Below are 121,803 nucleotides of genomic sequence, written 5' to 3' on the forward strand. Positions count from 1 at the left end.
GTAATACCAATTTTTACTACTCCTCTCTTGAATACAGAAACTGATTTAAAAACCCTTTTATATCGCTAACCTCGTTTACTTTCAGATTAAATCTTTTAACTCTGCTAATTTGTTTAAACCGGTTATGTAAACCATCCAACTTTATCTTGATAAGTTCCCATTTGACCTATCTTAATAGCTCCATATTGAGACACCTTACTTCTTCAACTCTTACACTGCATCTAAGCTCTTATTAATTTCATTAAGTATTCTCATGCTCCTTGCTTACACACAATATGTTTCCGTCACCTTTAGATCGATTTCAGGATAAATTAATATAATATCTGTTACTCAATAATTAAAATTAATTATATATTCCAATCTTCATTTATTATCAAATATTATCTTTGCTAAATTCTACACTTGTATATTTTTATAAAACAATTTAATAAAATTATATTTTTATATATTAGAATTTTTAAGTCATTGACTTTACGTCATACATCTTATATAAATAAACATCCAAAATAACTCAACATTATTTATTAATAACTGATTAACAATCATCCCAATTTATTTTTAAATAAATAAATCAATGGATGTCCCACACTACGGTTCTACCCTATGCTATATAACTTTCTACTCTTTTTATTATGATTAAATAAAAATTAATATTCATAAATTTACAAATTACCAAAGATAATTTAATAATCATTAAACTACTTTATCTTTAATAGCCTAAGATACCATTTATGTAACTTCACTAATTTATTTCTTTATATCAATAAAACATATTTAATTATCTTCCTTTAACTAACCCTTTTATATGTTCCATTCTATTTCCACAATTCAAGAAAGATTTTTTTATAAATTTTAATTTCATAATCTCAGAATTTCCAAAATACTAAATTCTCTTATAGCAAAGAGAATATTCTTCCATATCTTTCAATAAATCATGATGATTTGATCACATTTAATTACCTTACAAGTGTTTAACATGGATTTATAATAATTGTTCTTTTAATCTATGTCATACAAAACAAATTAATTCAAATCCAGTTATAAATAATCTATAATAATCATATTTAAATAGTTCAGATTTAACATGCATAATTAACACTGAAACAATTCAATTTTTTATTTCTCCATCCTTTTGACATCTTTAATCAAAAGTAAATGGTTTTCTAACTACGGCATAGCTACCCACAGTGCAATGCTCCAGAAATCGACGCTAGCCTTGGACCATGGACGCACACCACCGAATTAATGTGCTTAGTGTGGCCGCATGCACTCAACTTTATACAATCTATTTTACAAAACTGGTTTATGTAAAAATCGGAATAATCCCATAGTGTAGACATACTCTCTAAAGCTGCTGGAGCTAAGAAAATTAGAGAACCACTCCTATGGTCTCATACCACCAGATCATGTCAAGACAAAGGTGTAGCGGGACACTGGATAGGGAGCCATAAAGAGACTCTTCCATTGGGACTGAGTCACCTTATTAGCTGATCTACAGTGGCTTCAAATGACAACGTTTAATGCCAACAGAACCATCCGAACCCCCTTCCCTTAGTTAAGAGCAGTGTTTGGACTAGGTTAGTACAAGAGATTGGAAAGGGAAGACAAGAAAGAGAGACTTCAGATCTTCTATCAAAGTAGTTGGAAGCATACAGCCAATGTAGCTCTAGATTAAAGAGATTCAAGAGTCATTTTATGTTCTCTTACTTTCCCATTGCTAAAATGAAAGTCCTCTGGGGCCCTCGAAATTGCTGTGCTAATTCCTTCAGGGGGGACCCACTCAAGATTAGCATCAGCACAGCAGCTTAATCACATTTATAGGGGTTACTTGTGCAACACCAGACATCGCAATGGATCCGCTGCTAAACACTGCCACCTTCCAGCCTCATGTTAGCCACTCCTACTCTGCAGTTCAGGGGAGAGGTTTCGTTGTTTTTATTTGCCAGGGTTTGCCCCCGGACCGCAGCAAGTGGTGCACGTCTTCGTGCATCCAGGAACCGGCAGGGTGCCCAGACCACCGGGTCACGCGTCAGCCCCACAGCCCAGCCTGCCCCATCCCCTGCTGGGTCACCCCGTAACCACTGACCTGACACAGCCCCGCCTCCCCCAGTCGGCAACGCGCGCGAGGGACGCCGCGGCCCCAGCCCCCTGCAGCACCCGCCCCCCCGCGAGCCGCAGGGCCCCCAGGCCGGGGCACTGGAGTGACGCCGGGGGACACGCGCTGGGACGCGGCCGGTCTGGGTACGTCACTGCGGCCCTGCGCCCCCGGCCCGAGACAGCATCGCCCGGTGGCGTCACGAGCGCAGGGAGGAGGAGACCCCGCGCGCTCGGCGCTTCGCACATCTGCCAGGTGATCGCGTCTCGCGACCGGGCAGGGGGGGGGGTCTCACCTGTGGCGGGCGGGGGCAGCCGAACCACTTCTTTGCGCTTCTCTTCAATGGCAGGCAGCGGTGACCAGCTGCTCATTCGCACAGGCGGCGCATGCGCTGTGTCACGAGCGTAGTCTCTGCCCCTGGAAGTGAGCGAATCAGGAGACCTTCTAGTTTAATGATGGGTTTTTTTAAATGACAGGTGGCGGATGCGGAGGCAGGCGATTGGCCTCCTAGGACCACGTGACAGGACAAGGCCCTTCCTGCGAAGCGGCCACGGGAGAGGTCACGTGGGCGCCGCCGCATAGCGCCGGCCCAGTCACGCCGCCGCGAGGCGAGGGGTCAGGGGTCACGTCGGCGGGGCGGAGCGCGCTGGACGAGCGGCCCGAGGCCCATGTGGAGGGGGAGCTGCAGGGCGAACCGCTAGCGCCGAGGAGGAGGCCGGAGCCGCATCGTCGGGCCCCGCACGCACTGAGCGCGGATCCCGGCCCCGCCAGGCCGCACCATGAAGGGGTGAGTGCGGCCCCGAGCTCCCGCCCGGCTCTGAGCCCGGTGGGGCCTGGCTCAGTGTCGCCGCTGCTGAGCTCCCGCCCGGCGTCCCCGGCTGGCGGCGGCTCGTCCTGCCTCTGCCCGGGCCAGCAGGGAGCCCCAGGCCCGCGGGATCAGTAGGGGGAGCCGCTGGGTCCTACCCGGGCCCGGAGTCTGCGCGGGCTGCCGGGACTGGTGGCGCGATCTTCCCGCGCCCGCCCGGGGCCAGCCCTGCTCCTGGGCCGCCGCTTCCCCAGCGAGACGTTAACCGCTTTCCAACCGTCCCGCGCGCCTTGTCCGCCCCTCGTCGTGACCCGCCACTTCCCGGCCGAGTCCCCGCTTGGGTCACTCCGGGCAGCCCCGTTCCCGTCTCCCAGCTCTCTGTGCCCGGCCTCCAGGGCCTGCTGCTGGCCCGGGCCCTTGGATTGTTGGTTGCCTTATGTTGTGTGTGGAACGGGCTGGAGAAAGCTCAGCTGTTGAGTTGCGGGGGGTGCTCGGTGTTAAAGTAATACCCGTTAATGGTTTGTCGGGTAAACACTGATACTTACCTACAGGAAGCTCACAGCTCTTCGAAAGTTCCCCACTTGCACGACAAAAGCAGCTCACCTATTCCTTGTCTCACCTTATCTGCTCCACTACAGAAATACTGGGTGGAAGAGCTGGTTCCTTCCACTCTGCTGTTGAGAAGTGCAGATTATCGTTTTGTGCGGAGGTCTTTCCTGTGAAGTTATCCTGCCAAATTGATATAAGAACGAATTAGTTCTAGTTTACAATCTCCTTAGCCTCTTTTTACGATTATAATAATAATGAAGATATAACCAGTGTAATCAAATTTGGTAGCTGGAAGGTGCTTAGCAACGTCCTGGATTGACCAGCCTTGGAAATAATGTTTTATCTTAAAATGTTGCCTGCCTGGGCCAGGTAGAATTTTGTGTGACTTTTTTTATAGGGAGGATTGAAAGGATAGTGTAGTTTCCATGAGTATTTGCTGTGATGTAGTCTTTAAATTCTGTTCACTTCTCGTTGAGGTTTCAGGACATGGATGAATGAGAAAGATCTGTGTTTTATAGCTAACAATGATTTCTGCAGTGTAATCTGTTCAGAATCTCCCTTCCTTTCTGGTTGTCATGTGAAAATGTAGCATAGGGATTTCAAATGTGGTAAAGGAAACACTGATTCCATTGCTAAACAGAGGCAACGTGGTCTAGTGCTTTGAACTCAGGACTGGAAGTCATGAGACCTGGGTTCTGTTCCCAGCTCTGTTGACCTGTTTATGTGACGTTTGGCAAGTCATTTCAGCAGTGTCTCAATTTCTTTTTCTATGAAATAAGCGTGTTCCTAAGCTGTCTTCCAGAAGTGGTGTTGCAAATAATTACTGTTTGAAAAGTGTTGTAGAAGTGTCAGATATTACTCTTCCGGTTTGGCAGCTTAAGGCAGGGTGAATAACAGGTGAAGTACTTAGGTTTTTAAACCCCTTACTATTTGTTATTAACTTGTTAGCAATTGGGATGAGGTCACATACCAAGGCTGCTTGATGATAAAAACTTGATTCTCTCTCATTTTCATGACTAGTTTCAAACACTTTAAATGGTTTTTGGGGACTGAGTCCATGAAGCTGAGAGAGAAAAAACAGGCTGCAAAACTTCAACATCAGGTAACAATGTGTAATGGCTCCATAGAAATGCATACGAATAAAAGATTGCCCAACAGGAGTGATGGATTCCTGTCTCATTTCCCACTCCCTTGGAGCTAGTCAAAGTTACACTTGCCTATGCCAAATAAGGTATGGGAAGGGCAATAGAACTGATCAGCAAAGGTGAGCCAGCAGTTGGCATAGTTATTAAGGTAAGTCAGCTCCTTTCTTGCTGGAACTAGAATTTTGTCTTTTTCTTTTCTTTGTACCCTGTCTCACAGAATTCTATGGCTTGGCTCTTCTCTAACTCCATCTTAATTGTGAATCAAGCGGAGCTATTTGGGCCTGGATACTCTCTGTGTATGTCTGTGTACGACAGGGCAGACCAGACTGGGGTCTCTTGGCAGGCTATAGTTATAGGCAGTACTCATAAGTGTGCCTGAGAGCTGCACAATCCCTCTAGTGCAGCTCTGTCAAGTTCTCTGTGCTCTTGGCTTTCAGTGACTTCTGAGTTTGGGGCTCCCATACAAGTAAAACACCGCACCACCACCCCCTCATAGTGATTTAATTCTGAATTTTATGTCCCCAATCCTGCTCCATTCAGGTCAATTCAAGAAGAAGCCATTCACAGTTCCATAATGTTCTGTGACCCTTCAGATCTAAGGAGGCAGTGGCACAGTGTATGTGGTTTGTGGCCCTTCCCTCAGTCACTCTGAATTTGAAAGAACATGGAGCAGTGAAGCTGCCTGTCCAGTTGCTTCATATGCTATGTGGAGCCTACCATATCATTCAGTGTGGCCATATCATCAGCACGGATCCAAAACCCCCTGTGCTGAGAGCAAGGGGAAATCAATGAGAAGTAAAGGGGCCTCTGCTGGCAGCTTTTGTGGCTCCTTGGATTCCAGTGTGTGAGCCTAACTGTCAGTTTCTGAACAAGTCTTCCACTGCTGGTGCTCGCAGAAGTTCACATGATTCTCTTCTAAGGAGACCTATGCTACTGGAGGGAGCCTCTTCCCATTTTAAAACTCCTGTCCATTGGACTTTCCAGTGCTGGAAGTTATAGCAGGAAAAATCCCTGTTGCTGAGGAATATTTCATAGGATGGCCTCCTCTGGAGAAGAGCTATGGTTTCTTTCAAGGAGGATGTGAAATCATCTAGCTGTGAAAAACTGTTTTCTTTGATTTGTTGTGTTTTACAAGAGGTTAAACGTTAGATTTTTGGAATGGTAATTATCAGGATCTCATTTGTTTTTCTGAAGATCATGATCATATATGTTTTTCTCTCATCTTCTACACCCTCTCCATTTTTTCATGACTTAAGCCATATCTACACTACATAATTACATCAACCTAACTTAATGTCAGCATACAGCCACCGCAGTTATTAAATCGCTTGTGTGTGCACACACTTGGCTCCTGGTGTCAGCGGTGCACATTCTCTCCGTTAGTGCTTGTACTGATTGTACTGTCATTGTGAGGTGGCTCTTGAAAGCCAATAACAGTTAATGTAAGCAACACATTTCTGCGCTGACACTGTGTTGACCTAATTATGTCAATCATGACTCTGTGCTGCTTTGGGAGGTGGTGTTACTAAATCCAGGTAGAGAGGCACTTACATCAGCAGGAGCCAAATTTACGTGAAGACACTTCCAGAGCTAGGTCAATGCAAGGCAGTTTATGTTGACTTAACCCTGTAGTGTAGACCAGGCCTAAGTTTATCCAATGTAAAGGTTATCTGCAAAACTTTTTCATGTTTGTTCACTTTGCAGCTTGTGAAATTGATGGTCCATGAAGATCTAATCTTGTTTCACTTATTTTTGCCATAAACCCAGTTTTCATTTTTTTTAATTAAAAATATTGGCTCTGATTAGTGGGGGAAAAACTTGAGAGGAACTTGAACTCCACCCCCATTGACCTCACTGTTTGCATGCAAAGCAGATGCGAATAGCATCCCTTTCTCTATATCACACTCCGTTACACTGTTTTATTAAAGTTTGTTATATTGCTGCCTCCAAGCAAAGACTGTAGAAAGGAAAGTTCTCGCTGACTTGCAAGAGCTCAAATTACAACTTGCTGATTAACATTTCTGTGGGATTTGTAATGTGTCAGAAAATGAATTTATACCACTTGCTGAGGCAGAAGGGGTGTAGCCAAAAGGCAGACTTCAAAGAGGAATGAAAAACAGAAGAGCACTTTCTCCGATGCTCTATCTGTGGCCTTAAGGATGACACTATAGGTTGATTCAGATGTTATGGTATTGTCCAGGACGGTGTTTCTCAATGACTGGTTCATGGATCAGTGCTTGTTCCTGAGATCTCCTTAACACAGTTTAGGAAGGCAGCAAACTGGTCCCTGGGATCAAAAAAGGTTGAGAAACACTGGTCCAAGGGACCCAGCTGAAATCAGGACCCTACTATGCTAGATACTGCACACGTGCATAGTAAGCGATGGTCTTTGCTGCTCCTTATCTCCCAAAAAAGCTTTGAAATTCTGAAGCCTTGCAGATGAACTCTTCCAGAGACAGCTATGGGCTTATGAAGGTGAGACTACAGTTGGGAACATTGAATATAGGCCAGAGAAGTGGTGGTAATATGCATGAAACCCCTGAAGAGCACATGATGAATAGCTATGGCTAGGCTTAGTCCTCAGATGAGTAGATATTGAGGAAACTTTTAAAGCCCTAATGCCTGAGGATATCAAACTGCAGATCAAGTTTGTGAAGCCTTGTGCTCACATTGGACTGCTTGCTGCACCTGTACAGGTAGTCTGCCACAGTAATACAGGAATGTTCTCATTCTTTAGTTGGCTGGGAAAGTGAGTCCTGAACTGAGGTCCTAGATCTGGTAATCCTGTGCTTTCATCTACCATGGGTAGAATGTGACCATCACACAACAGCTGCATTTGATACAGCACCCTGCAGGATGCATCAGAAACAACATGAGAAACACATATTTACTTAGCTCTGGCAAGCTGGGGGACAAATTGAAGCCCTATATGGGGAGGTGAGTAGGGAGACAGTGTGGGCATGGGAGTATGGATGGGAAGCAACAGGGGTGATGGGATGGATGGGGGGCTGGGGCTGGCACTTGCTGCCAAACAGCCAGGGCCCCACTGTTGGAGGAGGCAGTGAGGAGCCATTGGGGTGGGGGGGAATGACGACGACGAAGATTGAGCCTGGGATCGGCTCCTGAAGTCCCGTGGCCAGAGCCCAAGCCCCACAATGAGTCTGCCACCCCAGGCTGAAGCCCAAACCCCACCAGCTCCGGGACGGTGGGGAAACTCACGCTGGCTGCCTGCATCTCCTGCATTTTTGGCTCCAGAAGAGGATATGGCCCAACCCCTGCTGGCAGCCGTGGGAGGAGGGGCTACTGTTTTGCACCCCTCAATTTCCCACAGAAGGTGGTGGCCTCAAGAAAAGCCCACAGTTGGCTGCATTTGAAAAATGCTGTGGGGAAGAGGAGTAGGTGTGCAACCCACAGATCTTCCAGGGATAGTTGAAACAAACTGACATTCCCCTTAGTAACCTGCGTGCCTAGCAAGAAAGCTAATCTGTTTTAGAAAACTAGAGGCTCTTCTGGCTTTGAAGGAGATTCTAAGCAAAGCTATACTTTGCAGATCTTTCATAGCTCTGTTTGTTTTATATTATGGGAGTGTGTTATGTCTGGACTTCTGTTTTAACTTGCAAGCCAAAACAGAAGCAATAAAGTTAACTTGCTGCATACTGGGCAACAAGCCCTCTCCCAAGTGCTCAATTTGTTCAAAATATTTTCTCCCTCAGCCCACTTTGACTGTTCCTTGATACCTCTAGTAAAATTTGTGAGTTGGAGATTCTATTCTGCTATATTTAGAACACCCAGCTGCTTTAGATAAATCTGAGCTCTGCTATCAGTTACACAGAGATCTGTTTCAGTCAGGTACATCCCTTTAGGAAGGAACTTGCATTACTTACCATGGTAGTGTAGACATAGCTTAAGTCAACCTACACTATGCAACTCCAGCTACGTAAATAACGTAGCTGAAGTCAACATACGTTAGGTTGAGTTATCGTGGGGGGGTCGACGGGAGAACCCGTTGACTTACCTTACTCTTCTTTTCGGGGGTAGAGTACAGGAGTCGACGGGAGAACAATCCACTGTCGATTTGGTGGGTCTTATCATAGAATATCGTAGAATCATAGAATATCAGGGTTGGAAGGGACCTCAGGAGGTTATCTAGTCCAGCCCCCTGCCCAAAGCAGGACCAATCCCCAACTACATCATCCCAGACAGGGCTTTGTCAAGCCTGACCTTAACCTCTAAGGAAGAAGATTCTACCACCTCCCTAGGTAACCCATTCCAGTGCTTCACCACCCTCCTAGTGAAAAAGCTTTTCCTAATATCCAACCTAAACCTCCCCCACTGCAACTTGAGACCATTACTCCTTGTTCTGTCGTGTGGTATCACTGAGAACAGTCTAGAACCATCCTCTTTGGAACCCCCTTTCAGGTACTTGAAAGCAGCTATCAAATCCCCCCCCTCATTCATCTTTTCTGCAGACTAAACAATCCCAGTTCCCTCAGCCTGTCCTCATAAGTCATGCACTCCAGCCCCCTAATCATTTTTGTTGCCCTCCACTGGAATCTTTCCAATTTTTCCACATCCTCCTTATAGTGTGGGGCCCAAAACTGGACGCAGTACTCCAGATGAGGCCTCACCAGTGTCGAGTAGAAGGGAATGATCACGTCCCTCAATCTGCTGGCAATGCCCCTACTTACACAGCCCAAAATGCCATTAGCCTTCTTGGCAACGAGGACACACAGTTAACTCATATCCAGCTTCTTATCCACTGTAACACCTAGGTCCTTTTCTGCAGAACTGCTTCCTAGCCATTCGGTCCCTAGTCTGTAACAGTGAATGAGATTCTTCTGTCCTAAGCGCAGGACTCTGCACTTGTTCTTGTTGAACCTCATCAGATTTCTTTTGGCCCAATCCTCTAATTTGTCTAGGTCTGTCTGTAGCCTATCTTCACTAGACCCTGTTAAATAGATCACCAAGGGATTGATCTTGGAGTGTCAATCCTGGCTGTAGCGTAGACATAGCCTTATGGTTGAATGGGGCTGAGATTCTTGTAACATTAAGAAACTTGGAATTTCCCCTTCCCTTCTTCATATTGGGTTCTAACTGGTTTTCAGAACTCTGAATATTGACTGTCTCTGAAGTTTCTCTTCATGATTCATGTTTTTGGGAAATGATTTGAATTCCTTTTGAACTGTAAACTGGTATAGCATTGCTTCCTTTGAATACACTATCAAGAGGACACATTCAGCCTTGGTGTAAGCAGCTGCCAGTGAAGTGAGGGGGACTCGTCAGTTCCACCAGGGCCAAATTGGTTATTTACCTACCAACTTCAAATCTCTAGTTTGCACAGTAACACCAACTCTGCACTCACCTATGTACAGTTTTCATCCCATGCCACAATGAGTTGTAATTAGATCTCAGGGGAAAGCAGGCTTCTGTTTGGCAAGCACTTGAAAGAATATAGGGAGTGATCCTGAGAGTGGAAGTGTTAATGCCAGTGTTCTGGGCAGGCTTCCAGTTTCAGTAACTATATAGCACCTCACTAAATTCCCATTTCCATTTCAATTTGATCTAGAATCCTTCTTTGCTTCCTTTCTTAAATGTGTGTCGTGTTTCTGTGCATTGTCAGCAGCTGCATTAGACCCCAGAAGTGGTGGGTACCCTTCAATAGTGAAGTGATTCCTTTCCATAATATTTGTGGGATGAGAAGTGCCATAGTATGGAAAAATCAAAGTTTCTCTGGAGTTCGGCTTGCAGCTAGACTTCTAATCCTAAGGCCAGGTTTCTCAGACATCCTTGTAACGTAACTCTGGAAGTCGAGCTTGACTTTTTGAAAACATGAAGTAGACTTTTTTGGACGTTAAATTAAACGAACACTTTTTTTCAGTTTCAGGGATTTTTTTAAAAAAAACCACAAGTGTCGAAGAGGAATGGTGTACTATTTTTGTCCAGTGGACCCACACTCCACCAGACTTGAAGTTGCATGTACTCTGTGACATATTTGCCCTAAACTCTATAGTGAGGCCCCTTGAATTTTATCACAATGTGACACTACACACTGGAAATTCTTTGTCAGCTTAATTTATGGTCAGTGGAGAGTCTATTATCTAATTTAGCAAGAAACAGTACAGTCCTGACCCTTTGCTTTAATTTGGTATTAAATTCTATTTTATGTTGACAAGTTTAATGGGCTGCAGAATTTTGTATTAAAAACACCAACTGTGAGGTAGAAATTTTGGGAGTGGGGTGTCAGAGCAAGACATGATGGCATCTGGGTAGGGGACAAATGGGACTCCGGACATCTGTATAGGTGATAGAGTAGTTTGAGATTATGAGCTGAGGACATTACATGGATGTTTCTGCTAAAATTTATTAGTGAAATGTAGGTTTCGGTGTTAACACTCCATTAAGATAGGGGACATTTCATCTCGTTGATTGTTTCTCATGAGGGTATGGCTACACTTGAAATTTCAAAGTGCTGCCGTGGCAGCGCTTTGAAGTGTGAGTGTGGTCAGAGCGCCAGCGCTGGGAGAGCTCTCTCCCAGCGCTGCACGTAAATCACATCCTCTACGAGTGTAGCTTGCAGCTGCTGCTGTAGCCATGCTCCCAGCGCTGCGGCACTGATTACACTGAGGCTTTACAGTGCTGTATCTTGCAGCACTCGGGGGGGTGTTTTTTCACACCCCTGAGCGTGAAAGTTGCAGCGCTGTAAAGTGCCAGTGTAGACATACCCTCAGGCTGTCTGAAGACTCTAGTATATATGACTGCATCTGTTACCCTAGAGCAGTGGTCTCCAGCCTTTGTACACACAAGATCACTTTTTGAATAAGTGCAACCCAGGATCTACCCTGCCCTTTCTCCGAGCCCCTGCCCTGCTCACTCCATCCTCCCCTCCTCCATTGCTTACTCTCCCCCACCCTCGCTCACTTTCATCGGGTGGGGACTGGGGCCAAGGGGTTCAGAGTATGAGAGGGGGCTCTGGGTTGAGCCTGTGGTAGGAGGTGGGATGCAGGAGTGGCCTGTGTTGTCACTGATGCAAATTAAGAGAAAAGCATGGCCAAATAATATTTCTGTTGTCACAGATGCTTTGTCAGAGACCTGTTTAGTCTAGGGCAACTTTACAAGTCCTTAGATTTGAAGACAGAAAACTTTCTGTGCAGACTGACTTTTGCAGATGGTGAACTTCAGCATGTATGTGGTGAACGGTCTCTGTTCTTCACGCAATCATGCTGTCCTATCTCTCCCTAGACAAAATGAATTTATTTTTCTTTGTCCACAATTCTTCGCAGCTAATGCAGTATATGTGATTTTCAGATCTTTAAGGCCTGTTGTGGAACTTGTATATTGTCCACGCGGGTGCTCTGAAGAGCAGTGTTGGGCCAGGCTGAGCTTTGAAGTCCTGTGCAAACTGCAGGGACATTTGGAGAGGGAGGCCTGTTTGATGAGAAATGGAGTGCCAAGCTCTCCTGCAGTTCATGAAGGTTTTTGGGGTGTAATTTATGTGATGACTTAATCATGTAGTGATATACACTGAAAATATGCTTTCAACAAAAGATTCCTCTGTGGCATTGTATCTAGTCCTCTGTTCTTGCTGGCACTGACTTTCTAGATGAAATCCAGTTACAACTGCTATCAAGAACTGGGTTTGATGCATTTTAAAGGACTATTTGCAAGCTTGTGGATTTTAGAAGAACCATGTCTAGAGCACTGAGTGAATGTTCAGATGAGACCCTGCACTAATGGCATGTTAGGTATTCTTGCAGCAGTGAAAAGAGGGGCTTGCAACATCACCGTTTGCTCCAGAGTAAGTCACTTTGGTTCAAGCCTTCCTTTACACTTGTGCAGTGCAATGACGCTGAGTAAAAGGAGAGAGAGGTTGCACTGATGCTGATGCACTAGTGCCAAAATCCTTAATGTAGACATGCTCAGAGTAGCCTAAGGCGCAAAAGATAGCAGTGACACAGAGGGAATGGCAACAATTGCGAGGGGAAGCAGGAAAAATGGGTTCTTTGTGGAGTAGCTCCACCAGGCCACTTGGTTCCCAGCCATTCCTGCGTTTAATACGCTCAGATTTCTTAAAATAAGCTATAAAGTAGAAGTAGGGTGATATTAGCTGTGTACATGGTATTGGCAATGTCATTACTGGAATATTGCATGCAGTATTGGTGTCATACTCTAAAAGGGAAATTGAAAAACTGGAGAGGGTTCAGAAACAAGCTACAAGAATGATTAATGGTGTGGAAAACACACCTTACAATGACACTAACCAAGGTTAATTTATTTAGTTTAGCAAAGGAAAGGTTAAGAGGGAGCAGGATCAGTCTATAATTATCTACAGAGGGAGAAGATACCTGATACTTGAGAGCTCTTTAATCTAGCAGGCAAATATATGACAAGATCTAGTGGCTGAAAGTTGGAAGTCAGCAAAGTTCAAATTGGAAATAAGATGCAGTGTTTTTTTTAAGTGAGCGTAATTAACCATTGGAATATATTGCCAAGGGATGCAGTAAATTATCTATCACTTGAGTCTTAAAAAGCCATGCAGTCTTGATTTAAAAAGATAAGATATGCTCTAGTAGCTTAGCCACAGATTTTTGGGCTCAATGCAGGAATCACTAGGAGAAAACTATGGCTTTTGTTATGCAGGAGATCAGACTCAGAAGGATCATTGTTACAATCTAAGTCTTAGAATCTATGAATGGAAAGCAGCCTTGCAGTCCTTGTGAATGCTACAGTAGCTGTACAGAAATAATGCACACTTTATAAAGTGTGTTTGGGCTGCGTACACTGTTTACAGTATATATTGGGGGTTCTATTCCTGTGTCCCTTAGATCTGTAGTAGCTCTTGCAGACCATAACACTATGCTTAAAAAACACAAACCTAAATTCCTTCATTGCTGGTGGTAGTTGACTTGATAGTTAGTTAAGATGGATATTGTACCTAAAGCGTTTAAATACAGTTGAACTTGTCAGTAGCTAATCAAGAGACTAAAAAATTGTTTGCTTAAAGAAGTTGATCTCTTAATAAAACATGTATCGCACGTGTTTGGGGCAGGGTGCTTGAAGACAGCAGGGTGCCTAGTTCAGCAGAGGTCGTACTGGTTTTACTTATTCTGCATATGTCACCTATACTTCTTTTCTTTCTTCCAAAGACAGTAACCCATGTGAACAGCTCTAGCTGTTTGGAAAGAAAAAGTGCAGGAAATCGAAATTCTGGACGCTTGTACTTATCTCGAACCTTGCCAGCCTTTGTAAAATGGTCTTCCTGAAAACAGAACTGTGTTAGAGTTTTAAAAAAAAAAAAAGCTAATGGTGTCACTTGGGCAGAAGAAAATTCTAGTTGTCTATACATTAGTCAATAAAATTGAGGCTGTAGATTACTCTGGAATCATCCATGCTTGCTCCTCATTCATCACAATGGGCTGGCAGCTCCCTATGTATAGTGATGTCCACTTGGAACAGAGTTTTTTTTCCATTATGCTAGTCCTTGCTAAAGCTGTGGAAGCATTCTTTTACGTCCCCCTCCATAGCTTGGGGAGAAATTAGCAGGGATGGTGGGTACAGTTGATATCCCCACTCATTGTTGTCCTGGATGCATCATGTTCCTACCAAGAGTCTGTATTCTGGGTTTATGAAAGGACATGTTATTTCTCCTCAGTATTGTTCATCATAATGATATTTCAGTTCTGTTCCTGTCATATTTAACAGCAACAGTGACTTTGATGACTGTAATCTCATCCCCTTCCCCCTCCCCCCCCAAGTAGTAGTTCACCACTATATTAAAACAGATCTGGCTAAGTGCTAGTGGCAATATTTTGTGCAGTCTCCAGGACTCTCTGGGAAGGAGGTTTAGGGAGGATCTGCCTTTCGTGTGTTAATTTGACTTATCTTAGGTTTATCCGCTAAGGACTTTTGTTGAAAATAAGCACAAATTCAGGACTATCTTGTTAGTAGTTGGACTTGGCTAAGGAGCTTATTCTGTACATTGAACAGATGGAGAGAGGCAAGCATGAGGCTGGCACAGAGACAATCTTAGTGAATCTGTGGTAAAAATTTAAGGGGAAGGTTTGAAAACTAGTGCCACTTGGCTCACAGGCAGATTCTGACATTCTCTTGTCATGTTCTCCTTTTGCTCTTTCTCCAAAGCTGCCACAGCGCCCGCCCCACACACAATATTTTGTGGAGTGCCAGCCTTGTGTAACCATTTCAAGACCTTTAGCATCTTCTGAATTTATGGTACTGATTGGGACTTTTTCTTGGTATTAAAGCAGCTGTCCGCAAAAGAGGGAGTAGGAGCTGTGTGTGCGTGTTGACCCCACACCAATGATTCAGGTAGCTATTCAATTGGCTGTTCAGCTAACTAGCCCTCTGTGTATAAATAAAATGCCTGGTTTTAAATATTTGATATACTTATAAATTGTGGGTTTGTAGAGGTGTTAAGCATGTTTTGATTTGTTCCAGTAGCCGGATCGAGCTGGGAGATGTGACGCCACACAACATTAAGCAGCTGAAGAGGTTAAATCAGGTCATTTTTCCTGTCAGCTACAATGACAAGTTCTACAAGGACGTGCTGGAGGTTGGCGAACTAGCCAAATTAGGTACAGTTTTTGTCAGTAGTTTTGGGGGTGGGTGGAAGTATTACCCTCCTCTGTTCTTGGTATTTGTGATACTAGCTCCTCCTGTTCCGTTAAGCAGTGAAAATATGCTTAGCTCTGTATGAGACACAGAAGAAGCCACAGTCCCTACCCCAGTGGTCCTCAACCTTTTTGGCTTGCGGGCACCAGCTGAAGGACCACTGTGGCGGTAGAGCGCCGAAATTCGGGAGCGACGCCTCTCAACGACGTCACTTGTCAACAGCAAGCGGCGTCATCGAGAGGCGTCCCTGCCAAAATGCCACTGCGGCATTTCAGCAGGTGCTCTCCCAGGGACAAGGACACGGGCGCATTAAGATGGCCCTGTGGACACCATGGTGCCCGCGGGCACTGCGTTGGGGACCCCTGCCCTACCCTAAAGAACTTGCAGTCTAAATAGGGTCTCTCTATTGGGAGTAGGTGTTCTGTCCATTACCAGCGGAAGCACAGGAAGATGTACATGGAATCTCACCCCTTCTCCCCAAGTGGTTCATTGGCTGGACTTCTGATTAATCAAATCCTTTGACATGAGCACCACAGTGCAAACATCGCCCAGAAAATGTTAGCCAAGATTTAACATTTACCTGAAGGCGTCTTGGAGCACTGTGGAAGGAGTTAATTGGACATATGACTTATCTGACCAAAAGTTTTATTGTATTTTAGGGAGGAATATAATTATCCATGTTCCCCGGAAAAAGTGGTTGTGGGGAACGAAGTGAAGGAAGACAAATGAAGGATAGGATATTTATAAGACTTGAGATTTCTAAATGACCAAAACTTGACTGTTTCCCTCCCTGGCAGCATATTTCAATGATATTGCAGTGGGTGCGGTATGCTGCAGAGTGGATCACTCTCAGAACCAGAAGAGACTTTACATCATGACACTTGGATGCCTGGCACCCTATCGAAGGCTAGGAATAGGTAAGGCTGTCTGCATTTTGATCTGTGTCTTCAAAGAAACATGAGTTCTGGGCCAGCCTTCTGAATGCTTTTCCAAAGTTTTCATTTCCTTTGATACAGCAGAACTTAATGCTTTATTAGAGGATGATTCCTGTCTTAGGAAGGGAACTGTGGGAAAGAAGAACTTGGTTTATAGTGAACTCTGCTTTCCCTGTCCTGTGGAAGTGAGACTCCACTTCTATAGTGCTTTCTAACTCAAGATTTCAAAGGGCTCTTTTATGTCAAGCCTAAGACCCTCCCTGTGATGTAGGTATTCTGTTTTACAGATAAAAAATACTGAAGCAAAGTGAGGTGAAATGACATGCCTTAGGGTCTCACAGCCAGTTAGTGGCACACATAGAAATATAACCTGCTCTTCCTACTGGACAATGCTCCTTCCGTTCACCATGTATGTTAGTTTTTTCCGTCACAATAAGTTAACTCTCCTCGTTTGAGGGGAGCTGCTATTTTCTCTCTACATCACGGTGTATAGCTTGGGGGTTTTTTCAGCTTTTTCTCCCAGATCTGTGGGCCTCTCACATTAATCCAGGCCTTTTATTTCATTAAAATGTTTCATTGGGACAAATTGAAGTCAAAAATGAAGTTTTATTCATTTAAATTATTTGTTACCTGCTTGTCAGGTAATGTTAATAATACTGCCACTGCTATTACTTAAATTTAATTGCATTCTTTGCTCACTTTAAGGCCTTGGAAGTTTGCTTTTGAAGAAGGTTCTCTAATCAAATCATTGGTACTACATAGAGTTGCTTATGAGCATTGCTAGGCTTTAAGCTTTTTCTGTTAGCTTGAAAAGCATTAAAGCATTATCTTAAAAGAAATGATAAAGAATCAGATTTTGCGAACAGTTAAAGGAGGAAAGATAGGCCTATTAACCTTAATTTAATTTGTTTAAACTCTCTGCATCTGTTCACCTATGGGGAAAATACATCACACGGTATTGGGAGGCTTTAATTCATAAATCTGTAAGGTGATTTGAAATCTTTCATGAAAGGTGTTACAGAAGAGCAAACTATTCTGTTCAGTAATCTTTTCTGTTCGAAGTATGTTTCCTGGTCTTCTGACGTGAGGTTTCTCTTCTTTTTAATGTCTTCTTTCGCAGGAAGTCCTCCTTGTGATTGATATTTTTAAGCTTCCCTAAGGCCTTTGGATTTGGGCAACTTAATTTTAAGTTACTGTTTAAAATACCCAGTGTATACATTTTAATGTTCCTAACAGCCTCAAATAACACTTAAAACATGAACTGCAGTATGTATGCTAATTTCAGAGTATCGTAACAATGCTCTCAGCACATGCTCTAGGAGTATGTCATATGAACTCACTAAAAGCAGTACGTCCCTGCTTAAGGAATTAAACAATTACAGAGCTGACTGCAAACATTAAACTGATTTGGTTGCACATCTGTGGGGTGATTAAGTCTCTTTATTCCTTGGCAGGAACTAAAATGTTGAATCACGTCTTAAACATCTGTGAGAAAGATGGCACTTTTGACAACATCTATCTGTAAGTAAATGACACTCTTATTCTCCTGGACTTGGGAGAGGCTGCATAGGGGAGTGAGGAGGGTGCAATATAATTTCAGTTTCAATTGTTGTGGAATGATGGGTCAAATGTAGTCCCATCTTGCAAGTACTGCCCAGCCAGTCAGCATTTAAGTTCTGGGTTTGTTCCAGGCACTGCCTAATAGCAGAAACTTCCCTAATTTTGGAAGGTTTCCTTCAAAAGTAGTGCTGAATTTTAAAGTAGGGCTGTTGATTAATCACAGTTTAATTTTTTTGAGTTAATTGCATGAGTTAATCATAGTTAAAATTAATCATGATTAATTGCAGTGTTAAACAATAGAATACCAATTGAAATGTATTAAATATTTTTGGATATTTTTCTACATTTTCAAATATATTGATTTCCATTACAATATAGAATACAAAGAGTACACTGCTCTCTTTATATTATTTTTTCTTACAAATATTTGCACTGTAAAAATGATTAAACAAAAGAAACAGTATTTTTCAATTCTGTAGTACAATCTCTATCATGAAAGTGCAATTAAAATGTAGGGGGTTTTTTGTTATATAACTGCACTCAACAACAAAATAGCACCTACAAGTCCACTCAGTCCTACTTCTTGTTCAGCCAATCGCTCAGACAAACAAGTTTGTTTACATTTATGGAAGATATTGCTGCCCACTTCTTAATTACAATGTCACCTGAAACTGAGAACAAGCTTTTGCATGGCACTGTTGTAGTTGGCGTCACAAGATATTTACATGCCAGATGTGCTAAAGATTCATATGTCCCTTGATGCTTCAACCGCCATTCCAGAGGACATGCTTCCATGCTGATGACACTTGTTTTAAAAAAAAAAAAAAAAAATGCGTTAATTAAATTTGTGACTGAACTCCTTGGGGGAGAATGTATGTCTTCTCATCTCTTTTACCCTCATTCTGCCATATATTTTATGTTATAGCAGTCTCTGATGATGACCCAGCACATGTTCGTTTTAAGAACACTTTCACTGCAAATTTGACAAAATGCAAAGAAAAAGAAACAGATCTTTTTTTATAAGACCCATGACAGCAATTAAGTCTGCTAGCAGTTTAGCATAGAAAACTAAAGGCTGTTTAGGGCAGGGGTTCTCAAACTGGGGGTCAGGACTCCTCAGCGAGTTGTGAGGTTATTACATGGGGGTTGCGAGCTGTCAGCCTCCACCCTAAAACCCGCTTTGCATCCAGCATTTATAATAAATATATTTAAAAAGTGTTTTTAATTTATAAGTGGGGGGTCACACTCAGAGGCTTGCTGTTTGAAAGGAGTCACCAGTACAAAAGTTTGAGAACCACTGGTTTAGGGGGATTATCTGCCACCTCCCCAAGAGTTTCTGTTCTCCCAAGCTTTGTAAAACTCTAAAGAAGGAGGAGAAATGTTTCCCAAACCTCATAGAATCTGTCTGTGCTACAAAAACTGTTGTATCTGTAACGCAAAGCCCCAACTACATCTGAACAGTCGGGTCTTGCCTGTGTGTATTGGGCCAAGGCATGTGTTAATACCATAGGAGTACTCTTATGTTGTGGCAGAATCCATGATACAATTGTCATTGATGAGCCTTATTTTACTGTAGTGTTTAGAGTGTGTTACTGAAGGAAGTTACACAATCAAACTGCAGTAGTGGCTCCAGTGAAACTAGGTTGTATTGTTATATTTCACAAAATATCTGCCACTAGGGTGACCAGATGTCCTGATTTTTGGGTCTTTTTCTTATATAGGCTCTTGTTATTGCCCCACCCCCTGTCCTGATTTTTCGCACTTGCTGTCTGGTCACCCTATCTACCACTTCCATTTCAAGACAGGTTGAAGCTACTGAGCTGATACTGTTAATACTTAACACTTCACGCTTCATATTATCAAAGCACTTTATATGCTGTCTAGCTGGTCCCCACAACAGTTCTCTCAAGAGAGGCATTAAGTTTATTTTACAGATGGGGAAATAGAGGCAGAGAAGTGAGGTGATTAGCTAAAAGTCACAAAGGAAATCGCTGTTAGCGCAGGATTAGATGTCACAAGTTCCTAATTCTCAATTCTGTGCTCTAACTATTAGATCATGACACCTAACTCTAGAGCGTCACCCCCTCACCTCAATCATAGGGCTAGTCTACACTGGCAATGTTTTTAAGGTGCCTTGTGTGGGTGCGGTGCAGAACTGGGAGAGAGCTCTCCCAGCGCTCTAAAAAAAAACCACCTCCACAAGAGGCGGAGCTGCCAGCACTGGTGCACTGTCTACACTTGGCACTTTACAGCGCTGAAACTTGCTGCGCTCAGGGGGTGTTTTTTCACACCCCTGAGCAAGAAGGTTGCAGCGCTGTAAATTACCAATGCAGACAAGCCCTTACTCTCTCTCCCTGGATATACAATTCCTGAGTGTGTAGGCTACCTTTTATACTACAGAAAATGCTGATGTCTTTTTCTCTATCTTCCTCTGTGTTCTAGGCATGTCCAGATCAGCAACGAGTCAGCAATCGACTTCTACAGAAAGTTTGGCTTTGAGATCATTGAGACGAAGAAAAACTATTACAAGAGGATAGAGCCAGCAGATGCTCATGTCCTGCAGAAAAACCTCAAAACCCCTTGTCTTGCCCAGAACGCAGATGTGCAAAAGACCGACAACTGAACAAAACCCCAATGAACACTTTCTTGCACTTGCTTGTCGCCAAATAAGGAAAGAGAGGCCTGTTGATTTTTTTTTTTCTCCCCTTCCCTTCATCTTACATTGTTTTCTTGCCCTCTCTCCAGCAAAATGTAATGCTTTTCCCAAGGATTGTCCAATCATGTTTGGGTTTTTTAGCTCTCCTTTTTGTTCACCAGGATGGGAAGAGGTGTACGGATCTCTTTAAGTTTGAGGTGTGGAGGGCTTGGGTAGGCTTTCCTGAAGTCAGTTGCCTTCAGTGAGTGATTTATCTCATGCTTTCACACTGAAAAGTAGGGCCTAAAAAAATCTGTGTACTGAAAGAAAAAGCAATATCTTGTCCTTTTGAGTTCTGTAATACCAGTTTGGTTTTTTCAGCCCCTGAAATATGTGTGAACTTCATTTTAGCAATTCTCTTGTCTCTCTTCTCTCTCCTTCCCCAGGCCCCCCAAAATGTTTAATGTTTCCAAATATTTTTGTTTGACTTTTTCTCCATCTCTTGCTGAGAAGAGCAGGCTGGTTTACTAGCACATTTATTGTGCCTGGGCTGAAAGTTATCACCCCAGCTGGTGCTACATTCCTTGATTGACCCGAAAAAGGATTCAGAGTGAGTTTTAGTTTCTTCCTTTTCAGCTACCATCACCATTCATCCTACCCCATTCCCACCAGACTCTTGCCAGGATAAGAGCTGAATCTAATGTCAGCAAGAAGAGCTTTGCAAAAACATGTATCCTGAGGTGATGTGCTTGTTTCAAGAACAAGTGAAATTCTCCAGGACTCAGCTGTCCATAAGGGGCAGCTCTTTTTATCCAGACTACTGGAATGGGAGAAGGGACTGTAAGCATCATGTCCACTTCAGTTCTAAGGCAAGTGCCTGTGTCCAAGGGTTAGTCTGGTGCTAAGGATGTCAAACCTGTGGTAACAAAGAAACCTGAGATTGGAGCAAGGGTGGAGGAACCAGGCAGTGAGACTGAGAAGGGAAACCAGAGTCTTGACCCTAATCAAATAGCTTTGCAGGGGATCTCAGAAATGGCCTGGGCTCTGCCGAGTTTATATGCTCTGTGGGTATGAAGGGATTAAGAACTGTTCTTTGAACTCCTCTGAAGACTTTTCTCCCATCTGCCAGTGATGCAGTTCTCCTCTTGGAAAGGGTGTTTCCTGGAGCACCAGCGAAAGCGGCTCAGACTGGCACATCTTATGGGATTTGGAAAATAGGCTGGCTGGCTGACTGGCTTCTTCCTAGTACTGTAACATAAAAACTATAGTAAACTTTTTACTGAGCTCTGCTTTGCATCCTTTCATGCTTCATTTGCGTGAATTTCAGTGCTACCTTGTACACGCTGTTGCCAGCAATTACATACCAACTTGACCTAAGACTCTTCCAAGCATCTGGGAAATGCACTGAATTGAAACTGACCCTCCTGCCTCATCACTTAGATTGAGATTAAACTGCATTCCTTTGCCATTAGTGGGTTTAGTTTTTTTTAATTCAGCTGCCTGTTAAGCCTATCTGCTTCAAAAGCCTCCAACCCACGGTGCACGTAGCAGTATACATCTTGTGAGCAGGTGCTGTTGCTCTGAGGCTGACTTGGGAACCAAGGATTTTGACGTTAGGGGTGTGAGAATAAGGCAGGAAAAAAAATCTCACACCTCATATTATGCAATCTACTTCCCTGGTATCAAAAAGAGGCAAGCCCAAAACTGTCCCTACTCATGAGGTGCACAAAGGTTACTGAAGTGTAGCTTTTTGAATACATTGATGAGCCTGAACTGGATAACTGCTCATTGACTTCAGTTTCTGGGTTTATGCTAGTTAAGGCTTGGTGGTAGAACTCCCCGTTGGCTTTGTAAAAGCCCAGCTATAGTGGCCAGGGGAACTGTGTTCATATCATCCTTTGGTGGCTCTAGCTAGAAAAGTGCTGACAGTGTTTCCTTGGCCATAGATTACCTAGTTTTTTAAAAGTTTTATAGCATAGTTAGACCCTGCCTACACTGATTATGGAGGCAGTTCCAGCACCTTTCTAGCAAGAATCGTGTTGAAGCACAATTAGTTCCTCAGATGCCAATGTGGTTTTCTTGACTAGTTGTAGACAGGTCTAAAAGGTGTTAATGGAGGGGAGAGAATATGCATTGGAGGATGTTCATGCAGCACAGCTATAGTTCAGACCATAGCTGTTTTTTGTGCCAAGCGATCTTGATTCTTCTAGAATTAAGTGGTAAGTGTTTGGGTTGGGGAGGGGAGTATAGGGGTGAGCTTTTTAGGACTTGCTGCTGTTGTAGGCTTCCAGAAATCTGTGGTTTGCAGGCAGTTTTCAAAAGCATAAACGAGTCTGGTGTCTGGCCTAGCTTGGTTTGTCTCTGTCCGTTTTTGCTTTGGGCTGCCATCATTCTATGAATGTATCCCTCAAAAAATTTCTTAACTCCCATTCCACAGCAAACCAGTCTCACCTCACTTCTAACTAAATATTTTATAGGAAATGGAAGGGAGCGAAACCAGAAATCAAGGCTCCTTTTCTCAGACTATTAGTCTTGCAAAACGGTTTTTTGTACGCTTAAGCACACACATAATAGGTTTAATCTAAAACCTCTTCAAAAGCTGCACCCCATACCTGGGAAGAAGAGCAATGGTTCTGGCTATCAAACGGTTGTGTTAATATTAGTGTACCCAGACTGTTGGGTATGGAAGGAGAACTTACCACGGTGCTGTCAGTAGGAGACACTGGAACAGTGTTGAGTATGAGTTTGTCTGCAGTAAATTTCTATTACTTCAAATGTTACTGCAGCAGGACCTCCCATTAGCTTGAAAATAATAGCATATGCACAACAATTTAAAAAGTTAGGAGTGTCTATGAAATAATCACCAGCACTTCTGTTCTGGATTAAGAGCTTGCATGCAAAATTTAGGCTGTGTACGTGCAAGTTGTTTTGAAACCTCTCTACAATAGTTTACATCCTTCAGTTGAACCATGAAGATAATGTCTCCCATAATATAGGGGCAAGGGAAAAGAAGCACCCAGAAGTATGTCCCTCATTTGGGGGGATGGAGTGTTTTGGGTTTTTTTGTATACACAAATGGGCTGGGTTTATATGGTGCAGTTAATAGTTAAGCCTGCCGACTGAACATGACATGCTGTTACAGCTAAAAGAAATAAGTGATACTGTGTTAATTCTTGATGGTGCCCTGTGATGTCTAGTAAATTTGAACCAAAAAACCCCCACTGTTACATTCTCCTCCCCTGTGCTGTGATCCAGGGTCAGCAGCTATGCACAGAGTCTGTTTTGTAATGTGTGTGCTGACTTGGATGTTTTTTTGAAATCTGCAACTGCCTCGTACTGAATATGGCTGAGATTGCCCTGTCTTTTGATTAGGACTTGTCTGAATGTGCCGGTGCACTGTGCAGCTTACAGATGCATCCTCAATGTTATGACTTTTAAATTGCAGGGGTTATCAAATTCTTTACAAATATGGTCCATTTTTAATCTAGATCATTGCCCTTGTACATCAGGAGCATGTTTTGTTTTTCTCAAACTCTTGAAAGTAAAACTTTTAAAAATACTGTTCAGAATAAACATGCACTATTGGAGTTATGTCATCCATGATTTGTCTTGTGCATTTCTTGCAACTTAGCTTTGTTTTCCATCAATCCTTGGTCTGTCTGAAATCAGGGTGGGGTTTTACTGACACTAGGAAGGGGCAAAACTTGCCTGTTTGGTTTTTTTTTTTTTCTTTTTAAAAAACTCCCATTAACTCAGAAGGCTGAGAGAGACTCGAGCACTGCAAACAAAAAAATGACCAATTTAAAGTACCGTATATACTCTTTCATTAGCCTGTTCGTTTATAAGCCAACCCCCCAAGATGGTTAGGTAAAAATAGCAAAAACTATAGGACCCTTTCATAAGCTGACCCTATATTTCAGTGGTTAGCAAACTTTGGCTTCTGGCCCATTAGGGTAAGCCACTAGTGGGCCTGGACATTTTGTTTACCTGGAGTGTTCGCAGGCATGGAACCCCTCAGCTCCCAGTGTCTATGGTTTGCCGTTCCCAGCCAATGGAGTGCGGAGTGGCCCACTCCGCAGTCCATTGGCTGGGCAACGCAACACAGCACTCGGTCAGAAGGGCTCTGTGCCATGCAGATGTCCAGGTAACAAACTGCAATGTATTAGATATTCCATTCGTGATTTCCATAGAGTTTGAAACCACAATTTTGCATGTAGTCCAATTATAAACCACCCCATTCTTTTGATGCATCCTTTTTTTTTTTTTTTTTTTACCACAAATATTCAGCTTATGAACAAATATATACGGTAATTGCAGCATCTGTTTCCTTAATACATCCCAGTAAAATTACTTTGTAGGTCAACTTTATCCCAAAATGCTAAATATGAGGCACCAGAAACTGCCCCATACTTAAGCTTCTCATGCAGTTTCTGTATAACAGTAATTTTTCATAGTGCTCTAAAATGTATGTGTATAGTCAAACTGGGCTGAAAACTGCTGTCCAAGCAGATGTGATCACTCGATCAAGGGATTTCCAAGATATAAACTCCCTCATTAAAATTACTTGCTTTTAAAATTTCCAGTTTAGCTTTTTGAGCAAAGCTGGACAATGATAGGGGCAGTACCCACATAACTTAAATCATGAGACTTGCCCTGCTCACAGCCATTGTCTTGTCACAAAAAAACCTGCTCCCAAAAGCAGTAGTTGAAGTTACTGAGTCTGCAATGTGGAGTGCCCGGCTCTTGTGAGCCTGGATAGAATGCTGTGGCTGAGCTGCTAGCTGCACTCCTGCCGGAGCTGTAGATACTAGCTGTCGCTTGACTTACTGGGGAACCTGAAGGGCACAGCTGGTGCTAAAGCTGTATCAGAAGTGGAACTTAGAGCTCTGGTCCCACCAGCAGCTGCAGAAGCTGGCAAATTGTGCTCCACAGTGCTGCAGCTGCCATCATCTCAAGCTCCTTAGTTGTGATATCCCAGGACCAGAAAGACGACAAGGAGATGGGGGGTGGCAGCAGAGGCTGCTGTGGAGCATGTCTGCTTGCCCCTGGACTGCTCTCTTCACTTCTGCTGAGAGTCATCAGCTGAGGATGGCAATCTCTGCTCCTTGTAGTATTACAGCCCCCACCCTCCACTCCATTACCAAAGTCCATCTAGCACATCTCATCCAATTCGCCTTGTAGGTGTGTCTTTGCTGCTCAGTCACCCAAAACAAACCACAGTTGAGGGATATGTGTCTTGCTTAGACAGGCATCAATAATTTCCTAAAAAGAAATGAAGAGAAGGGAACAGGCATCTGAAGCCTACACGATTTTGCTGTAAATGACACTCGAACTAGCTTGCAATCTATGAGATGGACATAACCATGGGAATTAGGAGAACATGGGAGAATGTGAATTATGGTCTTGTCTACTGATTACTGTTTATATAGCTGCACTTCATACCCTTTATTGCTGACCAGGTCCATTTACCTAGAACCCTGTGCGGATACAAAAATGTGGATCCGCATCTGCAAGAATCAACTTGTATCTGACCTGTGATCCGCACTCAGGTTTTTATCTACCTGCACTACACCCACAGCAGCATGGGAGGAGTGGCTTATGTGTGTGCATGTACTGCATATAGGAGGGGTGGCCAAACCACAGCTCCTGAGCCACGTGCAGCTCTTTTACAGTTGAAGTGCGCTCTCCCTCCTTTCTCCACCTACCAGACTGGGAGGAGGTAGGTGGGGGGAAACTCAGGGCTTCTGTCCTGCAGCAGGGTGCTGGGGCTTGGGATTTCAGCAGGAGTGGGGCTGAAGCCCGGAGATCCCCTTTCCTGCAGGTTTAAAGCCCCAAGCCCCCCACTACCTTGCCACAGGGCAGAACTCCTGAGACCCAGGTGGTGCGCCCAGCTCTTGAACTTCTGAAGATTATTGTACATGGCTCAGAGGGTTAGTAAGTTTGACCATCCCTGGTATATAGGATTTCAAAGGCGAGGAAGCAGCTGGCTGCAGCTCATAACCTATGAGGATCTGGATGGTGGGAAAGCAGCCTCATGGGCTATGGGCTGCAGGCAACTGCTTCTTGATCCATCACGTCCCCCTTTCTCTGTATATGCAGGGAGAGGGAATATAGGATCTGGAAGGTAGGGAAGCAGCCTATATTCCCTCTCCCCTGCATACTGAGATAGGGGAGGTGATAGATCAGGGGTTGGCAACCTTTCAGAGGTGGTGTGCCGAGTCTTCATTTATTCACTCTAATTTAAGGTTTCGTGTGCCAGTAATACATTTTAACATTTTTAGAAGGTCTCTTTCTATAAGTCTATAATATATAACTAAACTATTGTTGTATGTAAAGTAAATAAGGTTTTTAAAATGTTTAAGAAGCTTAATTTAAAATTAAATTAAAATGCAGAGCCCCCTAGACTGGTGGCCAAGACCCAGGCAGTCTGAGTGCCACTGAAAATTAGCTTGCGTGCTGCCTTTGACACCTGTGCCATAGGTTGCCTACCCCTGTGATAGATCAAGACAGACAGCAAAATCCCCTGTGGTCCTATCACAACAGTTTAAGTACCCAAGCTATTTAGGAAACCTCTCTTAACTTCATTGTTGTGGTATAAGGTCAGTTGGAGAGGGAGGCAGCTGCTTCTGCTAAGTACGTACGCACAGAGGACATACGAGGAACATAGGATTTGGAAGGCAGGGCGCAGCCTCATAGGCTATGAGCTCCAGACAGCTGCTTCCCCATCTATGAGATCCTATGTTTACAGCCCTGTGCAGATACAATTTTTTTTATCTGCATGTGATCTGCAACAATGATCTACAGATTTTCAGGGCTCTACTTATACTCCAGTCCTACAATTTACTTGAGTATTAACCCCCACACCATTTTACAAGTGTGACGCTGCTCAACATCACTTCATGGAGACCTGACAATAGAAGCCAGTTCTTTCACATGGCAGATCCAAATCCATTCAACTACAGAGCTTCTCAGACTAAGTGTGCAGTTGTGGGTGGTCTAGTGATCAGACTGGACATACTGACCTACCTCTCCTAACTGTGCAGTTAGAGAATTTGCTAAGATTGGCACATGGATATTGTCAAATTGCAAAAATAATGGGGGGGTAGTGTCAGAGATTCACAGGATCACTGATATGGCCCCAGATTTGGAATGGTCTCCGAAGGAACTTCTACAGTGTGCCACACTCTCACTCTTCCTCCAGGATAAGCCATGTGACTTTACTGCTTCCTTAGGCAGGACCTCTGGCCTGCAGCACATCTGCTTCACACTGTGAGCTCTGTTCAGCGAGTCTAGCTGAGACAGACCCCTGATGGAGATATGTACGCTTTTAGGGATCAGTGCATGTCTCCAAGCATTTGCAGTGACACTCACACAGCATTGTCAAAACAGTAGGGTTTATTAGGCAGCTAGAAGACAATAGTCCCTAGGTCAACATAGAGGAATGAAGAATAAAGCATAGCCCATTCTGGTTAGATCAGAGCCTAGCCAAGCTGTAGTGAACCCCATTGTTCAAGCTCTGCTCTCTCCATCCATCTAACCTCTGTCAGATTCCCAGGTGAGCCCTGAATGCTTCCTCCAACCCACACTTAACCCTCCCCCCTTTTAGCCATACTTCACAAACAGACTTCAAAGAGAAACTGCAGAGTTACAATTCATTTGCAAATTTAACACCATCAATTTGGGCTTGAATAGGGACTGGGAGTGGCTGGCTCACTACAAAAGCAATTTTCTCTCTCTTGGTATTGACACCTCCTCATCAATTATTGGGGGTGGACCACATCCACCCTGACTGAATTGGCCTTCAATATTGGTTCTCTACTTGTAACTCCCTTCTCTTCAAGTATATTTATGCCTGTATATGTAATTTTCACTCCATGCGCCTGAAGAAGTGGGTTTTTTACTCATAAAAGCTTATGCCCAAATAAATCTGTTAGTCTTTAAGATGCCACTGGACTCGTTGTTTTTGTGGATACAGACTAACACAGCTACCCCTCTGATACTTGACTGCAAGCTAGAAGCAGGGCACAGACCCCAGGAAGTGGTCTGCTGGGGATAGGCTGGTAGGGAAGACCCTAACAAACATTTCCCAAACTGTGGGACGCGACCCCCGAGGGGGCTGCAAAAGTGTACTGGATGGTTGTGAGGCATGGGAAAAAAAAGAAAATGCAAGAAAGCATTTGTAAAGAAGAAAAAAAAATAAAACAAAAAAAGGCACTAGCAGCCATGCAGTTCCTACTGGCACACAGTTCACATGGGCCCTGAGAATGACGCTGGAATGGCATCCAGGTCCCACTCTGGTGGGCCAGGACCTCAATGTGCCAGCTGAGGATTCTGGTCCTCTGAGCACTGGTGACTGCTCTCCAGCAGGGAGGGATAAGGAGCAGGCACTGGGGAGGGGGATGCAGCCTGGCTCCCCTGTAGGCTGCAGCTTCTTGGGAAGGGGTGGATATAGCGTCCCATGGCCCAGGGGGGTCAGGCTGCTGATGAGGGGGCACCTGAGAGGGGATGAGGAGGGTTAGGCTTGGGGTGGAGCGTGGCCAGTGGCTGTTTTCTTCTGTGCCTCTAAGGTGGTAAACCTATTTATAACTTTTAATATAAATTTAGGATCCTACTATTGCCATGTTTGGAGTAGTGGGGTGCTCTAAAAAGTTTTTTACTTTTTAATTTTCAAACACCACCACCACCTTTCAGACCCCATGGGGCCACATTAAGAGAGGTGAGCCCAAAGAAAGTGGTGGAATGAAAAAGTTTGGGAACCACTGTAAGTGTAAACAAAGTTAGAAAGAGGCAGATAGCTGCTTCATGACATAGGGCCATAAGGCTCCTGGAGTAGAGGGACGGCCCAGGTTCCCCTATAGCACTACCTGGAGGCAATGGTGGAAAAATCAAGAAGTGAAGGATTTTGGGAAATCTCCACAGCTAGTGGTAGAGTGACTGAAAATTTCTGTGACCGAAAGTGAAGGACTCTTTTGTTGTTTTGAACCTTTTGTATACCCTAGAAGAAGAGATGTGATTTGACTGGATGTCCAAGCCAGCCTAGCAACTTGCAGAAGAGAGACTTCCATGGGGAAATTGCAGCACAGCTGTGCACCTCATGAGGGACCACATATATTAGACCTCTGACAGCCCCCTGAGGGCTGGGAATGGTGGTCCTAAGAGGGGTGAGTTTCCCTCCTGCAGATCTCAGAAGGCTGACAGAAAGGAAGGAATATAAGTCATTTCTTCTATCTTCCCCTTCCACTCCAGTCGTCTGGCTACCTACACAGGTCTAGTAAATTCCCAATGCCAAACAAGCTAAATAGGGTTAGCTGTCTGCAGAGAACCAAAATAGACTCATCAGGGATTAATAAACTCATTAAGGCTCATGGGGACATTATTAATTACCCTACTGTGGCTAAGGGAGCAGTGAACCTAAGGATTTTGAGCTGGGGCAGGGAGGTTCTTAGGCTTATGAAAAGATGAGTAAGCCTCTGATAGGTAACTGGAGATTCTCACATCCTGCAGACCTTGTTAAAGCCACAGGAATAGATGAGAAAGCCCCAATTGCACCCTAAAAAACCCCCTTGATTGCCACGCCTTAATGATTGCAAAGAAAACCTTCAAAAGGGGAGTTGAGTGTAAACCAATATAGTTTTGTCTGAGTCAGTGTGACGCCTAGAGGCATGTGAGCCCCTCCCTGAGTGAACCAAATCCAATGAGTCCAGCAGACAACCCCATTTCTCCCTCCCGGGGGAAGCCCAATGCAGGAATTCCATAAGAGCCTTCGGGTGTATTGAACCCCCTACATTGGATTGAGCAAAAGAATGGCAATGACCCACCTTTACCCCAGCTTAGGGTCATCAGCTCTGGTACTAGGTGGCCAGGGCTCTGGCTGGAGTCAGACCCAGCCTGGGGCTACAAAGCTCTAGCCCTCGAGGGCAGCAGCTCGCAACCTTTTTATACTACTTTACCCCTTTCAGGAGTCTGATTTGTCTTGAGTACCTCAAGTTTCACCTCACTTAAAAACTACTTGCTTACAACATCAGACAACAAAATACAAAAGTTTCACAGTGCGCTGTTACTGAAAAATGGCTCATTTCGCCATATCATTATAAATCAGGTGGAATAGAAGCATTGTACTTACACTTCAGGGTGTAGTATATAAACAAATCACTGCATGAAATTTTAGTTCATCCCACTTTCACTAGTGCTTTTTATGTAGCCTGTTGTAAAACATGGCAAATCTCTCCCTGCGGGGATGCAGCCCCTCAAAGACCCCCCCACTCCTGGTTGACAACAAGCGCTCTAGGGACTCTGAACCCCGGCTTGGGGGACCACTCCTATTGGCTGCCTGTCCCAGCTGCCCGCCTCCCCGGGATGAACAGCCAATCAGCGCTGGGGCACTGAGCCCCGCCCCCACGCCCTACACACAGCTGGGGGACATGGCTCGGCTTGGCTCTGCCCTTCCCCGGGGCGAGGCGGCGAGGGCGGGGATCGGAGCATTGGGGCGGAGCCTGGCAGTGGAGGGGCAGCCGGGTCGCCCCCAGGATCGGACAGTCCCGGGAGCGTTAGGCTCTGCTAGGGGCCGCAACGCCGCTCGACTTGACAAGGACCCAAAGCCCTTTAGCGACTCCCTGCCAGCCTCTCCGCGCGCACTTCCCAGCGTCTCCTTTAAGGAATATTCCCGCCCTCCGCTTCTTATTCCTGCTGCTCACTTGCTCCGCGGGTTGCCAATCAGCAGCAGTTCCTGTTTTGTGCAACCTAAATTGTTCTCTTTTACACTTCTGCAGCCTCTTCTGTGTCTGATTGGTCAGTCCAGGGCAGCGATGGGCACGGCGCAGGTCTTTCCCCGCAGCTGGCTCACCGATTGGTGCAGGCAACACAGCGCTTAGCAGTTGATTGGCTGCTGCGGGCCGCGTGCGTGTCCGGCAGGTTAGGGTGCGAGTGAGGGGCGCTGAGGGGATCAGAGTGCAGCCTGTGGGGGACGCGGGGCGCCCGTCCGGAGGATGGTCCCCGCGGTGGGGCTGCCGAGTCTGCCCTGCCCGCCAGTGAGTGCCGCTCGGGGGGAGGGGGGACGCAGCGGCGGGGGCTGCTGGGCAGGAGTCGGGGCAGCTTCGTCCCGTCCCGCAGCCGTTAACGGAGCGGGGCTCTGCGGGCCGGGGGCTGAGGGCGCGCGGGGAGGTGCTAGCTCCTTGCCGGGGGCTGGTGCCGGTGCGGGGCGGGGGGGAACCGAGGGGCGCCCTGGAGAGCCCAGGAGCGAGAAGCATCCGGCTTTGCCCGGGGCGCAGGCCCCCGCGGGGACCCCCGGAGCGGACCCGTCTTTGTCTGTCTGTGCCGCCGGGTAAACCCGCCCCGAGGGGAGGGCGCCTACCGTAGGCCCAGGCCAGGCCAGCTCCGTTCAAAGGCTCCTTCGCTTGTTGAGTCCTCAGGCCTTAATCCTGAGCTGGGATTCCCTGTTGGGGCAGACCGAGGAGAACAGGAGTTGTGTGTACAGGTTATAACTGTTTTGGCCGTGGGTGTTAGGTAGTCAGTAGATGAGCCATGGGCCAAATTCGGACTTCCAGAAGCTTTTCAACTGACCCTGAAATCTTTTTATTTACTTATTATTAGCATTATTGTTTGGTTTTTTTCTCCCCCCGCCCCCGCGGGAATCTGGACTTTGGCTATACCTTGAGGAAGAAATTTAGACCTTGACAAAAAATAACTGACTATCCCTGCTGTGGAGGTTTTAATCAAAATAATTACAGAGGTACAGCCCCTGTATGGATGTACTTATAAGGGACATATACTGTTATCGGTATAGCTTAATCTGCTTTTTCTATTAGAATAAGCTATAATAGTATAAATACCTGTATACTGCTGTAGCTGCATCCATACTAGGTAAAACTGAAGTTGGTTCCTTAATCATGGGGCTAGGTCTTTACTTGTGGTTCCCAGTTCCTTATTCAAAGACCATAATTATTTAAAAATATATCAACTACATTTTTTAGAATGTTCATCAGGTTAATGTGAATGAATGTGATAAACAGTTAAATTACCAAATACTTATCTGATTATTTAATATACAATTAAGGAGCTGGGGTTTGACTAGCTGTATATGACAATGCCCCAAGAGAGACATCCCTGCGATTTAGTGCTCTGAAGGAGAGGGATATGCCACTTCCCTTGTTTGTGAGCAATATGCTGCCACTTGTTATGCCTCCATGCCACTTCTATAATAGGGGTTGAATAAGGAGCTGGCTTTTGACTGGCTATATGACAAAATTACTGGGTCATCCTAAGTGACCTACCTCTGCACTGCTGTTCCATTATGAAGAGATATGGCTATGTCATTCCCAGAGATGAATCTTGATTTCTGATTTGACAAATATATTTCCCAAATTTTTTATTTTTTCTTTGTTCGTGAATATGCAGTATGCATGTAAAAATCAGCAAAAAGCAATATTCAGCAGTTCATTGCAAATCTGGCTATAATACTTTTACAGAAATTATATCTACCAACGAAGTCTAAGAATTTAGGTTTGTTAGATAAATTAAGAATAGGAAAAAATATCTAAATTTAAAAACATTTATTTGTAACAACTAAAAACTTTTTTATGATTAATGTAGTGTCTTTTGCTTGTTATGCAAGAAAAATAATATGGAGATGGTATGTGGGCACAGTTGAGTACCAAATCATTTATTAACTGTCTGAAAACATACAAAGCCTAGTTTAATGCATACTGCTGCTGTGAGTGGTTTCTCATGGCTTCTAAGAGAGAGAGAAAACAATGAACCCTATGAGTGTTCACAAACTCATTCACATAAAGGAATACTACTTTATCCTATATACTACAGTTAGCTGAACCAGCTACTATTTTTAGTGTTGTTGCTGTACAAGTCTCACAGTAGCATTGTGACTTGGTACTCTCTAATGGAATTTGAGCAACTCTTTATCTGTGGCTAGAATAGTTCCACCTTCTTTCCCTTTTAATTCCATAATTGAAATGCCTATTCTGAATTTGACCAAATTTATGGAAACATGCAAAATGGTTCCCAATGTTGCATGTTATCCAACAACTTCAAACCTATAAACTTTAGGTTTTAAACTAGGTTAACTGCGGAATGGAGACCTAAGCCCTGAGTTAAGCAGGGAAGTGGGATACCAGGAGGGAAACACAAGAAGGAGGGTGCAACAAGGGAGGCCTCCTGATCCCTACTGAGAAAGTAGGGCAGTCCGCTAGTTATCTTGGGTGCCTGTACACAAAAGCAAGAAGCCTGGGAAACAAGCAGGAAGAATTGGAAGTCTGGCACAGTCAAGGAACTATGATGTGATTTGGAATAACAGAGACTTGGTGGCATAACTCACATGACTAGAGCACTGTCATGGATGTGTATAAACTGTTCAGGCGGGGGAGAAAAGGTGAGGAGTGCACTGTATGTAAGAGAGCAGTATGATTGCTCAGAGCTCCAGTATGAAACTGGAGAAAAGCCTCTTGAGAGTCTTTGGGTTAAGTTTAGAGGCGAGAGCAACAAGGGTGGTGCTGCAGTGGGCGTCTGCTATAGACCACCAGACCAGGAGGGTGAGGTAGACAAGGCTTTCTTCAGACAACTAACAGATGTTTCCAGATCACAGGCCCTGGTTCTCATGGGGTACTTCAATCATCTTGATATCTGCTGGGAGAGCAATACAGCAGTGCACAGACAATCCAGGAAGTTTTTGGAGAGTGTTAGGGACAACTTCCTGGTGCAGATGTTGGAGAAACGAACTAGGGGCCATGCTCCTCTTGACCTGCTGCTCTCAAACAGGGAAGAATTTGTAGAAGTAGAAGTGGGGGGCAACCTAGGCAGCAGTGACCATGAGATGAGTTGAGTTCAGGAAGGAAGGAGAGCAGCAAAATACGGACCCTGGACTTCAGAAAAGCAGACTTTGACTCCCTCAGGAAACTGATGGGCAGGATCCCGTGGGAGGCTAATATGAGGGGGAAAGGAGTCCAGGAGCGCTGGCTATATTTTAAAGAAACCTTGTTGAGAGCACAGGAACAAACCATCCCGATGTGCAGAAAGAATAACAAATATGGCAGGCAACCAGCTTGGTTCAACAAAAAAAATCTTTAGTGAGCTTAAACACAAAATGGAAGCTTACAGGAAGTAGAAACTTGAACAGATGACATGGGAGGAGCAATAAAAATATTGCTCGAGCATGCAGGGATGTAATCAGGAAGACCAAGGCACAACTGGCATTGCAGCTTAGCAAGAGATGTGAAGGATAACAAGAGGATGAAGCTCAGCCATTCTCAGTGGGATGATTTAGTTGGTAGTGGTCCTGCTTTGAGCAAGTAGTTGGACTAGATGACCTCCTGAGGTCTCTTCCAACCTTAATCTTCTATGATTCTATAATCACAATACCTTTGCTTTAACAGACTCTGTTATGCAGATAATTTTGATAATGACTTCTATTGAGCTAATTAATGTTTGAAACATTTTAAATATTAATTAGGCCTGTCGAATAGTCGCAGTTAACTCACGCAATTAACTCAAATTAATCTTGATTAAAAAATTAATTGCAATTACACTTTTAATGGCAGGGTTAAACAATAGAATACCATTGAAATTTAATATTTTGGATGTTTTTCTATATTTTCATATATTGTATTTGGTGTTATTGAAATCAAAGTGTATATTTTTGATAAATATTTGCACTGTAAAAATGATAAACAAAAGAAATAGTAGTTTTCAGTTCACCTCATACAAGTACTATAGTGCAGTCTCTTTGTCGTGAAAGTGCAATTTACAAATGTAGATTTTTTTTATTACATATCTTCACTCAAAAACTAAACAATGTAAAACTTAGGAGCCTACAAGTCCACTCAGTCTTGCTTCTCATTGATCCAGTTGCTAAGACAAACAAGTTTGTTTACATTTACAGGAAATAATGCTGCCCTCTTCTTATTAACAATGTCACCAGAAAGCGAGAACAGGCATTTGCATGGCACTTTTGTAGCTGGCATTGCAAGGTATTTGTGCCAGATGTGGTAAACATTCATATGCCTCTTCATGCTTTGGCCGCCATTCCAGAGGACATGCTTCCATGCTGATAACACTCGTTTAAAAAAAAATGTTAATTAAATTTGTGACTGAACTCCTTGGGAGACAATTGTATGTCCCTGCCCTTTTACCCCCATTCTGCCATATATTTCATGTTACAGCAGTCTTGGATGATGACCCAGCACGTCATTCATTTTAAGAACACTTTCACTGCAGATTTGACAAAACGCAAAGAAGGTACCAGTGTGAGATTTCTAAAGATAGCTATGGCTCTCGACCCAAGGTTTAAGAATCTGAAGTGCCATCCAAAATCTGAGAGGGATGGGGTGTGGAGCATGTTTTCAGAAATCTTGAGAGCAATACTCAGATGCAGAAGTGAAAAAAAACCAAAAAGGAAAACCAACCTTCTACTGGTGGCATCTGACTCAGACGATGAAAATGAACATGCATTGGTCTGCACTGCTTTGGATTGTTGTCAAGCAGACCCCATCATCAGCATGGGCGCGTGTCCCCTTGAATGGTGGTGGAAGCATGAAGAGACATATGACTCTTTAGCGCATCTGGCACATAAATATCTTGCGACGCCAGCTACAACAGTGCCATGAGAGTGCCTGTTCTCATTTTCTGATGACATTGTAAACAAGAAGCAGGCAGCATTATCTCCTGCAAATGTAAACGAACTTGTTTGTCTGAGCAATTGAACAAGAAGTAGGACTGAGTGGACGTGTAGGCTCTCAAGTTTTTATGTTTTGTTTTTGAGTGCAGTTTTTTGTACCTAATTCTACATTTGTAAGTTCAACTTTCATGATAAAGAGATTGCACTACAGTATTTGTATTAGGTGAATTGAAAAATACTTTTTATTTTGTTTATCATTTTACAGTGCAACTATTTGTAATAAAAAATAATAATATAAAGTGAGCACTGTACACCTTGATTTCAATTACAACACAATACAATATATTTGAAAATGTAGAAGACATCCAAAAATATTTAAATAAATGGTATTCTCTTATAGTTTACCAGTGTGATTAATCATGATTACTCTTTTAATCGCTTGACAGCCCTAATATTAATGCTGTGTTCAAGCTACAAGCTCTACAGAGAGGGCAGATAAAGGAATTCTTTGGGAGCTGGCATAGATTCATAGACTCTAGGACTGGAAGAGACCTCGAGAGGTCATCGAGTCCAGTCCCCTGCCCTCATGGCAGGACCAAATACTGTCTAGACCATCCCTGATAGACATTTATCTAATCTACTCTTAAATATCTCCAGAGATGGAGATTCCACAACCTCCCTAGCATTTCTATCTCCAGTGCCAACCACCCGACATTAGAAACTTTTTCCTATGTCCACTAAATCTCCCTTTGCCGCAGTTTTAAGCCCTTGCTTCTTGTTCTATCATTAGAGGCTAAGGTGAACAAGTTTTCTCCCCTCCCCTGATGACACCCTTTAGATACCGTGAAACTGCTATCATGTCCCCTCTCAGTCTTCTCTTTTCCAAACTAAAGAAACCCAACTTCAGCTCTTCCTTTCATAGGTCCATGGTCTCAAGACCTTTAATCATTCTTTTTGCTCTTCTCTGGACCCTCTTCAATTTCTCTCAATCTTTCTTGAAATCTGATCCCAGAACTCACACATAACTCCAGTTGAGCCTAACCACGCAGAGTAAGCGGAAGAATGACTTCTCATGTTTTACACACACCTGTTAATGCATCCCACAATCACGTTTGCTTTTTTTTTTTTTTTTTTTTTTTTTTTTTGCAACAGTATCACACTGTTGACTGATATTTAGCTTGTGGTCCACTATAACCCCCTAGATCTTTCTGCCATATTCCTTCCTAGGACAGTCTCTTCCCATTCTGTATGGTGTGAAACGATTGTTCCTTCCTAAGTGGTAGCACTTTGCAGTATTTCTTTGATAACTTCATCGGTTACTCGACCATTTTTTCTCCATTTGCTTAAGACATACTATTGAATTTTGACCGTCCTCCAAAAGCAGTTGCAATCCTCCCAGTTGGTATCGGCAAACTTAATAAGCCTACTTTCTATGCCAACTCTAAGTCGTTAGTGAAGATATTGAACAGAGCAGTCCCAGAAACGAGACCTTGCAGAATCCCAGAGTCCAACGACCTACGCCTCCAGTTATAACTTTCCAGCAGAGAAGGACACATTATAACTACTCTCCTGTAGAAGGTTATCACCAGTTATGCACCCACTATAGTAGCCCATCTTAATTGTATTTGCCCTACTTTTATGATAAGGATTCATGCGAGACTATATCAAATGCCTACTAAGTCTAGGTATACCAATCCACTGTTTCTCCATTCACTAGACTGTACAAGAGAAAGCTATATTCAGATCTGTTAGACACGATTTGTCTTTTACCAAATACCATCATGCGCTATCCCTACACCCTGTACCACCATTGCCAAGTGTTGCAGATGATCTTTTTAAATTACTTGCTCCATTATCTTCCTGACAGAAGTTAACTAACTGTGTCTTATTTCCCCTCATGGGTTGTTTTATTTCCTTTCTATGTGGCATATATTTGCCCTTTTTCCGTTTTCGGAATCTCGCCCCTCCCCATGACATTCCAAAGATAATAGCTAGAGTCAGATACCTCCTCGTATTGAACTCTTGAGATTATTCCTAGGAGATCATTTCATCAGGGCCCTGGTGACTTGCAGGCATCTAACTTTCTAAGTGATTTTTAGCTTAGCTCATTTTTTTTTTATCTTCTAAACGCTACCCCTTCCCATTTTTAGCATTCACTATATTAAGACATTTACCTTCAGACTTCTCAGTGAAGACCGAAACAAAGAGTCATTTAAGCATTCCTGCATTTCCAAGTTTTCCTCGTTACTTGTTTCCTCCCTCTCACTGAGCAGTGAGCCTATTCCTGTCCCTTGGTTCTTCTCTTGCTTCTAATGTATTGATAAAAAGTCGTCTTTGTTTCCCTTTATTTCCCATAGTAGTTTGAGGCTCATTTTGTGCCTTGCCTTTCTAATCTACTGGCCCCGTGGCGATTCCTGGTTATTTGCCTATTTCATCCTTTGTAATCTGACCTAGTTTCCATTTTTTTATGACTCCTTTTTATTTTCTTAGATCATGCAAGATCTGTGTGGTTAAGGCCAGGTGGCTTTTGCCACATTTCTATTCTTTCATACCCATGAGAATCAGCTTGCTGTTGGGCCCTTAATAAGCTGTCCCTTGAAAGAACTGCCAACTCCCTCAGTTGGTTGTGGCCCCTCAGTCTTGATTCCGCTGCGGACCTGTACTGCCATCAGCTCTCTGACGCTTACCAAAATTCCGCCTTCCTGAATCATGGTCTCTATTTTGGCGTATCCCTTCTACCCTTCCTTCGAATTGCAGACTCTATGATGGTTCATGATCGCCTCTTCACCCAAGCTTCCTTCTACTTCAAATTCTCAATGAGTTCCTCCCGATTGTTAAAATCAGTCTAGAACAGCTCCCCCTAGTTAGCTTTTTCACCTTCTGAAATAAAAAAGTTGTCTCTAGCAGCCTAGGAACTTATTGATAGTCTGTGTCCCGCGTGTTGTTTGCCCAATCATATATTCCAGATAGTTGAAGTCCCATTCACCACCAAATCTTGTACTTTTTAGATGATTCTTGTTAGATTAAAAAAAAGCCTCATCACCTCTTCAACTCTGGTGGCCTTTAGTAGACTCCAAGGCATGAACATCACCGCTGTTTTTTACCCCTTCTTATCCTAACCCAGAGACTCTCAATGCTTCTGTCTCCTATGTCCATCTTCCACCTCAGTCAAGTGTGACATTTTCTTAATATATAAGGCAACACCTCCTCCCTTTTTCCCCTGTCTATCCTTCCTGAGCAAACTATACCCATCCACACCAACATTCCAATCATGTGTATTATCCCACCAAGTTTCAGTGATGCCAACAATGTCATAGTTGTATTTATTTATTAGCACTTCCAGTTCTTCCTGCTTATTACCCATACTTTTCGCATTTGTATATAGGCATCTAAGATACTGGTTTGAGCTTGCCTCCCAGTTTTGCCCTGACCCTCCTTTCTCTCTGCCGTTATAGCCCACACTCCCTCTTGTTTCCGACCCATCTCCCAGGACTTCATGTTCCCCACTTACCTGTAGGCTTTGTCATCAAATGATATCTGAAAAAGCATATGTTGTTACTGTGAGATGCATCTGTCAAAATTTGTTTTGTTTTCTTCCAATGTATTTGCTATCCTGCACAAAAATATCTGATGGAAATAGATGGAGGGTCAAATTTTTAATCTTTCTGTGATCAGACTTAACTGCAAGCGTAGTGAGTGAAATACATGGCTCACCATTATAAAGTGTGTATTCAATTGACTTAATCCATTACACCTGTTCCCTTTGATACTGACCTAAAATAAGAAGTTAGTATCCATTGTAATAAAAGTAATTAATTGAACAATTGTTGCTCCTGTTAATGCTGACCACCGCGACACCTATGTTTAAGTATTTGTATAAGACCCTGCTTTTCACAGAAGGGAAGTTTATGCATAGAATTTCTGCACAATTTGATCCTGTCTGCCTTCCATAAGGAGATTTTCATGGTCTCTAATCCTTACACAACCAACTGTTTCACAAAACCTCCATATGGAGGGGGAAATTTTGATAAAACTATGGGCACAGAAGAGTCAGTTGCAGGATTCAGAAATTTTTCAAGTCCGAGGGGATCAGTAGTTCATCTAGTCTGACCTGTATATCACCAGAGAATGTCATCCAATTACCCCTTATTAAACCCCTTATTAACAACTTTTGTTTTGACTAAAATATCTTCTACAATGGTATCCACTCTTGAGTTGAAGACTGCAAGAGTCGAGAATCCACCATTTCCCTTGATAGTCTGTTTCAGTTATTCATAATCTTCATCATTAAAATGTGCACATAATTTCTAATTTGAATTTGTCTTCAGCTTCCAGCCATTGCTTCTTGTTCTGCTTTTCTTTGCTAGATTAAATAGCCTCTTAGAACCCAGTATTTTGTTCATGTGAAGATACTTATACATCATAATCAAGGTGTGTCTTAGTCATCTTTTCGATAAGCTAAACAGACTGACCTCCAACTTCTTCATTGTACAACATTTCTCTAGCCCTAAAATCATTTTTGTGTCTCTTTTCTTTGCCCTCTCCAATTTTTCAATGTCCTTGTAACAGTACAGTACCTCCTGTGCATCCCCTTGAGGCTAGAAGTGGCTCTGTGGTACCCTGCCTCAGTTTCCTCTCTTGATGGTTCAATAAGCTCAAAACAGACTTTCACCAGTCTAATAACTGCCCCTCTTGGGGGGGTCTAGTTTTATTCACAAAGTTCCAGAACAAAGAAAATCCTCCTCCCAGCCTTTAGAGACACAGCCCCTCCTCCCTCAGGTATTGCCTTTTCTTTTGCTTTCTGAGGGCAGATCTACACTATTGGTTAAGTTGATCTAACTTACATTGCACAGGGGTGTGAAAAAGACCCTCCAAGCAACACATGTCACAGTGACCTAAGAATTGTCCAGCCCTGTCTGGAGGAGGATGGAGTTGGGGATTCCTACTCCTATACACATGGTGTCTGGATCTGATGTATGCTTATTCTCCAATGCCATTAATCATGATGGTTCTCAGAAAGTTTTTAGGTTTTAATGTTCATAGTAGTTCCAGTGTGGCTGAGGTAGTTATGATTCTTGGACCTAAAGAATCCATCCTAAAAAAAAAAAAAAAAAAATTGCCTCTCCAGCCAAGTGTAATATCTCAGACTATGTCCTCCTTTGAGGTCCACACTTCTTGAATCTCACAGCATGTATATTGGCTGGCTAACATCAGCTGAGGCACACACCATTTTCATCCGCAATAGAAAGAACTCTACGAGGTTTACTTTGCCAAATGGAAATAATGGACTATCTTTGTTCAAAACCAGATATTTCAGTCTCTAGCTCAGGTACCAGTCATATAGATGTACTTTTTATCATTAAAGAATTCTGGACTGTCAGTGAGCACCCTGACTGAGCTTATCTATCAATTTTGTTTTTAACCCTTCAATTCAGGCGTTTTCCACTTTTTCACACCCACTGCCGCTCAGGGGTTCCATCCACTGTCTCCTGCCAGCCGGGATCCCAGCTGCTAGATCCACTCAGCCCGCTGCCAGTCTAGGGTCGCAGCCCTGCCCACATACAGTGGGTACCTACCTTCTCCCTGGTTCTGGCCCATTCTCTTTCTCTCTCTGCACTGAGCTGAGGGTGAGAGTGCACTGAGCACAGGGCTAGGGGTGAAGGGTCTGGCCAGGAGCTAGAATGAGTGAGGGGGCTCAGGGTTGGGGCAGGAGGTTTGGGTATGGGGCACTTACCTGGGCAGCTCCCATTTGGTGTGAGGGGTGCAGGTGGGAACGTGTGTGTGTGTGTGCAGAAGCTCCTGTTTGGTGCTCAGAGTGAGGATGGGGAGGGGGTATGGGGGGTGCAAGAGTCAGGGCAGAGGGCTGGGGGCATGTGGGGGTGCCAGAGTCAAGGCTGGGGTTGTGGGAGGGGTGTGAAGGAGTCAAGCAGAGGGGTGGGTGTGTATGGGGGGGTGCAGGGCTCAGGGCATGGGTCTGGGGGGGTGTATGGTGCAGAGGGCTGTGTGTGTGGGTGGGGAGGGGTCAGGGCAGGGGGCTGGAGGCGATATGCCCCCATTCCACCCACACACACCCCCCAAGCCCCCCCCCCCGCTTCTTCTCTGCCTCCACTGGGAGCAGCAAGCATGCTGACTCTGCTCCTTCCTGACCCCCTCCCTCACAAGGGCCATCAGCTGATCGGCCTACAGGGAGGGAGGGACGGAGAGGAGGAGGAGGGACAGAAACCCAGCACACCGCGGGAAGAGGCAAGGGAGCCAGCAGCACCAAGCTTCTGCCTCTTGCCCCCTGCCCCTGCAGGGAGGGGGGTGGGAATGGAGGGCAGAGAAAAGTGGGCTGGGCAGGATTTTTAATGGCACGTTGATGCCTGTCGGGACTCCGGCAGGCAGCAGTGTGCCATTAAAAATCGGGTTGCGTGCTGTCTTTGACATGCGTGCCATAGGTTGCCGACCCCTGGTCTAGTCAGTGAGACATGGCTTAGCCGAGTAGAGACACGCCTGAAGGGTATGGGTATGTACCTACCTGGCTCTCTACTCATCCAAGTCATTCCTCTCCTGTTTACACTGCTGTTTTGAGCAATGTAGTGTTCCTCTCCCTGCCCACTTCTGGAGCCTTTTCCTGCCACAGGAAAAGGTTCTGGCAGGGGGGAAGCAACTAGGAGAAACATTTTACTGTGGTGTGTAGCTACACACAGACTGCTACCAGTGGTATGTAGTATAGATGCAGCCTTAGAGCATTTCCCAGATTGTTCATAGATTATGGGAACAAGGTGAAAAGTCAAGCCATTTCAGCAGACTCTCTAATTGTCTTTCTACTTGCATCAGCCTGTGCTATGAATGAGCCAACATAAACACCCCCCTCCCAATAAGTGATAGCTCATTGTATAAAAGCACAAGCAGCTTCTTTGAGAAATGTTTCAGTACGAGAAACATGGATGGCGGCTACCAAGGGTTCAAAGCACACACCTACTCAGCACTACTCCATAGTGGAAGTAACAAGATATGATGCTAATTTTGGTAGGGCTGTCCTACAATCATTGGTTAGACTTGCTGCGCCCACCTCTTGTAATGTAGGTGAATCACCAGTAGCAGAACGTATGTGGACAAGAACTCAAAGAGTAAGAAACGGTTACATACCTTACAGTAAATGTATTTCTTTGAAATGTGATGTCTGTATGTAGTTCATGACCTGCCTTTCCACCCCGCCATTATGTAGTCTGACACCTGGATTCTGTACTAGCAAAAAAAGAGACCCAGGTGGGATTGCCCTGCCCTTTATGCCTTTGGTTGGAGGCACTAGGACAGTCAGGGCACAGGCAATACACACCAATAATGGAGTATATATTGACAACATATGTTGAAGAGCCACTCATTGGAGATGGCAGTTATTTTTCCTCATAATTTTGTGAAACTTTCACTTTGAGTTGAAATTTTCCAGCACTCTCCTCTGCCTCAAGGGGATTTTTTTATTATTTATTATTATTAATCTAAACACTTTTTTAAATTTAAACAGAGTGAGCTCTAAAGGCAATGGGAGAAATTTTGGTAGAGATGTCTTTCAGTGTTGGAGGGGGAGGAGAGGAAACTGGCTTGAAATTTGTAGTGCATTTAATACTCTGAACTGTTTCCTAATGAACTAGGAGAGAGGACCACACTGCACATGCATGACTGAATCCTCTTTATAGGGGACAATGCAGCACAGTTGCACAGTGAATGAAGTAGAGCTCTACCTCACAGTTTTGCAATATGTTGAGGGGGGAAAAAAGTAAGCAGAAAAGTGCTGTAATAAACATCTGTAGTCAATGGAGCTCTGTCTCTGCCTAACTGTGTACTGGTTACTACACTCTTACACATACTTCCCTTGCCTCTTCGCTACACAACTAGGTACACATTTGTATGGTCTTCAGATAGTGCCTGGAAAAACTCACCGAGGAGTGAAAGTTGTTTGTGTTTTGTTTTGAAGAAATAAAATCTTTGGAAATTCCATGCAGAAAAATGTTTGAGAGGAAAAAAAAATCTTAAACACTGAAAAGTAAGTAATTGCCAAATTCAGGTGGCACATACATGTATAACTCTGCTCCTTTATATGTGTCTGTTTACAATGGTCTAGAAATTATGTATAGCTGTCCCCTTCACTTCTGATCTATTAAGTTAAATGTCTCTCTGCTGCCTCAGTGAATGAGAACTATGCACACTGAATCAGAGAGGGATGATGTGGAAATAATAGTGCATGATCATGTAGGATGATCAAACTAGATGAACAAGCATCTCAGACAGATTATTAAGAGAAAGCAGAAAGCCAAGAAGAAATAGATGAAGGGATGGATCAGCCAGGAAAACTACCAGCTGGAGGCCTGCAAGTGTAGGGGAAAAAAGTGAGACCAGCCAAAAGCCAAACAGCACTGGACCTTGCAGAGGAAATTAAAACCACTAGTAAGAGATTCTTTAGCCATATAAATAAAAAAGTAAACAAGGAAAGAAGCGGGACTGCTAAGTACTCAGGACATGGTAGAGATTAGAGGTAATCTAGGTATGGTCCAACACCTAAATGACTACTTTGCCTCTATTTTTAATAAGGGTAATGAGGAGCATGGGGGCAGTGACAGGGTGGCTAATGCTATATAGAGAACAAATATTAATGGAAGTAGAATGACCACACTTAGGTGCACGAGGCATGCTGCGTGAAAACCTGGGTGTGTGCGACTGTCCCCTTCCTCACGTTCCTACCGCAGATCGTGCACTCTGCATTGACCTCCCCATGATATGCCAAATCTTCGTTTCGGCAACAGTCAGGTCTGAGGTGCTGGGATTGGAGAGTTCAACCTGTATAGAGTTAAAAAGGTGGTAACGGAGCTAGTTACATATGGATAAGCTAACCCAACTAAAGCAATGACTGATGAAAGAAGAACCTCAGGCCTGGAAAGTGAAGGGTTACTAATGAGTACCGCAAGGATCAGTCTGACCAAAGTCTTGCTGTCTGGGTTCCTTGTTTTTTTTTTCCTAAATGACCTGACACACACACAGGAGTGTGCTTGCAATATAAAATTGAACAAAGATGACGCAATATTGGGAGGGCAGTATGCCAATTACAAGGAGACGTGTCATTATCATTCCAAAGAAAGTATGGACGTCCCTTGAAGATAGAAATGGTTGCAATAGAAGTATCAGTTTCTAGGTTCATGCACTTAGACTAACATAAAAATTGCTAGTAAAAGCCGGGATATACATTGGAAGTGACAAGGGAGGAGACGAAGACTGGTCTATTTTGGTTGATCACAGGATGCCTGACGCTGCCAGCATGTTAGCTTGTAAAATAAAAGAGAAAAAAAAAAAAAAAGCTAATGGAATCCTGTCAGGTGAAGTATTTGCAGTAGAGATAGGGAAGTGTTATTACCCTTATATAAGGCACTGGTGAGCCCTCATCTGCAACACTGGAATGCAATTCTGGCCTCCCTTGTTTTAAAGAAGATGAATTCAAACTGGAACAAGGGCATAGAAGAGCTACTAGTATGCTCAGAAGAATGGAGAACCTATCTTACGAGAGGAGACTTAAGGACCTTGGCTTGTTTAGCCTAACGGAATGAAGGCTTGGGAGATTTTTTTTATAGTGAGCAGCCGTTATAGCAGAGGAATAAATAGCTCCTCTCTACTTCCCTGGTGTTTAAGAGCCAATATTAGTACAAGAGCAAATGAGATATAAACTGGCCATCAGTAAGTTTTTAGGCTTGTAATTAGATGAAGGTTTCTAACCATTAGAGAAGTGAAGTTGTGGAACAGCCTTCCAAGGGGTGTACTGGGGGCAAAAAACTTGAATCGTTTTAAGACTGAGCTTGATAAGTTTTTGGATGGTATGAGGTTGCTTACAATGAGATGGCCTATCCATGACTACTATTAGCTTATATCGCCAACGACTGGATATGGGACACTAGATGAGTAAGGCTCTAAGTTACTTCAGAGAATTCTTTCCCAGGTGTCTCACTGGTGGGTCTCACCTATGTGTTCAGGATCTAACTGATCACAGTATTTGGGGTTGGGAAGGAATTTCCACCCAGGTCAGATTGGCAGAGACCAAGACAGGTTTGCCTTCCTCTGCAGCATGAATCACAGATCACTTGCTGGTTTGAACTAGAGTTAAATGGTGAATTTTCAGTAACTTGAAGTTTTTTAAATCAAGCTTTGAGGACTTCAGTAACTCAGAAGAAGATTATGGGCCTACAAGATGAGTGAATGGTTGAGGTTCTTTGGCCTTCAGTGTGCTACTCTTGAGGGCATTCTGTGCCAAAAAACTAAAAATTTTACACACAATATTTTAAAATTCTGCAGGTTTTATTTGCCAACAAATAAATGCAAAGGCTCCAGCATGGCAGTTGGGAGCACAGGCCACTGGCTGTTCAAAGGTGGGACATCACCCTGCAGCTCCCAGGACACAGACTCAGTGGTGAGGCTGCACCTGCCCCCGGCACAACACAAGGCCTGGGCCTGCCCCTGAAACACCCTGGGACCCTGCCCCCCTGCACCAGGTGTGGGGCAGGCAGGCTCAACCAAGCAGGATCCAAGTTTGGAGGGGCTCAGTGTTGGGGGGGATCCAGGTTGTCAAGGTATTTTTCCCACTTTGAAATTTAGAGTACAAATGTGGGGACCTGCATGTACCCTTCTAAGCTTAATTACTAGCTTAGATCTGATAGCGCTGCCACCAACTAGAAATCCCAGTGTCTGGTACACTCTCTGTCCCCCAAAACCTTCCCTGGGGAACCCAAGACCCAAACCCCTTGGGTCTTAAAACAAGGAGAAATAAACCATTTCCCCTCCTTTCCCCTCCCTGGGTTACCTTGAGAGGCTACACTGATTCAAACTCCTTGGATCTTAAAACAGAGAGGAATTAACCTTCCCCCCCACCTCCTTTCCCCCCACCAATCCCCTGGTGAGTTCAGACCTAAACCCCTTGGGTCTTAGACCTGGTCTACACTATGCTGTTAAACCGATTTTAACAGCGTTAAATCGATTTAACGCTGCACTCGTCCACACTACACTGCTCTTTATATCGATTTAAAGGGCTCTTTAAATCGATTTCTGTACTCCTACAAAACGAGAGGAAATAACACTAAATCGATAATACTAGTATTGGATTAGGTTTAGTGGTGGACGCAAAATCGACGGTTATGGCCTCATTATTTTACGAGTAGCTTACCCACAGTGCACTGCCTCCAGAAATCGACGCTACCTCGGACCGATGGACGCACACCACGCGAATTAATGTGCCTAGTGTGGACGCGCACATCGACTTGTATGAATATCTGTTTTTATTAAAAATCAGTTTTAAGCTAATTGATTTATCCTGTAGTGTAGACGTAGCCTTAGACAAGGGGGGAAAATCAATCAGGTTCGTTAAAAAAGAAAAGCTTTTTAATTAAAGAGAAAAAAAGTAAAAAAATTTATCTTCTGATAAAATTAGGATGGGAAAATGTATTACAGGGTCATTCAGTGCGATGTATAGACTAGAGGACTCCCTCCCCCTAGCCTGAAATTCAAGTTACAGCAAACAGAGAAAACTCTTCAGCAAAATACACTATTTGCAAGTTAGCAGAAAACAGCATAAGACAATCGCGCCTTTTCTAGCTAGTACGTACTATTTTGAACAGAGACTGTTTCAGAAAGATTGGAAACCCTGGGTGATGTCTGTCCGCTGCTTAGCCCCCAAGAGCGAACGACAAAAGCAAACAGGCACAAAACAGACATCCCTCCACTAAGATTTTGAAAGTATCTTGTCCGCCCCATTGGTCCTCTGGTCAGGTGGTCAGCGCAGGCACTAGCTTGTTTAACTCCGTTTACAGTAAAGAGACATTAACCCTTAACTATCGTTATGACAAGTGAATGAGATGGATCTATGGAGAGAATCTAGGCAGCAGCTCAGTGTGGGGATCTGAATGCACATGAAGGGCTTGTTGAGGATGTGGTGTTCAGTGCAGGGGCAATAGGACTCTGGCAGGGGTTTCCGGTGTAAAGGTGCGGGCTCAGCTGGAGGTCTGGTTCTGGGGGACAGGGCTTGGTTTTGATGGTCTAGGTGCAGCTATGCGGGGTCATGTAAGAGGGTCTCAATGGGACCTTAGTGTGCAAAGAATTCCCCCAGAGCAATTGTTGCAGCAGGGTCAGACCAGATGGTATGATGGTCACTCTGTCTAATCTGTGAGTATTGTCACGCATGCTGATGTACAGTATTGGTGCCATACAGCCATAACTGCTGGTATTTACTAGTATGGTTATAGTGTTCATTTGGCAACTTGGACAGTCTTAATGCTTTTCTATGTAGGTTCATGCTATAATTCCCACTTGAACCTTAGTGTCAAAAAGTTGGGTACCGTGAATTCCTCTAAGCTCCAATACCACTTTAGGAACCTTGTAGCGCTGCCACCAACAGAATTCAGTGCTGGGTACCACTCTGGTACCCCCCAAAACCTTGTCTGGGAAACCCCCAAAGACCCAGACCTCTGGATCTAATACAAGGAAAGTAAACCCTTGCCCCCACTGTGTCTCCTCCCAGTCCCTCCCTGGTTACCTGGAAGATTACTGTGATTCAAACTCCTTGAATCACAGAACAGAGAGGAAAATGCACCTCCCCGTCCTGCTCTCTCCCCCTCCCAAAACTCTCCCTGGAGAGAGACCAGTTCAATACTAAACAACAGAGAGAGAAGTTAGACCTCTTCTCTCCCCGCAGTTCCCCCCCTCTTCTCCCACCCAATTCCCTGGTGAATCCTCATACCCCGTCCCCTGGGCTCACACCAGAAATAAAATAAAAAAAAAAAAATCGACAAGTCAGGTTTTCGTTAAACAGAAACATTTTTAATTAAGGAGGAAAAACAGAAAAATATATCTTTGTAAATTTAAGATGATAGTACAGGTTCAGTATAGACACTGGGGAATACCTCTCTCGTGCTGACAGTATTACAAGTACAAATTAAAATCGCTTTTAGAAATCAAATATGAAACTCCTTCCAGCCAAATGACATTTGCCAAATAAAGAAAAAAAAGCCAACTCGCCGCTTATCTACTTACGTCACTGTTCTGAACTATAAGGAGCCTGTGTTGACTGAGAAACCTGGTTGCACGTTTGGTCACTGTCAAGGCAAGCATGAGAACAACATACCAAATTCTACAGGCACACACAGAATGCCTTCCTCCCCTCCAAGATTTGCAAAGTATGCTGTGTCCCTGATTGGTCTTGGTCACGTGACAGCTAGGCTTACTGAACTTGTTAACCCTTTACAGTCAAAAGAGATATAAAGTACTTCTGTTCTATTAACTCCTACTATCTGTTTATGACAGTAGGATATATTAATCTTCCTACACCCACAGACAGGAGCCAGTTAGTAATAGGTTGCTTGGTCCACCTCAGACCAGCTTACAGTGAGCAGCATCTGCCCTCCTGTTTCCAGGAAACTGTTGCTGTCAATGATTTGAGGGGCAAAAAGCTGAGAGGAAGTGGTCAGAACAATCTTCATCAACTGATGAGTGAGGAGGGAGAATTATTTCTTCCATGGAGCAAGACTTTTGAATGCTGATTGTGGAGAAGGAGAAGAGATGGACAAAGCAGCAGATGGATGATCAGGCATCAGTGTTGGCTGCCACAATGGAAGCCCACCAGTGCCACTATCTCTGACTTAAATTAGAACCTTAGTTTTCCTTAGTTACTCTTCACCAATTCCCTGGTAGCAAGCAGACTACTCCTCCTTATCTTTATCCCAGAAACCCCTCCTTTCATGACCAAGTCAAAACTCTTATGGTGTTCACTAGTGACGCTTTCATGTATGTTATGTTTTGGTTAGTTTACTGGTGCTTGCAAATAAGTTTGGCTCCTTGAAGTGAGGAGTGTGAGAGAAGAGAGTACTGTATAGGAAATCCATCAAAGCAGCTTGTGGTGGCATAAACTGCAGCTGATAGGGCTTTGAGTAAAGCTATAAAATTAAGCAGTTGTTTTTGTGGAAAACTATGTGACAGGATTTTCTGTGGCCTAGTGGCTCAATCGCTGATCTTGTGGTCTGCAAGGCCAGAGGGGGAAGTATGGGGACATGGGTCCTCCCTCTCCACTGGGTTCCAGCCCAAGGCCCTGTGTAGTTCAACCCCTAAATAGGGAAGATAGGTCTCCCTCCTGGCAGGGGGTCAAGACCAGTTTCCCTGGGCTACTTCCTACAAGTCTCTTTAGTTTGGGGCTTGGCCCTGCTCGTCCAGTTGCCCCACAGTTTGGCTTATTTGCAGACTGCCCTTGGCAGAGGAAGCTTTACTTACCTCAAGTGGCTGTGCTGGCTGGCAGTTCGCTGATCCATCCTTTTGGGCAGGCTGGCTGAGAGCTTCTGCCTCCTTGCCATTCAGACCCCAACTGAGCCAGGCTCCCTTCTTTTTCTCCCCTCTCCAGGCCTGGCATTGGCTGCAGGTATAGCAGGATGGAAGGGGGCCTAGCTGAACCCAAAGGTTTTCTTTAACCCCCGCTGTGCCAGATGGCAGCTTCTCTGCTCCCTCGCACTGTATTAAATAGCTAAAACTAGGGATCACATTCTGGCCACAAAGAGCTACTCTTGTCTACAACTCTCACCCTCGTTGAGGTGACTGACTTATATCAGCTAACTACATTGTTTGTGGTGGTGATGCCTTCCCCATTCTGTCCCTGTTATGTAGCTAAAGCTTCAGGTCCCAGGCCTGTCAGTCTGGTACTTTTCAGTATTAGAATTCATTGGGATTAATCAACTAGAAAAAGTTAGTGTGCAGCACAGTGTTGGAGTAGATCTCCTCCTCCTCCTCTTCTTTCACGTGGTTTTGGGTATATACAGAGATTTCTGCATTCTCAGTCCTCTCCAAGTCAGACAGTCTTCATAGTGGGAAGTCCTCCATGGCAGCTGGAGGCAGACCAGATCTTTGTTCTGAATCTGGGCTTAGGACTGCCCCCCAGGAACAACTTTGCAGAGTTCTCTGCCTCCAGGCAGCACACATGACAGCCTGTGCAGAGCTTTCTTTTTTTGTTTTTGTTTAACTAATAATCTCAAGTTTCTTCATTGGCTTTGAGGTTTTTTTCTCAAAACGACTAAACTTTTTTTTGTTTTTTTAAATGGCTTTTTGAGGAGGATTTAGAGAACAGAACCTTCAAATGAAAAAAATGGCAGAGACAGCAGGCTGCAGCAACTCCAGCTCCTGGCCACATGTTGGTAAGGTCCATGCTGAGACAGCTGAGTGGGTCTCATGGAAGCTCCTTTCACTGAGACTAGGCCAGAATCAGTAGCATGGAACTAAGATTAACTTTTTTTTCAAGACCTCTGCCTCACCTTAGGCATGGGACTGCTATTCCCACTGCTTGTAGTGTATGTAGGAAAACCTCCTAAATCTGCTGGGGAGGAAAGATCAACTGCATAGCAAGAAGGAGGAAGAAATTTCTGCTCCCAGCCAGCACGTAAGCAAGGTCTGTGTGGAGATGGCTGAGAAGACTGCAAACATCTCCTCTTCTCACAGATAGTTTACCTGCAAGACCTCAGCGGCTATGGAAGGTGCTGGGTCCCGTGACCTTTCTGATACCAATGAGTCATCTATCTCCAATAGCTCTGGCTCGCTTGTGTGTGCTCTGTCAACACTCAGCCTGCACCCAGCAGCAGGGAGTTAGGATAAAGTGATTGTTTGTTTTAGATTCCCTTTCCATGTGAGATTAACCTACCTCCTCTTCCCATCTAGCCTCTGAGGTTCCCATAGGAGGTCACAAAGTGGCTACTGTCTTCCTTAAGGAAACATGCAAGTTACATCCCTGCAGACTGTCTTTTCAATCTCCCTTGTACTGCATTTTTCCCTCACAAGCTGTCTCATTAGTCCATGCGCTGAGCCCCTTAGAAAGATATTGCTCACAATTGGCTTTTAAGGGACAGCACAAAGTTTTAAACACTCTTATGAAAAAAGTCTCCCCTCTAGATCCTCAAAGATAGGGTTGCCACGTGTCTGGTTTTCGCCGGAACTCCTGGTCAAAAAATGGACCCTGGTAGCTCTGGTCAGCATTGCCAACCAGGCCATTAAAAGGCTAGTCGGTGGCACCCCAGCCTGGTGAAATTGAGTTGAGGAGAGTGAGCGACAGAGGGAGGTGGGATGGAGTGAGCAGGAAGTGGGACCTTGGAGAAAGGGTGGGGTGTGGGCAGGGCATCTGGGAAGGGGCAGGGCGGGCGTGTTTGGTTTTGTGCTATTAGGAAGTTGGCAACCCTATCTAAAAAGTAGGAGAAATCTCTAATACTGGGACTCTGAGATACAGTATCTCAGACTCTCAACTAAACCTCCCAGAACCAAGTACAAATGTGGGCCTAACTTTATAGCAGGTACTTATGTTTTTGGAAGGGTATGATTAAGGTGCAGTGAGAATTTCTTATCAAGATCTTCTTGTACCAAGGAACTAAATGGTCTTCCTTACTCTACTTAACCTTAAGCCTACTGTAATCTCCTTAGTAAAGGACGTAGTCTTGCTCAGGAGCCATTCTAGCCAGACCCACAGTCAGGAGAATAAGATCATCACTTAAGCTAAACTTGGATACGGCAGCCTCAGCTTTTAAAGTTTTGGCTTCATTTTCCCATTGTGAAGGTATGTGCTCAACTAGGAGGTCATCTGGGATTGTGCCCTAAAAACCCTATGTAAAATTGACTCTAAACTTAGTTCCCTTGCAGCTTTTTCAGGACAAAAGCTTCATCTTTGATTTGCTGTACTTTCAAAACTACAAAGGTGTGTCCTTCAAGCAACTATGGCGCCACTTGAAGAAATTGGAATTGCAGGTTAAACTGGTAACTAAAAATTTGGAAGGATAAGCTTTTTGGAGAGCATAGACGTAGAGCAGTTGCTGAAGCTTGAGGATTTAGACAAGGTGGGAATTTCCTCCTTCCTTTCAGCAAGAGAATCTTCAAACTACCTTATCTCAGGAGGTGCTTCACTTGAAGCCATGTCTTCTCCAGGTTCTAACCTAGAGACTACACATTCAGGAACGACAGCAAAGGCATCCTCTTGCTGGGATTCTCTGGCAAGCCATCCAAGCCCAAAATGGGTGTGTGTTTTCATTCCAAGTCTGGACAGATTTCCCTGTCCCTCTGGAGGAGGTGCTTCAGCATGAGCCCTCATCTGAGAGTAAACTACTTTGGAAAATGGGTGCTTGAGATAATCAGGGAAGTTAGTTCGATATAACTCTCATTGTCCCAGGTACAAGTTTATCCTTTCGCAAAAGTATATTAAAATAAACCAACACATCAGCAAGACCCTTGATAGCATCAGAAGATGAAGAGTGCAATAGTCTGTCTTCTACATGCTGCAGTGATGCAACCAGTTCTGTGGAGAATCGTCTGTTTTGGACAGGGCACAAGATTCTATGGATTCACAAAGAGAAACTTTATCATGCAATCCTATTTTAGATCTTGGGTCTCAAGTCCATAAGGAGATTGGTATTCAGATGAAAATACAAAAATCTATCATTACAGTATTATCTTCTGAAAACTTCAGAATGTGAAAATAAACCTTCTAGAGATCTAGTGAAGATATGGCTATAGAGTCACTTAGAGATACTTTAGCTTCTGCTACAAGAAGCAGCATTTCCAGTGGAGTTACTCCCATTTTGGACTCTGCAGTTCCACGTGGTGTTCGCAAATGCCACATCATTCCTCCTTTCAAGTGAAAGGGATACATGTCTACTCTCATTGGGATGACCTTTATCATTTATCAGGGCCCAGCAGCTATTCCTTGAAAACCTTCAGAAACATGGTTTTAAGCAAACAAGTGGAAGGGCCAGTTACAGCCCTCACAAAACTCCAGCATCTAAGTTATTGTCCAAGAAAGTCTTTTTATTTCAGAAGAGAGAAGATTAGCACACCTTATTTAAAATAAGATATCTGACTTAGCTTCTGGGTTAGTTCATCTCTTATGTGGATACCCTACACCATTCTTGCTTTGTTTCCAGCCAGTGATTGCAGCAAATCACTATAAAAATATCTTGGTGCAGTTCTTCTTTAATATATTAAACAGCGACCTGATTTTGGGTCCTGAGAAACTGATCATCAGTACATATATCAGACTCCTTGGCACAGAATATAACTTGTCTCATGCTGTGGACTATCAAGAGTGTGCCTCTATTTCCAGCAGATAGAAAGAGTTGGAGTGTGTGTGTAAAGCATTAAACCTTTTGTGCTGTTTAGAAAAGTAGCCTTACTCATGTCCTGGGTAGAAGTGCTAGTGGGAGAGTGGCAGTATAGGTGAAAGAAAGCATAGAGTCAAAATAAAAATCTTAAATCAAACTATACCATAGTCTCTAGCAATAGAAATTCCATGCTTGAACAATAAGTGTAATAGTAATAAGAATATGCTACCAACTACCTGACTGTCAACATGCTGGTAATTGTAGCCTTTCTAATCTTCCTGAGTGTTTCACAAAGGCAGAAAACATGGTGGTAATGGGTGAATTCAATTATTCTCAGTGACTTTGCTTGAGTAATGGATTTGGAAATAAACTTTATATACACTGTAAATAACTGTTTCTTGGAGCAGCCTGTCCTGGAACCCACAAGGGAAGAGGCAACTCTCTTGTGAAGAAGCTAGTTAAACAGAAATTTAAAAGAAATAGTCACAAGGGTGAAATGTGTGCAAGCTGCATGGAGGCTATGTAAAATACCGTAATAGAAACTCAAACTAAATGTAATCCCTAAATAAATTTTTTTTAAAAAGTAAGAGGACCAAAAAAGTGTCAACATGGTAAATGGTGGAGCAAAAAGGCATCCTTTAAAATTGGAAGTTAAATTCTCACAAGAATTCTTTTTTCTGTATATCTTTATTTGACAGTTCTCTAAACTAAATAAGCTATTCTTCCAAAGGACCCTTTTTTTGCCAGAATAACTGCCTCTACGCTAGGAATTTTAGCGGCATAGCTTTGTTTGTTAGCAGTGTGGCTTTTTCACTGACATAACTATGCCAGCAAAACTTAAAGGAAAAACAGATCTAAGTGTCCAGCTGTTGCAGCTGGGAAGAGAACCTTCCAAATGTGATCAGTGTGTAACCAAGATAGACACGTCTCTGGTACAAAACAGTTTTGTAGACTAGGTCTCTGAGTTTGCAGAGTCTGAAATAATAGCTCTGAAGTGTCAACTCCACCATTTATTTCGGTGAGTGCAAACTCAGAAGCCAAGGATGGTATTTCACAGTTGATCAAAGCTTGTAAGAAAAGGAGAGAATATCATATTATGAAGATTCAAACAATTTACCAAGTAATATCCATCATTTTGGTGCATGCCTAGCAGCTGTGGTGAGGAGACAATTCCTTATTGCCATTTGCTGAACACATGCAACAACCTGGATTGAAGCTTCACAAGAGGGTTGCTTAACACATTACCTATCTAAATGTTGCTACGTGCTAGTGATTTTTTTTTTTTTTTTTTTAGTTTTTGCTGCTATTGTAAACTTGAAAGTGTGTTCTATTTCAGTGTTAAATAATAAAATAACTTTTCCAACAAGAATTTCAGACCTTTCCTAACTTCTAATTATCATTCCTTAAAATAAAAATAAGGACATATTTTAAAATATTTTATAATTTTAATTGTGAGTAGGCATTTAACACATGCTGGAGTTGAAGGTGGAGGATTAATTGGGTTTCATTTTCTGAAGGGAAGCATAAGCTTTAAAAAGTTAGGAAATCCTCACCTAAACCTTTCATGGAATGATCCTCTCTAGAGAGTCAGATAAATATTGACTGTGAATACTAAGGAACCTTGTCCATGCTTGGCACCTTAGCTGCTGTTACCAAGGATGCTGATTTTTCATTATTCTAAAACAGTTATCCTGTCCCTGCATTTTTTTATTTCCTAATTGTGTATAAAGAGGACTGAAAAGGGTCTTTCTCAAAATTCATGCAGTATGTAATCTGGAAAATTCTATAATTAGAGATTTGGTGTTAATGATGATCCAATAAGAGACAGTGAAAGTTAATCTATCACATTATCCATCATGAATAAGCAAAAAAAACAAACAAACCACACACTCAATTTTTAAACAATCCCCATTAGTGATGGGAGCATCTGACTACTCCAGACGCAACTGGAACCATCACACTCATTTCATACACAACAGTGAAAAGCCATCCTAGAGAAGACCACTGATGACCTAGCCATTTACCAGTTCCCTCAGCTATGCACAGGTGCAAATTGCAGATCTTGTGAGCTTACTCTCTACAGACTTCTGCTTTGTTGTTTGCTGATGAAAATCATATAAGTACTGAAAACCATCTAACTTCCCATTGAATTGTTTAAAATATTGCAGTGTGAACAAGGCCTAACATATATGCAGAATTAGACAAAAATTAACTTGGGCACCTAAGTCACTTAAATGCTTTTGAAAATTTTATGCCATGTCTAGATTGAAGTCTGGATTTTCCACCTTGCTTAATGTTGGTGTTGCATTGCTCAGACAACTTTTGGTAGGTGTCCTTTGTTATGTATCTTCAAATTTTTTTTGGAACAATTTACCAATGATAGTGGTAGATTCTCCATCACTGACAATTTTTAAAACAAGATTAGATGTTTTTTCTAAAGATCTACTCTAGGAATTCTTTTGGGGAAGTCCAATGGCCTGTGTGTTATACAGGAGGTCAGACTATATAATCACAATGGCCCCTTGTGGCCTCGGAATCTGTCACTTCAAAAATAGTCATTTTATGATAGTTATTCTCAGCTTGGTTGACTGACTTAATGTATTGCAAAATTATTTTTAAAAGCTATGTAAATAAGGAAGATTTTTTTTCAGTTCTTTGGAGGGGAGGAAGGGGATTCTCCCAGCTATATATTTTTTCCATTAGCCTGCAGTTAGAGATGCTGTTAATCATCTGTTATAAAAGTGAGAGGAGGAGGAGCAATCTTTCACAACTTTTTTTCCTAGCCAGAGTTTTTACCTATCCCTGTCATTCAATTGATGATCCTGGAGGCTGTGACACAAACTGTCACCCAAGGTAGCAGAGGGCTTATAGCTCTCCTAAATGGGACTAAGAATGCATTACTAGGGTTCACTGGGTCATCAGATCTTAAAATTTGCCATATTTGTAACTCAGGGAAGTGATTAAAAATCAGGAATTTACCTTTATTTTTCCTTAAGATTGACTAGACAGCTGTGATGGGGAATTGACCCCTCCTTGTCTTTCTGAGCAGAGAGGTCCATGTGTGGAAAAACAAATTCCGCAAAACACAAAATTCTGAAAGGCAATATATTTCCTACTGAACAAAATGACTTCTCTTCATTAAAATGTAGATATTATAGGTAGTATGGGTGGTTTCCACAAGTTTTTCAGAGATTGAACACTGAAAGAGGAAAAGCTTCACTCCAAGCTTAAATCTGTAAAACTCAACTGAAATTGCTAGGATCTAAGAAAATTTGGGTAGCTTGGAGGATAAAAACAAGAGCTCTTGTAAGAACAGTGGGTCTCCATGAAGAAGAGGAAGGAATGAAGTTGCTTTTTCGTAATTTAAGCAAATATGATATTGTTGGGTGGGGTTTCTTTTTTTTTAAAAAAAGATGAATGAATCCACTACAGCGCCTTCTTGAAATCACATGATCAAACCACCAAGAGCAACAATAAAATTCTCCATCCTTCCAAAATCTTAAAATTAGCCAGGGAAGAAAACTTTAATTACAAAAGGAGAAACTTTTCAGACAAAAAGATATGGTATCATGCCTTGTGTTGGAATCAGTTTAAACTCTTTAATAATGACATTTCTGCAGCTTATGGAAAATCAAGATGGATTTAAGCAATGAATGTGTGCTCTTCATTAACAGAGGCTAGATAAGAAGATCACAAATGAGCTCTGAAAAGCATCAGTGTCTCCTTTATTTTCTTACTTTAAAATATTTTTATACAGCATCTAGCTACTACAAGTGTGTACATTTATTTGTTACAATATTTTTAAACATTATTTAAATAAGGCAACTGTTTTTTGAGAAGGGGAAAAAGTGATTGTTCAGTATCTAATTGTATCAATATCTAAGGGCTACTCTACTTGTATTGGCATAGCTATGTTTCTCGGGGTGTGTGAAAAATCCCTATGCCAACCTAACCTCTGGTGTAGATAGTGCCAGGTTGATGGAAGAGTTCTTTCATTGACCTAGCTACCAGCTCTCAGGCAGGTGGGTTATCTGCCTTCACCAGAGAACCCATCCCATTGGTATAGGTAGTTGGTTTAAGTGTAGGCATGCCCATTTAAAATGTTGTTAAATCATGTTGATGGAGGTTTTTTCCTCTTAAAGGTTTTGGGAAATAAGGAAAAAATTTACCTCTTCTAGATTTTACCACATAATGCAGATAAACAGGATTTATGCAATAGTCTAATTGAATGTTAATCTATCTAATAATCCAGGAAAGGGGTAGGGAAAAAGAGATACCCAGCTATCTTTTAAAAAAAAAAAAAAAAAAAAATTGCATCCAGATACTGCAAGTATACAAGAACCTCATCTTCCTAGAGGACCGTAAACTGGGCTGAAAAAAGGTGAGACTGGAAATCTGTGTATTCTCTTTTATAAGAGGGGAAAATACCAAAAGGGGCTCCTTTCCTTACCAGTTCAAGTAATGCAGGTCTTATCTAATAGTGAGTATAGAAACATACCTTAGGCAACTGTTGATGATCTAGACATTTCCCTTTATAAATCTATGTAAACCCAATTTAAAAAATGCAACATAGTTAACATATAGCTGAATCTTGCCTTGCATTTCAAAAGCATTTCATTTACAATAGTGGATTTTAGTTAGTCTGATTTTAAAAAAAAAAAGAAAAAAGTACATTGGCTTTGGGGAACATGTTAATAGAAGACTCAAAAGCAATCACTATAATGTAGTTAGTGAGTATGTAGAGAGAGCTACATCTTGGGGAGAGAGAACTTGACTCTTTTTTGTTTGCGTAATCAGTGCTCATTCTCTGAAACTGAACCATTCCAGGACTGTGAAAAGGTAAGGTAATCTATATAAGATTTGTGAAGTTGGTATCAGCAGTATTATTGTAACAAATCATGCCCCTGTTTGGGGTATTTTACAGAATGTAAAGGAGGAAAAATAAGGCAAGCACTGGACATTGAATGATAGTGGGTTTTTTTTTTTCTTTTCTTTGTACAGTACTTAGTACAGTGAGAGTCCTGGTCCATGAGTAGGGCTCCTAGCCATTACAATGATACAAATAAAAATGATATTCTGTTATAGAACTAGAATCATCACAATGTTTAAAAAAAGATACACTCAAACATATAAAAATGAATTAGGTGGAAGATACAAGTGATGCTGCTCCTTGTGAAACAGCTTAAGCAGTAATCTGAGGAAGGTTGTTTGATATAGCTAATAATTTTAAAGAAAAAACAAATGGAAATAATTATTTTGCAAAATTGGAAGCTCTTCACAAAGATATGCTAAATCCAAAAGCAGTACAGAGCATGTATAAAATTTAAAGCGGTAATTTATTATACTACTGAGTGAAAAGATAGTATCAAATAAAGTTAGCTAAAATAACCTTTTTATGATAGGGTGAGACAACTAATAACATTCTGGATTTTTGTCTGAGAAGGAGAGCTCATAAGAAGGTAATTTGTCAAAACAGGAGGGGGGGGGGATGAGAGATTTTTAGATAGTTAAATCATCTTTTTGAGGACTTCTATCCCATTTTTATATGTCACAATCCTACAGTGTTGGCAAAATTAATATTTACCTCCCACACCATATCCCCTAAAAACCACCTCTGTCATTTTTAGCAGAAGATTATTCAATTAAATTAGAAAACCCCATATCTAGAGCCAAGATTTAAAGTGCTATGAATGAACACCTTAAAGCTTTAGAAGACCCCAGGACTGGATGGCTATAAAGCCAGCCTGTGATGTATGTTCAATTGCATCCCTTCAATCGGTTGAAGAAACAGGAATTTGTTCTTTTTATCTGTTGATGCAGAGAAGACCTTGAGCTGAGTTGAGTGACCATTTTTAATAGCTTGATTTGCACAAAATGTCCAGTTTTACAAAACAAGTGAATGCCTTATACTAAACTCAGAAAGCTAGTATTCTAGTAAGTGAATCCCTTAAAAGAGGAGCAAAACGAGAATGTCCAAGTTCACTATTTTTATTTGCTCTAGTTACAAAACAGCTGTCTGGACTTACTACAAATGTTACAGGACCCAAAACTAAAACCATAGAAGAAAAACATCTTCTGTGCAGATGGCATTTTATTATATCTTACATAACCCTTATCTTCAGTACTTGTACCTCTCCAGGGACTTGCTAGCTTTAGTCATGTCTTAGGTTTTAAGATATGAGGCAAAACACAATGTTTTTGTCTATCAATGTGAAGAAAGAAACTATAGTGAAAATCATAACTTGCTCTCATTTCTCATTGGCCTCTACAAAAATAAAACACTTAGTTATGTATCACTGACACAGTAGACACACTTTATAAGATTAACTTCCCTGTTCTGCAAAAATTCCAGGAGGAAGTCAAAATCTGGAATGAACTTCATATGAATTGTTTAGGAAGATGATGTGCTACACGTGTTAACTGGCTGCCTTGTGTCTTTTATTTTTTCTGTGTGCTACAAATAAAAACACTTGGAAATATTGAGGGGGTGGAGGGTGTCAGGAATGTTGCTTGTTTAGGGTTGCCAACCCTCTAGAATTGTTCTGGAATTTCCAGGAATTAAAGATTAATCTGATTAAAGATTGTCATGTGGTGATACCTCCAGGAATACGTTCAACCAAAATTGACAACCCTGTGCTTAATTCTTGCAAGCCTTTAAAAACTCTCACCTTAAATAGATAATTCTATGGTACACTCAGAAGAAATTTGGTTATGGAGGAGTACAGGGAGATTTAAATTGGAGAATAAGGAATATAAACATACACATACTTTTAATCATTGGCCAGGCTTCCAAAACTCTGTGTACAACTTGATAGTATTTTTCTGTTTTGGATGCAACAGAAGACTTTTGAACACCACATCCAATCAATTCCAAAATTTAGGGGAATGTTATACATATCAGTTGGTAGAACTCTGTTTATTTTGGTGACAATCTAAACATGAAGAGGAAAACGGGGGATACATGGATCCTCTGGCATCTGGTTAGTCGTCCAAGCAACTTCCGTCAGGTAATCCTCTAAAGATGAAAGAAATGGTTGATAGCATCTACTAACATTCTTGCACAACAGTGCCCCATCCTTCCAGTAGAATTTAAGATGTCGATACCCTGAATAACTTATCTGACAGACAAGACGAAAAGAGATAATGATGGGGGTGGTACATTTCACCCACCACCACTCCGGTCCCTCGCTCATCAGACTCCTTATCTCAATCTACTTCTTTCCCTCCCTTATGTGTTCAAATCTGATGGCTTCCTCCTTCAGGCAGCCTAGCTGCCAGCTGGGATTGGGGGAGGGGATGGGTCATTGAGAGCATAGGATATACATGCTCCCTGCTTTCAGTTCCAGTGCTTGCTCCACCCTGGCCTGGAGCAGGCATTACACGGAAAGTTCTTCTGAGCCCCTGTAGGCTTTGGCTGGAATGATCACTCACTCTGCGGAGATGGCACAGGCACCATGTGACCAAGCACAGAAGCTGTGAGGGGATCGAGCATGCACAGTGAGGATGGACTCTTCAGAGTTTTTAAAAGTTAAAATAGAAGTCTCTAATGAGCACGTGTGAGCTGCCATTTTTCAAAAGCTCATAACTTGGCTAGATATGTACAGATTTTTGAAGATGACATCTCTGACACAAAGGCCAAAGCCAAGACCATGTGAAATTTCAAGTCCCTGCTTCAAAGCATGGGGTGCTGGAGCTGTTCAAAAAAAAGTCTCTCATATTTCTTTAACAACAAAACAATAACTATTTTTCCTAGCCTTGTTCTCTGACATGGCTAAACCATTTTGCCTGAAAAATTTCCAGAGGCAGAGAGCTGGCATGGAAAATTTCAGCCCAGACCGTTTAGGCTTTTCAAAGTGATTCTTAAGCCAGTGATTCTCAAAGCCAGTTTGCCACTTGTTCAGGGAAAGCTCCTGGCGGGCCGGGCCGGTTTGTTTACCTGCTGCATCTGCAAGTTTGGCTGATCACGGCTCCCACTGGCCGCGGTTTGCTGCTCCAGGCCAATGGGGGCTGTGGGAAGCAGCACAGGCCGAGGGATGTGCTGGCTGCCCTTCCCGCAGCCCCCATTGGCCTAGAGCGGCGAACTGTGGCCAGTGGGAGCCGCGATCAGCCAAACTTGCAGACACAGCAGGTAAACAAACCGGCCCGGCCCCACAGGGGCTTTAAATAACAAGCAGCAGACCATTTTTGAGAACCACTATTGTAAGCAACTGAAAACATGGTCTTACATTTGGAAGTGTGGGGCAACCTTAATAGCAGGCTGTGATACTATCCCTTTAATATGGACCCAACCACAGAATTCTTGATAGAAAGTATTTAAATATTTTTAAAATGTAATTGTGCTGAGAGAGATTAAGTTCTCTCAAGAAATAGTCATGGGAATAGACAGTACCAAAGTAGGGAATGCAAAACTTAGGCCATGTCTACACTACAAAGTTAAGTCGACTTCATGTAAGTCGACATCGAGCCTCCGATTTAAGCAAGTCAATCATACGTGTCCACACTACGCTCATTGTGTCGGCAGAGTGCATCCTCACTAGCAGAGATTGTATTGACGCATGGAGCACTGCACTGTGGGTAGCCATCCCACAGTGCACATAACGGAATGGAATTTTGGGTTGGGATTGCAATGTCTTATGGGACCAAAATGTTGGCACAAATGGTTATGGGAAATGGCGTTAGCCTCCCGTGATGCACTTACCTCCCTCCCGCCCTCCCTCCTTGAAATCAGCATCAAACAAACCAAGCCTTTTTCATGCCTTTTTTCGTAATCCTGGGTTACCCATGCAGACGCCATATCATAATAAGCATGGACCCCACTCAGCTGTACACTGTTGTTGTGAGCATTACAAACACCTTGTGCCTAATCCTGCACTATTTACACAGCTAATACAGGAGCCGCTGCATGGAACAATGTGATGCCACGCAAGCAGCCCTGGTGGAAGACCTAGAGCAGAACAAATCAGAGTTGCTGGCGACAGTCATGCATCACCTTGACATGGATGAGTGCCGTTTTTGGGCCTTGGAAGCAAGCATTGATTGGTGGGACCGTGTCATTACGCAACTATGGGATGATGAACAGTGGCTGCAGAATTTTCAAGTGCGTAAGGCCACTCTCCAGGAACTGTGTGAAGAGCTTTCCCCAGCCCTGAAGTGCAGCAATACTAAAATGAGAGCTGCTCTGACAGTGGAGAAGCAAGTAGCAATAGCTCTGTGGAGGCTTCCCATGCCACACTACTACTGGTCAGTGGGCCATCAATTTGGAGTGGGTAAATCTCCCACAGGATCTGTTATGATCCAAGTTTATAGGGCCATCAACAGACTTCTGCTAAGAAGAGTAGTGACTCCTGGGCAACGTGCAGGACATAGTGGATGGTTTTGCCATGATGGGGTTCCCTAACGGCAGTGGGTCGATAGAACACACATCCCTATTGTAGCACCAGACCACCTTGCCAAAGAGTATAAAAACCAAAAGGAGTACTTCTCAATGGTGTTGCAAGCACTGGTGGATCACCAGCGCTGTTTCACCGACATCAACGTGAGATGGTTGGGAAAAGGTGCATGACGTGCGCATCCTTAGGGAAACAGGTCTGTGCAGAGAGTTACAAGCAGGGACTTTCTTTCCAGGCTGCAAAATAACCATTGGTGATGTTGAAATGCCAATTGTGATCCTCGGAGATCCAGCTTACCCCTTGCTCCCATGGCTCATGAAGCCGTACACAGGCAGCCTGAACAGCAGTAAGGACTGGTTCAGCCATAGGCTGAGCAAGTGCAGAATGGTGGTGAAATGTGCCTTTGGACGTTTAAAAGGTCACTGGTGTTGTTTGCTTATTAGGTTAGACGTCAATGAAAGCGATACCCCATTGTTATTGCTGCCTGCTTTGTGCTCCATAATATCTGTGAAACAAAGGGAGAAAAGTTTCTGGTGGGAGGGAGGGGGTTGAGGCAAGATTGGCTGCTCAGAATTGGCTGCCAGACTGACTCCAGGGCAGTAAGAAGAGCGCATCGAGGGGATCTGCGTCTCTGTGAGGCTTTGAAAACGGGTTTACTCTGGCTCATTGCTGAGTATGGCTCATTGCTTATCAGTGTTGTACCTTACCAAACTGTCCCCTCCAGTGCATTTCTCCCCTGTAAACTCCACCCCCCAACACTGTGTATTGAGCAACTAAAGAGCCTTTCCTCCTCAATCCATGAAGTTTTATTATGCACACAAACACAGAGACACAGCAAAGAAAAGTAAGATAACCGGGAGCAAAAGGGCTGATAAAACTGGGGGGGGAGAAACAAGGAAAACTTGCTTACAGATGCACTGCAATAACAATCAAAGGTGTGGGAATGGGTGCCTTCTGGTCCTTGTACCCTTCCCTGGTGTTAAGTGCAAGGGATACCGAATTCCCCCTCCCCCATGGGATGTTTGGGGGAGGAGGATGTAGAACTGGGCGATGATGGCGGCAGCAGGTTCAGCATAGGCTGCAGAGGGATTCTAACTGCCTTTCCTGAACCTCAACCAGATGCCTCAACATGTCTGATTGCTCCTTCGCAATACACAACATCTCTTCCTGCATGGCATGCTCTTGTTCCCTGCATGCTCTCCTGTCCTCCCTGTTCATGCCCATGTCCATTTTCTCAGACAGTGTGATCCTCTATGCTCTGAGCTCTGTCTTGTCACTCTTGTGTACATTAACTCATTGAACATATCCTCCTGAGTCTCATTTTTCTGCCTTCTAATCTGGGAAAGTCCCTGTCCCAGTGTGGAGGATGTGCCGACGGACAAGGTTTCAGCTGCAAGGAATACAGAGCACAAGGGTAGCATTGACAGTGTTTCTGGCAAGGTTAATACTTTTTATTTAAAAAAACAAAACACTCCTCAGTACACCTCACTGCAAGCCACAACATAATCACAACTGCTGGCTGTTGCAAGAGACGGTTTACTGCTCCAGATGGTGAGTAAGGCCATGAGGCATGGCCAAGAGGTCTTGTGCCAAGAGATTTTGTGAAGACATCCTTGGGATCACAGGTTCGAACTTTAGAAAAGCTTCCTTGCCCCTAGCAACATGGATGGTCCTTGAGGACAGGCACCAGTGTAAAGCCTCCCCCAAATAGTTTGTTTTTGACAAAAGCGGCACTGAGTTTGGGGGGGAGGGAGACAAAGAGGAAGCTGCCACCCCCGCCCATCCTCCTCTTTTTTTTTTTTTTTTTTTTTCCAATGCAGCTTGCGATGCACGGTGTTCTCTTCCAACCACGCATTTTTGGGAAAGCGTGGTTGTGTGACCTGGATTTCGTCAAACAGGACGGATTGCTTGTTGAATTGTTTGCAGTTTAAGGGCTAGCATTCAAAACTTCCCCCATTTCCCATAGGTAATCCTATGCGATATCACTCTCCTAAGGGTAACAGAGGCAACAGGGGAGCAGATGCTCAAGCATGTACAGACCTGGTCCTTATGCTGCAATGCTGTGTGCTGCAATGATGCCAGCTGAGTTAATACTGGAGTGGTGTGGGAGAGTGTCCCCACCATGGTGGATGAAATAAGGCAGCCCTTCCAAGAAACGTTCTGCAAAGGGTTGCAGAGTACCTTCATGAAAGCTTCCTAGAGTTCTCCATGGAGGATTCCAGGGTCATTCCCATGCACATAAACAGTCTTTTTCAGTGAGCACCCTCTGCGTAGCTGGAGTGGCCACTGATGCCCATGACACATACTTTTTTGTTCTGATTAAACATAAAAAAATAATAGCATGTAATAAAAGCATGATGGGAAATGTGGACTCAGCAGAAATGCTTTCCCCTGCATCATGCTCCGCTGCCAGCTGGTCCTGTGAAGGGATGGACTCAAGGGTTAAAACGGTTCTTGGCTGTCAGGAAGAAAGGATGCTCCCTTTGCCTGCCTCACATTCTCCTCCTCCTTCTCCTCTTCCTCATGAACAATGTCCTCGTTGTTGCTTGAGGACACTGGTATCCATGGAGCGTTTTGGGGTAGTGGTGTCATCACCACTGAGAATTGCATGCAGCGCCTCATAAAGTGTCATGTTTGTGGGGCAGAACCAAAATGATTGTCCGCCTTCTGTGTACCTTGCTAATGTGCAGTGGAGTTGAAAGTGCTCTCCAGAGCGGTCACAGTGGAGCACTGTGAGACATCTCCTGGAGATCAATTCATTCATATTACACAATGCAGTGTTTACACTGTCCTCATGTCAACCCATGGATGTCAAATCAAGTGCTACACCTCTCATGGAGGTGGAGTACAGAAGTCGACTTTACAGCCACTTAGGTTGGCGGAAGGGACTCGGTAGTGTAGACATATACGTTATTAGATTGAGTTAACCTGGCTTGTGCCGACCTAAATTTGTAGTGTAGACCAGGCCTTAGAAAAAACATTAATATTAAGGAAATACCCTCAGACTTCCAAACTCTTACTCTGTGTCTACGCTGCAATAAACCATCTGCAGCTAGCTCATGTCAGCCTACTTGGGCTCACAGGTCTTGGACTGCAGGGCTATAAAATTGCTTTGTAGACGTTCAGGCTTGGGCTAGAGCCTAGGCTATCGGATCTTGGAGCCGAGCCTTGGCTTCAGCCTGAGCCCAATTGTCTACACTGCAGTTTTATAGCTCAGCAGTCCAAGCCATGCAAGCCAGAGTCATCTGACATGGGCCAGCCACAAGTGCTTATATAATTAAAACATTTTTCAACTTCTGTAGACGAATTTTAAAGCTGGGTGGATTCTTCTCAAATTATGGGCAGAATGTTCTCAAGAAGAATCTTGATGACAAGAAGAAATCATATGATCAATGGAGAAGGGGAAGCTAGAGGAGGTATTCAAAGAGGGCGTGACATGCTCAGATATTTGGGATAGGAAAGTCATTTGATGGCTGTATTTTAGATGGGCTGGAGTTGGCTAATGTATAATACCAATTGGGATATGGTGACACTGTGGAAACTTAATTTAGAGGTGATTAAGGATGCAATTTTATGAAGCTCTGAGCAGCATCAAGTTTGACTGAGGAGTTGAAGGTGTATGGAATTTTGCAGAATTGGATCTTAAGTATCTCCAACTAGACATGATCTCAGGTTGTTTTTTTTCTTTCCTCCACAGGCTGGTGATATTCCCTGTATCCATCTCATGCTCAGGGAAGGGGTGTAGAGATGTACAACTTTCAGAGCTAGAATATATTTTTCTTGTGGTCTTGATAAGTATAGGTCTCTTGTGAGTCATCTATTTAGGACATAAGAGGCTTAGAGTCTGAACTTAATTTCTGTGTGCAGTAAATACAGTGCCTCTGTATCAGAGCGGTAGCCCTGTTAGTCTGTATCCACAAAAACAACGAGGAGTCCAGTGGCACCTTAAAGACTAACAGATTTATTTGGGCATAAGCTTCCGTGGGTAAAAAAAAAAACCATTTCAGATTTTTTTTTTTTTTTTTTTTTTTTTTACAGTGCATCTGTATGCCTACCCTCAATTCTCTCACATATACAGTTCTAAACTTTGGCGCTCTTTAGATGGCTGACTTTTAGACTGTATGCAATCTTCTTACTTGTAACATCAGTATCATCAGGGTCAAGTTACAGAAACTTCAAACGTTGCCTGGTGTCCAAATTTAATATAACTTTTTTTTTTTCTTTCCTCCTGTATAGTAACAAAAAAAGTTAAACCTAAGAAGTCTGCCAGTGGAACCTGATGTGTCTGGATCAGAAACTGATGTGAGGTGAAGCTGGAGGAGTCTGAGAATTCATGTGAAGAATTCCAGCTACAGGTTGGTGGGTGAAAGGATGTTAGCACAACCCAAAGGTCTACTGGATACCATACCCAGTTGATAATATGAGATACCGTGTTCTGGGCTTCACACATTGCTTTCTAAATCCATCTCAAATACCCTTTTGTAGCATGCTCCTTTCTCCTTTAGAGGCCGCTTTTTTGACTAATATAAAAAAGGGGATGAAGCCCAACAAAAGAGTGTAAAGTAACCAAATATAGGGATAGAGGTCAGCAAGGTATTTAAGCATGTGCCAAATTCTGAAGCAGAGGGACTGTTCATCTGCTTAAGTATCTTGCTCATTTGGGGCCATCATGCAGCAGGTAAGGGATTTTTCTCACCTACTAGGAAAATGACAAGATAAAAAGACAGTTAAAAGGTTGTTTTTCTTATTTTAAGTGAAATGATTTAAATAAATTTAGTTGACTTTTCAGTATTTTTTCAGTTGACATTTTTGCATGTCCTTCTACTTCGTCAGTACATACCTGTTTGGTGTTTCACTTTGATATCTAGTTTGTTTCACTTTATGAGTTTCCATGCTCTAACCATATGTTGATTGAGACATGGAAACTTCAGAAGTTTAAATTAATTTAAATGTTTTCACATTACAACCTATTCACTCCTCCTGCCGATACTCTGCCCTTCCCCAAGTGCAGACCCCTGAACTGTGTAGAGAATTCAGGGGTCTGCACTTCATCTGGTTCAGGGGGAGCAATGCTGTGAAGATGGTTGATCCCACCTTCAACAGTGTATATCAAGGGGAAACATGGTCGGGCCCATTATTGTATTTGGTTGTTTTTAACACCCAGGTCACCTAGATTCCTTGCACAGTAATTTTTTTCATAGTCAAGGAATTTTGAAAAGTCCTATTCAGATAATGAAACTGACTGATCATGACTGATTCTGCAGCTGTGATTCTGTGAGTAGACAGTTGGGTTTGTGTTGGTTCTTTTGAAGGAGACGTAGAAGATTTACTGCTGTTGAATCCACAAATGTTCATCACACAACTCTCTCACTATATGGAGCAGAGTACTGTTTTCCTGTATGTTGGTATGTGTGTATTACATTTCTTCATAGTGATCCTTCAAGCTAACTAAGGGCTTGTTTTTGCAGAACCTGTAATCAAAATAGCTAAACTGGTTGTAAGCCACACCTTTTGGTTATTTTGGTGCAAGTCTACATGTAGACGCCCTTATTTCAAATTGAGTCGCAAATTTCGATTTATGTCAATAAAAAATTGACTTAACTACAAATGGTTATATTGGTTCTAGTTTGTGCATAGAAAAGTGGGTGACCAGAGGTCTGGGGAAGTCCCCTAGCCTGTTTTTTTAGAATTGAATTAAATGTAAATAGAGTCTAGGTACTGGAAGCTAACTGATAGCTAAGAATTATTTTAATTAATGTCAATATTAATTGATAATGTAGTTTTGAATACTTTTTGACATCTCCACTTCATTTACAGGTCACTGGAAACATCCCTCCATACAAACACCGTAACCTACATAAAACATATTTAAATTTTTAGGATAAAGAATGTTACAAAAAAATCTGTAAGGAATAATCTTCCTGCTGTCATCTACAGCACATTCCACATTATGTACAATCTCTAAAACGGGTCGGCAACCTATAGCACGCGTGCCAAAGACAGCATGCGAGCCAATTTTTAATGGCATGCTGCTGCAGCGGGCTAAGCGAACTGGTGGCGTAAGATCAACATTTTAATTTAATTTTAAATGAAGCTGTTTAAACATTTTGAAAACCTTGTTTCTTTTACAATACAACACTAGTTTATATAATATGTAGACTTATAGAGAGAGACCTTCTAAAAAACGTTAAAATGTATTACTAGCACACAAAACCTTAAATTAAAGTGAATAAACGAAGACTTGGCACAACATTTCTTAAAGGTTGCCGACCCCTGCTCTAAAATCTTTTTTCTCCATAATGGCATGTGCGCACACGCACACATATATATATGTGCGCCATTATGGAGAGGAAAGATTTAGGGTTGTACATAATGTATATAAATAAAATAGCCATCATTAGCATAACTTCATCTTCAAATTCATGTAACCATACTATCATGTCGCCTTAACATTTTTAATGGTCTTAGTACAAACTGCACAGGTTGTATTCACTCTTTGGAATGGTTATATGTAAAGTCATGTTGTGCATTGGGAAATGTAGTCATATTTTAACTTTGTTTTTACTGACTTTGATGTTTTTGAGAACATGGTATACTATTTGTAGCAACCTTAACTGTATACTGATGTAGGGTTTGTTTGTTTTTTTTGTCTAATTATACTAGGGCTCAGCTCTGAATAGTTGCCACAGTAATGCTCAAAAGGAGTCCGGCACTTAGTCAGTAGACTAAACCAAGAAACATTGATAAAAGTGCTTTTATATATCATCTGTACAAAAACAAGAGCTGACAAGAAAAACCACATTGCCACTGATATACTTTTTATTTAATAAAATATTCTCAATCTAGTTTGTTACTTTGCTCAGCAATTATTATTCACTTTATTCAAAACTGGGAACTGTAGACATATTAGAATGAAAGACTGTCCAGTTTCATCATATCTTCTGTGAGTATCTCATGAAGAATTCAACACCTTCCACCCAACAACCAAGTGGTGTAATTTTTGTAGTTGGTTCTGGGTTTTTTTGTTTTTTTTTTTTAAAGCCACACTCCTCAGGGAATGGAAATTTGTTCAACACATATAGCAACAGTGCACTACAGGGACCACACTTACTCTTTTGATTTGCTCTTGCCTAAAGATGTGCCAAATCAAGGTGCTGGACTTCTTGGGTCATTCAAATAGATCTTGCACTTAGGCTTGGGCTACACTTAGCAGGGGTGGTTCTAACTAAGATGCGCAACTTCAGCTACGCTATTTGCATAGCTGAAGTCGAAGTATCTTAGTTCGACTTACCTGGCCATCCTCACGGCGGCGAGTCGACTGCTGCAGCGCCCCTGTCGACTGTGCTTACGCATTCTGCCAAGGCAGAGTACGGGCGTTGATTAGCGGATCGATTTATCGCGTCCAGACGAGATGCGATAAATCGATCCCCAATACATCGAACACTACTCGCCAATCCGGCAGGTAGTATAGATGTACCCTTATAGTTGAAATCTTAAAGACTGAGCTGACACTTTCTTGTGCTAATACAGTTCTGGGGAGGTCAGTATTTTTGCTAATTCTTTTGCCCATTCCTCTTCAGGCCCTTCTCTCTGAAACCATGCCAGAGATGACCGAGAATGAGACTCCTATGAAGAAACAGCACCGGTAAGTATGTGTGGCCAATTGATTGGCACATGTTGTCTAGCCGAAAACTCTATAGAGCCTCTGCTGTTCTGCTAGACCATCTGTCCAAGGAAAACATACCTTGGCAACCTAAGTGAAGTCCTCTGATTATCTACAGGGCAGCAGACAGACAAAATCTTCTTTGAGTGATGTGTCTATGGATACTCCACTGTAAGTGCAGCAGCACCCCCTGCACCTGGGGTTGGAGATCTTTGGCAGCATTGTCTGTTGGACCTCACATGTGCTCCTCCCCATCTTGCATGGTGAGCAGGATCTATATATAGCTCTGTGTGGTCCAACCACTCTCAGTTCTTTCTCAACTGCCTTTGGTCTGGGATAGAATCTGGAGCAGAGCCTTTCTGTCCTTTGAGTCTTTAGATAGTATCCTTACCTGTTTAGCTTAGTAATTAGTAGTTTCCTTTAATTGTCCCCTTCCCCCCCCCCCCCAAAAAAAATCTCCCTTGTTCTTCCCTCCCTATTAGTATTTAGATTAGAATTAGTCTTTCCCACTTCCTGCCCTTCCCAACTGGGAAGCTCTTTCCCTTTGGACAAATGGGTCCTAGACATCATCAGCAAAGAATACTGCATCCCATTCCTATCTATCTCACCTGCCCACACCCTTCTCCGTCACTCGTTGGGGACCCTTGTCATGAACACCTTCCATGAGAAGAAATAAACCACCTGCAAATGGGAGCCATAGAATCAGTCCCATCCCAACACAGAGGAAAGGGTTTTTATTCCCATCATTTTCTGATCCAAAAGAAGTCCAGCAAGCGGAGACCAATCCTAGACCTATGAAATCTCAACAAATTCATCAAACTGCAACAGTTCAAGATGATTACGCTATCCGTCATTATCCCAGCCCTGAAACAGGGGGACTGGTTCTCTTCCTTTCACATCACCAGATGGTTCCTCAGATTCATCATGGGGACCAATCATGAATAGTACAGGGTACTTCACTTTGAACTTTTTACAGCCCCCTGAGTTGTCTTCAGAGTCCTTGCAGAAGTGCTAACCTACCTATGCAAACAAGGCATTGTCATATTCCCATACTTAGATGACTGTCTCCTTAAGGCTTCATCTGAACTCAACTCAGTTCATGCCATAGAGCAGACAACAAACCTTCTCTCAAATCTCTACCTCCATATAAACATACAAAAATTGATGATGTCACGTATACAACACCTGGAGTTTATTGGGGCACACTTGGATGTGATACTGGCCAGAGCTTTCCTCCAGCTAACAGATTTTCAGGAGTAGTTGACCTTGTGTCCACAATGAGAACCTGTCCACAGATCTCTGCCAGGACATGTCTCCAGCTGCTCGGCTACATGGTAGCAGCCACATTTGTGGTAAAGCACGCCAGGTTGCATGTGTGCTGTCTCCAGGTGTGACTACGCACTGTCTATGTACCTCACAGGCACAGTCTTCACAAATTCCTATCCATGCGTTTCAAGGTCAATGGCTCACTACTCTGGTGGACACAATCCAAAAACATCTGTGTCAGGGTTCCTTTCGTTCAACCAGCACCATCCCTGATACTAACAACTGATGGCTCCCTAATCGGTGGGGGAGCACACCTTCTCACCCATATAGTGCAGGGCAGGTGGTCCCTAGTGGAATCATCCTGCACATCAGTCTTCTAGAGCAACAGGTGGTCCACAATGGCTGCTGGCATTTTCTACCACTGATCAGACATAACACTATATGAGATATGATGGACAATATCGCCTGCATGTTCTACATCACCAGACAAGGTGGAGCAAGGTCCAACTCCCTGTGTTCGCAAGCCCTGAAATTATGGAAATGATGTATCCTACACAACATCAGCATTTCAGCTGCATACTTCCCTGGATATCAGAACACCTTGGCAGACTCATTGAGGAGGAGATTCTCCCAAGATGACAAATGGGAGCTAAATACAAAAACCCTACACTACATATTCAGCCGCTGGGGATTCCCAACCACAGATCTCTTTGCCATGCAGAAGAATATCAAATGCCCTCAATTCTTCTCAAGAGCAGGCCTGCACCCTCAGGTACCTGTGAGATGCGTTCCTCATTACGTGGGATGCCGTGCTACGCTACGCCATCCCAACCATTCTCCTCTTGTTCAGAGTGCTTCATAAGATATAAGGGGACTGAGCCCAAGTCATCCTTATAGCTCCAACATGGCTATGTCCAATTTGGTATACTCACCATCATGCGAAGGAGGTATGTCCTCTGATTACTCTGTGCCTCCTCTCACAGGATGTGGGTCAGATCCTCCATCCCAATCCACATTCCCTATATCTGAAGGCATGAGTCCTCCATGGTTTCAAGATTCAGAGGAGACCTGTTCAGAGGCAGTAAAAGAGGTCCGCTTGAATAGCACACATGACACAACTCGACGCACTTACCTCCAAAAATGGATGAGGTTCTGATCCTAGTGCACCACCAATCATGTCATGGCGATGAATATTCTTTTACTCATTCTGGACTATATTTTGGATCTTAAAAAAAAATCAGGGGTTATCCACAAGTTCCATTTGTGTACACACAGCCTCCATCACAGCATTCCATCCCAATATAGACAGCCACTCTGTCTTCACCCACCCACTCATGAAGAGATTCTTGAAAGATCTCCAAAATTTTTACCCTCACATATGAGTTCACACCCCAGTTTGGGACCCTGGCCTCATTTAGTGCTGCCTCACCAGACCACTGTTCGAGCCCATGGCAACATGCTCTTATATTCATTTATCCATGAAAACAGCATTTCTCATCACCATCAGATCGGCTCGACAGGTAGGAGAAATTGGCGCTCTCAGGACATACACCCACTACACAGTTTTTTATAAAGACAAGGTCACCTTATGTCTACATCCAAAATTCTTACCCAAGGTAGCAACCTCCTCCATTTAAATCAACCTGTCCACTTTCCCTGTGTTTTGCCAAATCACATAGCAACACCTTGGATGTCAGGTAAGCATTAGCTTTTCACCTGGATAGAACTAAATCTTTCACACAATAGCCATGCTTATTTCCTATCAATGGTCGAAAGATAGAAAGGCCATATCCAAACAATGCCTTTCCAAGCAAATTTCCCAATGTATACACTTTTTCAACCAACTACACAATCAACAGTCTCTTTCTGGAACTTGAACACTTTCTACCCACTCTCTTTCCAACTCGATTGCCTTTCTCAACAATATCCTAATTATTGACATTTGCAAAGCGGCCACCTGGGCCTCCACAGACACTTTTAGCCATCACTGCGCAATTACAACTCAGCATCAGCTGCCCTGCTAGGACACATTGTCCTATCATCTGCACTAAACGCCGCTCTGAAGCCCGAGGCTTCCAACTAGGGGCACTGCTTTACAGTCAGTTATAGTGGAGCACCCATAGGGACATCAGAAGAAGAAGAAAAAGAGAAAGTTACTCACCCAGTGCAGTAATTGATGTTCTTTTGAGATGTGTGTCCCTAAGCGTGCTCCACTACCTGCCCTCCTCCCCTCTGCTTTGGAGCTGAAAGATAAGCTCTGCAGTCAAGAAGGAACTGAGAGCAGTTGGACTGCACAGCACTATATGTTGATTCCGTTTGTGGCACAAGATAGGCAGAAACGCATATGTGGTCCAATGGGTACTGCTACCAAAGATCTCCAATCTCAGGCATAGGAGGCACTGCTGCACCTACAGTGGAGCAGCCATCAGGGGACACAGTTCAAAGAACCTCAGTTTCTGCACAGGGTGAGTGACCTTCTCTTTCTCACATATACTGCCCTGCTAAGTATGCCCCAATTCTGGTCTAGCGGTAGCTTCCTCTAGAGATAATAGGGGTAATTCAGTCTCTGTGGCCCATACAATTCTTGGTTTCTAGTCTAGGCCTGCCATTTACCGCCATATGTGATGGTGGGTTTTTGATGTGGAGTTAAGACCCATCAGACTCACATAGGGGGCCACTAAATATCTGTTAGATGGAAACAACTTTTAAATTACTGCTAAGCTAGACTGGTTTCAAACTGTCAAAAGGTTCTGTAGGTCCTTAGCAATACACTGAGGTATCCAGTCCCCCAGTAAGTGCTAACCTTCAAGAATGAGGCTTATTTTTTGGAGAGAGAAGTTTATTAAATCAAATTCTGATCTCTTTGGAGCTTGCACATGCACGGTCTCCCACTCTGGGGACACAGGCAAAATCTCCCACATACTGCTTTGTCTACATCAAACACACTGTTGTTCTTGAAGGGACAGCTTCCATTAACAAAAATACAAATAATAATACAGTAATAAAATAACTATTAATGCATTATCCACATTCACCTCTGTCATTTCAACAATTATGATTATTCTAGGTTCCTCACACTAGCTTGAGAGGCGTGTGTATTATATATATGACTGTGTATATATATAAAACATTTAAAATTATGGTAGAAGGTAAAATTAAGGTTGCAAAGTCAGCATAGAAAAGCTAGGAAATTCCAGAATTCGGGTTAGCTGTATCACTTCAATTATGATGCTTTAGGATACAAGATAAAATTTTCAAATGTGCTTAAGTCCATTAAAAGTCAATAGTATTTAGGGCACCTAAGTCATGTGGATGCTTTTGAAAATATTACCCCCAGTCTTTAATCGCATAACTATACACTATTTTTTCCCTAAGAGTAGACTTTGAACCCAGGACCCTCAGATCCATAACACAAGCCTCTTCCACATGAGACAGTGCTATAATGCTGGGTATTCATGCGTTCTGTTCCTGGCTCTTGGAAGCAGAATGTGGTCAGGATGTGGTAGAGGCAGCATATTGAAGCACGTAATTTGGCACAGTCATTCAGAAAGGCATTGTGTCAAAACAAATCAGATTCAGGCCCAACGTATTAGTTGCCTGGGTTCATTCCCTGCTGTGGCTGAAATTACCATGAACAACCTCTCTGCTATCTTATCCATGAAATGGGTGAAAGACAATTGCTTTGCCTTGTGGTTCATAATTTAGGTTTTGAAATGCATAGAAATATAAAGAGCAGCCACTGTAGAAAGGAGGGGCTAGAGATTGTAGTTTCCTGGTGTTACATTATTATTTACTTATATTATCATAGCACCTATGAGCCCCAGACACATACCATGATCCCATTGTGCTAAGCACTATACAAACACAGAAAACAAGACAGTTTCTGCCCCAATGAGCTTACAATCTAAGTATAATACAAGAAAGAACGGATGGCTGGAGGCAGACTGATAGGGGAGTACAATGAGACAGTGTACCAGCAGCCTAATTGTTGTCAAGTTTTTTGTAGGCATCATGGAAAAGGAATGTTTTAAGGAGAATATTGTCTTAGTTTTGCAGATGTTTCAGGGAGCTCCTCCCAAGCCCGAGGCACAGCATTGGAGAAAGCAGGAGAGTACTTGTTTAACAAGCAGGCAATGAAGACAGGCATCGTCCTTTTTGATATTTGAATGAGAGATGATAGGTGGAGTGGCAATAGGTAGAGAAGAGACTTGAAAGTAAAGACAAATAGCTTATCTTTGACACAATAGAGAAGAGACGCAAAGAGAGGAGTGACATGGTCAAAGCAATGGGTTAGGAAAAGTGTCTTTGCAGCAGTATTCTAATAGATATGAGCAGGGCAAGACTGCATTTGTCAAAGTCAGAGAGAAGAATATTGCAGTAACTGAGATGAGAGCCTGGATGAGAGTTTTAGCTGTGTGGATGAATAGAAATGTTATGCAGAAAGAATCTGCAAGACTTAAACATAGCCTGCATGTAAGGACCTAGAGAGAGTTCCAAGTTGAAGATGACACCCAGATTATGGGAGTCCATGACAAGCAGGGTGGTGGTGTTGTCCCCAGTGATCAAGAAAAAAGTAGTGGAGAGGACTTGGGGGAAAGATTAAGTGCACATTCCATAGGCTACAAGGTTTTGGGTGGGGGCTGGGGAAGGGTATATGAGTTTCTCAAGTGCATAGCATTCTATCAGCTGTGGGAGAAGACATGACAGTTCTGCTAAATGTGTGAGTGTCACACAAGATATAACATTTGGCAGGCTTGAGAATGTAATTCCCAGGATGGAATTTCACCAGGTCATCAGTTTATGTGTCACCTGAAAGAGAGCACCCTTGAGGATCAGGTCTTGTGTTGTCCTCCTGCTGATTTCAGTGGGACCAGGAGCAGGCACTGGATTAGCTGATGGTATCATCTCAACAATGAGATTTGAGTAAGATCTGCAATTAAGCAATCATTTTCACTCTCCCAACAGAAAACTTATTTATTTGGTGGCAAAGGATATGGGAAAAGTTTTTCTTGTGTTAGGTCTTTGATTCAAGAAGGAGTCCTTATTCGGGAAGGGTGTTTGAACACATGCTTAAGTGCTTTCCTGAATTGAGGCCTTGGCCTACTTTAAGCTAGGCCACAGACTGCTGCTGAATAAAAGTGAGTGTTGAGATCCATTGCATTTCTTCCCTCCTTGTCTCACAAGCAGCTGTGCTTCTTCAAGTATTTGTCCACATGGCTCCCACTCAAGGCGCACATGCACCTGTGCATGCAAGATTGGAATCTTTTGGCCGGCAAGTGTCTGGGGCAGTGCATGCTCCCTGCATGGCTTTATGCCTCTAATCGAGGGCATACAGAACAGAGTGAGTCTCAACTGCAACTAAGTTCCTTCTTACTGCTTATGACAGCAAGACAGGACAGGACAGTGTCCAATTGCTACCCTATAGCTCTTTGTTACCTTTAGTATTAGTCCAATGTTAATTTTTCTGTATTTTTCTAGCAGGTTGACAAGCCTGTCTTGCTTATGAGGAAGCTATTCCCTTAAATGATGGGAATATTAAATGTTTTATTTGCCTTCCAGACAAGTTTCAATATGCAGGCCTTTTTCAAAACACCCTTAGAAAGTCCAAGATGATTGTTTGAAATTATTTTTATTGGAGTGATCAATGAACTGTGTGTCTGAATCTGAAACTCTCCATGAAAAAGAAGCATCTACTACCTCCAGGCTGCACACAGCAAGTGCTCAGGCACGCTGATCCCATGAACCTCCTTTCCTGTTAATGTGGAGTCCTTTAATCCTGGTGAAGAAACTGAATGGTGGCTGGACCCACTCTGCCCTTTGTGCCCTTGGGTAGGGGGCAAGAGGACATGCAGTGTTCAGGCATGGCCCTTACAGACATTGCTGGCCAAAAGAATCCAGTCTTGTGCACGTAAGGCACATGTGCACCTAGAGTGGGAACCATGTGGACAAATATCATAAAGGACTGCACTTACTGTAAAATAGTAATTTGTTCCTTTTCTGCCTTTTCCATTAAGCTCTGGGAACAACAAAATACTTGTCTCTAGCATGGCTGTATGTAAAAAAAATTAGCTGCACTAAACAGAGCACATTTTCATGAGATGAGCTTTCCCACTGGTTGGAAATCTGTTTAGTTTTTATTTATATCATGATAGTGCCTTAAGACTCCAGTGAGCATCGGGGGGCCATTGTGATAGGTGCTGTACAAACACACAGGAAGAAACCATCCCTGCCCTTATATATGTATAAAATTACACACAGAACGCACATGTAGTATTGTACTCTAATCCATTTAGTCTGAACAGTCATGATTTTTTCTCAGAAATCATTAATATAATATATTCCTATACCAAGAACTACTTTAGTATGTTTTTATTTCTCTCTTCCCTATATTCTTTCTTGCCAAGAAAGCAGAATTTTGTATTAAATGTATTTTTAAACCATAACAATGAAATTGCCTTAAAACATAAAAGAAACAATTGTTCATGTGGAGGTTTTCTCTTTTATTTCACATAATTTCTTTTGCTGTCTTGTATTACAGAAAGAAAAACCGGGAGACGCACAATGCAGGTAGGAACTACAGTGTTTTACTGTTCAGAGTTGAGCTGCACAGTTCTTTGAGTTCCTCAGCCCTGATCTACACTAGGGGGTGGATCGATCTAAAATACGCAACTTCAGCTACGAGAATAGCATTACTGAAGTTGACATATCTTAGATCAACTCACCTCATGTCCTTACAGTACGGGGTTGACTGCCACTGCACCCCCGTCGACTCCGCTTCGGCCTCTCGGTAGTGGTGGGGTTCCGGAGTCGACGGCAGATCGATCGGGAGTCGATTTATCATGTCTACACTAAATGCAATAAATCGATCCCCGATAGATCAATCACTAACCACCGATCTGGCAGGTAGTGAAGACCTGCCCTTACTCCAATCTGCTTGAAAGCATACAAGGATTGGTGCATTTGGAATGGAGAAACACTCCAATGAATGGATCTATTACATGAAAAGACTCCAGAGCCTCACATGGAACACCTGAAGCAGGGCTGCTTCATGGACAGCCGTAACCATCCTTTAGTTTGCTTAGACTATGGAAAACATATAGAATAATAGAAGTAATATCTTGGATAAACAGGAGAGAACCTCTGATTATGACCCTTCTCTCATGTTCCTTGTTCCTCCCAAACACCTCTGTGGACACCTTTCTTTTCATTTCATTGCTAATAAACTCAGTGAATCAACAATTTCTATTCAGCTACAAAGGAAGATATAAGCAAAAGCAGATATTGGTTTTGTGTGAGTATATTTTTGGGAATAAATATGTAAAGTATATGGAAATCAGGGGCAGGCATCTAACACATAGAATGCATTTTAACTTTTAGAGGCCTTGGGTTAAATATTTTGAGATGGGATTATGCCACAGCATAAACTTCCATTGCATTCCGTTGAACATCACCAGTCCAGAAATCCTGCGTAGAACCAATCTGGGCTTTGTGGAGATTTTCTCCGTCTCCTAACATATACCCTTTCCTCTCTGTTGGTTCCCAGCTTAAGCAGTGTTTGGGAACTCACAGCCGTAGGACAGGGAGGGTCAGGTTACATTCAGAAAGGTGGATTTCAACCAACTCAGAGAAATAGTAGGCATGGTCCCATGGAAAGGCCAATTAGGAATAAAGGAGTCAAAGGGGGCTGGCAGTTCCTAAAAGACATAATACAGTACTGGAGAGTCAACAGCAAGCTATTCCAATGCTGAGGAAAGATAAGAAGAACCACAGGAGGCCAATGTGGCTGTACAAGGAGCTTTTAAGCTATCTAAAAACCAACCAGATACATACATTGAAGATGATAAGGTGATAAGTAATAGTCAGCATGGATTTATCAGCAATAAATCATGTCAAACTAACATGATAGCATTCTTTGATGGGTAACAAGCCTTGTGGATGGGGGGAAAGTGGTAGATGTGGTAAATCTTGATCTTGGTAAAGCTTTTGATACTGTTTCGCATGACCTTCTTGTATTTGCCTAGTTTAACAACCTAAATGGAGTTACTATAAATGTGGGGGCATAACTAGTTGGAAAACCATTCCCAGAGAGTAGTTATCAGTGGATCACAGTAAAGGTCGAAGGGCATATTGTGAGGTTCTGCAGGGATCAGTTCTGGGTCCGGTTCTGTTCAATATCTTCATCAATGATTTAGATAATGGCAGAGAGAGTACACTTAACAAGTTTGTGGACGATACCAAGCTAGGATGGGATGCGAGTGCTTTGGAGTATAGGATTAAAATTCAAAATGATCTGGGCAAACTGGAGAAGTGGCCTCAAGTAAATAGGATGAAATTCAATAAGAACAAATGCAAAGTACTCCAGTTAGGAAAGACCAATCAGTTGCATGCATACAAAATGGGAAATAGCTACCTAGAAAGAAGTACTGCAGAAAGGGATCATAGTGGATCACAAGCTAAATATGAGTCAACAGTGTAACACTGTTGCAAAAAAAGCAAACTTCATTCTGGATTGTATTAGTAGGAGTATTGGTAAGCAAGACAAGAAATAATTTTTCTGCTCTACTCTGCACTGATTAGGCCTCAGCTAGAGTATTCTGTCTTGTTTGGGGCCCCACATTTCAGGAAAAATGTGGACAAATTGGAGAAAGTCCAGTAAAGAGAAACAAAAATGATTAAAGACCTAGGAAACATGACTTATAAGGGAAGATGGAAAAAAATGTTTGTTTGTTTGTTTTTTTCCAAGTCTGGAGAAGAGACCCGAGGGGGGACATAGCAGTTTTCAAGTACATAAAAGATTGTTACAAGGAGGAGGGAGAAAAATTTGTTCTCTTTAGCCTCTGAAGATAGGATAAGAAGCAATGGGCTTAAATTGCAGCCAGGATGGTTTAGGGTGGACATTAGGAAAAATTTTCTAACTGTCAGGGTAGTTAAGCACCGGAATAAATTGCCTAGGGAGGTTGTGAAACTCCGTCATTGGAGATTTTTAAGAGCAGATTATACAAACATCTGTCAGGGATTGTCTAGATAATATTTAGTCCTGCCTTGAATGCTGGGGACTGGACTAGAAGACCTCTCAAGGTCCCTTCCAGTCCTATGATTCTATACAGAAAATGGAAAGAGGGGTATGTTACCAAGGAAATATACATGGGAATAGCACAAGCATGTAGATACATGCACAAGCATGCATCAGCAAAACCAAGGCAAAATTACAGCTGGCAAGGAATGTTTGAGATAACAAGAGGAGGTTCTTCAAATAGGTCAGACAAAAAAGAAAGGTCAAGGATGGTGTGGATCCACTGCTCAATTGAGAACATGAGCCAGTAATAGAAGATGATAGGAAAGCAAGCTGCTCAATGCCTATTTTGCTTTAGTCTTTTCACAAAAGTAATGTGGTTGGATGCCTAGGGAAGTTACCATAGATGATAAAGGAGAAGGGATGCAGATGGGATAAGTAAAGAAGACATCAGAGGTCTTCTGACCAATTTGAATGAATTCACATCAGTAGTGCCGGATGCTATACACCTCATGGTATCTGAAGGAATTAGCTGAAGAGATTTCACAGCCACTGGCAATAATATTTGTAAACTGATGGATGACAGGAGAGCTCCCAAAAGTCTGGAGAAAGGCTAACATAATGCCCATCTTTAAAAAGGGGGGGAAAGTAGGAGCTGGGGAACTATAGACTAGTCAGCCTGACTTCGATACCTGGGAAGCTACTAGAGCAATGTATAAAACATTCAATTTGTGAATACCTGGAGGACAAAGGGGTGATCACTAGCAGCCAGCATGGATTTACTAAGAACAAATCATTCCAAACCAGCTTTATTTCCTTCTTTGACAGAGGAACTGGTTTGGTGGATAGGGGGAGTGCAGTGGACATAATATACCTGGACTTCAGCAAGGCTTTTGACACAGTCCCACATGACATTCTGATAGGTAAGGTGGAGAAATGTGGGCTTGGTGGAACTATCATTAAGTGGATACAAAATTGGTTAACAACCACAAACAAAAGAGTAATTATTAATGGAAAGATGTCAGATTGGAAGGTGGTCTCAAGTGGGATTCCACAGGGAACTATTCTGCGTCCAGTGCTGTTTAATATCTTTATTGATGATCTGGGTGTAGGAATAGAGAGCATATTGCTCAAAGTTGCAGATGACACAAAGCTGGAGGTTAAGGGGTATGCCAACACTTCGAAGGCTAGAGATAAAATTCCAGTGGATCTTGATAAATTGGAAAACGGGGCTATTGAAAACAAAATGAAATTCAACAAAGACAAATGTAAATAAGGTGTTACACTTGGGGAAGAAAAAACAAATGTACAAATACAGAATGGGGGATAACTGGCTTGGCAGCAGCCGTGCTGCCAAGAATCTGGGAGTTGTGGTGGATCACAACCTCAGTATGAGTCAGCAATGCGATACTGTTGCAGAAAAAATCAAATGTAATTTTAGATTTCATTAATAGGCATGTTATGCAAGTCATGGGAGGTGATACTAATCACTCTATTCAGCACTGGTTAGGCCTCAGCTGGAGTACTGTGTCCAATTTTGGTCAACAATGTATAGAGAGGATGTAGAGAAACTGGCCAGCAACAAAGATGACCAAAGGGATGGAACACAAGCCATATGAGCAAAGGCTGAAGGAACTGGGTCTGTTTAGTTTGGAAAAGAGGAGATTAAGAGGGGGACATGATTGTGGTCTTAAATACTTGAAAGACTTTCATAAAAAAGGTGAAGAAAAGTTTCTCCCTTGCTACAAAGGGCAGGACAGGAGGCAATGTGTTCAAACTACAGCAAAACAGATTTAAATTAAATCTCAGGAAAAAACTTCCTAACTGTAAGAATGGTAGGACAATGGAACAGGCTACCTAGGGAGTTGTGGAAGCTCCTTCACTGAAAGTTTTCAAAAGGAGACTGGATATTCATCTGTCTTGGATAGTTTAAATACAACAAATCCTGCGTCTTGGAAGGGGGTTAGACTAGATGACCCTAACAGTCCCTTCTATGTTTGGACTAGTTTATCCTAAGCGTTCTGATCCAGTTCTGCCTCCAAGCAGTCAGAATCAATAGTGGTAACTAGTGGCATTCCTAAACCTTAAGAAAGTTGTTCAGTGCTTAGAGCAGAATTACAGGAATTAGGGGTCTTGGTTTCTATTTTCAGCTCTGGCACTGTCCTACTATGGTGCCCATGGGCAAGTCTCTCCACTTCTGTGCCTTGGTTTCCCCATATTACAGAAAAGTGGTGAAATTTAATGTTTGCAGGGAGCTTTCAGCTCCTGAGAAGAAAGGTGTTATAGTAATTCAGAGTATTATTAAGATGTAGAATGCTAGAAGATTAGCCAAGTGTTAACAAATAAACTTTCTGCAATATAGTATTATAATTAGTGAAATATATACTTAAGAATGTCAAAATGTTGCCATTCTAAGGCCCTGATTTCAGTTGCTCTTATTTTTTCAAAACTTTCACCTATTGGGCTCAAGTTTTCCAGTCATGGGGCATGAATTCTTACTACCCTGCACCTGAGCAAATCCACTTTGCCCTCACTTGGCACAGATAGTAATGTGACTCACAGTGTGTGAGGCCTGGTCTACACTACAGAGTTAGATCGAAGGAAGCCACCTTAAGTCCAGCTGTTAACGTATGCGTCTACACTACAGGGTCCTTTACATCAACCTCAGTCACCTCTGATGTCGACTTCTGTAATCCACCTCTTTGAGAGGTGTAGCACTTAGTTCAATTTTCATGGGCCAACTGCGAGGTAGTGCATACGCAGCATTGTGTAATTTGACTTAATTGGCCTCCAGGTGGTGTCCCACAATGCTCATCTGTGACCACTATGGACATCATTCTCAACTCAGCTGCACTGGAGCCAGGTACACAGGAAACAGCTCCTCCCCTGCTAAAGCCCCAGGAACTTTTGAATTCCCATTTCCTGTTTGATCAGCATTGAGAATGTGCCCAGCCTGGTCTGCACAGGAGGTGGTGGATCTCATCGCTGTGTGGGGAGAAGAGTCTGTGCAGGCAGAGCTCAGGTCCAGCAGAAGAAACACTGACGTCTATGCAAAGATCGCTTGTGGAATAGGGGAGAAAGGCTACACAAGGGGGACACAGCAGTGCCATGTGAAAATAAAAGAACTTTGCGAGGCATACCAGAAGACAAGGGAGGTGAACAGTCACTCTGGTGCTGAACCCCACACATGCTGGTTCTACAACCAGCTGCATGCAATTCTTGGGGGTTACCCTATGAGTACTCCCACAAGCAATGTGGACTCCTCACAGGTGTGTGTGTCTAAGGACAACAAGGAGGATTATATGGTGGAGGAGGAAGAAGAGGAGGGGGATAATGGGAGAGAGATAAGCGGTGGATCCATTCTCCCTTTGAGCCAGGAAATATTTTTAACCCTGGAGCCCTGTGGGTCTCAGGGCAGGTCAGTGGCCAACCATGATGCCGGGGAAGGCACCTCTGTTGAGTATACATTTAAAATGAAAGTCCAGTTAAACTTTAGCAGGCACACACATTCGGTGGTATTGCATGTTTACTGTGAAGAAAAAATGAGGTGCTGTGGTTCTCTGCTTACAAGAGGCCACTCCAGCTATGCAGAGAGTGGCCCCTGGAAAAGACTGTTGATGTGGACTGGGATAGCCCAGGAATCCTCCATGAATATCTCTAGGAAACTTTCATGGAGGTACTCTTCAATCCTTTGCAGAAAGTTTCTGGGCAGGGCAGTCTTATTTCTTCTTCGAGTGATTGTTCACGTCCATTATACATTAGGTGTGCGTGCGCCGCTTTCACGGACTTTGGAAACTTTTCCCCTTAACAGTTCCCGTCTGGCCAGCAGGGGGCCCCCACCAGACGTCGCCTCACTCTGGTGCATATATACCCTTGCCGGCCTGACCGGTCCTCAGTTCCTTCTTACCATCCGTGGCGGCATTGGAACAACTCCTATCTCTCGACTGAGAGTGTCCCTTAGCATTGTTAGCAGTTATCAGTGTTAGTTGTTAGTAGTTAGCACTATTTTAGTAGATAGTTAAGCTTCCTTTGTTCTAGGTTTTGGATAAATTCCGGCCCTGGCCCTGGGCAATGGAGCATGCCACACGCCCAAGGCTTCAAGGCTTGTGCCACGTGCCGCAAGCCTATGCCAATTAGCAAACCCCACGACTCGTGTCTCTGTTGTCTGGGGGAATTGCATCAGACAGAGCGCTGCAAAATCTGTAAGGCCTTCAAGACAAGAACTAAAAAGGAAAGACTTTCCACTTAAGCATCTGCTCATGGAGGCTGCGTTACAGCCCTCAACTTCGGACCATCTCATGGCTCCGGCGGCCTCGGTGTGGAGTGACCCGGCATCTGTTCGTGATCCAGCACCGGTGGGGCATCTTAAGCCTACAGCACCAAGACAACACGAACAGCCTCAGTCAACTTCACCGACCTGGTCGAACGGCCAACCCAAGGCCTGAGGGCGCTCCTCACATAAGAGAGCAGCGCCCATGAAGGACTTGAGTGTGCAAAAGGGCAATGCTGCCCCAGGAAAGACCCTGGTACCGGTGGCTCCGGCACCAAAAGGCCCATCGAGCCCAGGGTAAGCGCCCTGAGTGAGGAGGAAGGGCTGGAGGAGCTCCCAGAACAACCCTCCACACCAGACACGTTTGAGGTCACAGAGGACCTTGTTGAATTGTCCGCAGCAAGCCTCTCCCGACCAAGGAGAAGCCTCCAGCACCGAGACTGCCAGTTTGCCTCTGGATGGCAATGGTGCACCCACCGAGGTCACCATCCCGGCACCGCTCCCAGCGTCGGTGCCAGTCGAGCTCTGCCTCAGTAGACTCCCAGCTGCCTCTGACCCAGCAGGTCTCAGAGGCGTCTGGTCCCAGCCCGCGCTCGGCACCAGCCCTGCCACCCCAGCATTCCCTGGCTCCTTCTCCAAGCAGACACCGGGACATTTGAAGGTTGGGCCCGACCACTGGCCGTCGTTCCCGGTCTCCAGGGTACCGGTATCAATCTCAGTCGGCAAAGCATCACTCCCGATCCCGGTCCATGTGAGACCTCTTCCCAGTTCCTGACCAGCACCGTTCCTCGGCACTGCCATGACTCTCGAGGTCACCGTCCGTGGATTCCAAGGTGGACCTGGCCCACTCTACCTATGCCCGCAGGGCACCAGCCAGCAGAGAGCACCAAGCCTCATGGTACCCGCACTGGGGCCCGCCAGGGCAGTGGCCCTTCTGGACACCATGGGCCTACCACCAGCAACAAGGGCCCCCCCTCCAGAACCTCCAGGTCCAATTTTTCAGGACATCAGTCCTGCTCCCCGCATGGGCGCCCCTCCTCTCACAAGGAGGCCACAGTTTCCAGACCGCCAGATGCATCGGAGCGCAAAAGGGCTGGGACGACCCTGAGCCCGGTGCCATCTCAAGCACGCTCGTTTGGGCAGACCCCAGAGGAGCCCCTAGCCTGTGAAGAGTCACAGGAAGGGCTAGAGGATGAAGCGCAAAAGGCCTTAACTTCTTCATCCTCGCCGGATGAAGCTGTTGTGGGTACAGTAGTTTCAGAGCCTCCCCCAATTGATCACAGGGCACACCAAGAGCTGCTCTGCAAGGAAGCCCAAAATTTGGGCTTGCAGGCGGAGTAGATGGTAGAGCAGGAGGATCCCATGGTGGACATCCTAAGCCCTGAAGGCCCCTCCAGAATCGCGGTCCTGCTCATAAAAACGATACAGTCCAATTATAAGACAGTATGGCAAACGCCAGCCTCCAGTGTGCCAACAGCAAAGGACGTAGAGAGGAAGTACTTTGCTCCTTCCAGGGGGTTTGACTTCCTCTTCTGTCACCTGCCACTCTGTTTGGTGCTCGTATCTGCAGTCAGTGAACGGGAATGGCATTTACAACAAGCCCCGGCCAGTAAGGCCAAGGAGGCGAAGCGGTTGGACTTGTTTGGAAGAAAGATCTATGCGTCTGGAGGCCTCCATTTGAAGATTGCAAATCAGCAGACGATTCCAAACAGACACAATTTTAATTCATGGGCGGCAGTCTCCAAGTTTAAGGACTCCTTGCCCCAGTGCTCACAGCCTGAGTTCACAGCCATCATGTACGAAGGGAAGGCGGTAGCCAAAACTCCCTGCAGGCCTCACTTAATTTGGTGGATGCAGCTGCTAGGACAATAGCGTCGGGAGTGGTGATGAGACGCTGGGAGTGGTGATGAGACGCTCGGCGTGGCTGCAGGCTTCAGGCCTTCCACCAGAGGTCCAAAACACCCTCCAGGACCTCTCATTCGAAAGGCCCGGCTTGTTCTCAGACCAAACGGACTCCAAGCTGCATAGCCTTAAAGACTCCCAGGCGACCCTCAAGTTGCTGGGGATGCACACCCCGGCGACACAGAGAGAACCTTTTAAACCCCAACCTTCACAACAAAGACAGTACCATCCTCACCCCAGGCAGGAACCTTACTGCAGAAGGGGCAGAGGTAATAAGTGTAGGCGAAACAGCACACTTAGCGGCCGGGGCTGGGGCGCTGGGCTGGAGCCGCCAGCTGGAGCAGGATTATCCTGGGCTGCACCACGCCTCCCTGGAGCCCTCCTCGTGCCCGCCCCCACCCTAGCTTACCTTGCGAAGCTGCCACTTGTTTCTGAACCCTCCCAGGCTTCCTGCATGAACATCTGATTCGTGGAAAGCAGGGGAGGGGGAGGAGAAGGGAGGCAGTGTGTTCAGGGGAGGAGCTGAGGAAGCAGAGGTGAGCTGGGACCAGGGCTGGGAGCTGGAGCTTTACCAGTTGTTAAATTTAAAAGCCCTTTTAGAACTAATTGTCCCACGCTGGATAACCAGTTCTAAAAGGGTTCTGAATTTAACAACTGGTTACTGCGAACTGATGCAGACTGGTTCCAGCTCACGACTGAGTTTAATATCTGACCGTTGGGTCCTGTGCACGGTGAAGGTGGGATACACGCTTCAGTTTTCCTCGCCCTCTTTCTCCCACCCCCCATCCCTGTCCCTCTTCAGGGACCCCTCTCACAGGCAACTCCTGATGCAGGAGGTTCAGGCCCTTCTCAGGGCAGGAGTGGTGGAGGAGGTCCCTCCAGACCTCAGAGGGAAAGGGTTCTACTCCAGATACTTCCTTATCCCAAAGACAAAGGGGAGTCTTTGACCCATTCTGGATCTACCTGGACTCAACAAATTGCTAGTCAAGGTCCACTTCCTCATGGTCTCACTTGGCTCTATTATCCCATCCCTGGATCTGGGGGATTGGTACGCTGCCCTTGATATGAAAGATGCGTACTTTTACATCGCCGTTCACCCCGCTCACCGGCGGTTCCTGCGGTTCACCATAAACCAGCACCATTACCAGTTTACGGTCCTACCCTTCGGCCTGGCAACGGCCCAACGGGTGTTCACGAAATGCATGTCAGTGGTGGCAGCATTTCTTTGAAAAAAGAGAACGCGGGTGTATCTGTACTTGGACGATTGGCTTCTTGCGGGCCGATCTGAGGATGAGGTCCGTTCCGACGTGACGATGGCACTAGACTTGTTCCACAAGCTAGGTCTCCTAGTCAATCTGCCCAAGTCCTCATTGATACCTATGCAAAGACGGGACTTCATGGGGAAGTCCTGGACTTGGTACAGGCATGAGCAAGCCTACCGGTTCCCAGGTTCCTAGCCAGTGAACTGTAATCTGTACGCAACGGTTCCCCGCAACAACAGTCAGATGCTGCATGCAGCTTCTGGGGCACATGGCAGCATGTAGTCAAACATGCCCGACTGAGACTCAGATCGATGCAACATATCGCCCCAGCAGAGACTCCTTGGACCTTCTAGTGACAATCCCGGCTCGAGTCTCAGACTCCCTCCACTGGTGGCTCGATCAGCAGGTAGTTTGCGAAGGGGTCCCCTTCACTACACCACAACCCACCTTTACGCTGGTAACAGACGCATCAGACCTAGAATGGGGAGCACAGTTGGGGGACCTGCAAACGCAGGGGTTGTGGTCCAGGGAGGAAATGTCGCTCCACATCAACGTAAAAGAGCTAAGAGTGGTTCACCTGCCAGACCTTTCACGCTACCATAGAGGGCCACAGCATGACAGTTCTGACGGACAACACTACCGCCACGTTCTGCATAAACAAGCAGGGTGATGCCCGTTCCTCTCCCCTCTGCCGCGAGGCGCTTCTTCTCTGGGACTTTTGTATAGCCCACTCAGTCCAACTAGTGATGTCATACCTTCTGGGGGTACAAAACAAGCTGGCGGACCACATCAGCAGATCGTATGAAGTGCACGAATGGACGTTAAGAACAGACGTCCTGAGATCAATCTTCCGCAGGTGGGGATTTCCCCAAACAGATCTCTTTGCCACCAAGGACAACAGCCAATGCCCTCGGTTTTGTTCCTTCCAGAACTGCAACCCAGGCTCGGTGGCAGATGGCTTTGCGATTCCGTGGGGCGGGAGCCTGAAGTATGCCTTCCTACCACTCGTACTCATCCACAGAGTCCTGCTCAAGGTCCGCAGGGACAAAGCATTGATGATTCTCATCACACCAGCTTGGCCACGCCAGCATTGGTTTATGACCCTGCTAGAACTGTCACTGGCTGCCCCAATTGCTCTGCCTTAACACTGAGATCTCATCATGCAGGACAGAGGTCTCCTGCTCCACCCGAACCTATAGTCTCTACATCTCACGGCGTGGAATCTCTGTGGCTAAACGCTGTGGAGAGTAGGTTTTCCCCCCCCCGCCCCAGATCCAACAAATTCTCGGTAGCAGAAAACCTTCCACAAGGGCGGCATACCTCGCCAAATGGAAGAGGTTCTCCCACTGGTGTGAACCTAAGCTCATACAGCCTCTTCAGGCCTCCGTCCCATCCATACTAGAATACCTACTGCACCTCAAACATCAGGGTCTCGCCACCTCCTCCTCAGTCAAAGTACATCTGGCCGCCATGTCAGCATTCCACCCTGGGGAGTCTGGAAATTCCTTGTTTTCCAACCCCACAGTAGTCTGATTTCTCAAGGGGCTGGAGAGGATGTTTCCCTACTCGCGCCCACGGGTTCCCCCATGGAACCTTAACCTGGTCTTAACTAAGCTCATGGGACCACCTTTTGAACCCCTAGCCTCTTGCTCTCCCACGCACCTCTCATGGAAGGTGGGATTTTTGGTGGCCATTATGTCAGCTAGGAGGGTGTCAGAGCTGAGAGCCCTCACTTCGGAGCCCCCATATACAGTTTTTTTAATAAGGATAAGGTGCAGCTGAGGCCACACCCTAAATTCCTCCCTAAAGTGGTCTCACAATTACACAAGTCAGGTCATTTGTTTACTAAACCACGCACGGACCTTAGTCACTGCAGCCTGCATACCCTAGATTTCCGTAGGGCCCTCACGTTCTACCTGGAATGAACGAGGCCTTTCCGCAAGTCGACACAGTTGTTCGTCGCCATTGCGGAGAGAATGAAGGGCCTCCCTATCTCAGCACAATGGACTTCGTCGTGGATCGTGGTTTGCATCCATGCATGCTATGAGCTCACCAAAGTGCCAGCCCCAATGATCACGGCTCACTCGACTAGGGCTCAAGTGTCCTCAATGACTTTCCTGGCGCAGGTTCCGCTCCAGGAGATCTGTAAAGCAGCCACCTGGTCGTCGGTGCACACATTCACAGCCCACTACGCAGTCCATCAGCAGGCCAGAGAGCATACGGAGTCGACAGGGCTGTGCTTCTATCAATTCTTCCTTGATTCCTATCCTCCTCCTATGGTAAGCTTGTGAGTTACCTAATGTGTAATGGAGGTGAACAATCACTCGAAGAAAAAACGGTTACCTACCTTTTTGTAACTGTTCTTCGAGATGTGTTGTTCACATCCATTACACTTCCCACCCTCCTTCCCCTCTGTTGGAGTCTCCAGCAAGAAGGAACTGAGGGAGGGCTGGGCAGGCAGGGGTATATATACACCAGAGTGGGGGCCCCCTGCCAGCCCGATGGGAGCCGCTAAGAAAGCAGCAAAACAGCACAGTAAACGGTTATGGATTCTGATGGTTATGCCTTGCACCTAGTGTAATAAAGAATTTTTTATTAAACTGGCCTTGCTGTGGAAACATTTTATTCATGGACGATGTCTCCTTTATTTTTTTTTCCCCTTGACTGACAGCTGGAAATGTGTCCTTTAGTGGGTCATCAATACCTGAAAGTATACTTTCGCTGATTAGGAGGAGGAGAGAGAACGCAAGAGGATATGTTCACAGAGATAATAAATGCCTCTGGGACAACTGATGCAGTGCTGAGAGCATGGAGGATTTCACTGTCCAAGAAGTTAAACACTGACATGCAGAGCAAGAAAGCTTCCAATGAGCGGGTATGTAAGGTGCAGAATGAGATGCTTTGGATTATGAGGGACCAAGCAAACATGTTGAGGTATCTGGTTGAACTGCAGGAACAGAAGCTGAAGGGTAGAGTCCCTCTGCGGACCCTGGTGGACAGCCAGCATCGCCTGGCACAGAATGACCCTCCCCCAAGCATTCCATGAGACATGGGCAAAAAGTCCATCATCCCTTTCCTTTAACTTCATGGGGAAGGGCACAAGGAACAGAAGGGGCCCATTCAGAGACTTTTGATGGTCTGAAATTGTTTCTCCTATTCCAACTTTACAGCCCCTTTTCTCCCAAGTTTACCTTTTCTTTCTGCTCTCCCTCTTCACTTAACGTTTGTTAAATAAAAGAAATGGATTCGAGGAACAGAAGTTCTTTATTGAGTAGAATCGGGGATTGGCTTTACAGTGACAGTGATACAAGCCAGGTGAAGGTTTGGGAAAGCACAATGCAGATAAGCAGCTCACATTACTGTGTCTCATTATTGAAACAGCTTTTCAAAGTCTTGCAGATACACAACACCCCTTGCTATGCTCTTCTCATTGCCCTGGTGTCTGGCTGCTCAAAAATGGCTGCCATGTGATCTGCCTCAACTGCCCACCCCTGCAGAAAATTTTCTCCCTTTTTGCACAAATATGGAGCACGCAGCAGGCAGCTATAACCATGAGGATGTTCTCCTCACTAAGGCCCAACCTTGTTAGTAGACTTCTCCAGTGCTCTTTCAAGCAACCAAAGGCACATTCAACCACCATTCTGCACTTGCAGAGCCTATAGTTGAACCATTCCTTACTGCTGTTCTGATGGCTGGTGTATGGCTTCATGAGCCATGGGAGCAAGGGGTAGACTGGGTCCCCCAGGATAATGCTAGGCACCTCAACGTTGTCAATGTTAATTTTGTGGTCTGGAAAGGAAGTCCCGGATTGCAACTCTTTTAACAGACCCGAGTTCCTAAAGATGCACGCATCACGAACCTTTCCCAACCATCCTATGTTGATGTCTGTGAAATGCCCCCTGTGATCCACCAGCACTTGCAACATGCTTTCGGTTTATGTCCTCTTTGGCAAGGTGGTCTGGTGCCAAGATGGGGATATGCATGCCATCTATCACCCCACTGCAGTTAGGGAACCCATCACGGCAAAACAGTCCACTATGTCGTGCACATTTCCCAGATTTATTATCCTTCATAACAGAAATCGATTAATGGCTCTGCACACTTGGAGCACAGCAGCTCCCATGGTTGATTTACCTACTCCAAATTGATTCTCCACTGATCAGTAACTGTCTGGCATTGCAAGCATCCAAATAGTGATTGGCACTCATTTCTCCACTGTCAGAGCAGCTCTCATTTTTATGTTGCTGAACTGCGGGGCAAGGGAAAACTCAGTACAAAGTTCCTGGAAGGTGGCCTTCCTCATTCAAAAATTCTGCAGCCACTGCTCATCATCCCATACCTGCAAAACAATGCGGTCCCACCAGTCAGTGCTTGTTTCACAGGACCAGAAACGTTGCTCAACAGTGCAGCTGCTCTGTGACTGCCATCGGGAACGGTGGATTGTTTTTTTTCAACGGCTTGCAGCAGGGCTGCTTGCAGGACATTGCTATGTTCCACGCAGCAGACCGTACTTTGGCTCTGGAAATGCTGCAGGAGAAGGCGCAAGATGTTTGAGGTGCTCACAGCAAGAGTGCACAGCTGAGCAAGCTCCAGGCTTCTGGGGTTATGGCATGTGCACAGCAGTTTTAAGACACGAAAACCACTGGCTTTACAGTGTTTGCTGTTGAGGTGAGGGAGGGAGCACAGTGCATCATGGGATGTTGATGCAATGTTCCGATTCTCCCCTGTGACAATGTTTTGCCATTGCACAAACTTCCCAAAACACCCCGCGGCAAGTTGCACTTTGGAATAGCTACCCACAATGCCTTGCTTTGTGCATTGATACAGATGCTGCTAGTGAGGACGCACTCTATCGAGACTGAGCATGGTGTGGCCATGCACAATCAACTTCATTAATTCGGGGGCTCGAGGTTGAATTAGATAAAGTCAACTTAATTTTGTAGTGTAGACAAGCCCTAAGTCTGGGATGACTCAGACCACTTGGGCCAGATGTGAAAGGTATTTTGATGCCTAAAGATGCACATTTGTTCTGACCGGTATTTTCAGAAATGCCTAGGTGCCTAATTCCCATTGATTTCAAGATCCCCCATCTTCTATTATTTTTTCCTGTGCCTTGAAAAGAGAGTTTATTTGTTTACAAACACAAGCAAAAAAAATTAGGTTGAGGAATTCTTTTGTGATCAGGTAGGCTGAAATTGAGACCATAGCTCCAAATACCCCCCCCCCGTCCTTGCCTCCCAGTGCCCCCCGATGGTCAGCCTTATCTTCTTCAGTGTACGAAGTATTGAATTGACTGAAAAAGTACTTGGTACAAGTCTTTAGTTTCCATTGCTACTTCTGAGTTTAGGGTTATAAATATTTTTCCTGGGCTCCAAGGTTTAGATGCCCTATTTGATTATTTTGAGTTTAAAATTAGATTTATTGAATAAAATCATGGCCTCTCTAAGTCACTGGGTGTTTTTCCATTGACTGCAATGATGCCAGGATTTCACCAATCATCTGTAATGTATGACAGAGAGAGAGAGAAGGGTAATCATCTGAAAAGAATATTAATAAATGTCAAAAAAATAGACGTGAAGACTAAATAAAAGAACACCAAAGGATCCTTGTTGATGTGCCGACTAGACTAGACAATATATTGTTTCATAGGAAAGTTTCAGTCCTAGAAAATTTTTACCAATATCTGCTATGCATGTTCTGAATATCCCTGAAGACTTGGAGTGGAAGGACCTAAGTAATTTTGTGTCAAAAAATATGTTAAAGAGGTTAATCTCCTACTTAAAAATATCAAGCTGTCCTGTATCCCAAATAAGGACTATCTTGCAATTCTTTCAGCAAAATCCTTCACACTTACAGTGATCTTTACTATCATCTGTTTATTGAGAAAGGTTAATATGCCAGGTGAGGGGGTGTAAGTGTGCAGACTCACCCCAGCGGTGCCTTCCGATGGTCTCTGTCTTGAGCTGGGGGGATTTGCCATTGTCTCCCCATGTATATTTCTTGAGTGGCTTAGAGAGCATTCATGCAACTTAGCTGGGTGTGTTCCTGCATGTTGTTGTTTGAGTGACCACAGCACCTGGAGGGGTTTGCTGCTTGTCAGTAGCAAAGCATGTGAGAGACAGCCCAGGCTGGAGAGTTAAGGGGTCACAGTGGTCCCACAGTTTCATGTTGTATACCGGGGAAGGGGGGTCACAATAAGCTACACCGTTAATATTATATTATAATTAAATAGCTTCTAGAATATATGCCTGCAATATCTGCTTTCTGAATAAGAAATTATACTATGGAAAATCAATCTATTTGTTTTGATCTATAGTAATCTGTTCATTTATAGGTCTTTTATCTCTTTGAGGATCTCCTTTTTTGCATTCACTGTTTATAAAGAAAGATAGTCTTTTGTTGTTAAGATATTGGACTGGGACTCAGGAGATCAGGGCTTAGCTCTGCCTCATATGTGCTGGGTGACCTTGGGCAAGTCACGTAGATCCCAGTTCAGCAAGGTACCTTATGGAAATACTCGTGTTTAAACTTAGGCGCATGCTTAAGTACCTTGCTGAACTAGTGCCTATGACTCCCTGTGCCTCAGTTCCCCATCTGTAAAATATGAATAATAATAATATTTTTTCTCCCACCCTTTGTCTGCTCTGATTAGATTGTAAGCTGTTCAGGGAAGGGGCTTTCTCTTATTCTATGTTAGAACAGGATATTTTTTTAGCATAATTGGTCCCAAGACTGGAGACCTTTAGCCACTACTGTAATACAAATTGTAAATATGCTCTATGGGCTTGTGTCAGTAGTTACTGATATGCTGAAACTGTAAATGCAATTTTTAAAAAATTATGAATTCACTCATCTTAAATGGATATGGTAGAACTAATATATTGTTCCATTTGTAGTAAATATGCATAGCTGTAGCTAAACCTGCCTACATACATATTCCTGTTCTTCTCCCCCACCTCCACTGTAAGGTGGCCTGTTACAAGAAATGTAAGCAGATGTTGATTCCTGCCATGATGAAGGCATGCTGGCCTGCCACTTGGGTAATCTGAGTGGATTCTGGTTGGTGATTTGCCAGTTGAAAGAATTGTGGAACATGTCATGTCAGCAACTCGCTCTCTCTCTTTGGAAAAAAGCTGTATGCCAATTGTCAACTTTGATCTGAGTAACAGACCAAAACATCTCAGGAATCAGCCGCAAAAGCAGCTGCTCAACCATGCTACCATGTGGATGAACATCATCTGAAGGCATCTGATTGCACTGGGAGGGGGAAGAGGCTAACAAGCTTTGAAAAGATCAAGCTCAAAAGCTTTGTGAGCTTGCATAGCTGCACTTAGTGAATTCTTAACCACAGTTGTTATGATTTAAAGTGTTGCATGGAGACTAACCACGCCACAAGAGGACTAAAACTAATTCAGGCTTTTCTTCTCTTCTCCCAAAAGAGTCATAAAGTAGAAACATTTTCATAAAATATTTTCTTGGTGAGTCCTTCACTGCCACCCATAGCTAGACCCTGCTGTAACCATAACTGCTGTCCTGGAAGATGATACACATGCCCAAAGCCTGAACTATGTTCTCTATGTTCTATTGCACTCAACAGCATATAGAATTGGTGCTTCAGCCTCAGAAGATCAGAGCTATTTCTTGTTTGGGGACTGAGAACTGGAGTGGGAGACCAGGGTTTCATTCCCCACTCTGCAACTAGTTCTTTGTGTGTCTTTGTGCCGATTAATTTGCCCATCTGTGAAATGGAAATAATGATTACTACTCAACTTCAAGATGCTTATTCAACCTTTGAAACTCTCAGCTGAAAAGCATTATAAAAATATGAAGTGTTATATATGTCACTGCTTTCACTGAGTGTTCCTGATGATCCTCACCTTTTAAAATATCCCCTTCTCTGTCACAGCCCTCAAACTCCATTGTCTGAGAACTCAACAGTTAAGGTGTTTTTTGTTTTTTGTTTTTCAGAACCTTTAGTTCTTGGTGCTGAACTCCATTGTAAGGGTTGTGATAAGCATAAAGTAATACATTTATGAGTGCACATGTTGGTGGCAGGTGTACAGTCGGTGTGTTGGTCTGAGTATCCCAGTGACAATGCGTTTTATTTTTTACCTAGTGGAGAGACATCGAAAGAAGAAGATCAATGCTGGGATAAACCGAATTGGAGAGCTCATTCCATGTTCCCCAGCACTTAAGCAAGTAAGTGGACATTTAAATGTGCACAGCTGTTTCCCAAATGGTGTTCATTTGTTCCTGGTTCTTAACAGCTGTAAATACACAGGGATACATCTTGCTTCAGGTTTTATACAGGAGGCACAATGAGAAAATCTGGATGAAAATCTTATTTACAAATTTATTGTGATGGAAATGCCCTTGGAAATTACAGGACAATTTGAATGCAGTCCTTTGAAACATGAATCTCCCAGCTGAAAGCGAATTCAGTATCACTCTGAAGGAGTGGTCTGGGTTTGACACATGAAAGACATTCTCCCGTGCCTGCCCCTTTCATGTCTTCGCTCAGTGTCCTGCTACATGATGCAAATACAGTTCTATATATTTTTATTTTTTAGTCTTTTATTTAAATGGTCATGAAGTAGTTTATTTTGTTAAATAATAATAGTGAAGGGAAGCAAAGAGATCTAGGTAAGGGGAAAAGTGCTTGTGTGAGATATGAAATGATATAGATCAGAGGTGGGCAAACTACAGCCCACGAGCCACATCCGGCCCATGGGACCCTCCTGCCCAGCCCCTGAGCTCCTGTTCTGGGAGGCTAGCCATTGGCCCTTCCCCTGCTGTTCCCTCTCCCCCGCAGCCTCAGCTCACTCTGCTGCCGGCGCAATGCTCTGGGCAGCGGGGCTGCGAGCTCCTGGGGCAGCGCAGCTGCAGAGCCCAGCCTGACCCGGTGTCTGTGCTGCACAGTGGCATGGCTGGCTCCAGCTGGGTGGCACGGCTGCCTGTCCTGGTGTTCTGGGCAGCGTGGCTGTAGCACCGCCAGCCACTAGTGCTCCAGGCAGCATATTAAGGGGGTGGGGGAGGTGCTGGATAGAGGGCAGGGGAATGTGGGGTGGAGGTCAGGGGGCAGGGGTGTGGATAGAGGACGGGACGGTCAGAGGGCAGGGAACAGGGGAGTTGAATGGGGGCAGCAATCCCAGGAGGGGCAGTCAGGAATGAGAGGGAGGGTTGGATGGATCAGTCAGGGAGAAGGGGTGGTTGGATGGGGCAGGCGTCCCCGGGGGGGCAGTCAGGAATGAGAGGAGGGGTTGGATGAGGTGGCAAGGGGGCAGTCAGGGGCAAAGTTTCCAGGGGCAGTCAGGGGACAGGGAGAAGGGGTGGTTGGATGGGGCAGGTATTTCGGGGCGGGGGTAGTAAGGAATGAGAGGGGGGATTGGAGGGGGCGGTCAGGGGACAGGGAGAAAGGGTGGTTGGAAGGGGCAGGAGTCCTGGGAGGGCAGTCAGGAATGAGAGGGAGGGGTTGGATGGGGTGGCGGGGGGGGCAGTCAGGGGACAGGGAGAAGGGGTGGTTGGATCACTTCAGGCCTGCAGATTCTTGGAAATTATAAACGGGGTTTTCTGTCCAAATCCAGTCCCTTCCTAGCCTCCATTCTCCTTCACCCTTCCTTTTCAGGGACCCTTCTCATGAGATACTGTTAAAACAGGAGTTGCTCTCCCTTCTGGAAGAGGTGCCCTTCAGATTCAGAGATCAGAGGTTCTACTCTCATTATTGTTTAGACCCAAAGAAAAGAGAGACAGGCATTTTAGACTTGAGACATCTCATCAGATTCATTCTCACTGCAGGTTCAGGGTGGTAACCTTGAACTTATCCTTTTGTAGCAGCCTTATCATCCCAGAGCACCCCAGTGGCTTTTTTCTAGTGGTCTCCTGCATTCAGGCCCAGCCCTCTAGTCAGATTCCTCTAAAGTCCCACCCCTTCCTGGGCAATAATGTCCATCAAGTTCAAACCTCAAATTCAAAGTGTGGGATTCTCTATTAATACAGGGTCCTGCCCTTTGGTTTCTCCACCACACTGAGTGTATTCACCAAGTATGTAAAGGTCATTGCACGCCACATAAGATGACATGGATGACTGATCCAGGTAAAATCATCTCAGAAGTTGACCAACTTGATTTGTATGATCTTAGGGATTTTTACCACACTGGGGCTCAAGATTAACAAAGAAAAATTCACACTTTTACTGATCTAAAACATATAATTCATAGGAGCTGTGTTACTTCTGAAGTCAGCTATCTCATGCAGGAGAGGTTCCAGACCACAATGGGTCTCCTCAGTCATCTGCAGGCTCACCCAGAGATGTCTGCAAGAGCATGCCTTAGAATCCTGGGTCACATGGCCTCCTGCATCAATGTCACACAGCATACCAGACTATCCAGCAGCTATTTATCCAGCAGGCACCACATGGCTGTGAAGTTCCCATGAGAAGTCCTCTCCTCATTGGACTGGTGGAAAGGTGTGCTTCACGGGTGCAATGGAGTACTCTTTTCTGCACCTCTGCCTACCAAGATACTGGTGATGGATGCTTACTGGGATGAGGAGCTCATCTGGACTAACTTCAGACATAAAGCCTCTGGGTGTTGTGTCGTGTGTGTTCCCCCCACCCCTCCCCCGTTCCTCCGTGCAAGCTCATCTTATCATAAATGTCCTGAAACTCAGAGCAGTATGTCTAGCATGAATAGCATTTCTGCTCTTGTTACAGGGATCTACATTCTAGGTGATGACAGACAACACCACAGCCATGCATTATGTCAACAGACAAGGGAAGAGCATGGTCATGACCACTCTGCCAAGAAACCATCTGTCACTGTGGCTAGTGCATTCATTATCAAATCACGTCAGAGGCTCTGCATCTTCCAGGCTTGCAAAATGCTCTAGCAGATCAGATCAGCAGAGAATTCACAGCCAACTTCGAGTAGACTGACAAAGACTCAGTTCTACCGAGCATCTTTCACAGACGGGGGTGCCCAAAAATAGATCTGTTTGCCACTGACCAGAACAAGAAATGCCATGCATTCTGTTCTAGAGAGAGTTCGAGCCTAGGCTCCCAGTTGGGTTCCTTTGTCCTCTCATGGGCTCCAGCGTTCATGTATTCCTACCCTTCAGTCCCATTAATACCAAGTGTTCTGAGAAAACTCAGACAAGATTCAGCCCAACTTGACCCAGACAGGTCTGGTACTCAGATCTGGTGAACATGTCAACATAGCCTCTGATCATATTGCCTAGTCTATCTAACTTGTTTTGCAAAATGGAGGTCAGATTTTATGCCCAGATCCAGCATGATTACATCTGACAGCCTGTGTGCTGTCTGATTAACTGCCTGCAGAAGAAGCTGTTTAGCTGAAATCCAGGGCACTTTGGTATATAGCATTTTGGTATGGAAGCAGTTTTCTATTTGGGCAGGACAATGTCTTCTGACTCACATGAAAGCCCCTGTTTCTGCTATTCTGAGCTATCTGCTAGCACTAGAACATTCAAAACTATCTGTCAGCTCCATAAGAGTGCTTTTAGCAATACCTGCACACCATCGTCCAATTCAGGGTCATACCATATTATCCCACACTACAGTTGTTTGATTCTTCAAGGATTTCATTCATATGTTTCCTTCAGCCCTCCCCTTCCTGGGACCTCAACATAGTGTTAATAGGCTTAAAGGGGCCCCCCCTTTTGAGTCCCTAACAACCTGCTCTTTTTACCCTCTGTCTATGAAGTTTGCCTTTTTAGTAACCATAATGTCAGCTTGTAGGATAGGGAAAATTCAGACTCTTCCGACTGGTCCACATTACTCAATGTTCCATAAAGACGTGGTGACTCTTAGGCCTCACCCCAAGTTTCTGCCCAGTGTTGTTTCAGATTTTCATTTAAATCAGTTGATTCACCTCCCACCTTTTTTTCCTGTGCCTCACTCAAACAGGGAGAAACCAAACCTGCAAATTCTTTGTTGTGGTCAGGGCTCTTTCATAGTACCTGGACATAGTAGAAGATCCTTCAGGAGCTTCCCCATGCTCTTTGTAGCCTTCGGAGATAGGGTTAAAGGTCAGGCCGTTATCACTGAAAAGTTGTCTAAGTGGGTATCTAACTATATTATATCATTTAGGGATCTGTCCACCAGGGTTTAGACAGCTTCTGCTGCTTCTCAGAGAAGCACCTGTATTTCAGAAATGTGCAGGGTGGCTACATGGGGATCAGTCCTTACTTTTATCCAATATTATTCCTTTGTTGAGACTTCAAAATCAGATGCCCACTTTGACAGAACTGTCCTGAAATCCTTATTTAAATAGGACTCCAAGCACCCACCTTCTAACTATGAGATCACTGCTTGCAAGCCACCAGAACTGCCATCCATCTGGACAATCACTCTAAAAACAGTTACTTTACCTTACAAGATGTGTTGTTCACTTGGATTCCATGACCCACCCTCCTTCCCTTCTTCTACAGACTCCTATAGCTGTAGGATTCAGTATCATCAAAGAAACTGAGGAACAGTTGGGCCCACTCTGCTCTTTATTCCCTGGAGTGGAGGGGTACAAGGACATTGATGGCGCAGCCATGGCCCCAGTGGTCATTGCTAACCAAAAAGAATTTTATTTCAGGAATGGGTTGCATGTCAACAGAAGTGGACGCCATGTGGACAGAGCATCCCAAAGAACCACACATACTGTGAAGAAAGTAACCAATCTTTTTGGAAGGAAAATACATAGGAAATAATTAAAAATGTCAGACAATTAAAAGTAAAATAAATAAATAAATAATGGAGATATACCTATCTCCTAGAACTGGATGGGACCCTGAAGGGTCATTGAGTCCAGCCCCCTGCCTTCACTAGCAGGACCAAGTACTGATTTTGCCTGAGAACCCTAAGTGGCCCCCTCAAGGATTGAACTCACAACCATAGGTTTAACAGGCCAATGCTCAAACCACTGAGCTATTCCTCCCCCCCCAAATGAACATTCCAGTTGAAATCCCAGGTTTGAAAAGTTATGTCACTAATAGGTCTGCTTTTGATTTTAAAAGTTTAATTGATTAGATCTTTTTCCCTAATCATACACACATTCTTTTGTAGAGTAAGAACATGATCCTGGATCAGGCCTTTAAATATATAACAGAAATGAAAAGGCAAAATGATGAACTCCTGTTGAATGGAGGGAACAATGAACAAGGTAAGTATGAAATGTTGTGAAGGTTCTTGAATTTCCCTTTCTCTTCCATTGTGGTAATGTGGCACTGGGTGCACTGGTTTTTCCCACAACAGTGTATTAATACTCTCCTCTCCTTACTAATCCAGTGAGGATGTGGCATAGTGACATGACATCACCATTGTTCCCATCCCGTGTTCTTTCTCACTGCTGCAAGGCAGCAGCTTCATCCCTGGAGCATTAATGAATTCATTATGCATTTCATTCCTGTCCTGCTTGGCTAGTGAGACTAGTAATGAAACAGCAGTTCTTTACTTCAGCTGGATCAACAAACTGGGGAATCCCAAGAGTTTATAGGGTTGGAGAGGATAAATGGTTGCTTAAGGTAACTTGAAAACAAGGAAGTTGAGGCATATGCCCTGTGGCATATTCTTGCATTTAACTATAGCAAATTGAAGCATCCCCATCATGGTATATTGTCATTGATAAGTTTAAACTTAATGCAATTATTTCTACAGATTCCACTTTGAGTTGTTTTAATTTGACTGCCCTCACATCTGTTACCTGTAATTTAATAGACCAGAGTAATTAGGCCAGAGAAAGCTACTATTTTGCCAGTCTTTTTAAAATGGGTAACTGGGATGACCTGGGTAATCATAGGTCTGTCAGTCTGACATTGATCTCAGGCAAAATAATGGAACAGCTGATATGGGACTTGATTAATCAAGAATTAAAGGGGAGTAATGTAACTAATGCCAATCAACATGGATTTATGAAAAATGTGTCCTGCAAAATTAACTTGGTATCTTTTTTTCATAAGATTACAAGTTTGGTTGATTAAGGTAATAGTACTGATGTAACATACTTAGACTTCTGTAAGGCACTTGACTTGGTACTGCATGACATTTTGATTAAAAACTAGAAAGCTATGAAATTAACATGGCACACGTTAAATTGATTAAAAGCTGGCTAAGTGAAAGGTCTCAAAATGTGACAGTGAATGGGGAATTATCATTGAACAGGTGTGTTTCTAGTCAGGTCCTGCAGGGATCAGTTCCTGCTCCTATGCTGTTGAAGATTTTTATCAATGTCCTGGAAGAAAACATAAAATCATAATTGATAAAGTTTGCAGATGACACAAAACCTAGAGGAGTGATAAATAGTGAAGAGGACAGGTCACTGATACAGAGCAATCTGGATCGCTTGTTGAGCTGGACACAAGTAAATAATGTCCATTTTATTATGGCTAGATGTAAAGAATACATCTAGGAAGAAAGAATGTAGGCCATACTTACAGGATGGGGATTCTATCCTGAGAAGCATTGACTGTGACAGAGATATGGGAGGTCATGGTGGATAATCAGCTGAACATGTGCTCCCAATGCAACGCAGTGGCCAAAAGACCTAATACGATTCTTGGGTGGATAAGTAGGGGAATATTGAGTAAAAGTAGAGAAGTTATTTGGCTCTTTGGCTGCTGGAATTCTGTGTCCAGTTCTGGTGTCCTCAGTTCAGGAAGGATCTTGATAAATTGGAAAGGGTTCCTAGAAGAGCCACGGAAGTGATTAAAGGATTAGGAAACCTGCCTTACAGTGATACACAAAAAGCTCAGTCTGTTTAGTTTAACAAAAAGGTTAAGGGATGACTTCATTTACAGGCTATAAGCATCTACCTAGGGAACAAATATTTGAAAATGGGCTCCTCAGTCTAGTAGAGAAAGTTTTATAATATGATCCAATGGCTGGAAGCTGAAGCTAGACAAATTCAGAAGGGAAATAAGATGTAAATTATTAATAGTGAGTATAGTTAACTGTTGGAACAATTTACCAAGGGTTGTCATGGATTCTCCGTCACTGGAAATATTTAAATCAAGATTGGATATTTTTCTAAAAAGTATGCTCTAGGAAAATTTTGGGGGATTTTCTATGGCCTGTTTTATACAAGAGATCAGACTATATGATCACAATGGTCCCTTCTGGCCTTGGAATCTATGGAAAAACCTCCCACAAATTTCAGAATTAAGTGATCTAATTACAAACATGGGTTGTGGGGGCTACTCTGGGGCTGCTGCCTCTTTACTCTCAAGTATCTTGAAAGTTGATAGCATGTTTTTTGGGACCCGCCCCCCAAAAATCATGTTAAAATATTTTGCTTTCGAGAGCAACCTTATTAAAAGTAAGCACTATAAAACAGTAACAGATACCATTGAGCCATTCTTTTACTGTAATTTATTGTGGTCTGTGATTCTGTTTAGCCCTTTAAAAGCACAAACTATAGGGACAATTTCAACTTGAAATATAGTCAGTTTTAAAAATGAATTAAAATTAATTTTAGATATCACACCTTTCCCTAGGTCCATTGCAAAAATATTTTCTTGCCCATTTCTGTGTAAATATTACAGAGGATTTAATAAAATGTAAAAATAAACTGGAAAGCCAAGAGAATACCAATGAAGTTACCAATATAAATGCAGTACAGGTGTTTGGCCACAAGAGAAAAGACAAATTAATGTGCCAATGCTTTTTTCATTTGTTACAGAATTTCATCAAGTGTCCTAAACTTCCAGTATGATTTAGTCCACTAACAGATGGCCTTGTTGGAAAAACAAATATATCTGTCTATTACAGTGACTGAGTGCTCTGGTGTGACATTACTAATGGTAGGATGCCATACCGTAGGAGAGACTTGGCCGTACTTAGAAGCCCTTATAAGTATGGGTTTTAGAGACAACATGTCATATTGACAATTTATTACAGTGACACTTAGAGTCTATTTCCCAAATCACATGATGACAATAATGTTTTCCAGCATTTGTAATGACACCACTGTAAAGTTGTATTCTCACTGTTTTGCAGCTGAAGAGATAAAAAAGCTCCGGAAACAGTTGGATGAACTCCAGAAGGAAAATGGGCGATACATAGAACTACTGAAAGCAAATGACATTTGCCTGTACGATGATCCCACAATTCACTGGAAAGGGAATCTCAAAAGTGCAAAGGTCTCTGTTGTTATTCCTAGCGATCAGGTTCAAAAGAACATCATCGTCTATTCGAATGGGAGTCAACCTGGTGGAAATAACCAGGGGGCATCTGTCCAGGGAATAACTTTTAATGTTGGTCATATCTTACAAAAACAAACAGCCAATGTTGTACCAGTTCAGAGAACTTGCAATTTAGTGACTCCTGTGACCATCTCTGGTGTTTACCCCACAGAAAACAAGCCATGGTCTCAGACCACAGTTTCTCCATTGGCGTCCAATCAACCAGTTCCTGCTGAGAATATTCTTGAGCTTTCCACCTCAGAGAATGAGCAGGACATGCTTACCTCTGCTACTGCAAGCTCACAGAATGCTTCTCAGTCTGGGACAGAACAAGAATTACAGTGTTCCTCAAGTAGCACACCACAGAATGATGAAAATGTCCCCATAATTAAAAATGGACAAGAATGCACCAAGTTAATGAAAAAAACTATCATGCATGGCATCAGCATTCCTTCTAACACCACCGTAGAGGCCTCTCAAGTTCAACAGGTGAACGTGACCCCTTCAAGCATACAGGGTCCTAGAAATGAATTTCAAGACAGTTTTGTCGTTTCAGCAACTGATATCACTTGTACCCCATCTGTGAAACTCTCCGTTGTGGATAGCCTCTCTTCAGTAAACATCCTCAAAAGTACAGACTCACTAAGTAGTGCTGGGATGCCTGTGACTTCTGCAATAGAAACCGTTAAGGCTGTAACAGCAATAAGCACACTGCCTGCTGGTCCATTAGACAACTGTTGGTCTTTTTCAGGCTCTTCAGGTGTTGGCACTTCTGATTTGAAAAACATGAGTAGCCTTACACGGATCCCTTCAGCTGGAATCACACAAACCACATGGACTACTTTGCAGCTAGCAGGAAACACTGTTCAGCCACTAACCCAGACACCATCCAGTGTTATGACGGCATTGTTAAATGAGCCAGTTAATAGTGCTGGTACCATATCTTCCACCCAGAACAGACATTTAGCTCCAAGCATCAGTTTGAATACTTCTGTGCCTGGAGATGGGCAGGCAGCTGAACAAATTGTTGTTACCTTGCCCTCTTGCCCATCTGTACCTATGCAGCCATTAATCACTCAGCCACAGGTTAAAACACAGCCTGCTGGAAACATCTTTCCATTGAATTCAGCTATGCAGGTAATTCAAATGGCTCAGACAATTGGGTCAGCTGTTACTGCGGTACCTGCTAATCAGAATGTCATAATTCTGCAGCCTCCTAACACCACGCCATGTCCCCCAGTGGTGAGAGCTGAAGTCCCCAGCCAAACTGTTAGTCAACAAATTGTAATTATACAAGCAGCTAATCAGAATTCTCTTCCTCTCCTCTCTGCTCAACCCCCTGGTTCTCTCAGAGTTCCTGTGAGTGGAGCCAGTCCAATAGCAAGCTCTAACAACTCTGTGCAAAATACCTCTGCTCCACAAACTTTTGGAGGGAAACATCTTGTCCATATATTACCAAGACCACCTTCTTTACCATCTTCTAGCGCTACACAAACTTTTTCAGTTACAATGTCAAATCAACAACAGCCTCAGACTATTTCTTTAAATGGACAGCTGTTTGCATTGCAACCTATGATGTCCTCATCTGGAGCTTCAAATCAAGCCCCTATGCAAATTATTCAACCTACCACTAGCGAAGATCCGAATACCAATGTTGCCCTCAATACATTTGGTGCTTTAGCTAACCTCAATCAGAGCATATCACAAATGGCTGGGCAAAGCTGTTTACAGCTGTCCCTTAGTCAGCCTACTAATCCAACAACTGCCAGCACCCAGATTGCCCCAATTAACTGTGTTTCATTGCCAACTTCTGCAGCATCTTCCATAGCTACTGAAAGTTCAACAGTGTTATCCAATGCTTCTAATTCTATAAACACTTCTCCAAAAAAAGCTTCTGCTGGTTTGCCATCAAACATAAAATCAAAAAGGACAAACAAAAAGACAAGTACTAAAAAACATTTGGCAGCCAACAGCAAAGCATCATGTCCAGTGACTCCTTGCAGAGATGCAGGGAATCTTGATTGCACTAATGTGGAAGCTACAGCAGAGCATTCAAATAGTGAAGGACTGCTTGAAAACATGCCTGTAGTATCACAAGCCTTAGCTGTATCACAAGCAAACAGCATGGCAGCACCCACTGATGTAAGCATTTCTGACTGTCAATCCAAAGAGACTCTGAGTTCTGAACAGATGGTGAGCTTACCAGAGCTGAGTTCAACAGAGATACATAGTTCATCATCGCTAGAATCTGTGATGTCAGAACAGTTTGTACTAGTTCCATCAAGTTCCAAAGATTCCACTGCTCTTCTGCAGACATCTCAGAATAACCCATTACCTGACTCTGTGTTGCCAGAATCTTCCAAACCGTGTGTTACCACCAGCATCTCAATGTCCTCTGCTACTGAACCACACGTGACAATTTCTCAGGTTTCTGGGGCATCTGCACCACAAAACAGTGTAACGACAAACCATGCTTCTGAGGCAGAAAGCATTTCAGAGACCTGCAGTGTTGGGCAAGTGTCATCAATTGTGATGCAAACCACAGACTTGTTAGAGGGACAAGGTCTAACCAAAATGCTGTCTGACCTTACTAAAGAAAGAACAGCGATGCTAAAACCCTCCTTTTCGCTTCAGGTGGAACATTCTGATTTCCCCCCAGAAAACTCTAAAACAATAAAATCAAACATTGATTTGCCTGAGAAGCAGGAACTTTTGTTAATGAACACTGACGGTGACGCTCTCATGCAACATCATTCCTGCATTTCCGATCAAGAGGTTGTCAGTGGTTCTCTTATTGCTAGCAGGCAGGCGGACTCTCCAATGTCAACTAGCTCTGGGAGTAGTCGTGGCTTCTCAGTTGCATCCATGTTGCCAGACACATCTAGGGAAGATGTTACCAGCAGCACATCAACAAATACATGTAACAGCTGCACTTTTTCAGAGCAAACTGACATTGTAGCTCTTGCAGCAAGAGCTATTTTTGACCAAGAGAACCTTGAAAAAAGTGGAGGAGGAATACAAGTTAACTTAAGGGATGTTGCCTCTAAGTCTTCTGAAGTTGCACCTTTGGAAAGCGAGCAGCAGCTTTTTAAACCACAAACAGTTAAAGCTAATGTAGGACCGTTGGAAGCAGCACCATACAAATTCCATGCTCAGGATCCAGTGCAAACAAATGTTGATAGACCAGTGGAAAAACCAAGCTGTTCTGTAGGAGTGGAAGCATCAAATACTGTACAGATTTCAACTTCCCAGTCAACAAATGTAACCAGTTTAAGTGTAAATAATCTCATACATCAAAGTCGCATCATCCACCCTCTTGTAAGTTGCTCAGGTTTATCCCAGCCTTCAGAGCAAGCAGCTGTTCCTGCCACAGGGATTCGGTCCATATCATCTAGTTCATATGTCAGTCAGTCTCCAGGATCAGCTATGATGACTGAATATGCTCAAGATCAACTGAGTGCTATTAGGGCAAACACCATGCAGGCTCCACAGATGCAGGAACCACACTTAAAGCAGCAAAACCATGAAAGTCGCAAAGACTCTGCTAAACGTGCTGTCCAAGAGGACCTTCTGCTTTCTTCAGCGAAGAGGCAGAAGCAGTGTCAGACAACGCCTGTCAGGCTTGAAGGCGTGGCATTGACGAACCGAACACCAGACAGTATTGCTGACCAAACTCAAATGTTGGTTAGTCAGATCCCTCCCAACTCATCCAATCCGGTTGTGACAGTGAGCAGTCAAGGGCACACAGACGGTCTTAACAGATTATTCCCATCCAACAACAACTTTGTGACCTCTGCTTTGAGGCAAACTGAAGTTCAGTGCAGTTCTCAGCCATCCATTTCAGAGCAGCAAGGTCAGGCAGGAGGTCAGCATCTGCAAGCTATACAACATGTACCTGCTCAAGGCATATCACATCTTCACAGTAACCACCCATACTTAAAACAACAGCAGGCTGGACAGTTAAGAGAGAGGCATCACTTATATCAGCTACAGCATCATGTTCCTCATGCAGAGAGCTCAGTCCATTCTCAATCCCACAATGTCCACCAACAAAGGGCAATGCAGCAAGAGGTGCAAATGCAAAAGAAACGAAACCTTGTCCAGGGAACCCAAGCCAGTCAACTTTCTTTACAGCAGAAGCATCATGGAAATGATCAAACTCGGCAAAAAAGTGGACAGCCTCACCCCCACCACCAGCAAATACAGCAGCAAATGCAGCAGCGTTTTGGAGCTTCCCAGCCTGAAAAGAACTGTGAAAACCCTTCAACAAGCAGAAACCATCATAACCATCCTCAGAGCCATCTAAATCAGGATATTATGCATCATCAGCAACAGGATGTTGGCAACAGACAGCAGGGCTCAGGGGTTTCATCCGAACATGTGTCTGGACATAATCAGATGCAGAGACTTCTGACCGCCAGGGGCTTGGAGCAACAAATGGTGTCCCAGCCAAGTATTGTAACCAGGCCATCAGATATGACCTGTGCCCCACACAGGCAAGAAAGAAACAGAGTTTCTAGTTACTCTGCAGAGGCACTTATTGGGAAGACGCCTTCTAATTCAGAACAGAGAATAGGGATATCCCTTCAAGGCTCTAGGGTTCCAGACCAGCTTGAAATGAGAAGTTACCTTGATGTTTCTAGGAATAAAGGTTTGGTAATTCATAATATGCAGAGTCGTATATCTGTAGACCATGCGGTTGGCTCAGAAGTTCAACGACTTTCTGATTGTCAGACATTCAAACCAAATGGTGCCAGCCAACAGCCAACAGGCAATTTTGATGTACAGGCCTCAAGAAATAGTGAAATTGGTAACCCTGTATCATCCCTCAGGGGCATGCAATCACAAGCTTTTCGAATTAGTCAAAATACTGGGCCACCCATAGAGAGACAAAAGAGATTGCCCTATCAACCGGTTCGGGGTATTCCAACGGGAAATGCTCTTCCGCCAAGGGAGAATGAAAATACATGCCACCAAAGTTTTATGCAGAGTTTACTTGCCCCTCATCTTGGAGATCAGGTTAGTGGAAGCCAAAGATCAATTTCAGAACATCAGAGGAATACGCAGTGCAGTGCATCCTCAACAATTGAATATAATTGTCCCCCAGCACGAGAGAGTGTCCACATTCGACGAGATGGTGAAGGTCAGAATAGAGAAAGTTGTGACATGTCTATGGGTACAATTAATACTAGGAATAGTTCTTTAAATATTCCTTTTTCAAGTTCTTCTTCCTCAGGAGATATTCAAGGTCGAAACACGAGCCCAAATATTTCTGTACAGAAGTCCAATCCCATGAGAATGACTGACAGTCATGGAAGCAAGAGCCACATGAATACACCTGTTTCTAGTAACGTGCATGGAGTTGTCCGGCCAGCTCTCCCCCACTCTGCTATCTCTCATGGGAATGCTGAGCAAGGGCAACCATCTGTTCGTCAGCCAAATTCTTCAGTTACTCAGCGATCAAGGCATCCTCTCCAGGATAATAGTGGTTCTAAAATCCGCCAGCCTGAAAGGAATCGAACTGGAAATCAAAGACACGGAAATGTATTTGACCCTAGTTTGCCCCATCTTCCCCTGTCTACCGGTGGGAGTATGATCCTTGGGCGCCAACAATCTACAATAGAAAAAAGAGGCAGCATTGTCCGTTTTATGTCTGATGGCCCTCAAGTGTCTAATGATAATGCAGCCCCTGACCAGCATGCTTTGTCTCAAAATTTTGGATTCCCTTTTATTCCAGAGGGTAGTATGAATCCACCAATAAATGCCAATACTTCTTTCATTCCACCGGTTACTCAGCCTAGTGCCACTCGAACACCAGCCCTAATCCCAGTAGATCCTCAAAATACACTGCCATCTTTCTATCCGCCTTATTCTCCTGCCCATCCTAGTCTGTCCAATGACATTTCTATCCCTTACTTTCCCAATCAAATGTTTCCTAATCCAAGCACAGAAAAGCCCAGTAGCGGAGGTTTAAACAATCGATTTGGATCCATTTTATCTCCTCCCAGACCAGTTGGTTTTGCTCATCCAAGTTTTCCTCTTCTCCCAGATATGCCGCCAATGCACATGACCAATACATCACACTTATCCAATTTTAACTTGACATCTTTGTTTCCAGAAATAGCCACAGCTCTTCCTCCAGATGGTTCGGCAATGTCGCCTTTGCTTTCAATAGCAAACACGTCAGCTTCAGATTCTTCCAAGCAATCCTCAAACCGACCTGCCCACAACATAAGCCATATTCTAGGTCATGATTGTAGTTCAGCTGTATGAAAATTGATAGACTGACGTTTAGTCTGAAGGGTTATGCTTATATTAAAAAGGGATCCTTGAAGAGACCATTCATAGCATCACTGTTTGTCTAAAAGTATGTATATATGTGGGTACTTCTGTATTTATATACATACTGTATATCCACCCACTTGCTAACTTTTAAGCACCAGTGCCTATAGCAATTCTTATTAGTAACAGTAAGAATGCTACGCCTAGAGCTGTGCAAATATTGAATGTTGATTTTACAGCATTCAAAAATCTGATCGTTCCAGAATAACTGACACTTTCAGCTCTTGGATCTAAAGTACCAAGTAAAAGATTAGCCTTGTGGGAGATGAGACTGGAGGAAATAAGTGCTTGAGATTTTATTTTAATTCTTGGTTAATTAACTTGTCCAGAAGATAAAGTGAACTGTTTAGAATTTGGGTTTTTTTGTAAAGTATCTTAAAGAGCCTCGCACATGCCTGGTCTTTAAGTCAAGTTGGTATCAAGCCAGTTCTAGTTGATAAAGACATTGGCTTTTTGTCTGTTAAAGCTTGTGATATACATTCTAATTAAGGCTGAGTTGATCAGATAAAAATCTGTGTGTATGTTTCCATGGTCAGCTTCTGAGCAGCAGTAAAACATTTGTTATTTTAAAACATTCAGTTTCCCTTAAAACATGATTTGCTGTCACTTTCTGTGGAGAAGAATTTTATTCAGATTTGTATGTGGAACGGCATCAGCTCCTGCTGAACTGTGTATAGAGTTTTTTTAATATAATTTATTACCCCTTTTAGTGTAATCAACATAGACATAGCCATCATGTTTTTTGTCATCTGTCAGTTGTTTGTATGCTACAAGTTACCTCAAGGTATCTTCCCTATACCTTGTTTAGCACTTTCTTTGAGTCTTTTTTTTTTTCTTGTAATCCTTGTCCTTGTATCTGTGTCTGCTTTCCTCCATTCTTTGGATTAAGGACCCTTCCTGTAATTCACAGCAAATGAGCAAACTGCTATGCCTATGTGGAATCCCCTTGAAGGTAATAGGCTCCCTGTGGACACAGCAGTCTTCCCACTTGCTGTCAATGGCGGGATCAAGGCCTAATTTAATATTAAGACTTTGCACTTAAATAGCACCTTTTAGCTAACTCAGTGTGATTGTGTGTGGGGAGAGAGATGAATGTGTCAATTATTAAACGCATGGCATATAGGGAAATTCTTTCTGATTTGTGGCAGAGGGCGAGAGGGACAGATGTTTACTGATTTTGTTTTGATTTTTTTTTTTAATATTTGCAAAAGAATTGTACACTGTTTGGTCCGATTTCATTAAGTGAAAATGAGGATGGACCTAGGAAAGTGGTGTTTATTTAGTGACTACTGCAACATAATTATCTTGAAGGAAGGCAGAAGTCTTTTTTGTATTCATCCAAAACCATCACTCCAGACTTTTCATATTCTTGTTTCCACCAGCCCACCTATCCCTATCTCCCTAGACTATAGGATCATGCTCAGGCCACAATGAGGGGTAACAGCCAGAGTTTCTCTGAGGCATCCTTCCTGTGCAGACCAGGTGCAGGCAAAATGCTTCAAGCAGCACTAGGTGTACTGAGCTGTTTAGTGCTCTATAGGCCTGCTCCTGAAAGCTGCAGCATGACCTCCTCCTGTGCCTGCTGCCAAATGCTTGAGAGATGGGGTAGGCCAGGCCACACCCCATCGTGCCTATGAACCATCACAGCCTAGCCCATTCTCATTTGTGGATGTGCTTGAAAAAAGGAGTCTCTTTGTTCAGCCTCAGCTGTGGGCCCACATGGATGTAGCCAGTTTTGTTGGTAGACTGACGACCTGATTCTCATATACAGTAGGCCTCTTTGCACTGCTCTGGCAGAGTAAAGGAGTCTTAAAGTGGACGCGAATGTAAGGAGACCTTAGTGTATATGAGAATCGGGCTCTGTGTCTATAATCTGTCCTGAGGGTGGTTTCATTGGTAACACTATATATGTCCTGGTATGAATGGCTGTGCTTCAGCCTTTAAAGTAAAGGGAAATGGTTCTGTCTCAAAATGGGAATCCCATTCTAATTCAAATGGGAAGTATCTTGAGGGAACTGAACGTATTTGGTGCTTCAAGTTTCAGTGTTTGTCAGAAACAAGGAATGAAATAAAAATCGCAAAAGTTTATTTATGTTTTTGTTCCATTTTCAGGTTACACTGAAAGGTAGAACCTATGAGAAGTCAGTGCCACAGCCTGAGGAAACTGGTTTATGCAGAATGATAGGGGTAGGAATTGCCACAAGTTTTAGCTTTGCGACTAACTGGACATCCTAAGGGCTTTATGAGGTTCAGCTAATCACTGTTTGTCGGGAGTTTTCAAATACTGTAATGTCCAATGAGGGCTGCCTTGTGCCATGGAACAAGTTCCATAATGTTGAACAGTGCCATTGGGCCATTGAGTCAGTTCTCCTGCCTCATGAAGTCAGGAGAACTGAGACATTTTATGTAGGCATTTATACCTGTGAAAAGTGAGTGTAAAACACAGCCATGCTGATGTGGTAGTATTTTGCACTCACAAATGTAAGTGGCTACACAAGAGACAAAGCAGTGGAGGATTGGGTCACAGTTCATAAAATGAGATTAATTAAAAAAAAATAAAAAGTTACGAGCTGTTGCTTTATTCCCACTCATCATTCCATGCATTCATCTAGAACTGACAGCTTCAGGTTGCAGTTTCCACACTACAAAGTCTCAATTGCTTCATGAGATGTCTGAAAGTTGAAGTGAATGTTTGAAATTAGTAAGGCAAATTCATCATTCATATAACTCTGACTTCACTGAAGTTATACCAGGGTTAAATTAGGTCCTGTGTTTTTCTCAGGGGATGCAGGGCAATCTTTTTATTTATTGTGTATCATATTCTGAATGGATGTTAACTAATAGCATTGTAATTTTACAAATAACCTAAATTCCGCCCCCACACCCTCTGCCCACCTACAAAGAATGTAGAAAAGACTGGCCCCATTTCATATGACAGCAATAGTCTGAGTATTAGTACAGGTGTCATTAGTGACATAAAGACCCTGTAACTTTGCAGGAACTACACATTCCTGCAGCACATGGCTCAAAAGTAATTATCAAGTAACTTAAGTTCTTTAGAGAATTTAATCTTCCAGTACAGTTACAGAACACAGTAGTTCCTATGTAATCATAAAAACAACAAGGAGTCCAGTGGCACCTTTAAAGACTAACAGATTTATTTGGGCATAAGCTTTCGTGGGTAAAAAACCCACTTCTTCAGATGCATGGAGTGAAAAATACAGATACAGGCATGGATATACTGGCACAGGAAGAGAAGGGTGTGTCAGTATATTTATGCATCTGAAGAAGTGGGTTTTTTACTCACGAAAGTTTATGCCCAAATAAATCTGTTAGTCTTTCAGGTGCCATCAGACTCATTGTTTTTGTGGATACAGACTTAACACAGCTACCCTTCTTTATACTTGATAGTAATCACAGTGCCACTCTGTAGTGACTTTTGTAGAAACTACTTAGCGAGTGCAGAAGGGGGAAATTCCATCTGTCTTTTGCCCATCTTGTTCATAATACTTTCTTTTGAACTCTAACCAAATTCCAGTGTAAGCCATGTATATAAAATGCCATATTATGCTAATAGTTAAGGGTAGTTAAATGATGTTTTAACTTATCCTGCTGACATTTATCACATTAAAGTTGGCATATTAATGGTTTGTGTAAGATCAGAATTGGCTGACTGCTGTGAAAAGAAACAGAGTAGCATAAAAACAAACTAGAAAGCTTGATAATGGACCCTCTTCTTCTGAAAGGGCCATGATAAATATCCCTTGGCCATTCTGTTGCACTCCACCTTTTTTCTGAAAAGGAGGTCAATGTTTGGCTGCTTAATCAGTCTAAATGGGAGCATAGTGATGACCTGTTTGCCTGAAAGATTGTCTGGTCTCCTGAAACAGCTTTTTCTGGATTTCCCTCTTAAAGGGCACATCATTTTCTTCCTGGAGAAATGGCTCTGCCCCTGTTTTCCTAAAAGCAACCTCCTAGTGACCAGCTAGATTGTTACAAAACATATATTCCTTATGAGTGCCTGAATTAAGGATTTACTGCCCATCTCACCTACTTTAAGGTGGCAGTCTAGAACTAAATCAATCTATCTACTTTTTCCTCCCCATGGTCCTCTTCTGTTTTTTTGGGGTTTTTTGTTCTTTGATTAATTATCCACAGGAACAGCAGTCAAAAGCCAAATTGCAGAGAGCCAAATTGTGCTCTTATTTATTCCAAATTTACAACAATGTAACTTCATTGAGTTACTCAGGCCTCACACCTGTGAAAACGAGAAGAAAGTTTGTCCCTAACGTAAATCTATCAACAGGAATTGGCTGGTCATAACTTAGTTCTGATCCTTTGGGACAGGCAACCAAGTGCTAGGTCTTGACAGGTGACTGTGTGCTTAATAATGGCTAGGACACCAGTACAAACTAAAAAGTTACCCCTCCCTTTTTTTTTTTTAATTGTGCTAAGATGGCATTGTATGAAAAGATATTTCTCATCTTACTCCTCTAGAAGATTATATACACGGAGACATAGCCTGGAGTAGTTATCCTTATTCTGAACTACCTCCTTGCCTATATGCTCTTATTCCGCACTGAAGAGTGCCTTTGGGCAGTTTAGCTTAAAAGAAATTCAGTGCAGAATGTGTGCGTCCACACAGAGAGCTACTGTAGAGTAGCTGTTGTGCTTCAAATTCACAACCTATCTTGTTTTGCAATAGCTTCCCTGTGTAGACAAGCCCTAAAGCTTTATATATTGTCTTAAGGTAAATATATATGTATCTTCTCCAGTAGCCTAAAAGCACAGGCTCCCCTAAGGCACGTTTTTCTGTTATTTGTTGCTCACACCCAAGGCTACTGGTTTGTCACAGGATGCACAGGTGTCAGGTGGTTTTGGTTAAAGCTGATAATGTGAAGAAATGCAAAAGAGAAAGCAATCCCCCCTTTTTCTCCCACCTTGTTGATTCTGCTGGACTAAACATCATTCATCAGTAGAGGAGATTTCAATTTAATTAAATAGCTTTTTACAGTTTTTGTTGCAAATGAAGGTTAGTTTGATTAAAATAACAGGACCAGGACACTTGGATGGAGATATATATATGTGGCCAAACTGTGACTGTGTAGGTGACAGTGAGAAAGGACTAGCGCTGCTGGTAAGTGTGGTCTTTCTACAAACTCTTTCCAGTGCAAGCTGGCAGCAGGTGTTTCTGTTCATTTTTGGATTGGCAAGAGGAAAGACTTAACATCTGAAGTACTTTCAGTGGGAACAAGTGTTTCTGTTTTCTCTGACACTGAAATGGTTATGTTTAGGTTTCAGATTAATGGAAGACTTTGATGTAAGGCAAGTCTGCAACATGTTATTTTCTGGACAAGTCCATTTGGAAAAAGGGCTTCTATAACTTCTACTGACCAGAGAACTCTATTTTTATAATTATTACATATCTTCAGTGTACATTAAAGACCAGAAATTCAGAGGCATTATGCAAACTGAGAGCACCTTTTTTTAAATAGCAACATGAGTTCAGCATGTTCAGTTAAAATATAAATAGAAATTTCTACAGGCAAATGTTCCCCTCATCAAATATCTATGGCATCAACAGCCACTTGGCATCTGTTTCTACTATGTATCAATTGACTATTAAAAAGACAAAGTATTTTTAGAATCAATTTAAAAATTCCTCTCCTCCCACCATACCTCTGAAACTAGAATTTTTTCTTCCTTATGAGTTAGCACTATTTTGTTGTCAGAGGATGCTAGCTATATTTTGGTTACTTTTTTTTATTATTGAAGGGAAAAGATACAAGCAGAATTACCTGAATTTTACACAGCAAAGAAGAATAATAAAGAATTCGGAGCCTATGAACCTTCACACTATTTCTTCTTTTCGCACTGTGATGGTATTGCCACATCTGGCAAGCACTGTGTATAATTTTCAGCTTCTCCTAGGTCAGTTCAACAAACAATAGCTAAAGGACATAGGGAGTGGGTCACATCCACTTTAGTGCAACGTTTGTCTCTTTTTAACATGCATCCTGTGAGGAATCTTGAAGAATCAGGGTAGGACCAGGTTGAGTTTGAAGCAGACTATGTAATAATACTTCTTTAACAGTTTTCATCAAAAGAGTTGGTCTCAAAATGTCTTACAAAAATGAGCAAGTATTTATCCCCATTTTTAGTATCTAGAGAAACCTCATGCATAAAGAAGTGAAGTGATTTGCCCAAGATCGCAGTCTGGCAGTAACAGACTCCGATTAGAATACAAATCTTTCGACTCCTATTCCTCTGCTTTGATCACTAAACTGCAGTGTAGATGCAAGTACACATCTCTGCAAAATGCTCTGGTATTCTCTGTGAGCAGTACCGCCTGAATTTCCTACTGCACTTTAAAGCTGTGCTCTGCTGCCACCATGATAGGTGACTGTAATGCAATTTCAGAAAGCCAGTTGCCTGGCAGCATCCCAGAGACCCAGTGATTACCCAGAGAAAAGAACACAAATTGTTATTTCTGACCTACTGTTGTCCTTTAATCTTATTCCGAGCCATTCTTGACCCAGGTCCAGAGGCTATATGGCCAACAGACTATTTTTCTGTAGTTTGCTTCCGTATAACTATATTTAGCTGAACACTTACTGAGAGCTGTGATTCTCCTTTCTCTATTCCCCGTTTCCCCTTTTGGAGAACTGGTTTGTCCTAAATCGATCTTCCTTTGACTTGAAACTGTTGGGAGGAAAGGGTGTAGAAGTAAGATCAATTTATGCCAAATTGTTCTAGTGCTTGTTTCGATGTCAAATGGTATAAAGGCCCTTATTAATTTAGTTGTGTCCACACAGTTTTTCTGGTAATATTTCCAACTCTCTCTAGCCCTGGTCCAGCATTCTCGGTCATAACGTGGGCAGGAGAGCTAGTGTTTTAAGCACCATGTTGTCTAATGCTGCTCAGAACAGGTCTACATCACACAGAAGGCCAGCTGCTGCCAATACCCTATCTGCACTAGCACTCCTGCAGTTCCCAACACCCATGACAGCTGAGCCTATTGTAGCCAAGGCCATGGTGTCACAAAACCTTCTACTCATGGTAATGACAGTTACTTTGTGTGCAACTTGTAAAGCAATATATTACTTGTTTATTTGCAGATAACCACATTTTTCATTGATAGAGTAAATATAATAGAACAGTTATCATTTGCAATGCACTGTATCTGTAAATGGGTGGCCTTCTTTAATGGCTAAGTGTTCGTGTGGACACACAACTATGCTTCATAAGAGAAGTTTAGGTATTTCGCTATCCCTCACTACATTGTCCCATTTTCCCAATCTTAATATAGACTCCAACTTTGTCATGCCATTCTCTTGCATAGCTCACAAACATGGGGATGACTAAAATGATAATGTACTGTACCCATTTCCCCACAAACACAGGGAGAAGGAATGCCAATACGGATTTCACCACAGGAAAGTAATCAAAGATGCTCTTGATTTCCATAACATAATATTTTTATTTATACTCAGTCCAGAATTTTCTGCTGTATACAATCGGCTACAAGCTGTTTATTACCTGGTTATAGTCCCAGTGGAAACTCCCACTACTATTTTGTAAGGGAAAAAGGAACTCCAGAGCAGAAATGTATAATAAACATGATCAGGAACATCTTGCAATTGTAAATAAGATCTTGTTCTGTTTATTTTGACATCTTTTTACAAATGTGTTGCTTTCAGGTGTAAATATCCCAACCATGATCTTGTTAAAAGTTCTGAGATTTTTATTGTTAAATGTAACACTTTGTTTAATGGTTGTAATAATTATTTGTATAGATATGAACATTATAGTATTTTATTAAAAAAAATTAAAATTACTGTTTGTGTACTATGTTCTTTTTGGACGACGTTTAGAGTATATCAAGTTTCTAGAAAAAACGAAGTTGTAAATCAATTTGTTTCTTAATACTTTTTTAAAAAATTAAACATTTGAAGCTCAGGAAATTCCAGAGGTGATTTTTTTAGAGACACTCTCACTTGTAAAAACCAGGAGTCCAGTGGCACGTTAAAGACTAACAGATTTATTTTGGCATAAGCTTTCATGGGTAAAAACCCCCACTTCAGCTGCATAGGCTCACTTGTAGCAAACCCATGGATTTTCTCAACTGTTCTCCAGTGCGAAAGCACCAGAATGAGGCACTACATTTCTCATCTGCTCTTCCACTTCTGTTTGGTTTCTGTTAGTAGCAGTAGTCCTTTGTGACTGAGGTTTCAAGGCCTTCCAGCAATAGCATGCAATGAGATGGAGCAGCTTTCGCTTGCTGCTGCTGCAAACACAGTTGCTGAAGTTGTGGAGAAAATCTGCCTGCTACAAGCACCTTGCACACAAAGGACCTCAGTTGATTGGAGATAAAGTATATTTGATTGACATTTGGTTCCTAAATTTAGCTGAGCTGGATTGGAATGTTTACAGCAAACAGAGCTTGCCATTCTGACTGTAGAATCCTGCTCACAGAATCCTCATTAAATCGTGCAAATCAGAGATGGGAAAGATCAGTGGATCTCCTTGTTTATTTCCCACTCTAAGGGCCAGGGCGGGATTGTTTCCTATGATGTGTATGCTTATGCTTTGCTTAGTCTAGTTTTAAATGTCCCAAGCAATGGGGCTTCCCTCTTCCCCTGGAAGACTGTTCCCTTCCTCTCTTCTGCATCTCGCTCTCAGGAAGTTTTCCTTAGTATTCAGCCTTGATAATTAAGTTTTCTTTGAATATTGCATCCCCTTCTAGTTACATAAACTCTTGTCTCTTGCTGGTAACTGTCTTCAGCTGGCTGTAGTTCTTGTGTGTCTCCCCGTTCCATTGGTGGTTGTGCATAGCCTTTTCTCTGCATTCTCCTGGATGATCTGATTGCTTTTTCTACATATGGATAATGTAAGTTTCATTTCTGGACTATACTGAGTCCAGCCTGTATCCTATAGAGTTCGTTGCACTTCTCAGCTGGCTCACATCAGTCCTCCCTAGCACTCCTTGACTGAGGGTCTATCATGCAATGCCTAAGTGTAATGCCTGTTCACATCTTACTGTTTGTGCATTTGTGAAACTCCAAACAGATTATAAACACAAAAGAACAGAAGCCCAGCAAGAAGTAGGGGAAATAAAATACCCCCTGCAACCACTGGGAAGTAGCTTCTCTCAACTGCTTTCTGTTTGTATTTTAATTCTACGTGTGAATTCAACAGAGAAAATAAAGGACTGCAGATAGTTTAAGAGGGGAGGATGCCAAAAGGGTTGACAGGTAGTAAACACCTATTGGGTAGATTACCTAGGATGGGAGTGACAAGGGAGACTTAGGTGGTGTAAATACTCAGCCTAACATCTAGACACCCTCCTATCCACTGGACTTAACAGCTCTAAGTTAGGTGCCCAGATTTGCCCAACAATGCAGGGGCCAATATAGGTGCCCAAGAATGGGAGCCACAAAAGCCAGCACGCAGAGCGGGTGCTGCTTAAGCTAGTAGGAGGAAGTGAGTACGAATTAAACTCCATCCCTTAAAGGGATTTAAATGCCTAATTCTGGGCTGGACTGTGGCACCTCCCTCCACTCAGGATTGTCAACTGTGAACCCTCTCTGGGAGTTAGGTGCCTAAATCACATCAGCCTTTTCTTGCCAGAAAAAAAAAAAAAGAAAGCCAAGGTGATAGTGGTGCTGTGCCACCCTTAGCCTCAGGTGGTGGAAAACCTGGGGGTCAAATACTCAGTTGGTCTAGTTTAGAGCAAGGACTTGAACCTCCCAGGGGAGGGTGTCCTGACCAGTGGCTTCTAGGGGTGGGGCTTTCAAGCACTGCTGTTGCATACATTGTGAAACAGTTTCAAGAGTTAGTCATGGATGCAGAGAAGGGGCCTGGAATGTGGGTCTCCAAAGAGCATGTCCCGCTGCCCCACTGGGCCACAATGTAATATTCACCAGCCTAACAGTGGCCTTTGTGTGGGGTGGGCATGCACTGACCATACCTGCTAGTCTTGGACTAGCAGGTGAGTTGAGTGGGGCATGGCTAGTGTGTGAAACTCACTGAGGCTTAGGCATGAGTGAGGCACTGAGGAGTTTAGCCTCATCAGGCCTTGGGCAGCTTTGCACATGTGCACCAGCAGCCATTTAGGTGGCATGGGACCATACCCAGCAGCAGCGTATGGGCCTAGGGCCATTAAGCATCTCCAGGTTTAGGCATTAACTGAGCAGGTGTTTTGCATATTTAAATGTACCTTCACAACTAGGCACCTAAATCCCTTTGTGGATGTAGCCATTCAGTTGTCCCCAGGTACCAATACATGATGGTTCTTTACTGGACATCTACAACCTTAGTGCTAAGCTTGATTTAAAACCCACAAATAGTGGCACTTCTGTCCCGTCCCTTTGGAGACTAGTCCATCCCCCTGCTACCTCTGGGGGGGGGGGGGGGG

The 121,803-nt window shown here is 43.5% G+C and overlaps 3 protein-coding genes across 8 annotated transcripts in view; 2 read left to right on the forward strand and 1 right to left on the reverse strand.

The window, feature by feature from the left end:
* ATP6V1A (ATPase H+ transporting V1 subunit A) overlaps positions 1-2,507 on the reverse strand; it is a 44,261-nt gene extending 41,754 nt beyond the window's left edge. For both annotated transcript variants that reach the window (XR_004372763.2, XM_032773613.2), the window contains exon 1: positions 2,391-2,507. The gene's annotated coding sequence lies outside the window, so the exon portion shown is untranslated. The remainder of the gene's footprint in view (positions 1-2,390) is intronic.
* Positions 2,508-2,657: 150 nt separating this feature from the next.
* Positions 2,658-23,948, forward strand: NAA50 (N-alpha-acetyltransferase 50, NatE catalytic subunit). Of its 2 annotated transcripts, none has more exons than XM_032773617.2 (5): positions 2,658-2,882; positions 15,050-15,183; positions 16,018-16,137; positions 17,610-17,676; positions 20,158-23,948. In XM_032773617.2, the coding sequence occupies exons 1-5, from the start codon at positions 2,875-2,877 to the stop codon at positions 20,336-20,338; spliced, it is 510 nt and encodes a 169-aa protein (XP_032629508.1). In that variant the 5' UTR covers positions 2,658-2,874; the 3' UTR covers positions 20,339-23,948. The 2 variants fall into 2 exon arrangements, with proteins under 2 accessions (XP_032629508.1, XP_032629507.1); XM_032773616.2 differs by having other exon boundaries at positions 2,701-2,882; positions 15,047-15,183.
* A 7,289-nt stretch (positions 23,949-31,237) lies between these two features.
* Positions 31,238-113,948, forward strand: USF3 (upstream transcription factor family member 3). 4 transcript variants are annotated; one of them, XM_032773606.2, is made up of 8 exons: positions 31,251-31,377; positions 67,720-67,842; positions 68,796-68,888; positions 71,064-71,128; positions 78,951-78,979; positions 96,976-97,058; positions 101,932-102,028; positions 104,860-113,948. In XM_032773606.2, exons 3-8 carry the CDS (start codon positions 68,883-68,885, stop codon positions 111,315-111,317), a joined length of 6,738 nt encoding a protein of 2,245 aa, XP_032629497.1. In that variant the 5' UTR covers positions 31,251-31,377; positions 67,720-67,842; positions 68,796-68,882; the 3' UTR covers positions 111,318-113,948. The 4 variants fall into 4 exon arrangements, with proteins under 4 accessions (XP_032629498.1, XP_032629497.1, XP_032629499.1 ...); XM_032773607.2 differs by lacking the exon at positions 68,796-68,888 and having other exon boundaries at positions 31,238-31,377; positions 67,720-67,838; XM_032773608.2 differs by lacking the exon at positions 68,796-68,888.
* Positions 113,949-121,803: the final 7,855 nt, after the last annotated feature.

Source organism: Chelonoidis abingdonii, chromosome 1, assembly GCF_003597395.2.
Source record: "Chelonoidis abingdonii isolate Lonesome George chromosome 1, CheloAbing_2.0, whole genome shotgun sequence".
Lineage (NCBI taxonomy): Eukaryota > Metazoa > Chordata > Testudines > Testudinidae > Chelonoidis > Chelonoidis abingdonii.

Bases quoted from the DNA above. Each gene is read 5' to 3' on its own strand.
- NAA50 (XM_032773616.2), top strand. The intron at 15,184-16,017 runs GTACAGTTTTTG...CCTCCCTGGCAG, and splicing joins TGGCGAACTAGCCAAATTAG to CATATTTCAATGATATTGCA. The intron at 17,677-20,157 runs GTAAGTAAATGA...TCTGTGTTCTAG, and splicing joins ACTTTTGACAACATCTATCT to GCATGTCCAGATCAGCAACG.
- USF3 (XM_032773606.2), top strand. The intron at 78,980-96,975 runs GTAGGAACTACA...TTTTTTACCTAG, and splicing joins CCGGGAGACGCACAATGCAG to TGGAGAGACATCGAAAGAAG. The intron at 97,059-101,931 runs GTAAGTGGACAT...ATTCTTTTGTAG, and splicing joins GTTCCCCAGCACTTAAGCAA to AGTAAGAACATGATCCTGGA.